This window comes from Rutidosis leptorrhynchoides, chromosome 5 (assembly GCF_046630445.1).
Source record: "Rutidosis leptorrhynchoides isolate AG116_Rl617_1_P2 chromosome 5, CSIRO_AGI_Rlap_v1, whole genome shotgun sequence".
NCBI classification, from domain to species: domain Eukaryota; kingdom Viridiplantae; phylum Streptophyta; class Magnoliopsida; order Asterales; family Asteraceae; genus Rutidosis; species Rutidosis leptorrhynchoides.
Genome location: NC_092337.1, coordinates 288,821,787 through 288,965,965, shown reverse-complemented (window position 1 = coordinate 288,965,965; position 144,179 = coordinate 288,821,787). Strand labels below are relative to the sequence as shown.

Here is a 144,179-nt window from a genome sequence, read left to right as displayed (position 1 = left end):
ATGTCAGGGGACATTGCCTTAACAGTTGCTTGTTCAATGCTTTCCTTTACAACCGGACGGTAGTTTACCGAAAGGTAATATACGGGACAAGTAAACTGGATGTGTTGCTTTCCAAATACAAGGTTAGCAAGTGGGTGACACAAAACCATAAGTTTTGAGCTAAAATTTTCAAATCTGAAACCCACCAAACCCACAAAAATATTTTGCAAACACCGGTGAAGGGTTATTCCGGAAAACTTATCTAGGGTAAAAACTAGATTTAATTTTCAAAAGATCAAATGTTTTCATAAAGATCCAATTTCCTTAATGGATCTAAATTTTTATAGTCATGTGGGACTGTAAACCATATCGTTACTACCATTGTTTATACTGCCGTATAGAAATCACTGATGTACAAAGTGTGAAGAATAAAGAAGTGATTCTAGTATTTCAAGACGATATTGCTTGAGGACAAGCAACGCTCAAGTGTGGGAATATTTGATAATGCTAAAAACAAATATATATTTCATAGCATTATTCCTCAAGAAAGACAAGATTTTAGTTGCAATTGTTCTATTTAAAAGTGATATTCGTTTAAATAATAAAAGGTGAAGACAAAAGACAGATTCGACGAATTGAAGACGCAAACGACCAAAAAGCTCAAAAGTACAAAAGACAATCAAAGAGGTTCTAATTATTGATAAGAAACGTCTCGAAATTACAAAAGTACAAGATTCAAAACGCAAAGTACAAGATATTAAATTATACGCAAGGACGTTCGAAAATCCGGAACCGGGACCAGAGTCAACTCTCAACGCTCGACGCAACGGACTAAAAATTACAAGTCAACTATGCATATGAATATAATATAATATATAATTAATTCTTAAAATTAATATATATATATATATTATATTATATTTATAAAACGTCGGCACAAGGAAACAAGCAACATGTGAGCTCTCCCAGCTGGCCATGTGATCGCATGGCCCGGAAGAAGAAAGTCCATGCGATCGCATGGCATGAAAAGTCAGGCCACATCTCCTATAAATTCGCAGTTTGGTGAACGCAAAAAAAATATCCATCAATCTCTCTATCTATATACGTAATATTTATATTTATAATTTATATTTTAATTTTAATTTTAATTATAATTCTAATAATAAGGGTATGTTAGCAAATGTTGTAAGGGTGTAAGTCGAAATTCTGTCCGTGTAACGCTACGCTATTTTTAATCATTGTAAGTTATGTTCAACCTTTTTAATTTAATGTCTCGTAGCTAAGTTATTATTATGCTTATTTAATCTGAAGTAATCATGATGTTGGGCTAATTACTAAAATTAGGTAATTGGGCTTTGTACCATAATTGGGGTTTGGACAAAAGAACGACACTTGTGGAAATTAGACTATGGGCTATTAATGGGCTTTATATTTGTTTAACTAAATTATAGTTTGTTAATGTTAATATAAAGATTTACAATTGGGCGTCCCTATAAATTACCATATACACTCGATCGTACACGATGGGCGGGGTATTTATATGTACGAATAATCGTTCATTTAACCGGACATGGGAATGGATTAATAGCCACTAGAATAATTAAAACAGGGGTGAAATTATGTACAAGGACACTTGGTATAATTGATAACAAAATATTAAAACCTTGGGTTACACTCAGTCGACATCCTGGTGTAATTATTAAACAAAGTATTAAAATCTTGTTATAGTTTAAGTCCCCAATTAGTTGGAATATTTAACTTCGGGTATAAGGATAATTTGATGAGGACACTCGCACTTTATATTTATGACTGATGGACTGTTATGGACAAAAACCAGACGGATATATTAAATAATCCAGGACAAAGGACAATTAACCCATGGGCATAAAACTAAAATCAACACGTCAAACATCATGGTTATGGAAGTTTAAATAAGCATAATTCTTTTATTTCATATTTAATTTCCTTTATTTTATATTTAATTGCACTTCTAATTATCGCATTTTTATTTATTGTTATTGTATTTAATTGCACTTTTAATTATCGTACTTTTTAATTATCGCAAGTTTATTTTATCGCACTTTTATTATTCGTAATTTCATTATCGTTATTTACTTTACGCTTTAAATTAAGTCTTGTATTTATTTATTATTTTACATTTGGTTTTAACTGCGACTAAAGTTTTAAAATCGACAAACCGGTCATTAAACGGTAAAAACCCCCCTTTATAATAATAATATTACTTATATATATATTTGTATTTTTATAAAAATAAACTAATATAGCGTTAAGCTTTGTTTAAAGATTTTCCCTGTGGAACGAACCGGACTTACTAAAAACTACACTACTGTACGATTAGGTACACTGCCTATAAGTGTTGTAGCAAGGTTTAAGTATATCCATTCTCTAAATAAATAAATATCTTGTGTAAAATTGTATCGTATTTAATAGTATTTTCTGCTAAAAATATAAAGCTATTTTATATACACCTCGCATAACATCAATCATTACTACCTCAAGTTCCTTGGATAAACCTACTGGAAATGAGAAAAATAGATCTAGCTTCAAAGGATCCTTGGATGGCTTGAAAGTTCTTGAAGCAGAATCATGACACGAAAACAATTTCAAGTAAGATTTCCACTCGAAATAAGATTGTTATAGTTATAGAAATTGAATTAAAGTTTGAATATGATTATTACCTTGTATTAGAAAGATAACCTACTGTAAGTAATAAAGGTTTCTTGATCTTGGATGATTACTTGGAATAAATTTAGAAAACTTGGAAGTAAACTTGCAATCTTGGAAGTATTCTTGATTTTATGAAACTAGAACTTTTGGAATTTATGAAGAACACTTAGAACTTGAAGATAGAACTTGAGAGAGATCAATTAGATGAAGAAAATTGAAGAATGAAAGTGTTTGTAGGTGTTTCTGGTCGTTGGTGTATGGATTAGATATAAAGGATATGTAATTTTGTTTTCATGTAAATAAGTCATGAATGATTACTCATATTTTTGTAATTTTATGAGATATTTCATGCTAGTTGCCAAATGATGGTTCACACATGTGTTAGGTGACTCACATGGGCTGATAAGAGCTGATCATTGGAGTGTATATACTAATAGTACATACATATAAAAGTTGTGTATTGTATAAGTACAAATACGGGTGCATACGAGTAGAATTGTTGATGAAACTGAACGAGGATGTAATTGTAAGAATTTTTGTTAAGTAGAAGTATTTTGATAAGTGTATTGAAGTCTTTCAAAAGTGTATGAATACACATTAAAACACTACATGTATATATATTTTAACTGAGTCGTTAAGTCATCGTTAGTCGTTACATGTAAGTGTTGTTTTGACACCTTTAGGTTAACGATCTTGTTAAATGTTGTTAACCCAATGTTTATAATATCAAAATATTATCATGATATTATGATGTACGAATATCTCTTAATATGATATATATACATTAAATGTCGTTACAACGATAATCGTTACATATATATCTCGTTTCAAAATCATTAAGTTAGTAGTCTTGTTTTTACATATGTAGTTCATTGTTAATATACTTAATGATATGTTTACTTATCATAATATCATCTTAACTATATATATAACCATATATATGTCATCATATAGTTTTTACAAGTTTTAACGTTCGTGAATCACCGATCAACTTGGGTGGTCAATTGTCTATATGAAACCTATTTCAATTAATCAAGTCTTAACAAGTTTGATTAGTTAACATGTTGGAAATACTTAATCATGTAAAATAACAATTTCATTTAATATATATATATATAAACATGGAAAAGTTCGGGTCACTACAGATAATGCTATGAAATATATGTTTGTTTTTAGCATTATCAATACCTATGTCGGCATACTAGTTATATTAGTGGAGAATCAAAAGAACAAAGACATTGTTTTACGAAATCAAAAAGATGATTATTTATGAAGCTTTGTAGTTAGTATCTAGACTATTAACAAATTTTATATATTAATAATAAGGAATGATGTATCTATAAGTACACCCCTTAAACTATATAATCAACCAAAAATATGTCTTATACTTGTCGGATCCATGGAAATATTTATAAAAAAAATGTTTTAAATAAATTGTAGTAATTAAATATAGTTATGAGTCATTTATTAAATATTAATTATTTAAGTACCAACAATGACTAAAGGGGAAAATAAATAAACATATAAAAAGCTTCATTTGAATTTGACTTAAGATTTATGGAAGTATAATCGAAATCTTTCCTTCATTAGCAGGTGTTGTTTGACCACCGACCAACCTTATCTCTTTAGGTTAAACGCTTCAGGAAACTCTTACACATTTTGTTCTTGTAGTATTTTGCTGCGCTAGTTAAGGTGAGTTCATTTGCTCCCTTTTTATCTATATTTTTGGGCTGAGAATACATGCGCAACTTTTATAACTGTTTTACGTTTAGACACAAGTACTCAAACTTTTATGCTATATACGTGCTTTGTCATGCTAAATCCCTACCGTAATATCGTTAATTGCTGAGGTATAAGATGCAAGCTTAGTTATTGTGAGTAGCGCTACTGAGAGTGACGTCTCTAGTCAGTTGACCGTTGGTCTTTGACTACATAATAATGATTCAACGACACGAATAACAAGTGTCACGGGGTAACTTTTGTTTAGTCGTGATATTACAAACTCAGCATTACTTTTAGATTGGTATTTCTATATCAATCAACACTTTATATTGATATTTCTATATCAACTTTATTAAATCTTGTGGTCTAACACTATTATTGAAATCATATTTATGATAAATCTATGAACTCACCAACCTTTTGGTTGACACTTTTTAGCATGTTTATTCTCAGGTCCTACGTAATGCTTCCGCTGTGTATTTGCTAATTGAAAGCAACATTTCAACGAGTCATTCATGGATAATTTGAAGGACTTACATTTGCTAATTTGATGATGATTGCTTGCTATGCTTGGAGTCTTCATTACATATCATATCAATTAAAGATATTTAATGCGTTGTTTATTAAATACAATGTAATCTATATATCTTTCGCTGCAAAACTCAATAAAACGTCTCATATAGAGTCGTTCTCGTTTATACAACTGTGATTTGATATAATTAGTCACAAATACCCCAGGCCCTATTTGAGGGTGTGACATCAGGTGACCTAATGAATTCCAGGTGAATTCCTAGGATTTTACTTCAATGGTAATGAACGCATTAAAAATGGGTTTTTCAGAAAACAAATCGGTTTGTAATTTTGATCAAAATATTTTCTCGTTCAAGCTCGAGTTTAGATATCATTGAATTCCATGAGTTTGAATTCTCAATCTTTAAAAGTCAATCTTAAGGATTGAGTAATATCAGTCTTAAAAGCTGATTTTTGATCTTTAAGGAGATTATCCTTTCTGGGGATCTGATTCATTAGTCTTATCAAGCTAATTTGCACGGCGCCCTCCCCATTTTACGAGACAAATCCTCTCATGGTTAGGATAAGTCTGACCACTTGGCGGCCCTGTTTGATGCTGAGGTCCGTGGATTTCCAACTGATTTTCGAGAAAACTTTTCAAGGTTTTTCGTAGACTCTACAACTGGTCTGGACGACAACTTCCTGACCTAAATCAAGAAGTGCGTGTCTTTTTTGGAAGACTTTACTTCCTTTTAATGATGGAATTGATTCATCGTGTAGATCCATCTTTCTTTCAAATATATTACAGTTTTCCGGGTAAAACAGTTACTTTTGTCCAAAACAAAAGTATCTTCAATTATTTGTACAAAAATATGTGATATATGTTCAAAATAACTTGGTAAATTTTTCCCACACTTGGCTTTTATTTTCCTTTCTTTGCCTTTTTATTGTCCTCTATTCCATTTTAAATGAATTCTAACATTTTGGGTTGTTTCTCAATTTATGTCCTTTTCGAGGTAACAATAATTTCGGTGTTAATACTTAGTTTTATCGCTCATAAATATGTATAAACATGATTTTGAGTTCATTTAATTGAAAATTTTGAAAAATTTTACTAGAATTGGGTAGTCAGTATATAAGACTAGGGCTGTTCTTTATTATCAGAGAGCACTAGATTCTAATACAACTACTGCGTTACTAGTATTTTTAATAGTAACCAAGTGTATAAGTTAAAATTTTAAAAATCCGAAAGAATTTAACCCCTTCCCACACTTAAGATCTTGCAATGCCCTCATTTGCAAGAAATCAGTAACAATTTAAATTATTGAGGGTGATTAGCGTAGAAAAATGATTAAATTTTACCAAAGTTTCCAAACATATTGGCGTTTGTTTGTTGAATGATAAATGGTGCACATCATTTGTTCATTCCGTCTTGTTGTTATATCATATTTTTTTTCGATTTGTCGTCAAAATTAGTAGCTTTTGCTGAACTTAATGCCAGTCTTTGAAAATGCGCTGTTTTACCTTGTTATGCATATGAAATAAAATACATACAATACAAATATAAACATGCATGATAATTTGAAATGGGACTTAAAATTCCACTTTCAAATCAAATATAAAATATTAGTACAACATAATAAAAATATTAAATATTACAATAAAAGTATCACAATATTATATGTTTAAACATAAATAAATAAAAATAATAAAAAGATAAAAATCACAGAAATCACCAACAGGAACTATATCAATCTGGATAGGGTTTCCAGTTCATGTCATCGATCGGGTTCCATGGTTGGTGATAGGTGTACTGGTAGGCCTGGTTAGGGTCGTAGAGAGTATATGGTGGTCTCATCTCGGGCTGATGTGGAGGATAGTAAGTGGGTCGGGTCGGTACATAGTGATCCTGAGGTGACAGCCGGCTCATGATCTGACGCTGATGATAGTCCCATCTATCATGCGGTCTTTGCCTCGAATGCTCGTAATCATTCCGGGCTTGCCACTGCTCCATCCGACTAAATCTCTCCTCGTTTGTCATTTCCACCTTATCTACATGCTGGTAGACGTCAGTCATAGCCTCCCTAATGACATCCCTAATGTCATCCGCTTCCTCCATTTCCTCATCTGAACCTCTCTCTACCTGAGGATGACTACCTTCATAGGGTACTGCATGGTTGCGTCTTCTTTTTAATACATTAGCACCCTGATAGACCCGCAATCCTAAAGGCTTAACCTGTTCTCTACATTCCAAAAGTGGACCCCCTTGATCCCTATCTACACCCAAATACTCTCCAATGAGAGTAACAAAAATACCTCCTCCTATTATTCACCCTTCCTGTATTCATTCCACCATCTTAGACAAATAAAAACCAACACAGTAAGGGATATTAACAAAGCTTCTTGGGTCTCGAATATACTTTAGGTAAAATAAATCATGTAAGGACATTTTCTCCTTGTTGTGACCTCTCTGTGTAATCGAGTTAGCCAAAAATCTATGAATTATACGAAGCTCGGCTTTGTTAATATGTAAGTAGGAGTGTTTTCCTCCCAGCGTAAAAACATTATAATCTGACATACGCCTCCAGACGGCGTTCGCGTCAAAATTCCTATCTACCCTTTCACCACGATAAATCAAATTCATACAATCGAGTAGTAGTAATTCACCAGGAGTGTAAATCTGCAAAGCCCTGGCCATGTCCAGCATGGATATCCTGTACATCCTACGGCCAAGTATAAATCTAAGAAAACTTCTATCATCTAACCTATCTACATCCGCATTTAACGCTATAGTACTCATAAGCTCAATGCACCATTCCTTATATACAGGTCTACGAATGGTGAATAAACGTTCCCAATCGTGAAAAGAAGAACTACCATACCTTTGGATTAAATGCTGTCTAACTGAGTTAGCAAGTTGGACCCTTTCCAAAGGCTCCCAATCGATTACCCTTGGCACTTCTACATTTTTCGGTACCAGTTTGAATTTGTTACTTTGATATGTTGGGTAATCTCTCCAGCTTCTATCGAATCTCAGATTAGGATGCAACGTGTGTTCAGGAATCGTTGGGTATTCTACTGGTGGATGCATCGGAAATACTATGAAGGCATCAACAAATTGTAGCGGATCATAATAAGGTACGTGTTGATTAGGTTGATGTTGTTGTTCCTGTTGTGGTTCTTGTTCGGGTTCTGGCTCGTATTACAATTCTGGCTCAGGTTCCGGTTGTGGTTGTCTAGATGATGATGATGCACCATCAGTATTAGTAAATCTCTGCAAAACACATTAAACACAAAATTTGTGAATCCAAATATGCATTAGTGTTAGCAAAATAACAACTTGAAACAATTACAATAACATGTTTAATCAAAATTAAACTTATACACATTTTCACAATTTTTACAATTCTACACTTTTTCAAATAAGCATATATGAAAATGTTTACAAAGTTCATACGCATTCAACTCAAATAACATGTTAAAATAACCATTACTAGCAATTAAACAAGTTTCAAATGGCATTTATATCAATTTAATCAAGTTCATGAATTTTATACCTAAAAAGTCCACTTTAATTCTCAAAAATCATGTTTAGGATCAAAGTTTGGATCATTTAGCTACCTAAACATGATACATTACTTATTTTAGCAATAATTCATGTTAAAAATCGGCCATAACCTGTTTATATCAAAAAGCCCCAAATTGCTCAAGAACACAAACCCTAGATTTCTAAAAATTTTGAAGTGTTTGGCTTCAAAACATGTTAAATAGCATCAATCTAGGTTATACATGCATAATATACTAACAATTTAGCTCTAATTACACTAGAAATTGACAAAATCAAATTAGGTAAAATATAGCTCAAGAACAATAAAAATCAAATTTAAAGAGGTTTAGGGGTGAAATTGTTACCCTTCTTGATAAACTTCTTATCAAATTCATGTTTAGAGCGGATTGTAGTGAGAAATTTGGTTGATTTTGGTGAAAAATTGATGATTTTAGGGTGATATGTGTGTGTGTGTTTTCGTATATGTGTGTGAGTATGGAAGTGAGACAGAGAGCAGACGAGCTTTAATCCTGGCCAGATTTTCAGCTTCATGCGATCGCATGGCTCTGAAGGCTAAAACCCATGCGATCGCATGGGGTTCGGGTACTGTTGTTTATTTATTTATTTATTTATTTTTTTTTGGCATACTTTAATTCAATAACATTAAAAATAATGTTAATAAAAGTTCTCGTCCCTCCTTCGGGTAAAGCAATTTCGGTTCAACGACCTAGTTTTCAACTCACGACGAATTTTAAATATCAAATTTTTAACTTAACGAAATAAAGTAAATTTTTTTTTTTAAAATTCACACCAAACTTTAATTTAAAATGCATAAAATTAAAAATTCATATTATTAAAATTTTAAAAATTCACACCAAACTAATATTATATTTTTGTTTTTATACATACAAACTTATATTAAAAATATTAATTTTTTAAATATTTACAAACTTAAATATATTAATTTTAAAAAGTTTACAATAATAATTTAATATTAATTTTAAAAACAAAATAAAATTAAAAATCTTTTTGGCCTTTTATCCCACTTTAATCAATCAAATATTATCAAAAATATACGCCCATCTTTTCGGTAAAGTAATTTCGGCTATATTACCTGGTTTTACTCCTGACGAATTTCTGAAATATTTTGGGTTGATTGATTAAAGATATTTATACCTTAAGAATAAACGGTAAATTTCGCAGTGATGTAATAAATTTTTGTATGATATCAATAATTTCGGTTACGCATACCTAATTTTATTGAATACCAATTTAATACTTTATAGCGAACGATTCAGCGTTTATTATCAAAAGGTTAAAAGCAATAAAAAAATAAAAACTGTACATACTTACCTATGAGAAAGAATTCTCAGAGACCTGCTTTAGCCGACTCATAGGAGAGTCGTGTGATTTGGTTTTCCATAGCTACATAAGCATAACCTCGAATCTTCAATATCTTTTCTTCTAAACATATGAATGGTCCTTCTCTGCATAGAGTAACAAATTCGGTATTTGAATATGTTTGATTATTTGAACATTTACCTTCGTGTGACCATTTTTCGCATTTGTAACATCTTTCAAGTTGTCGTGCTCTTCTTTTTGTTGCGGATTTTATTTTTCTTTGCCAAAATGTATCTTATGATGATCTTTTCTGAGTTCTTTTCTTACTTCGTCCATTTTTTCTCTTATGAATGATACCAGTTCACTCGAAAGTGTGTCATTATTACGTTTAGTAATCATAGCGTGTAGCATTAGACCATGGTTCAGATCAAAGGAATTCTTCATTTTGTAATACCTAAAAAAATAAAAATTCAGAATGGTGGAAGAAGACTAGTTCTTTAGGGTCTGCTAGGGAAAGACCATACGGATTCCATTTTCAAAAACTACACGAAAACAGAATATCTAACTCTAACAGAAATACATATTACCCTAAAAAGATTCAAACCTCCCCACACTTAGTTAGATGTGGTGTTGAAATTGTGATTAACGTTATTTTCAATTGGACTATCAACAACTTGTATATCTTTGACTTTTACTTCAAGCCAATTGTTGATTTCCTCTGTAACTTTCACAAATTCAACTAACATTGCCTTTTATTTTGGCGATAAATTGGATACTAATCGGTTACATAACTTAAAGTTTCCCTTAATCCTAGCATCGTGAATCCGTTTATAAAGTTTCTTCGGTAAACTGTTAAAAACGGGTTCATCTAATTTCGTATCATCAACGGGGTTCTTTGTGATTGGATCATCATTAAGTGTTTCTTCATCTTCCCTACACTTATGCGTTTTTATTGGTCTAACAGTTTTGGTTGGTGGGGATCTAAACTTTCGGTTTACAAATGTGATCGATTTATCACCATCCCTAAGTGTCATTCTAACTTCTCTTACATCAATGAACGCCTCGGTGGTTGCTAAAAATGGGCGACCTAAAATTAGAGGAATATCAAGGTTTTCCTCCATATTAATCACTATGAAGTTTGCAACAAAGGTCAAATTTCCCACGTTAACAAGTAAATTATTTGCTATTCCAACCGGGTGTTTAATGGTTAGGTCAAATGATTGAACACCTATTTTGGTTGGTTTTAATTTACCCATACTTAATCTTTTGTATAAGGAAAGAGGCATAATATTTGCACTTGCTCCTAAATCTGCGAGTCCATTATATATAGCACCATCATTAAGCAAGCAAGAAATGATAAATTCACCTGGGTCTCCTACTTTAGTAAGTCGAGTTGGTTTGTAAACCTTTTTCGGGTGTTCTTTTCTTGGTTCTTTCACTTCTATTTGAACTTCTTGTTCACATTTTTCTTCGTTTCTTGGAATGGGAGGTTTGTATAAGAATTCTTCTTCATCACTCCAATTTGAATCCTCCCTATTTTCCAATTTTGATTTTTCATATGTTGTTGATAACATATTTATATTTTCATTTTGAAGGTTTTCTTGGGTGGTGAAATTATGATTGACTTCATTGTCAACTTCCATCGGACCATGTATGCAATGTTTAACTCTGTGACCATTAACTTTAAATTCAATCCCATTTGAATTTATTAACTCTATTGTTCCGTATGGGAAAACTCTTTTGACTATAAATGGTCCAGATCATCTTGATTTCAATTTTCCAGGAAATAGCTTGAATCGTGAATTGAAAAGAAGAACTCTGTCTCTTTCTTTAAATTCTTTTGAACTTCTGATTCTTTTATCATGCCATTTCTTCGTTCTTTCCTTATAGATTAAGGAATTTTCATATGCCTCAAGTCTTAATTCTTCTAATTCATTTAGTTGACTTAATCGTAGACGTCCGGCTTCATGTAAATCAAGATTACATGTCTTCAAAGCCCAAAATGCTTTGTGTTCAATTTTTACTGGAAGATGACACGCTTTTCTGTAAACGAGTTTAAAAGGTGAGGTTTCAATTGGAGTTTTGTAGGCTGTTCTAAAAGCCCAGAGTGCATCCTCCAATTTCATGGACCATTCCTTCAGATTTGATACAACGGTTTTCTCTAGAATACGTTTTAAAGCTCGGTTGGTATTTTCAACTTGTCCACTTGTTTGTGGATGATAAGCGGTTGAGATTTTATGAGTTACTCCATATCTTTTGAGAACTTTCTCAAGTTGATTATTACAAAAATGAGTACCCCGATCACTTATTAAAGCTTTCGGTGTTCCGAACCTTGCAAAAAGACATTTTAAAAAATTTACTACAACTCGTGCATCGTTAGTTGGGAGAGCTTGTGCTTCCGCCCATTTAGATACATAATCAATGGCAACGAGAATGTAGAGATTATTATGAGATTTTGAAAATGGACCCATAAAGTCAATACCCCAAATGTCAAATACTTCACATACTTGAATGACATTTTATGGCATTTCATCACGTTGACTTATTTTTCCGGCCCTTTGACAAGCATCACAGGATTTGCAAAGAAGGTGTGCGTCTTTGAAAATTGTAGGCCAATAGAATCCAACATCGTAAACTTTTCTTGCTGTAAGTTGAGGCCCATAATGCCCTCCTGTTGGTCCTGTGTGACAATGGTTTAAGATTTGACTAGCTTCATCTCCGAATACGCATCGCCGTTTTATTCCATCGGAACAACTTTTAAACAAATGTGGATCTTTCCAGAAATAGTGTTTTATATCACCAAAGAATTTCTTTCGTTTTTGGTACGACAACCCTTTTTCAAGGAATCCACATACTAAGTAGTTTGCATAGTCTGCAAACCATGGAATTTCATTATAATCTATCTTCAATAGATATTCATCAGGAAAGTTGTCTTGTATGGCCGATTCATTTAGAACTTCTAATTCAGGATTTTCAAGACGAGAAAGATGATCAGCGGCGAGATTTTCTGCTCCCTTTTTATCTCGGATTTCAATATCGAACTCTTGTAAGAGTAAGATCCAACGGATTAATCGTGGTTTGGCATCTTGTTTTGAAAATAGGTATCTAAGAGCAGAATGGTCGGTATAGACCACCGTTTTAGCTAGAACGAGATATGAACAAAATTTGCCAAAAGCAAAGACAATAGCAACGAGTTCTTTTTCAGTAGTTGTGTAATTCGTTTGTGCTCCTTGTAATGTCTTACTAGCATAATATATAGGTTGAAATCATTTTTCAATCCTTTGTCTTAAAACGGCTCCCATTGCAAAATCACTTGCATCGCACATTAGTTCAAACGGTAGATTCCAATTTGGAGTTATCATGATCGGCGCATTAGTGAGTTTTTATTTAAGAATATTAAAAGATTTGATGCATTCATCTGAAAAGATGAATGGAGCATCTTTTTCTAGGAGTTTATTCATAGAAGTGGCAATTTTAGAAAAATCTTTTATGAAACGTCGGTAAAAACCGGCATGCCATAGAAAACTCCTAACTCCTCTAACATTGGTGGGATGTGAAAGTTTAGCAATTACATCTACTTTAGCTCTATCCACTTCAATTCCTTCCTTTGAAATTTTATGACCAAGAACGATGCCTTCTTTAACCATGAAATGGCATTTCTCCCAATTAAGAACTAGATTTGATTGTTCGCATCTAATAAGCATTCGTTTAAGATTAACTAGACATGATTCAAATGTATCACCGAAGACTGAAAAGTCATCCATGAAAACTTCCATGCATTCTTCTATCATGTCGTGAAAAATCGCCATCATGCACCTTTGAAAGGTTGCAGGGGCATTGCAAAGTCCAAATGGCATGCGTTTGTATGCAAAAGTACCATAAGGGTACATGAATGTAGTTTTCTCTTGATCTTCGGGTGCTATTGGAATTTGAAAATATCCGAAAAAACCGTCAAGAAAACAATAGTAACTATTCCCGGCTAATCTTTCCAACATTTGATCAATGAAAGGTAAGGGAAAGTGATCTTTTCTGGTGGCGTCATTTAATTTTTTATAATCAATATAAACACGCCATCCTGTTACAGTCCTAGTAGGAATAAGCTCATTTTTCTCATTTGTGATGACAGTCATGCCACCCTTCTTAGGTACGCATTGAACTGGGCTTACCCATGGACTATCAGAGATTGGATAAATTAAACTTGCATCAAGCAGTTTAATAATTTCTTTCTTAACAACATCTTGCATATTAGGATTTAGTCTTCGTTGGCGTTGCACATACGTTTTATGACCTTCTTCCATAAGGATTTTATGTGTGCAATACGAAGGACTTATGCCTTTAATATCATGAAAAATCCATGCAATAGCTGGTTTATGAGCTTTTAGCACAGAAATGAGTTGAGATTTTTCATTTTCAGTAAGAGAAGACGATATTATTACAGGTAATTCAGATTCACCATGTAAATAAGCATATTCCAAATGGTTTGGAAGTGGCTTTAACTCTAATGTCGGTGGTTCTTCTATCGATGATTTATATCGATATCTGTCTTCTTCTTTTAGCATTTGAATTTCTTCTGTTGTTGGTTCATATCCATTAGCCATAAGTGTAGCTAACATTTTAGTTTCATCAATTGGTTCAGTTCCTTCTCCTAAAGAACATTCTCATGTTCCTTGTAATTTTGGAAATTCTTCTAACAATTCTGCATGTAAATCTATAGTTTGAATATAATAAAATGTATCATCTGCAGATTGCGGTTGTTGCATGGCTCTATCAACTGAAAAGGTAACACTCTCGTCCTCTATACTTAGGGTCAGTTTCTCACAGAACACGTCTATTATTGCTTTAGCCGTGTTTAAGAATGGTCTTCCTAATATGAGAGGAACTCGAGAATCTTCTTCCATGTCCAGAATAACAAAATCTACTGGAAATACTAAAGTACCAACTTTAACTAGCATGTTTTCCATTATCCCTCTAGGATATTTTACTGATCGATCGGCTAGTTGTATGCTTATTCGTGTTGGTTTCAATTCTCCAAGGTCTAGTTTAGCGTATAGTGAATATGGCATTAAATTTATACTAGCACCTAAGTCTGCCAATGCTTCTATTGAACTAAGACTACCCAGAAAACATGGAATCGTGAAACTTCCTGGATCTGATAATTTTTCTGGTATCTTATTCAACAGCACTGCAGAACAATTTGCATTCATAGTAACAGCCGAGAGTTCTTCCATTTTCTTTCTATTTGTGATTAGATCTTTCAGAAATTTAGCATATCTAGGCATTCCTGAAATCACATCAATGAAAGGAAGATTAACATTTATCTATTTAAACATATCCTAGAATTTGGATTGCTCGGCTTCAAGTCTCTCTTTTCTCATTTTACTCGGGTAAGGAAGTGGTGGTTGGTATGGTTTAACATAAGGTTTTGCCTTAATTGTGTTATCTTCATTAACCTTTTCAACTACCGGTTCTTTTTCCTTATCTTGCTCAGGTTGTGGTTCTTGTGGAGTAGGAATAGCTTCATCAGAAATTACAGGTATTTCAGGTGGTTTAAGTGTAATACCACTTCTCGTGGTAATGGCTTTAGCTGTTTCATTCCGGGGGTTAGCATTTGTATCACTAGGTAGACTTCTCTGTTTTCTTTCACCTATTAACCTTGCTAGGTTACTTACTTCTTGTTCCAAATTTTAAATAGAAGCTTGTTGATTTCTAAATGCTTGAGCATTTTGTTCATTGGTTTGTTTCTGAGATGTGAAAAATTGAGTTTGAGATTCAACTAGCTTCGACATCATATCTTCTAAATTTGCTTTTTATCATCAGTTTGTGTTGATTTGTTTTGAAAATTAGGTCTTTGCTGATTGTAAGTATTGTTGGATACTTGTTGATTGTTAGGACCTTGTTGGTTGTTGTATGGAACATTTCAATTATAATTCTAGTTTTGATTGTAGATCGGTCTTGGCGGTTGATAATTATTCTGATAATTATTTCCAGGCCTTTGGTTCATGTATGAAACATTCTCTCTTTGTTCCATTCTTAGTTCAATACTGAGACAATCTTTTGTCAAATGTGGTCCTCCACACTGCTCACAACTAATTCGTATTGAGTGGATATCTTTAGTCATCTTTTCCATTCGTCTCTCAACAGCATCTATCTTTGCAGAAATGGAATCAAAGTCATGGCTAGAATTGGCTCTAGCTGCTTTAGATGATCTAACGATTTCTTTTTCTTGATGTCACTCATGTGAGTGGGAAGCAGTGCTATCATTAATTTTGTAAGCGTCAGTTGCTGTTTTCTTCATAATAGAACCACCAGCTGCTATATCGATGTCTTTTCTTGTAGTGATGTCGCATCCTTGGTAGAATATTTGTACTATTTGACAAGTGTCTAAACCATGTTGCGGACATCCTCTCAATAACTTTCCAAATCTTGTCTGCGCTTCATATAGAGTTTCATTTGGCTTTTGCGTGAACGTAACAATTTCTCCTTGAAGTCTTACGGCTTTAGATGCCGGAAAGAATTGTTTAAGAAAATTTTCAACTAAAACGTCCCATGTATCAATCGCCCCTTCAGATAACGATTCCAACCAATCTTTGGCTTCTCCATTTAAAGTCCAGGGAAATAACATGAGATATATCTGTTCATCCTCAACTTCTCGAATTTTAAATAAAGTACAGATCCTATTAAAGGTACGAAGATGTTCATTTGGATCTTCCTTCAGCGCACCATTAAATTGGCATTGATTAGTTACCATGTGTAGGATTTGTCCTTTGATTTCATAATCTGGCGCTTTTATGTCAGGTTGAGTAATTGCGTGACTTTGGCCAGTGCGTTTAGCTCTCATTCGGTCTTCCATACTTAGAGGTTCCAGATTTTCCATGATTGAATTTGTTGAATCTGAATCACTAGAGGATTCTGATTTAATGGGTTGTTCCTCGACAATCTCTGTTTGAATGATTGGTGGTTCCGGAGGAAAGATTAGTGGTTCAGGATCTCTGAATTGTCCCTGAATATCCTCCGGATTCTCAATTGTGATGTCGGATTCAAAAAATGGATTATCGGAAATTTGAATTGGAGTACTTGGTCGACTGGATGACGATTCTAAAGAAAAATCAACGGCGATAATATTGGCTAGATGTCTTGATCTGGTTACAGGTGGTGAACGTATAAAAGGTGGTGAACGTTTTGCTCGGTGCATTCACTGAATATCCTATTAGTTATAAAATATAAAAATTATATAAGTTATCAAATTAATAGACTTTTCTGCTTTTGCCCACGTTTCGAATAGCCAATAGATGCAGCAGGGAGCCAGAACCCTTTAAATCGGAAATAGTAATATTTTTGCTACAAAATACTATTAAATACAATACAATTTTACACAAGTTATTTATTTATTTATAGAGTGGATATACCTAAACCTTGCTACAACACTTATAGGCAGTGTACCTAATCGTAAAGTAGTGTAGTTTTTAGTAAGTCCGGTTCCTCCACAGGGAACTCGCCAAGTTTAACGCTATATTTTTTAAAACTCTATTTGTAAATATATAAATATATAAGTAGTATTATTATTATAAAAGGGGGTTTTTACCGTTTAATGACCGGTTTGTCGATTTTAAAACTTTAGTCGCAGTTAAAACCTAATGTAAAATATTAAAAATAAATATAACTTAATTTAAAGCGTAAAGTAAATAACGATAATGAAATTGCGATAAATAAAAGTGCGATAAATAAAATTGCGATAATTAAAGAGTACGATAATTAAAAGTGCAATTAAATAAAATAACAGTAAATAAAAGTGCGATAATTAAAAGTGCAATTAAATATGAAATAAAGGAATTATGCTTATTTAATCTTCCGTAATCATGATGTTTGACGTGTTGATTTTAGTTTATTACCATGGGTTAATTGTCCTTTGTCCTGGATTATTCAATATGTCTATACGGATTTGTCCATAATAGTGCATCAGTCATAATCATAAAGTGCGGAAGTCTTCGTCAAATTATTTTTATTCCCGAAGTCAAATATTCTAACTAATTAGGGATTCGAATTGTAACAAGTTCTTAATACTTTGTTTAATGAATACACCAGGTTATCGACTGCGTGTAGTCCAAGGTTTTACTACTTTGTTAACAATTACACCAATTACCCTTGAATGTAATCCACCCCTGTTTCAACTAGGCCATTAACTATTAATCCAGTTCCGTGTCCGGTTAAATGAACAATTATTGGTATTTATAGATATCCCGCCCACCGTACCCAGTCAAGCGTATGTGGTTAGATATAAATACGTCAAATTATAAGTCTATATATTAAATCAAAGAGGTATCATTTAGTTAATATAAAGCCCATTAATAGCCCATAGTCTAATTTCCACAAGTGTCGTTCTTTTGTCCAAACCCCAATTATGGTACAAAGCCCAATTACCCAATTTTAATATTTAGCCCAACATCACGATTACTTCGGCATTAAATAAGCATAATAATAACTTAGCTACGAGACATTAATTTAAAAAGGTTGAACATAACTTACAATGATTAATAATAACGTAGCGTTACACGGACAGAATTTTGACTTACACCCTTACAATATTCGCTAACATACCCTTATTATTAAAATTAAAATTAAAATATATATATATATATATATATATATATATATATATATATATATATATATATATATATATATATACGTTGATAGATGGAGAGAAAAAGATGTGATGTTGTTCAACCAAACTGCGAAATTTATAGGGATGTAGCCAGTTACTGTTCACCATGCGATCGCATGGTATTATAATTGTCAGGCCATGCGATCGCATGGCCTCTTTTTCCAGTTCACATGAGTTTGTTTCTTCTTGCCGACAGTTTTATAAATATAATATAATATATATATAATTTTAAGAATTAATTATATATTATATTATATTCATGTGCATAGTTGACTTATAATTTTTAGTCTGTTGCGTCGAGCGTTGAGAGTTGACTTTGGTCCCGGTTCCGGATTTTCGAACGTCCTTTCGTACAATTTAATATCTTGTATTTTGCATTTTGTGTCTTGTACTTTTGTAATTTTGAGACATTTCTCACCAATAATTTGAACCACTTTGATTGTACTTTGTACTTTTTAGCTTTTTGGTTCGTCGAATCTGTCTTTTGTCTTCACCTTTTATTATTTAAACGAATATCACTTGTAAATAGAACAATTGCAACTAAAAGCTTGTCTTTCTTGAGGGATAATGCTATGAAATATATGTTCATTTTTAGCATTATTAGAACACAACTCATTTAAGAGTCTTAGATGGATGATGAACCAAGGTTACATCATATCCTTAGTCTTAACACAATTACAAGTTACATTTATAACTAAAGCTACAAACTTTACTTCAATCAAGCAAGTATGAACATAATCTAAGTCAAATGAGGTGATGGAACCCTAAGCTAGAGAGCTTGGATCCTTTTCACACAAGTTATAAGGTCACAAAGCTAGAAAGCTTGAACCTTTAGTATTCTTGAAGAACTTGAAGCATAAAGCTTAGATCTTTAAGTTATATGAAGACCTTAAACACAAGTTTTGATCTTTATAACAAAATAATGAGATCATAAGTTAGGAAACTTAGATCCAACAAAAGATATGAAGATTCAAGCTAGAAAGCTTGCATCTTGGTTGTTCTTGAAGATCTTAAAGCATAAAGCTTGGATCTTTAAGTTACATGAAGATTACAAACACAAGTTTGAATCTTTATAACAAAATAACAAGATTAACGTTAAAAGATATAGATCTACAAAGTAGGTGAAGATTCAAAGCTAGAAAGCTTGAATCTTCTATGTTTTTGAAGGATTCAAATCCAAGTTTGAATCTACAAGATGTAATCAAGATCAAAGCTAAAAAGCTAGACCCATGATGATGATGATGATGATGATGAATTCGTGAGAGAGAGAGGAAGAAGAAGAAGAAAAAACAATACTTACACTTTTTAGAGAGAGAAAAAACTAGAGAAAGAATTAGAGAGTGAGTGTGTGTGAATTACAAATGAAAGCAAGTGTAAAATGGATGGAATAAGGCTTGTATTTATAGGTGGTGAGGGTGTGGGAGGGTTAAGGTGGCCGTGATTTTGGAGGGGGGACAAGGGAGACCAACTTTTTCTTTTTGGTTAATGGTTGTCTAAAGTTGGTGCTTTTGTTAGGATCCCATGCAACATTAAGGATAATAGTTGACATAAATGCTAGCATGTTCCCTCTAATAAATGGGCATTTGTCTTACTTATTAATGGGTCACTAGCTATTAATAATTGGGCTAATTAAATAGTCCACTAACTAGTGTAGGGTGGGCTAAGGCCCAACAAGGTAGAAAGTCCAACAAGACTAACTAGTAAGCATAAGTAAATTACTACGCGTAATTAAGCATCTAAAAACCCAAGTAATTATTATTATAAAATGATAATTAAGATTTCGTAGTCATAATATTCCAATTACGACAAAAGTTAAACGTGTACGCAGTACGCAGTTTGTTCGTAACGTCAAGTGACACTAACGGTCATAAAGGCTTCCGGTGATCAAGTTAAGTATCCTACGTACTTAAAGGCACGTTTTAACACATAAATGAAAGTAAGCCATGTGTATAAAGATTCTAGAGTATAAAGTAGCACAGTACGCACAAATACGCAGTTTTGCAAAAATCACAAGGCACAAAAACAAGTCGAAAAAGTCGGGTCGTTACAATGATTGATTATGGAGATTTTGAATAATTAACAATTACTCATAGATTAAACATGTTAATATAGAACATAGTGATATATATGAAAATTATCATACCATCAATATATCAATTCATTATGATAAAACTGTTTAATGTTCTAAAAATATCCAAATACTAAATTACAAATTAAAAATATCAGCAGCATAATGAAGTCCAATACTACTGATAAGGCTAAAAATGAACACATATTTCATTGCATTATCCCCCAAGAAAGACAAGATTTTAGTTGCAATTGTTCTATTTTCAAGTAATATTCGTTTATATTAAATAAGTGCGAAGACAAAAGGCAAAAACGACGAATTGAAGATAGAAAGGTCCAAAAAGCTAAAAAGTACAAGATTCAATTAAAAAGGTTCCAATTATTGATAAGAAACGTCTCGAAATTACAAGAGTACAAGATTCAAAACGCAAAGTACAAGATATTAAATTGTACGCAAGGACGTTCGAAAATCCGGAACCGGGACCGGAGTCAACTCTCAACGCTCGACGCAACAGACTAAAAATTACAAGTCAACTATGCACATAAATATAATATAATATTTAAATAATTCTTATAATTATTTAATATATTATATTATTTATAAAACCGTCGGCAGAAGAAAACAACCAAAAATGAGCCTCCCCAGCTGGCCATGCGATCGCATGGCCTGGAAGGCAAAAATCCATGCGATCGCATGAGCCCCAGTTCCAGCCCACATGCCTATAAAAATCGAGCTTTGGTGCACCAAAAAACATATCCATCTTTCTCTTTTCTCATACGTAAAACATATATATATATTTATAATTTATATTTTAATTTTAATTATAATTCTAATAATAAGGGTATGTTAGCGAATGTTGTAAGGGTGTAAGTCGAAATTCTGTCCGTGTAACGCTACTCTATTTTTAATCATTGTAAGTTATGTTCAACCTTTTTACATTAATGTCTCGTAGCTAAGTTATTATTATGCTTATTTAATCCAAAGTAATCATGATGTTGGGCTAATTACTAAAATTGGGTAATTGAGCTTTGTACCATAATTGGGGTTTGGACAAAAGAACGACACTTGTGGAAATTAGACTATGGGCTATTAATGGGCTTTATATTTGTTTAACTAAATGATAGTTTGTTAATGTTAATATAAAGATTTACAATTGGGCGTCCCTATAAATTACCATATACACTCAATCGGACACGATGAGCGGGGTATTTATATGTACGAATAATCGTTCATTTAACCGGACACGGGAATGGATTAATAGCCACTAGAACAATTAAAACAGGGGTGAAATTATGTAAAAGGACACTTGGTATAATTGATAACAAAATATTAAAACCTTGGGTTACACTCAGTCGACATCCTGGTGTAATTATTAAACAAAGTATTAAAATCTTGTTACAGTTTAAGTCCTCAATTAGTTGGAATATTTAACTTCGGGTATAAGGATAATTTGACGAGGACACTCGCACTTTATATTTATGACTGATGGACTGTTATGGACAAAAACCAGACGGACATATTAAATAATCCAGGACAAAGGACAATTAACCCATGGGCATAAAACTAAAATCAACACGTCAAACATCATGATTACGGAAGTTTAAATAAGCATAATTCTTTTATTTCATATTTAATTTCCTTTATTTGTTATTTAATTGCAGTTCTAATTATCGCATTTTTATTATTATTTTATTTAATTGCACTTTTAATTATCGTACTTTTTAATTATCGCAAGTTTATTTTATCGCACTTTTATTATTCGCAATTTCATTATCGTTATTTACTTTATGCTTTAATTTAAGTCTTGTATTCATTTTTAATATTTTACATTTGGTTTTAACTGCGACTAAAGTTTTAAAATCGACAAACCGGTCATTAAACGGTAAAAACTCCCCTTTATAATAATAATATTACTTATATATATATTTGTATTTTTATAAAAGTAAACTAATATAGCGTTAAGCTTTGTTTAATGATTTCCCTGTGGAACGAACCGGACTTACTAAAAACTACACTACTGTACGATTAGGTACACTTCCTATAAGTGTTGTAGCAAGGTTTAAGTATATCCATTCTATAAATAAATAAATATCTTGTGTAAAATTGTATCGTATTTAATAGTATTTTCTGCTAAAATATAAGCTATTTCGTATACGCCGCCGCAGACATCAAGTATTTTTGGCGCCTCTGCCGGGGACGTCTTAAAAGCCGGAAGCGCAACGCTAATATAAAAAAAAAATTTTTTTTTACTTTTATTAAAATTCGTTTTTGTAAAAATACGTTTTAAATATTCAAAAATAAAAAAAAGAAAAACAAAAATATAAATATTTTTTAGGAGTTTGATAAATATTTAAGTTTTATAAAGTTTCTTTATTTCCATTTTTTTTTTAGATTGTAAAAATATAAGTTTTATTTAATTAATAAATATATTTTATACAGCAAAAACAGAAAAAAAAAATAATATAATTAATTCGGCCTGTACTGTAGCAGCCCACTCTATGGCCAGAAACCCTAGCCCATGCGATCGCATGGCTGGGCAACTGAGGACTCATGCGATCGCATGAGCCCATCTGACACGCCAGCTTTGACTCTGCAACTGCGTTAATTACGGAGTATATTTTAATTATTATTATTAAAACCCTAATTAGGGTTTATTAGTTAATTAATATTAATTAGTTTAGTTTTATTTATTTAATTTGTATTTTTAAGTTTAATTAGTTTTATAAATTATAAAATTAATACATTTATAAAAATAAATAATATTTTTATAAAAATTGTACTTTTTACAACTTTTTGTATATTTTTATATTTTGTCCCTTTTTAATCGTTTTAGCGTAACTTTTGTATTTTTCGCTCCTATTTAGTTTTAATTCATAGTCTTTGCCATAGTTATTTTTACTTCTAAATTTTTAGGCTTTGCCGTAGAATTCCTTAAGTGATTTTTCTTTAGACTAAGATTTAGGTACTTTAGAATTTTGCGACGCCTTTTTAATTTTTAGTTTCTTTTTAAGTTAATTCCATTTGGGATTTAGTTTTTCTTGTAAGCTTTAATATTTTTAGACGACTTTTACCTATGTATCAATTATCATTCCAATTAGTAATTTCAATTTGCGATTATAATTTTAAGTTAGTTGTAGTAATAAGGTTAGGTTAGTCAAGTATTTTTAAGTTTTATAAGTTTCTTTTATTTTTCCGTCACCTTTTATTTTTTCAACCATTTTTCTTTTTCTACCTTTTTTGACGAACTCTTTTTCTTTCTTATTTCTCGCTATTCTAGTTTTAGGACATAGATTTTTATTCTACTACTTATCTAAATTTCTTAAAATTACGAAAATTTATTTTGAGTGGTTAAATTGATAGAAATCAAAATTTTCTGGTTCGTAGTAATAGTTGGATTTGTACGTGGACCGGGTTATTGGAGCCAAACAGTCCTCAATTATATTGAGACCAAACGAATCCTGCCCCTCTGCTGCATCTTTTGGCTATTCGAAACGTGGGCAAAATCAGAAAAGTCTATTGATTGGATAACTTATTATAATTTTTCTTTCATTTTTAAAACTAATAGGATATTCAGTGAATGCACCGAGCAAGACGTTCACCACCTTTTGTACGTTCACCACCTGTAACTAGATCAAGAAATTTAGCAAATATTGTCGCCGTTGATTTTTCTTTAGAATCGTCATCCAGTCGACCAAGTACTCCAATTCAAATTTCCGATAATCCATTTTTTGAACCCAACCTCACAATTGAGAATCCAGAGAATATTCAGGAACGGTTCGTAGATCCTGAACCATTAAACTTTCCTCCGGAACCACCAATCATTCAAACAGAAATTGTTGAGGAACGAACCATTAAATCAGAATCATCTAGTGATATCGATTCAACAAATTCAATTATGGAGAATCTGGAACCTTTAAGTATGGAAGACCGAATGAGAGCTAAACGCACTGGCCAAGGTCACGCAATTACTCATCCAGACATTAATGCGCCAGATTATGAAATCAAAGGACAAATTCTACACATGGTGACTAATCAATGCCAATTTAGTGGTGCACCGAAGGAAGATCCTAATGAACATCTACGTACCTTTAATAGGATCTGCACACTATTTAAAATCCGAGAAGTGGAGGATGAACAGATATATCTCATGTTATTTCCCTGGACTTTAAAGGGAGAAGGCAAAGATTGGTTGGAATCGTTACCTGAAGGGGCGATTGATACATGGGATGTTTTAGTTGACAAATTTCTTAAACAATTCTTTCCGGCATCTAAAGCCGTAAGACTTCAAGCAGAAATTGTTACGTTTACACAGAAGCCAAATGAAACCAGCCATTGCATGGAAAATGAGAAATCACAACTCATTTCTGTGTTGAAAGCTCATAAACCAGCCATTGCATGGAAGATTCATGATATTAAAGGAATAAGTCCTTCGTATTGCACACATAAAATCCTTATGGAAGAAGGTCATAAAACGTATGTGCAACGTCAACGAAGACTAAATCCTAATATGCAAGATGTAGTTAAGAAAGAGATTATTAAACTGCTAGATGCAGGTCTAATTTATCCAATCTCTGATAGTCCATGGGTAAGCCCAGTTCAATGTGTGCCTAAGAAGGGTGGCATGACTGTCATTACAAATGAGAAAAATGAGCTTATTCCTACTAGGACTGTAACAGGATGGCGTGTATGTATTGATTATAGAAAATTAAATGACGCCACCAGAAAAGATCACTTTCCCTTACCTTTCATAGATCAAATGTTGGAAAGATTAGCCGAAAATAGTTACTATTGTTTTCTAGATGGATTTTCCGGATATTTTCAAATTCCAATAGCACCCGAGGACCAAGAGAAAACCACATTCACGTGCCCTTATGGTACTTTTGCTTACAAACGCATGCCATTTGGACTTTGTAACGCCCCTGCAACCTTTCAAAGGTGTATGATGGCGATTTTTCATGACATGATAGAAGAATGCATGGAAGTTTTCATGGATGACTTTTCAGTCTTCGGTGATACATTTGAATCATGTCTAGTTAATCTGGAACGAATGCTTCTTAGATGCGAACAATCAAATCTAGTACTTAATTGGGAGAAATGCCATTTCATGGTTAAAGAAGGCATCGTTCTTGGACATAAAATTTCAAAAGAAGGAATTGAAGTGGATAGAGCTAAAGTAGATGTAATTGCTAAACTTCCACATCCCACCAATGTTAGAGGAGTTAGGAGTTTTCTAGGGCATGCCGGTTTTTACCGACGTTTCATAAAAGATTTTTCTAAAATTGCCACTCCTATGAATAAACTCCTAGAAAAGGATGCTCCATTCATCTTTTCAGATGAGTGTATCAAATCTTTTAATATTCTTAAAGAGAAACTCACTAATGCGCCGATCATGATAACACCAAATTGGAATCTACCATTTGAACTAATGTGCGATGCAAGTGATTTTGCAATGGGAGCCGTTTTAGGACAAAGGATTGAAAAACGATTTCAACCTATATATTATGCTAGTAAGACGTTACAAGGAGCATAAACGAACTATACAACTACTGAAAAAGAACTCCTTGCTATTGTCTTTGCTTTTGACAAATTTCGATCATATCTCGTTCTAGCAAAAACGGTGGTCTATACCGACCATTCTGCTCTTAGATACTTATTTTCAAAACACGATGCTAAACCAAGATTAATCCGTTGGATCTTACTCTTACAAGAGTTTGATATTGAAATCCGAGATAAAAGAGGAGCAGAAAATCTCACCGCTGATCATCTTTCTCGTCTTGAAAATCCTGAGTTAGAAGTTCTAAATGAATCGGCCATAAAAGACAACTTTCCTGATGAATATCTATTGAAAATAGATTATAAAGAAATCCCATGGTTTGCAGACTATGCAGACTACTTAGTTTGTGGATTCCTTGAAAAAGGATTATCGTACTAAAGACGTGATATAAAACACTATTTTTGGGAAGATCCACATCTGTTTAAAAGTTGTCCCGATGGAATAATACGCCGATGTGTATTTGGAGATGAAGCTAGTAAAATATTAAACCATTGTCACACAGGACCAACAGGAGGGCATTATGGGCCTCAACTAACAGCAAGAAAAGTTTATGATGCTGGATTCTATTGGCCAACAATTTACAAAGACGCACACCTTCTTTGCAAATCCTGTGATGCATGTCAAAGGGCCGGAAAAATAAGTCAACGTGATGAAATGCCACAAAATATCATCCAAGTATGTGAAGTATTTGACATTTGGGGTATTGACTTTATGGGTCCATTTCCAAAATCTCATAATAATCTATATATACTCGTAGCCATTGATTATGTATCTAAATGGGCGGAAGCACAAGCTCTCCCAACTAACGATGCACGAGTTGTAGTCAACTTTTTAAAACGTCTTTTTGCAAGGTTTGGAACACCGAAAGCTTTAATAAGTGATCGGGGTACTCATTTCTGTAATAATCAACTTGAGAAAGTTCTTAAAAGATATGGAGTAACTCATAAAATCTCCACCGCATATCATCCACAAACAAGTGGACAAGTTGAAAATACCAACCGAGCTTTAAAACGTATTCTAGAGAAAACCATAGGATCAAATCCGAAGGAATGGTCCATTAAATTGGAGGATGCACTCTGGGCTTTTAGAACAGCCTACAAAACTCCAATTGGAACCACACCTTTTAGACTTGTTTATGGAAAAGCATGTCATCTTCCAGTATAAATTGAACACAAAGCATTTTGGGCTTTGAAGACATGTAATCTTGATTTACATGAAGCCGGACGTCTACGATTAAGTCAACTAAACGAATTAGAAGAATTAAGACATGAAGCATACGAAAATTCGTTAATCTATAAAGAAAGAACGAAGAAATGGCATGATAAAAGAATCAGAAGTTCAAAAGAATTTAAAGAAGGAGACAGAGTTCTTCTTTTCAATTCACGATTCAAGCTATTTCCAGGAAAATTGAAATCAAGATGGTCTGGACCATTCATAGTCAAAAGAGTTTTCCCATACGGAACGATAGAATTAATAAATTCAAATGGGATTGAATTTAAAGTTAATGGTCACAGAGTTAAACATTACATACATGGTCCAATGGAAGTCGACAACGAAGTTAATCACAATTTTGACACCACAGCTAACTAAGTGTGGGGAGAATCAAGTCTTTAAAGGATAATATGTATTTCTGTTAGAGTTAGATTGTCTGTTTTCATATAGTTCTCGAAAATAGAACCCGAATGGTCTTTCCCTAGCAGACCCTAAAGAACTAGTCTTCTCCCCCCATTCTGAATTTTTATTTTTTTTAGGTTTTTACAAAATGAAGACTGCCTGTGAACTAAACCATGGTCTAATGCTACACGCTTTGATCACTAAACGTAATAATGACATACTACCGAGTGAAATAGTATCAGTAATCAGAGAAAGAATGGACGGAGTTAGAAAAGAATCCAGATGCGAAGATAATAAATTACAATTTGGTAAAGGAAAATTAAAATCCGCAGCGAAAAGAAGAGCACGACACCTAGAAAGATGTCACAAATGCGGAAAATGGTCACATGGAGGTAAATGTTCAAATAATCAAACCTATTCAAATACCGAATTTGTTACTTTATGCAGAGACGGACCGTTCATATGTTTAGAAGAAAAGACACTGAATGCTCGAGGTTACGCCTATGTAGCCATGGAAAACCAATTAAACCGACTATCTTATGAATGAGATAGATCATATAACTAAGAAATCTATTTCACAGGTATGTCTATACAGTTTTTATTTTTATTTTTATTTTTAACCTTTTGATAATAAACGCTAAATTGTTCGCTAAAAAGTATTAAATTGGTATTGAATAAAATTAGGTTTGGCGACCGAAATTATTGATATCATTCAAAAATTTATTACATCACTGCGAAATTTCTCTACTCCTACTCACATTCGTCAATTTTTGGGTCTCGCCGGGTACTATCGTAGATTCATCGAAAATTTCTCTTTGGTTGCACGTCCTCTAACCGCATTGACTCACAAGGGAAAGAAATTCATTTGGGCGACCGAACATGAATCCGCATTCCAAATCTTGAAAACGAAGCTAACCACCGCTCCTATCTTGTCACTTCCCGAAGGCAATGATGACTTTGTTGTATATTGCGATGCCTCAAAACATGGTTTTGGGTGTGTATTGATGCAACGAACGAAAGTCATTGCTTATGCTTCTCGACAACTCAAAATTCATGAACGAAACTATACGACACATGATCTCGAACTCGGAGCCGTTGTCTTTGCACTTAAAATGTGGAGACACTATCTTTATGGAACCAAGAGTACTATCTTCACCGATCACAAAAGCTTTCAACACATTTTCGATCAAAAGCAACTAAACATGAGACAACGAAGGTGGATTGAAACCTTAAACGATTACGATTGTGAGCTTCGTTACCATCCCGGGAAGGCAAATGTAGTAGCCGATGCCTTAAGTCGAAAAGAAAGAGCGGTGCCTCTCCGTGTCCGAGCTTTAAACATCACCATTCACACCAACCTTAATAGCCAAATTCGGGTAGCCCAAGATGAGGCTCTCAAGGATGAAAACATCTCTCTCGAACACTTGAACGTCCTCACCTCTCGATTCGAAGTTAAAGAAACCGGACTCCGATATTTCGCCGGAAGAATTTGGGTGCCTAGTTATGGGGATCTACGAAGCCTTATTTTAGATGAAGCCCATAAGTCACGATACTCGATTCACCCCGGTGCCAATAAGATGTACCACGACCTTAAACAACTATATTGGTGGCCGAACATCAAAAGGGACGTAGCTACTTATGTTTCCAAGTGTTTGACATGTTCCAAGGTCAAAGCCGAACACCAAAGACCATCCGGACTACTTCGACAACCCGAGATCCCGCAATGGAAGTGGGAAAGGATAACGATGGATTTTATCACCAAGCTACCAAAAACGACGGGCGGTTATGATACCATTTGGGTTATTGTTGACCGTCTCACCAAATCCGCACACTTCCTTGCCATGAAAGAAACGGACAAAATGGAGAAACTTGCACAACTTTACATTAAGGAGATCGTAGCCCGACACGGTGTACCATTATCGATTATCTCCGACCGAGATGGCCGTTTCGTTTCTAGATTTTGGCGTACATTGCAAGAAGCGTTGGGAACGCGTTTAGACATGAGCACCGCATATCATCCTCAAACCGATGGACAAAGCGAACGTACAATTCAAACCTTAGAAGACATGTTACGAGCTTGCGTGGTTGATTTCGGAAAAGCTTGGGACAAGCACTTACCTCTCGCCGAGTTCTCTTACAACAATAGTTATCACGCGAGTATTAAAGCCGCACCTTTTGAAGCGCTATATGGCCGCAAATGTCGTTCACCTCTTTGTTGGGCCGAGGTAGGCGACGTGCAAATCACCGGACCCGAACTCATTCACGAAACCACCGAGAAAATCGTTCAAATCCGAGATAGGCTTAGGACGGCCCGAAGTCGTCAAAAGAGCTATACCGACAAACGACGCAACGATCTTGAATTTCAAATCGGTGACCGAGTAATGTTAAAAGTCGCACCTTGGAAGGGTGTAATCCGTTTTGGGAAACGCGGGAAGCTAAATCCGCGGTATATTGGTCCTTTCGAAATCTTGGAGCGTATTGGAACCGTTGCTTATCGTTTAGATCTTCTGCCTCAATTGAACTCCGTTCATCCTACCTTCCATGTATCTAACTTGAAAAAGTGTCTTGCCAAACCCGATATCGTCATCCCTCTCGAAGAACTTACTATTGATGACAAACTTCATTTTGTGGAGGAACCGGTTGAAATTGTGGACACCTCCGTCAAGACATTGAAACAAAGCCGAATCCCGATTGTTAAAGTCCGTTGGAACGCCAAAAGGGGACCCGAGTTTACTTGGGAAAGACAAGATCAAATGCGAAGGAAGTATCCTCATCTATTTGTGAATTCAGAAACGCAAGATCTCGAGGAAGAAACAACGACTACTACGCCTACTTAAATTTCGGGACGAAATTTCTTTTAAGGAGTAGGTAATGTAACATCCCGCCTTTTTCCATTTACTTTTCCGTTATACTAATATAAAGTCCGTTATATGTTTATAACATCTCCCGTTGATACGCGTTTTAAATTATCTCGTTTAGGTAATTCCCGCACCCGAACGAAAGTTGAGGGACTAAACTTGACAAGGGATCAAACCCTTGACTAGGTCAAAGGGTCAAACCCCTTTCACCCATTCATTTCCACCTCCATCTCTCTCTTTCTCTCTAGCAAGAACACACACTCAAAACCAAATTCATTCAATCATCATCTAAATTCGATCTAGGAGGCTTACAACAAAATAAATTACATATTCGTGATCCTCTCTTCATCCTCTTCGTTTTGGTACCAACTTCATCTCATTTGGGTAACTTTCTAAAATCACTAGATTTTGTGTTCTTGATGTTTTTAACTTATAAAAGTGTTAATTAGTGTCTATGGCTCAAGTCTAACATGAATATATGATTTATATGCTCGATCTCGTTGTTTTAGTGTAACTAGCATGAACTTGAATTTTGGTGTGTTATTCTTGAATTTTGGATGATCATATGTTGTTAGATGTTAAAAGTTGATGTTTTAATTGTGTTACTAGCATCACTAGCTTCAATTTGATGTGTAGGTTGCTTTAGAAAAGTTCATGAACTCGATTTATGATTTTGGTGAAATTGGGTTAGGGTTTGATGAACTTGAAATGGACTTTTGATGCATTGAATGCCATGGATTATGGTTGGTAAGTGTTTAGTTAGAATGTATGCTTGATTACCTTCGAAACGGCATATCATTCATGTAAATTGGTTGCCCGAATCATTGAATTGCATTTATGAACTTGTATGCGATTAATGTTGAGCATTAGATGCGGTTTTGGTTGTTATAATAGGTAGATTGATTGATGAAATGTGTTTAGTTGTGTTCTTTGTCAAATTACCTTTCCAACGATATAAGGTGCGAGTTCTAAATGTTAGCGGTTTGTAATTTATGCTTGAAAGAGTTTTGATTTGGGACTTGAACAATTGAGACTGACCAGGTACCAGCGCACGGCCAATGCCGCGGCGCGGCCAGACTATGTCGCGGCGCGACATAAGCCGTGGTCAGGTTCTGACCACCATGTCCAAATTACGAAAAATGTTTGGCATACTATGGACCTCCGATTCACATGAAACTTGTTCTAACATACTCATATATGATTAAAAACCTCAGAAAAATAGTTCGGGACACGACCCGAACGTGTTGACTTTTTCGTTGACTTTGACCGACCAAAGTTTGATTTTTTGTCAAACTTAACCAAATGATTTTGCAACCTTCCTAACTTGTTTATATACTTGTATCTTGCATGAAAATTGACAATTTGATTTCACATGCTAAATAATCGAGTCGTAACGAGCCATAGGACTAATTGAACATCTTTGACCTATCGTGTTTACCGTTATTGATACGACCTATTTGTTTAGGTCAAGACTAGCATTGTTCTTTGCACACGTTTACTTGTCGAAGTACTTTACTACTCGTGCACTCAAGGTGAGATCATAGTCCCACTTTTACTCTTTTTGAACTTACATTTGGGATGAGAAAACATAAACATTTCTTTACTAAGTGAACACAAGTACAGGAAAACAAACATTCTACATACGAGTTTAGAACAAAATCCTCAATTCGATTATCATTAGTTACACTTGCCGGGTGTAAGCGAGAACTTATGTTGTATGGATCCATATGGGTTTGACAAACCCTCATTCAAACGGTTCGCTACCGTTTACGAATGAAATATATTTTCGAGAAACAGTGTATGTTCTAGCACTAAGTGATGGGGTTCAATGGAAGGAAATGTTAAGCATTGATAATTGGGTGCTCGTGAAACAAACTTTTGGAATGTATTACTATTATTTCATTGATGCAAATCTTGTGGTTCACTTGTACTTACTTACTTAAACCTATGATTTCACCAACGTTTTCGTTGACAGATTTCTATGTTTTTCTCAGGTCCTTGAACGATACATGATACATGCTTCCGCTCATTATTTTGATACTTGCATTGGATGTCGAGTATACATGCATACATGGAGCGTCTTTTGGATACTTTTAAATTGTGTCGCATAAGATTCATTTGTACTTAAAACTTTGTATCGTAACTTGTGGTGGAACTATTCTTGTAAAACTTGAACAACCTTTACATTTGAAATGAATGCGACATATCTTTTGGTCAAACGTTGTTTTAAAGACTTATGACCACGTAACGGGACCTAAGTAGACGGCGCCGTCAATGACGATTTGGTCGGGTCGCTACAGATGGTATCAGAGCGTTGGTTGTAGGGATTTAGAGTTCATTAGTGTCAACCTCGAGTCATAGGGTACATTGGTGAGTCTAGACTACAACCGGCATATAGACTTGAAGTAGGAATTACTTGACTACTTGTGCATTTATACTCGAACGCTTCTACTCATATCTACTCTTAGTTCATCTTAATCTCACGTTGTTTAATTTGATTGACACGCCACCTTGACTTTATAGAATAATGTCGAATGCACATATGAATCAGGGTAATATAATTTCCGGGATTATATTACGGTGACTCATATGAACATTCCGACATTATGGCATAAAGAATTTAAGGCGAGTCGAAAAAAAAAAAAAAAAAAAAAAAAAAAAAAAAAACTTCTCTTTATCTTTATTCTATATCACGGTTAGTATTATTGAGAATACTAATCAATGATATTCTTGTGTCTTGAAGGAACAATGGCTCCTCGTCGTGTACGCCGCAATGAAACTCCCGAACAAGCTCTCGAACGGATGATAGCCACCGCCGTAGATGCGGCCATGGCCGGTCACTCATCCAACAACAATAATAATAACAACCACAACAACAACAACAACAACAACAACAACAATGGAGCCGGAAACTCAAACGAGGGATGCTCCTATAAAGCTTTCATGGGGTGCAAACCTCACACTTTTGATGGAACCGGGGGACCGGTCGTGCTCACCCGATGGTTTGAGCAAACGGAAGCCGTCTTTAGCATAAGCGGTTGTCGGGACCAAGACAAGGTCAAATACTCCACTCACACTTTCTCCGGAATTGCTCTAACATGGTGGAACACCTATGTTCAATCGGTGGGTACCGATGAAGCTCATGCCCTCTCTTGGGCCGATCTAAAGGAAAAGATGATTGTTGAGTATTTTCCGCGCGAAGAAACCCGAAAGCTTGAGGAAGAACTAAGAGCTTTGAAAGCGGTCAGAAACGATCTTAAAGCTTATAATCAACGCTTCGCCGAACTATCCTTGATGTGTCCTAATCTTGTTAACCCCGAATCTCAAAGGATTGAGCTCTACATGCTCGGTCTTCCAAAAAGCATCAAACAAGGGGTGATGTCATCCAAACCCACTACTCATCAAGCCGCTATGAACATGGCTCGCCAACTAATTGAAACGGTTGACGAAATCGTAGTTCCGGCACCTAAGGCCGAGGATAAATCGGGCGGCAACAAAAGAAAGTGGGAACCCTCCCAATCAAGCAACAACAACTTTGCTAAGAAGCCTTACACCAACGACGGCAAGAGAGGTTATGCCGGGAACCTACCTCTTTGCAACAAATGCAACAAACATCACTTTGGCGAATGTAGTAAGTTAATTTGCCACCGGTGCCAAGGAGTTGGTCATAAGGCCAACGATTGTAAAAGTGCCACTCCCGTTGTTCGAAAGTGGCCCAATGCACCAAAGACGGGCACTTGTTACGAATGTGGTCAAACAGGTCATTATAGAAATGCATGCCCAAAGAAGAAAGATAACCCCAACACGCGCGGCCGAGCTTTCAACATCAACACCGAGGAAGCCCGGGATGACACTGAACTAGTCACGGGTACGTTTCTTCTCAACAATTCTTATGTCTCTTGCTTATTCGATTCGGGTGCCGATAAATGCTTTGTATCCAAGACTTTGACTCATTCTTTTAGCACTCCACCTCTTCCATTAGATACCACTTATATCATTGAAGTGGCTAACGGGAAACTATTAAGTGCCGACACATATTACCGGGGGTGTACGTTAAACATTTTGGGTAAGGAATTTGAAATTGACTTGATACCCATGGAACTAGGAAGCTTTGATGTAATAATCGGTATGAATTGGTTAGTCAAAACGAAATCTCACATCCTTTGTGATCTTAACGCAATCCGAATTCCTATCGAGAATGGTGAACCTTTGATTGTTTATGGCGATAAGAGTTGCACCAGACTCAACCTCGTTTCGTGCCTTAAAGTTAGAAAACTACTCCGTAAGGGTTGTTTTGCGATCCTTGCCCACGTTAAGAAAGTCGAGTCCGATGATAAGCATATCGATGATGTGCCAATTGTTAGTGACTATTCCGATGTATTTCCCGACGAATTGTCGGGTCTTCCGCCTCATCGACCGGTTGAATTCCAAATCGATCTTATTCCGGGAGCCGCACCCGTAGCACGTGCACCGTATAGACTTGCTCCATCCGAAATGCAAGAATTGCAAAGTCAAATCCAAGAACTACTTGATCGTGGTTTTATCCAACCTAGCCATTCACCTTGGGGCGCTCCGATTTTGTTTGTTAAAAAGAAAGACGGATCCCTACGAATGTGCATTGATTATCGCGAACTAAATAAATTGACGGTTAAGAACCGATATCCTCTTCCTCGCATCGATGACCTCTTTGATCAACTACAAGGGTCTTGTGTATATTCGAAAATCGATCTCCGCTCGGGTTATCATCAATTGAGGGTTAAGGGGGAAGATGTCTCCAAAACCGCTTTCCGAACTCGTTATGGTAGTTATGAATTCCTTGTCATGCCATTTGGTCTCACTAACGCACCGGCGGTGTTCATGGATCTTATGAACCACGTGTGCAAACCGTATCTCGATAAATTCGTTATTGTGTTCATCGATGACATATTGATTTATTCTAAAAATGAAGAAGAGCACGAACAACATCTCCGACTTGTGCTTGAACTTTTAAGACAAGAATAACTCTATGCCAAATTCTCCAAGTGTGAATTTTGGTTAAAGGAAGTTCAATTTCTTGGTCATGTTGTAAGTGACCAAGGTATTAAAGTCGATCCAACGAAAATCGAAGCCATTAGCAAATGGGAGACTCCTACTACTCCTACTCACATTCGTCAATTTTTGGGTCTCGCCGGGTACTATCGTAGATTCATCGAAAATTTCTCTTTGGTTGCACGTCCTCTAACCGCATTGACTCACAAGGGAAAGAAATTCATTTGGGCGACCGAACATGAATCCGCATTCCAAATCTTGAAAACGAAGCTAACCACCGCTCCTATCTTGTCACTTCCCGAAGGCAATGATGACTTTGTTGTATATTGCGATGCCTCAAAACATGGTTTTGGGTGTGTATTGATGCAACGAACGAAAGTCATTGCTTATGCTTCTCGACAACTCAAAATTCATGAACGAAACTATACGACACATGATCTCGAACTCGGAGCCGTTGTCTTTGCACTTAAAATGTGGAGACACTATCTTTATGGAACCAAGAGTACTATCTTCACCGATCACAAAAGCCTTCAACACATTTTCGATCAAAAGCAACTAAACATGAGACAACGAAGGTGGATTGAAACCTTAAACGATTACGATTGCGAGCTTCGTTACCATCCCGGGAAGGCAAATGTAGTAGCCGATGCCTTAAGTCGAAAAGAAAGAGCGGTGCCTCTCCGTGTCCGAGCTTTAAACATCACCATTCACACCAACCTTAATAGCCAAATTCGGGTAGCCCAAGATGAGGCTCTCAAGGATGAAAACATCTCTCTCGAACACTTGAACGTCCTCACCTCTCGATTCGAAGTTAAAGAAACCGGACTCCGATATTTCGCCGGAAGAATTTGGGTGCCTAGTTATGGGGATCTACGAAGCCTTATTTTAGATGAAGCCCATAAGTCACGATACTCGATTCACCCCGGTGCCAATAAGATGTACCACGACCTTAAACAACTATATTGGTGGCCGAACATCAAAAGGGACGTAGCTACTTATGTTTCCAAGTGTTTGACATGTTCCAAGGTCAAAGCCGAACACCAAAGACCGTCCGGACTACTTCGACAACCCGAGATCCCGCAATGGAAGTGGGAAAGGATAACGATGGATTTTATCACCAAGCTACCAAAAACGATGGGCGGTTATGATACCATTTGGGTTATTGTTGACCGTCTCACCAAATCCGCACACTTCCTTGCCATGAAAGAAACGGACAAAATGGAGAAACTTGCACAACTTTACATTAAGGAGATCGTACCCCGACACGGTGTACCATTATCGATTATCTCCGACCGAGATGGCCGTTTCGTTTCTAGATTTTGGCGTACATTGCAAGAAGCGTTGGGAACGCGTTTAGACATGAGCACCGCATATCATCCTCAAACCGATGGACAAAGCGAATGTACAATTCAAACCTTAGAAGACATGTTACGAGCTTGCGTGGTTGATTTCGGAAAAGCTTGGGACAAGCACTTACCTCTCGCCGAGTTCTCTTACAACAATAGTTATCACGCGAGTATTAAAGCCGCACCTTTTGAAGCGCTATATGGCCGCAAATGTCGTTCACCTCTTTGTTGGGCCGAGGTAGGCGACGTGCAAATCACCGGACCCGAACTCATTCACGAAACCACCGAGAAAATCGTTCAAATCCGAGATAGGCTTAGGACGGCCCGAAGTCGTCAAAAGAGCTATACCGACAAACGACGCAACGATCTTGAATTTCAAATCGGTGACCGAGTAATGTTAAAAGTCGCACCTTGGAAGGGTGTAATCCGTTTTGGGAAACGCGGGAAGCTAAATCCGCGGTATATTGGTCCTTTCGAAATCTTGGAGCGTATTGGAACCGTTGCTTATCGTTTAGATCTTCTGCCTCAATTGAACTCCGTTCATCCTACCTTCCATGTATCTAACTTGAAAAAGTGTCTTGCCGAACCCGATATCGTCATCCCTCTCGAAGAACTTACTATTGATGACAAACTTCATTTTGTGGAGGAACCGGTTGAAATTGTGGACACCTCCGTCAAGACATTGAAACAAAGCCGAATCCCGATTGTTAAAGTCCGTTGGAACGCCAAAAGGGGACCCGAGTTTACTTGGGAAAGACAAGATCAAATGCGAAGGAAGTATCCTCATCTATTTGTGAATTCAGAAACGCAAGATCTCGAGGAAGAAACAACGACTACTACGCCTACTTAAATTTCGGGACGAAATTTCTTTTAAGGAGTAGGTAATGTAACATCCCGCCTTTTTCCATTTACTTTTCCGTTATACTAATATAAAGTCCGTTATATGTTTATAACATCTCCCGTTGATACGCGTTTTAAATTATCTCGTTTAGGTAATTCCCGCACCCGAACGAAAGTTGAGGGACTAAACTTGACAAGGGATCAAACCCTTGACTAGGTCAAAGGGTCAAACCCCTTTCACCCATTCATTTCCACCTCCATCTCTCTCTTTCTCTCTAGCAAGAACACACACTCAAAACCAAATTCATTCAATCATCATCTAAATTCGATCTAGGAGGCTTACAACAAAATAAATTACATATTCGTGATCCTCTCTTCATCCTCTTCGTTTTGGTACCAACTTCATCTCATTTGGGTAACTTTCTAAAATCACTAGATTTTGTGTTCTTGATGTTTTTAACTTATAAAAGTGTTAATTAGTGTCTATGGCTCAAGTCTAACATGAATATATGATTTATATGCTCGATCTCGTTGTTTTAGTGTAACTAGCATGAACTTGAATTTTGGTGTGTTATTCTTGAATTTTGGATGATCATATGTTGTTAGATGTTAAAAGTTGATGTTTTAATTGTGTTACTAGCATCACTAGCTTCAATTTGATGTGTAGGTTGCTTTAGAAAAGTTCATGAACTCGATTTATGATTTTGGTGAAATTGGGTTAGGGTTTGATGAACTTGAAATGGACTTTTGATGCATTGAATGCCATGGATTATGGTTGGTAAGTGTTTAGTTAGAATGTATGCTTGATTACCTTCGAAACGGCATATCATTCATGTAAATTGGTTGCCCGAATCATTGAATTGCATTTATGAACTTGTATGCGATTAATGTTGAGCATTAGATGCGGTTTTGGTTGTTATAATAGGTAGATTGATTGATGAAATGTGTTTAGTTGTGTTCTTTGTCAAATTACCTTTCCAACGATATAAGGTGCGAGTTCTAAATGTTAGCGGTTTGTAATTTATGCTTGAAAGAGTTTTGATTTGGGACTTGAACAATTGAGACTGACCAGGTACCAGCGCACGGCCAATGCCGCGGCGCGGCCAGACTATGTCGCGGCGCGACATAAGCCGTGGTCAGGTTCTGACCACCATGTCCAAATTACGAAAAATGTTTGGCATACTATGGACCTCCGATTCACATGAAACTTGTTCTAACATACTCATATATGATTAAAAACCTCAGAAAAATAGTTCGGGACACGACCCGAACGTGTTGACTTTTTCGTTGACTTTGACCGACCAAAGTTTGATTTTTTGTCAAACTTAACCAAATGATTTTGCAACCTTCCTAACTTGTTTATATACTTGTATCTTGCATGAAAATTGACAATTTGATTTCACATGCTAAATAATCGAGTCGTAACGAGCCATAGGACTAATTGAACATCTTTGACCTATCGTGTTTACCGTTATTGATACGACCTATTTGTTTAGGTCAAGACTAGCATTGTTCTTTGCACACGTTTACTTGTCGAAGTACTTTACTACTCGTGCACTCAAGGTGAGATCATAGTCCCACTTTTACTCTTTTTGAACTTACATTTGGGATGAGAAAACATAAACATTTCTTTACTAAGTGAACACAAGTACAGGAAAACAAACATTCTACATACGAGTTTAGAACAAAATCCTCAATTCGATTATCATTAGTTACACTTGCCGGGTGTAAGCGAGAACTTATGTTGTATGGATCCATATGGGTTTGACAAACCCTCATTCAAACGGTTCGCTACCGTTTACGAATGAAATATATTTTCGAGAAACAGTGTATGTTCTAGCACTAAGTGATGGGGTTCAATGGAAGGAAATGTTAAGCATTGATAATTGGGTGCTCGTGAAACAAACTTTTGGAATGTATTACTATTATTTCATTGATGCAAATCTTGTGGTTCACTTGTACTTACTTACTTAAAACTATGATTTCACCAACGTTTTCGTTGACAGATTTCTATGTTTTTCTCAGGTCCTTGAACGATACATGATACATGCTTCCGCTCATTATTTTGATACTTGCATTGGATGTCGAGTATACATGCATACATGGAGCGTCTTTTGGATACTTTTAAATTGTGTCGCATAAGATTCATTTGTACTTAAAACTTTGTATCGTAACTTGTGGTGGAACTATTCTTGTAAAACTTGAACAACCTTTACATTTGAAATGAATGCGACATATCTTTTGGTCAAACATTGTTTTAAAGACTTATGACCACGTAACGGGACCTAAGTAGACGGCGCCGTCAATGACGATTTGGTCGGGTCGCTACAAAATTATCGTTACCTCGGAAAGGACATAAATTGAGAAACAACCAAAATGTTGAAATTCATTTAAAATGGAATAGAGGACGATAAAAAGGAAAATAAAAGCCAAGTGTGGAAAAACTTACCAAGTTATCTTAAACATATGTCACATATATCTGTAACAAATAACTGAAAATACTTTTGCTTTGGACTAAACTAAACCATTTTACCCGATGAAAGAAAAGAAGAGATGGATCTACACGATGAATCAATTCCATCATTAAAAGGAAGTAAAGTCTTCCGAAAAAGACACGCGTTTCTTGATTTAGGTCAAGAAGTTGTCGTCCAGACCAGCTGTAGGTTGACGAAAAATCTAGAAAAGTCATCACTAAAATCGGCTGGAAATCCACGGACCTCAGCATTAAACAGGGTCGCCAAGTGGTCAGATTTATCCTAACCATGAGAAGGATTTATCTCGTACAATGGGGGGCACCATGCAAATTAGCTTGATAAGACTAATGAATCAGATCCCCAAAAAGGATAATCTCCTTAAAGATTAAAAATCAGCTTTTAAGCCTGATATTACTCAATCCTAGAGATTGACTTTAAAGATTGAGAATTACAAACTCATGGAATTCGATGATATCTAAACTCGAGCTTGAACGAGAAAATATTTTGATCAAATTAAAACCGATTTATTTTCTGAAAACCCATTTTCAATGCGTTCATTACCATTGAACGTAAAATCCTAGGAATTCACCTGGAATTCATTAGGTCATCTGAACCAAATCGGGTGTCAACCGTAAGAATGGTGGTTGCTTAGTGGTCAAAGACAGGACCTTGTGCCATACCAAAAAATTATAAGGATGATCTTTACTATTGCTCCTACCAAGGATAGTTCTAGCATCCGACACGTTAAAAGACCATAATCATCTGCATGTCACGGGACATTGCCTTAACAGTTTCTTGTTTATCGCTTTCCTTTACAACCGGACGGTAGTTTACCAAAAGGTAATATACGGAACAAGTAAACTGGATGCGTGCTATTCGATACCGGGATAGCAGTGGATTACACGAGCCTAAAAGTTTTAGCCAAAATATTGATCCACAAATATATTTTGCAACACCAATGATGGATCAAATCAGAAAACTTGTCTAGGGTAAAATCTAGCTTGAATTTTAAAAAGATCAAATGTTTTCATAAAGATCCAATTTCCTTAAGGATCTACATTTTTATAGTCATGTGGGACTGTAAACCGCCTTTCAAATGTGCACTTTGCTTTGGAAACCGAAAGTAAATCGGCTATTTGATTGCAAGTGTCGTTGACCTAAACCCGAGGCAACTGTGGATGACACACCCACCTTTAACCATGGTTACATTGTTACTACCATTGTTCATACCGCCATATTGAAATCACTGATGTACAAAGTGTGAAGAATAAAGAAGTGATTCAAGTGTTTTTCAAGACTATATTGCTTGAGGACAAGCAACGCTTAAGTGTGGGAATATTGATAAGGCTAATAATGAACACATATTTCATTGCATTATCCCCCAAGAAAGACAAGATTTTAGTTGCAATTGTTCCATTTTCAAGTAATATTCGTTTATATTAAATAAGTGCGAAGACAAAAGGCGAAAACAACGAATTGAAGACAGAAAGGTCCAAAAAGCTAAAAAGTACAAGATTCAATTAAAAAGGTTCCAATTATTGATAAGAAACGTCTCGAAATTACAAGAGTACAAGATTCAAAACGCAAAGTACAAGATATTAAATTGTACGCAAGGACGTTCGAAAATCCGGAACCGGGACCGGAGTCAACTCTCAACGCTCGACGCAACGGACTAAAAATTACAAGTCAACTATGCACATAAATATAATATAATATTTAAATAATTCTTATTATTATTTAATATATTATATTATTTATAAAACCGTCGGCAGAAGAAAACAACCAAAAATGAGCCTCCCCAGCTGGCCATACGATCGCATGGCCTGGAAGGCAAAAATCCATGCGATCGCATGAGCCCCAGTTCCAGCCCACATGCCTATAAAAATCGAGCTTTGGTGCACCAAAAAACATATCCATCTTTCTCTTTTTTCATACGTAAAACATATATATATATTTATAATTTATATTTTAATTTTAATTATAATTCTAATAATAAGGGTATGTTAGCGAATGTTGTAAGGGTGTAAGTCGAAATTCTGTCCGTGTAACGCTACGCTATTTTTAATCATTGTAAGTTATGTTCAACCTTTTTACATTAATGTCTCGTAGCTAAGTTATTATTATGCTTATTTAATCCAAAGTAATCATGATGTTGGGCTAATTACTAAAATTGGGTAATTGGGCTTTGTACCATAATTGGGGTTTGGACAAAAGAACGAAACTTGTGGAAATTAGACTATGGGCTATTAATGGGCTTTATATTTGTTTAACTAAATGATAATTTGTTAATGTTAATATAAAGATTTACAATTGGGCGTCCCTATAAATTACCATATACACTCAATCGGACACGATAGGCGGGGTATTTATATGTACGAATAATCGTTCATTTAATCGGACACGGGAATGGATTAATAGCCACTAGAACAATTAAAACAGGGGTGAAATTATGTAAAAGGACACTTGGTATAATTGATAACAAAATATTAAAACCTTGGGTTACACTCAGTCGACATCCTGGTGTAATTATTAAACAAAGTATTAAAATCTTGTTACAGTTTAAGTCCTCAATTAGTTGGAATATTTAACTTCGGGTATAAGGATAATTTGACGAGGACACTCGCACTTTATATTTATGACTGATGGACTGTTATGGACAAAAACCAGACGGACATATTAAATAATCCAGGACAAAGGACAATTAACCCATGGGCATAAAACTAAAATCAACACGTCAAACATCATGATTACAGAAGTTTAAATAAGCATAATTCTTTTATTTCATATTTAATTTCCTTTATTTTATATTTAATTGCACTTCTAATTATCGCATTTTTATTATTATTTTATTTAATTGCACTTTTAATTATCGTACTTTTTATTTATCGCAAGTTTATTTTATCGCACTTTTATTATTCGCAATTTCATTATCGTTATTTACTTTATGCTTTAATTTAAGTCTTGTATTCATTTTTAATATTTTACATTTGGTTTTAACTGCGACTAAAGTTTTAAAATCGACAAACCGGTCATTAAACGGTAAAAACTCCCCTTTATAATAATAATATTACTTATATATATATATATTTGTATTTTTATAAAAGTAAACTAATATAGCGTTAAGCTTTGTTTAATGATTTCCCTGTGGAACGAACCGGACTTACTAAAAACTACACTACTGTACGATTAGGTACACTGCCTATAAGTGTTGTAGCAAGGTTTAAGTATATCCATTCTATAAATAAATAAATATCTTGTGTAAAATTGTATCGTATTTAATAGTATTTTCTGCTAAAATATAAGCTATTTCGTATACGCCGCCGCAGACATCAACTACTAGCATGATCATCATGTTTGTTGTGTGTCATAGGCTTCGTGAATGGGTCAGCCACATTATCATCTGTATGAACCTTAAGAATACTAATATCATTCCTCACAACGACTTCTTGAATGTAGTCAAACTTTCGAAGAATGTGTCTGCTACCTTTACGTACACGTGATTCTTTCGTAAGTATAATAGCACTTGAATTATCACAGTACATTTCCATAGGGGATTCAATGTTGGGAACTACTCTGAGTTCAGCAAAAAAATTCCTAATCCAGAAAGCTTCTTGAGAAGCTTCTGAGGCAGCAATGTATTCTGCTTCCGTTGTAGACTGTGCAACTGTGCTCTGCTTTGAGCTTCTCCAATCAACTGCCCCGCCATTCATGACAAAGACATACCCTGACTGGGATCGAGAATCATCTCGATCAGTTTGGAAACTAGCATCTGTATAACATCTAATACTCAACTCTTCTTCCAAACCACCGTAAACCAAGAACATATCTTTAGTTCTCCGCAAATATTTAAGAATGCTCTTAACAGCAATCCAATGTTCTTCACCTGGATTCTGTTGATAACGACTCGTCAAACTCAAAACTAACAAGACATCAGGTCTAGTACATAACACGGCATACATAATGGATCTTATAGCCGAAGCATACGGAACATATTTCATTCGTCTTATCTCATCAGGTGTGATAGGACTTTAAGACTTGCTCAAGGTTATGCCCTTTTGCATGGGCAATGCTCACCGCTTGGAGTTTTGCATGTTAAATCTTCGCAAGATTTTGTCAATGTATGTACTTTAACTCAAACCAATAAGCCTTTTGGATCTATTTCTATAGATCCTGATTCCAAGAATATACTTAGCTTCTCCAAGATCTTTCATGGCAAAACATGTTCCAAGCCAAGATTTGACATCTTGCAAAGTTGGAATGTCATTTCCAATAAGTAGTATGTCATCAACATACAAGATCAAGAAGACAACTTTGCTCCCACTAGCTCTAATGTAAACACAGGGCTCATCTTGGTTTTGAGAAAAACCAAACTCTTTAATTTTCTGATCAAACTTAAGATTCCAGCTCCTGGATGCTTGCTTTAATCCATAAATGGATTTTAGAATCTTGCATACTTTAGTAGGATGCTTAGGATTCACAAACCCTTCCGGCTGAACCATATATAGGTTCCCACTTAGGTCGCCATTTAGGAAACCAGTTTTTACATCCATTTGCCATATTTCATAATCATGAAAAGCAGCCATGGCAATAAGTATCCTAATTGATTTAATGCTCGCGACTGGTGAAAAAGTTTCCTCATAATCAATTCCTTGAGTTTGAGTATAACCTTTTTCCACCAACAGAGCCTTAAAAGTATTTACAATACCATCCATGTCAGCCTTCTTCTTGAAGACCCATTTACTGCCCACGGTCTTGCAATTGGGTGGAAGATCAATCAAGTCTCATACTAGATTATCTTTCATGGACGGCATCTATACCTTCATAGCATCTCGCCATTTGTTAGATTCTGGATCTGACATGGCTTCACCGTAGCTAGAAGGTTCATCATAATCCTCTAGATGAGGTTCATCTGAATTAATCAGAAGATTTAACCTCTCAGGTTGATGAGGAGTTCTACTAGATCTACGAAGTATAGGTGCAACATGTTCTGGCTCACCAACAGTGTGTCCAGCTTCAACGTGCGGTTGGCTAGTGCCTTCAGAAGGTGTGTTACGTTGTGATTCTTGAATTTCCTCAAGATTTACTTTACTCCCATGACTTCTTGTAAGAGAAGATCTCTTTCAAAGAATTCAGCAAACCGAGCAATAAACACTTTGTTTTCACTTGGTAGTAAAAATAGTAACCCATTGTTTCCTTTGGGTATCCCACAAAGTGACATTTGATACCTCTGGGTTCTAACTTGTTTGAAGTGTCACGTTTCACATACGCTTCACAACCCCAGACTTTCAAATAAGACAACTTAGAACTCTTTCCATGCCATAACTCATATGGTGTCTTTTCTACCTTCTTGGTTGGAACCATATTGAGTATGCGTGTAGCAGATTCTAATGCATAACCCCTAAAAGACATCGGTAGAGTAGTTAGACTCATCATAAATCAAACCATATCAAGTAAAGTTCGATTTCTCCGTTCCGACACACCATTGTGCTGTGGTGTGTAAGGTGGAGTGAACTGTGAGACAATCCCACAATTCTTCAGGTGGTCCAAAAACTCTTGACTCATATATTCCCCTCCCCGATCAGAGCGAAGGGCTTTAATGGTCTTTCCAAGTTGATTCTCTACTTCATTTTGGAAGATTTTGAATGTTTCAAAAACTTCATGTTTATGTTTCAGCAAGTAAACATAACCATATCTAATATAATCATCAGTAAATGTAACGAAGTATGATTCATCATTTCTAGACATAGTTCTAAAAGGGCCACATACATCAGTATGTATTAGTCCTAAAAGATCTTCAGCTCTCTCACCTAAACTGGAGAAAGCAGCCTTTGTCATCTTTCCACATAAACATGACTCGCATAAATCAAATGACTCAGAGCAAGTTGATTCCAAAAGCCCATTCGATTGAAGTTTTGAAATGCATTGTTTATTTATATGACCAAGATGACAATGCCATAGATAGGTCTTGTTCAAGTCTTACTTGAATCATTTGGCAGTACAGGTATATACAGAATTATTATTTGAAATCACACCATGCATATCAATTTCAAAAATACCATCACATGGAATAGCATTAAAATAAAATACATTATTCTTAGAAACTGAAATACCAAAGTGAGTAAATGTAAGTTCAAAACCAACATTTTTCAAAAGAGACACTGAAATTACATTGCTCATTATACTTGGAGCATAATGACATTGTTCTAATAAAACAATAAGACCACTAGGTAGAATAAGCTCATAAGTGCCAATAGCTTCAACAGCAGCTCGAGCCCCATTGCCCACTCTTAAGTCTAGTGTGTCTTTCTTCAGTCTCTTACTTCTTCTCATTCCCTGCATATTGTTACGGATGTGAGTACCACAACTAGTATCAAAAATCCAGGAATCACTAGAAAAAGTATATAACTGTATATCAAATATACCTGATTTGCTGGTCTGGCCAGCTTTGCCTTTTCTCAACTCAGATAGGTAGGAAGGACAGTTCCTCCTCCAGTGGCTAACTTTTTCACAGTGGAAACATTCGGCATCTTTCGCTGGATTTTCTTTCTTGGGAGGTGGTGGAATTTTCTTCTTAGCAATTAACTTGCTTTTCCTTTTCCCTAAGCTTTTGGCTTATTCTTTTTCACCTTACCATCCCTAATCATCAGGACACCTGGATTGGAAACCTTATATGGAATATCCTGTTCAGCATTTTTGAGCATCGAATGCACCTCTGCAAGAATTTCTCCCAACCTTGCATATTGTAATTCATCACAAATTGGTGATACGATTTTGGTAGTGAAACCAAAACCGTGTTCACAGCCAAGTTAGGCGGCAAGGTAGTTCCAAGTTTTCCAATTGGTCAATGTAGCTTTTCATTTTTAAGACATGAGAGCTCACTGATTGACCCTCCTCCATTTTGCATGTTTGAAGAAGCTTATAAGTTTCATATAACTCTTGACTAGCCTGTTTCTGAAATATATTTTTCAGCTCAGTCATCATATCATATGTTGTACGATCTTCCATTTCCTTTTGGAGGTCAAAAGTCATACTAGCAAGCATGATTAAAGCTATCTTCTCTTGCTCATTAAACAACTTCTAATAAGCATTCTTTTGAGCAGCAGTAGCTGTCTCAGGAGGAGCTTCGGGTAAGGGTTCTTCAATTTTGTTCAACTTCCCTTCATATTTGAGAACAATTCTCAGGTTGCGGTACCAATCGAGGAAGTTTGAACCATTGAGTTTCTCCTTCTCCAACAAAGAACGGAGGGTGTTTTGGTTTACATTTTGATTGTTTAACATCTACAAAAGAACAAGGTTCAATTTTAGTATCTTCGATAATACTTTAATAAATTAATTACCCAAGTTTTAATATATTTAAAAACAATTAATTTACAAAAGCCTAAGATCCACATAGAGGTTCCATAACTACATCTGTTGATCAGCTAGCAGTTATAGAGTCTACTGGTAGGTAGCGAGTACCAATTGCATTACAGGTGCAACTCTTAGATCTTTATGGGACCTTGAGATATGTGTAGTCTAACAAACCACTATTATCTATTGGCATGTTTGTCCCATCCTTGCCTCGAACTCAGGTCTCACCGTGAATACGATTAAGACTCCAATTTGGAAACAGTGCAAATTCAGCCTAGTCTCACTCGTAACTGAAAATCCACCTCATGGCTATAATTCGATTAGATCTCACCGTAATCAAAAAATAACGAGGAGTGTTTGGAAGCTCATTGGATGGCATGACTTAAATTTGACGGGTATTTTAAAAATGTTTGTGTTAACGAATAATGCATGCACACAAGATTCGCTACACTATTTGTTAAAAATCATTTTAACCAATTTTATATATGTCAATCGTTATGAGTCTAGTTTGTTATTTTATTTTAAATAAAAATAAATAACAAATACACATTGTGTATCATTTTAAAACATTTTTAAAAGATGTCGCCCATATATATTATTTGAGTTTAAAAAATAAATATTTAACTTTAAACTCGTTAGAGTTTAACTTTTTAAAATCATCAATTTTAACCTTTGAAACTCGTTACTAGTTTTATTTGCTGTTTTCATCAAAAACATTTAGCACACATTATAATCAACAATTAAATATAAATGCGTAAAAATAAAACACAACCATACCATGCATCACATACACATAGCCTAGCCCAAAAATCCTATGTTTAATCCCATGAGCCGACATGGGATCAAGAGGTCAAACTAAGGGTAATATCGTAGCTCCCACTTAATTCAAGAATCAAGTGAAAACTTTACAAACGTCATCGTTGTCAAATTGACCTGTTCGCCATCTTCTAAGTCAAACTCCACGTTGCATCTTTATCTTTAATCTTCATCTTATTACATTTATTTAAAATTGAAAAATACAACTAATCTAATACTTTTACAATTTAGAATAAACTTAAATACAATACTATGAAAATAAAAAATAAATATAATACAACTTTGGCTTCAAAATGACCTTTCTTATAAAAATAAATAATCAATATGACTTAATATTGTCATAATCAACAATCACAACAATCATACATAGGTCGGGGCATTATGGGCTTTGTGTGCAATCACAATTTTAATAACTACATTATTAAAACCTACATATGGCTTGTCCATGGTTACAATGCATGTGTACAACCATGAAATGAAATAAACAACAATTATTCAATCCATACAAATTAAATCTACAATTTAAAATAGTGATATTCTTTCAATCATATTTGTGCGTCATGAGGTTAAGTCTAGATTAACCGAGTTGACTTTAAAAACCAAAAAGGTTTCGACTTTCACCAATATACCACAAAGCTAAATCTAAAGAATAGTCACACGACAATTAAGATGGTGTAAAAGCGGCTCGGATACCACTGATGGAAAATCATGTGTACTTTTAACAAAACAGATTAACGCAGCGGATAGTTAAAATAATAATCTTTTATTATTTTATGAACAAAATTTAACAAGATTAAATTTTCACTTATTTAATGAAACATGCACACGATTAATCTTTCCCAATAATCCAGTTACACATAATAATTTTCATGAATATAAAATAAAAGAGAAGTTAACGATATACCTTTCTTGGAGAAATTGATGAGATGGAGATAAACTTACGATCAAAAGTATGACCGTCTCTTTGGAAAGTCCACACTACACTTCAAACGACCGTCAATGGATGCTAGTCCAAACCCAAGTAATATTAATCAACCTTTGGTTAATATTATGAAACCAATAATATGTAATGTGTGTTTTTTTTAGTTCACCGAAAGAAATGAGATCTACGTTAATATTTCTTGCACCAAATATATATAGATATTTTTTTCAAAACACCCGTGAACCTTTATGAATTAACCCATGTAATGACCCAACCCATATTAAAACCGGCCCATAAATTTTTTTTCCTTTTAATACGCTTTAAATAACACTTTAGGTCCCAATTGTGTTTCCATAAACATCTTTAATACAATAGAAGGTTTAATAAACCTTAAAACATTTAATACATTGATTAATTGTCCAAACGGACATACACGACCCGACTAGTTTAGTTTCCAACCAAAACCGAGCATGGTGATTTGGGACTACGCTACCCAAATCCTAATCGAATACAAAAGCAAGATCTTCTAAGCAACCTAGCCAAGATCTCTAATCCCCAAGCTTACCCGAGCCGCCAAGCATGCGAACCTATAAAAATATCAACAACGAGAGGGTAAGCTAACGCTTAGTGAATGATAATATACTACATACATATATATGTATAAAATGGACATGCTACACAAAATATCAAATACCGCATACCGAAGCATCCATGTATAAGGCAACTATACTAAGCATACCGTACGATCCCTAAGCAACAAGCTAAAGATATCAACAAAGTATAATTTCACCAACGACGATGTGAACAACGCCAATAAGCTACACCAGGAGGGTTAGCTACAACACAACATTACATTAATATATATATATATATATATATATATATATATATATATATATATATATATATATATATATATATATATATATATATATATATATAACAATATAAAACGAATAAGGTTAACCCCTTAATCCATTACCGAATACCAAACGCCACAATGAATATTGGCCGAACTACACGAGCCTTAGTAATCCGAACCCACACGAGATTACTATCTTCACAACATCGAGGTTGGCCGAACTACACGAGCCTTAGTAATCCGAAACCACACGAGATTACTACCTCAATAAGATGACCGAACTACACGCGTCACCGTGAATCCGAACTACACGAGATTCACTTCCGATAAGATGACCGAACTACACGCGTCATCGTGAATCCGAACTACACGTGATTCACTTCACCAACTCAACCCACGGTCACGGGATTATAAAATCCACCACATCGGGGTTATCTACAACACGACAATATCAACCCTTCGCCATTGGGGTTATAACATCCACATCACAACCACGTGTGATAACGTACATACAAAACGTGTACCTCGCCAAACGTGGTCAACCAAAACGCACAACCGTGCGAATTGGACTCATACAAAAGTCCATCAAATCCACCTATATGTGAAGTGAGCTCTATAACCGAGAACCACTTCACCCAACCCGCACCCATCCTACACATACATATTCATATAGGATATTGACACTCACCTTGTCGCCTTGAAGAATGCTTCCAAGTAATCCGCAACTCGTCAATGGAAAGTACCTAATCCATTATCATAAATCCAACAACACACTTAGATTGGATTTACAAACCAACCCAATGCGACACTTAGTGCAATTTCGACCCAAATGCACTTTCAAGGACAAACCGCGCCCAAACTAACCAATAATCACTAACACAAGTGATAATGGTCCTAATATGCCAATTAAACCCGAACACAAGTGTTAAACACTTATCGTTCTCAAAATCGCCCATAAACCCTAATTTTGACCCATAAGGTCAAAATCTCACCATTTACAAGTTTTGACACCAAAGCATGTTTAACTCGGTTTTATACTTCAACTTAATCCATTTTAAGTTTACAAACCTCATTAAATCAACAATCGGGTCATAATCCTCAACAAACCCTAATTTTGACTCTAATCAAAATTAGTCAACCACGAAAACCCTAAAAGTCTCCAAAACACCAATAATCACTAATGCTAGTGATTATACACCATTATCAAGTCTTAAACATGGTTAAATCATTAACCAACCCAAAACCCGCCTTTAATAACAATAAACCCGAATATTGGTGTTAATCTCCAATTAACAACTAAATGGGTTTCACCTATGAATCATACAATCAAAAGCCCCAAATTTGAATGATGAACACGAAAATGAAATTCGGAGTTAGAGCTTACCACTAGTATCACCGTGTAGCTAAGAACGAGGAGAACACACTTGTCAACTACGCCAAAGATCAACTCCCGATCCTTCCTTTCCAAAAATCCTTTTGAAATCAAATGGGTGTTTGAGTTTGAGAGGAAAAATGAAAAGAAAAGGGAAATTAAAATGAGAAATGAAATGAATGGATGAGGTTAAATCCTCAAATCTGGCTCAAATGCAAAAAGACCAAATTGCCCTTGAACTTCATTTAAAATTACAAGAATCTGCTGCCAGTCCGTGCAGTATGCCGCGCCGCGGCCTTAAATGTCACGCCGCGACATTTGCCTAGTTCTGGGATCGTTTTTAATCAAGATTCTGATATGGATTTCAGTTAAATGCCGTGCCGCGGCCTCCTTTGTCGCGCCGCGACCCAAAGCTCGACCTGAGCCCTTCTCCCGCGTACAAGACTTTAACACCCGAAAATGTCACGAACCCTTCATACGCCTATCGTACATACCCAATTCACCTATAAATCATATACGGGGAAAACGGGGTGTTACAACCCGTGAATCCAAATTAGACCAAATATATATCATAAATCGTATTTCTCAAATACTTTAGGGGTATATTATGTAACTTAAAATTAATAATTTCTATCATGTCGCTTTCATTGAATAGTAAATTAATTAATTTCGATTCATTTACTATTTATATGAATAGTAAATGAATTAATTTCGATTTACTATTTTGTTACTTGAGTAATATATATACATCATATATATATTTTATTTGATGTCTCGGTGTATATGTGTGTAACCCCGAAGGCTCAAATGAGGTTGGTCATATAGTTATATGTTGTACCTTGTACATTAATCCTATAGACTCCCACTTGTTCATGGCATAACACCAAGTAACTATACAAACAATGGTAAGCGTCTAGCAACACGTCATTGTCCCCAAATTCATGTGAGGGTAGTTTCTCAAAACTGTTTATGGTAAGTTTTAAATGTCATTCGTCCTTTTGTTTCAGATACTTTAGTTAAACTTGAGATATGGATCATCGGTCATTCTCATTTGTTTAACATTTTTGTTTCTCGATCTTAGAACATAATTATATCACCAAATTAATTAAGTATCATCTTAATAACATCTGGGTGCGGCCACACAAATATCTTATTCATTCATCGAGGAGCTCAAAAAGTATCTAACTTCAAACATTTTAGAGGAACAAATCCTATATTGCATACACGTGTCTATCACGAGCTTTACATTATACCCAATAATGGCCTTTATAATAGCCTTATTCAGGACAACGTTTAACCATATCAAAGTACAATGATCCACACATTAAAACTGGCGTGCATCTTAAGTCTAAGGACATAAAGACATAATCACTAAAAGATTCACTACTGACAATGATCCATGTAGTGACATCTCGGATGGGTCACTCCAACATTCATCATTAATGAATACATATGAATTTTGATCTCTACAAGTTAACTATTTATCATCAATAAATATAACGAAAAACTTCATATTAATCTTAATTCATGTTATTCCCCATAACATGATTGATTATGGAGATTTTGAATAATCAACAATTACTCATGGATTAAACATGCTAATATAGAACACAGTGATATATATGAAAATGATCATACCATCAATATATCAACTCATTATGATAAAACTGTTTAATGTTTTAAAAATATCCAAATTGTAAGTAACTAGAGAGAGGGGGGGTGAATAGTTACTTAATACGTTTTTACCAATTTTTCAATTGATCACTAAATTCGATTTTACTTTGATCAACCAACTTAACTCAAACTTGATGTGTGTAGTGTATATGTTCAAATGATAAATGAAGTAATGTAAAGAACATAGACACAAGGATTTATAGTGATTCGGGTGGATGTTAACTAATCCACCTTAATCCATTCCCCGATTACACTAATCAGGATTTGTTGCTTCACTAAGCACTTTTCTCCAAACCTGGTGGAGATCCGATTTACAAGTCTTCAATCTTCTTTAGTAGACAACAAACCTAATCTTTCTATCTCTTTGAAAGATCAACTCCAACCTAGATCAACTTGTCTTCACCTTGGACAAGTATTAATCTCCAAATAAGATTAATCAACTTTCTAAGACCCTTTAAGGAAGTAAATCACTAAGCTAGCCTATGCTTCCACTAATTGAAGTTACAAGACTTATACACTCTGCAATGATGATCCTAACACAATACTAGGACACATATTATATTAAGTAAACTTACAAGATAAATGATTTTGATTAGTAAGTTTACAACAACCTAATTCTATATCTATAAGATCATAGAATCTTCTCTTGCTTGATCACATTTGTGTAGTAGTTGATTCACTTGTGATCACGGGAGATAAGCCTTTGAAATGTGTAAGAGGGTTACCTTCAAATGCTCTTAAATGTTTGCCTTTTATATTGGGACTCAAAAAATTGCCGTTGACACACGGTTTCCTGCACAGTCGACCGTGGTGCGACCGTGCGTGCTCCAGTCCAAAATTGGTATCCGTTGTATAGCTGTTTGACTCAAATTTGAACACCACATTTTGGCACCTTTACTCCTTCTAGCACCTGCAAAAGAAACCAAACATCCTATACAAGTACTATATGCATTAAGTGTGTGAGATTTGGTCTTATTGCATGAAAGTGACTAATCATTCCAAAAGTGGCAAACTCAACATTCTTGGAGAAGTGTCTTGATTGATATTTAGGGAAATTTCAGTTTGGTCAAGACTTAGTTAGTCACATTAATGCTCTTGGTTCAATTCTAAAGGCTAGTCACTATATCATTAACTTCCTAGTTTCAATTAATCACAAGTCATGTTTCATTTGAGTTTAGTTAGGGATTAATTGAATAATGTCTCTATAAGATAATCATGAAGTATGTGGAGACATTAAGGTTAAGTTATTCTTGAACAAGCAATCACACTTAGTTACTTAGACTAGACCAAATAGACAATTGACTATAGTTTCATTCTGAACCATTTTACACTTAATCTATTGGAGTATGTTAGTTACTTGAATCCTAACTAATGAGCACATGGCAAATATATTAATCAAGTTGACAAGTTTATGAGTATTAAGCATTATTAGCAAGTAGCAAGTAATACTCACATAGCAAGAGATAGTTATTCTAAGATCAATTATATAGATACTTGCACAACTTATAATTCAAGCACTTAATAAGTTTAATGTGCAATATAACACATTACATGATTAATGTGTAAGCACACATTAATGTCCAACACATGCACAAGGGAAGAGCAATTTCTAGTTGGGACTTGGTGACCATCCTAAATGTATCTAAGTGTGTTTTAGGATTACAAGTCATCTCTAGTTTAATCTTGAGAGCATTGTTCTTCATTTAGCCTTAATTAATCACTAAGTCATTTCTAATAGCAATTATTGTTCTAGTTATATTGGCTTAAGTGTGTTGGTACTTGATGATCATACTAAGGATATCTAGATAAGAATTAAGATCACAAGTTGTTGATTAACACTTATTTGTTATGCCTAATCTTGGATAATTTGTCATTAAGATGTCATTAGGCGTAATTAATCACAATTAGTATTTTTATGACCAAAACTCAATTGAGTATGGAGAAGGCATTTATTCTAAGCATGTTGAGAAAGGTTTCATGAATTATAGATGTCGGGAACTAGTCAAACTTTATTTGGTAAAAAATGGTGACAGAAGAAACTGTGGTCGCACTGCGATTGACCGTGATGGCGACCGTGCAACTTGTTTTCACAAAACTGCGTTGCAATTCAGTTTGGGGTTTCACAGTTGACTATGCGGTCGACCGTACCTCGACCGTGTGTTTTCCTGAACTTTTAATTTCATTCTTAATCCTATGTTTGACTTGGTCGTTTGCAAGATAAAGTATGGATTAGTGACCTTGCGTGTTTTATGTTAAGATGTCAGTCATCACTTATGCATATGTATGTGTCATCATCAAAACATATTCTTTGGTTATTTACACTTTGGTTAATCATACTTAAGTTTATTGTTTAGTGTATTAATCCACATTCAACCAACATTCTCCCCCTTTTTGATGATGACAAACATACAAGTGATGAGAGACATTTTGCTATAAATACGCAAGTGTTAACAATCACCTGTATCCATCTTTCTCCCCCTTTTGTCGAAGCAAAAAGGTTAGCTCCTCTTAGAACTATGCTCTCCCTTAGAACAAAACTCCCCCTTAAATTGTGCACGTTGGAAAAACATATATTAAAACATATCAAGCACACAATTTATTCAAAGCAATCATGAAACATAGTGATGCATATATGAAAATATGCATGGAGGGTACAGTGAATCAATCCTAATGGGATGAGATGTGCTTGGGTGAGATGAGCATTTTCCACAAACAAGATTGTTCAGAAAGCGTCGCAGGATCTTGCGAGTTCGACGATTCTGACGATGAAGGATGGACATTTGAGTGGAGGATAATAGTGCAATGAACTGGTCATCTTCCACACTATCATCAGATCCCGTAACACTCCGGGCAGGTGTGTTCTCTCCTTCTGTTTATTCATTAATAAGTCGAACCGAATCGTAGTTGATTGGGAGGGAGGTTAAACCAATAGGATGTACGTCACAAACACACAATTATGTGAAGAGCTTCGTTAAGTGTACTCCATAGGAAAGATAGAGAGATTCATTGAACACCAATCCATTCATCCTCTTTACCATGAATAGTTCCATGTTGACTTGAATTCGGTGTTGGAGACACCAGAGTAGTGAGGCTTCACAGGCATGAACGTTTGTGGATAGTGTTTTCCCCTTGCAGTAGATATTGTGACTTATGACTTTGAGCCAAAAGTCAAACTTAGGTACAAGATGATTTACCTTAAGACCATCACTTTGGATTTCAATGTGATTAATTGGCCTTTGACAAAAGGTGTCAATGATGTCACCTTTTGTAACAAATTCGGGAAGACAGAGGAGATATGGACTATAGGAGAAACATTCCACGCCTTCATCGGGAACATGCATGAATCTTCCAAAGTCCTTAAGAGACATGGAAAACCCTTTGTCAAGCAACCGAAATTTGACGTTATTTGGGGGAGTGAATTCATAGTTAGCGTAGAATTCACGAACAAGAGTGGAGTGAATGGGACCTTTTAAGGTTAAGAATGAATCCCATTTTATGTGAGCAAAATTTTCGAGAAGCTCTTTCGAAAAATGCTCAATAGTGACCATACAACCTTCGACAATTGGTCTAGTGCTAACCATTTGTCGATTGTGGTTGATCACATCTCGTTCTTCTTGGGTGTTAGGAAAGTGATTGTCAAAGGAGTCAAAAACTGAAGATGACAAGTCAATCACAAAAGGATTGTTAGGAGAGTTGTTTGCTTGACTCATTTTGAGTGAGATGGTGTAGTGAGTTTTGCATCATAATCTACTCAATTTAAAGGGAAAAAGATGAGCCTTCATTTAATCTTTCATTCCCTTTTGGAGTAATTGAATCTTTTGAGAATTTTGATAATATTCAAGTATGCTAATTTGTGAATGATACTTTGAAACCAGATCCAATTAGTTTTGAGAGGTTTAATGTGCATTTTTTTTTCAGGAGAGAGAAGAAGAAGTGTCAGTCACATACACGGTCGATGCTATGGTCGACCGTGTAGTTGACCGTGTGAGAACTGTTAGAAGCATAAATTAACTAACTTAAATTAAATAGATTCTAACCAAGAGATATTCAAATAGTCACACATTCAATTATTACAAACAAGTTATTCAACCAATATTTTAACCTCTCGCACTTTCTTCACCTTCCAATTCTCACATCACTACTACTTCGACATGAAAACGCCTTTTTCGCTTTCTTTAGTAGCCGGCTGATCTTGGATTGATACTTCTTTATCTTAGCTTGATTTAAGTAGATTCATTCAGCTTTTGAATCACGATCCAAGCCATAAAAAGGATCATTAGCTTCATCCGGAAACTGTTCTTCATCACTATCAGATATATCTTCCAAGTTGATTCGAGGGTTGGTCATGGCTTCATAAACCCTTTCAATCTCATCTGAGTCATCTTCATCATCCCACCCCATCAATGTTAATATATGAAGATTAAATATTTGATAGGTTGGATTTATGCGAATGTCATCTGTTGCCTTTAATTTGATAAATAACTTCGTAAGATGCATTCCATAAGTAAGAGCTCTTGTTGAGTCCTTTGGCACATTGCTCATTCGTATGGCCATAAAGTATGCCATGTTTACTGGAATTTGCATTTCTAGGCACCAAAGAAGAGCCATCTGAACAGCATGAATATGTGAGCGATTTTCCATTCTACAGTACACATTGTAGTCGATCACTGTGTTCCATATTCGGAACTTCTTTCGCAGGTGTTTGCTCAACACTCCTTGATTGAGAATATCTCCTCTCGGAGCATTGTCTTCACACAGTGTTCGAATAGCATAATCTTTATTGATGAAATCAGGAAGATAGGTCAGACTGTGTCCTGTGTTGAAGAACCTTTCTCCATTTGCTGGAACATCTAGAAGTTTTCCAAAATCTTGCAGTTTTATTGTAGTTCTTGAAGCTTTTATCCTGAAGGTAACTGAACCGTTGGTATAGACGAAGCTAGAGTAAAAGTCTCGAACGAGTGATGGATAAATTGGTCCATCTAGATCAAGAAATACATTCCAGTTTAAATCCGAGAAAGCTGCCACCATTTTAGGAAAATATTTTGCTTCAATTCTCCTTTCTTCTGCTATTGTTCGATCTTTCACTCTTTCTCTGTTAAGTGTTGACTGGTGTGGGCGAAATTTAGATTAGCTTTCTCCTCAATTTGCCATTTTCTTCACATTGTCACTTTTAATTAATTCAAAGTGCATAATTCAATTGTAGGCAACAAGTTTTGCAAACTTTAATTATCATCAACACTTAAGACGTTTTGATGTTAATGTTCTTCACATTTTCACTCTTCATTAGTGTCAATGAGTTTGCAACTAGATTAGGATTTTCACAAAGTTCATGTGTTCTAGACTTTTGAAATCATCATCAACATATGTTTTGATATTCAACATTATTACACTCAATTAGCAACAATGTCATTCATATCATATGAACAATGCTTCTATGAAAATCTAACCTAGATGTATAATGAGCCTAGAATTATCCAAAGTTAAATCAATGCATAGATATACAATAATCATTACTACAATCGTTTCTAAATTGTTCTTCAAGAACAATTTCAATTGTTTACATCAATTTAGGTTTTGATTCATTCTAGATAGGGTTTCTTCATCACCCTAATTCATCATACAAACATAATTGAATGTTAGGAAAGCAAGGATTAATCATACTGAAAGTATGAATTGATATTGAGGGAATGAGCGCTCTTCTCCGTGCGGTCGATCTCCTCAGCCGTGTGTAGGTGTGTGTGTTTTGAAGTGGGTTAAAAGAAATAAATGTGAGGGTTTAATTTAATTTAAAATAGAATCAGACCACGCACGGTCGAAGCACGGTCGACCGTGGTGTTAGCCGTGTAGATATTTTTCCACGCACAGGACAGGAGTATGCGGTCGAGTATACGGTCAGCCGTGGTGCTGCTGTGGATCCTTCTGATCAATCGTTTCTTCACTTCTTTTTTCTTCGAACACGTTTTGATGATTCTTAGGTTCTATAGAATACTTGAGGACAAGTTTTCTTTTCCTAACATTGAATGATTACATCCTCCTGATGTTTAATCATCAATGACACGTAATATACTATATCTATATATATATATATATTTATATTCAATCACACATAGTATACACACAACGCATCAATCTAGTATTTAGTATGCAATACATGTTTTCACATAAACACACAATCCTAAGGCAAGTAAGCTTCCTACACTTGATCTTTTAAAATCATTTTTCAAAAACAATTTGCATTTGTAAGAAAAACCTTTCATTTATACAAAGTCTTGTGAGAAGGTTATTCTCATTAGCATTTTGATCATTGATTTTGACTGATTTTAAGATTACCCAATTCTTGACTTATCCCTACCATGGAATTGCTAGCTTGGTCCATTTTTCCCATGTTTTCAATTTTCCTAATAATAGACAATGGACTTTAGTTACAAGATTTGTGTTTGCTAGAGTCGTGACATACATTCATTTCATGTTTACCTCTTGATAAATCACAAATAGTTATCCTTTCAAGTTTTCTTTTCAAAGAGTTATTTTCATCAATTAAAACTTTGTTAAGTTGTCTAACTTTGTGTAATTCTTTCTCCAAAAGTTTTACTTTGTCACGACTACTATCATATACAAATTTAATAGTCTTGTAATCATCTAACAATTCTTCATAATTAGAAGGATAGAGTACATGTACCTCATTGCAATCCATGCTTGAGACATCATCTTCTTTGAATGGAGATTCAACCTCCTCTTCATTTTGACCATCTTGATCCACATCATTCCAAGAACTCATGAGGCAAAAGTCTTCATCTTCATTCAACCCTTTTGCTTGAAAATCACCAACCCTTTCCAAACCTTTCTCTATTCCTTTACCCTTTAAACTCCTAGAGTTTAAATCTTCTTGAGAACATAGTGAGTCCCAACATTCTTTTGCACTTTCACATGAGATTATCTTTAATCTTTCTTCACTAGGAAGAATTCCATGAAGTAGTGAAATTGCATCAAATTGTTTCAAAACATCATTGTTTTGAAAAGTTGACTTCACTAGTCTTGAACTAGCTTGTGGTACAAAGTCTCCTACTTTGATTATTCTCCACAAGTAGTAATCCTTGGATTTGAGATAAGACTCAAATCTTGATTTCCACACATCAATATTCATCTTATCAAAGATTGGTGTTTCTTTCACCAATTCTTCCAAATATCTCATAGTTTGAGTTGATCCGAGAATCGTTGACTCAAGTTTTTGCAAAAAATGAATTTTGACGCTTTCGCGATCGTTTGTATCGCAATGATTTGAGCAACCGCTCTGATACCAATTGTAAGTAACTAGAGGGGGTGAATAGTTACTTAATACGTTTTTACCAATTTTTCGATTGATCACCAAATTCGATTTTACTTTGATCAACCAACTCAACTCAAACTTGATGTGTGTAGTGTATATGTTCAAATGATAAATGAAGTAATGTAAAGAACATAGACACAAGGATTTATAGTGGTTCGGGTGGATGTTAACTAATCCACCTTAATCCACTCCCTGATTACACTAATCGGGATTTGTTGCTTCACTAAGCACTTTTCTCCAAACCCGGTGGAGATTCGATTTACAAGTCTTCAATCTTCTTTAGTAGACAACAAACCTAATCTTTCTATCCCTTTGAAAGATCAACTCCAACCTAGATCAACTTGTCTTCACCTTGGACAAGTATTAATCTCCAAATACGATTAATCAACTTCCTAAGTCCCTTTAAGGAAGTAGATCACTAAGCTAGCCTATGCTTCCACTAATTGAAGTTACAAGACTTATACACTCTGCAATGATGATCCTAACACAATACTAGGACACACATTACATTAAGTAAACTCACAAGATAAATGATTTTGATTAGTAAGTTTACAAGAACCCAATTCTATATCTATAGGATCATAGAATCTTCTCTTGCTTGATCACATTTGAGTAGTAGTTGATGCACTTGTGATCACTGGAGATAAGCCTTTGAAATGTGCAAGAGGGTCAGCTTCAAATGCTCTTAAATGTTTGCCTTTTATAGTGGGTTTCGAAAAATAGCCGTTGACACACGGTTGCCTGCACGGTCGACCGTGGTGCGACTGTGCGTGCTCCCGTCCAAAATTGGTATCCGTTGTATAGCCGTTTGGCTCATATTTGAATACCACATTTTGGCACCTTTACTCCTTCCAGTACCTACAAAAGAAACCAAACATCCTATATAAGTACTATATGCATTAAGTATGTGAGATTTGGTCTTATTGCATGAAAGTGACTAATCATTCCAAAAGTGGAAAACCCAACATTCTTGGAGAAGTGTCTTGATTGATATTTAGGGAAATTTCAGTTTGGTCAAGACTTAGTTAGTCACATTAATGCTCTTGGTTCAATTCTAAAGGCTAGTCACTATATCATTAACTTCCTAGTTTCAATTAATCACAAGTCATGTTTCATTTGAGTTTAGTTAGGGATTAATTGAATAATGTCTCTATAAGATAATCATGAAGTATGTAGAGACATTAAGGTTAAGTTATTCTTGAACAAGCAATCACACTTAGTTACTTAGACTAGACCAAATAGACAATTGACTATAGTTTCATTTTGAACCATTTTACACTTAATCTATTGGAGTAGGTTAGTTACTTGAATCCTAACTAATGAGCACATGGCAAACATATTAATCAAGTTGACAAGTTTATGAGTATTAAGTATTATTAGCAAGTAGCAAGTAATACTCACATAGCAAGAGATAGTTATTCTAGGATTAATCATATAGATACTTGCACAACTTATAATTCAAGCACTTAATAAGTTTAATGTGCAATATAACACATTACATGATTAATGTTGTAACGACCCTGGAATTTCCAATGCTTATTTATTAATAATTATTATTATTAATACGTGTGATAAAACGAATGTATGTTATTACATTTACATGTTGCCTTGATTGCCCGTACTTGACTTTTAAGTGCCCGAAACGTCTTTGTGACACACGAAACTTCACGAATAATATTTTTAGATATTATTAGCATTCATGATTTATTTTATTAATCATTTTAATTAACTAAGACTATTAGTTAGTTACTTGGGCTTTGTTGGGCTTAACTTGTTACTATTGGAACTTGGGCTTGTTTTAAGTTAATGGACTCTTGAACTTGAGCTTATAAGCCCACCCTACATTATTAGTGGACTTAGTTAGCCCACTCTTCCACTTGTAAGTATTACTTGAAACATTAACTAGTTAGTTGAAACAATTGGAATCTAGTTACCTTATAATCCCCATGTTACCCATTCTATTAACCAACTTTTAACCTCTTTGCATGCTAGTACCCAACAAACCTTACCCCTCTCCCTCCCCTTGCAGCTGGCCGACGGCCCTAGGCCATTTAGATGGCTTTTGGTTTCTTTTTTTTTACTACTTCATTCACTCATTCTCTCACAATTTCAAACACTCTCATTCTTGCAACTTCTTTTCTCTCATTCTCTCTCACTTTTCTCTCTTCTTGTAAGTGTTTAAACAACTTGTTCTTCCTCTTTTTACTTAATAAAAACCGAATTATATTCACCTCTAATCATCATCATCATTTGTTATTTGATACTTGTTGTTCATTGTTGTTAGTTACTTGTCTTTGTTAGTTAGTTACTTACATGTTATTATGAATCAAACTAACTAGTTTGTTCATCACTTTATCTTGTATTAACAAGAACATTCAAGAACTAAACTCTCTAGTTTAGGTTCTACATATACTTTCTTTAAAGATTGCAAGTTCATGTGTTGATTAAAATCATACTTGTGATTCATAAAGCAAACTTCAAGTTTACTTTCTTAAAGATCAAACTTTGGTTTGAATCTTTAAAGTATGAACAAACCATGAACTAATTACTTGTTATTTAGTTTTACTTGCACTTTAATTTTATGATTTTGGTTGTTGTTGGTCAAGTACTACAAGTTAGTCTTGATCTCATACCTCTTGGAACTAAAAGATAACTTAAAAGTCCAAGAACATATAAATAAGTTTTCTTTAAATATAACTTTGTATACTTATGCTTGATCTAGACTTTTGGGTCTTGGATCTTCAAGATCTAACTAAGAACTATGTTCTACCTCTTAAGATCTTGATTAGTTAGTTAACTCTCAAGTTTATAGTTCAATATTTCTTTTATAGTTCATGTAAGTGTCAAACCTAAGACTTTGATGTAACTTTGGTTCATCAAACTACATGCAACTCTTAAGTGAGTTGTGCTTCATGTCTTAGACTTGCACTAGTGTTATGATGGTCAAGACTTGGTTGAGATGATGTAGACACATCAATGAGTTGTACACTTGAAGCTATATGCATCAAGGATGAGAACCATGATGAACATCAAGCACCAAGACCACCGGAACTCACTTAAACTTACTGTTTCTGTCCAAACCCTACTGACATGCTGTTTCTGTAACAGACCAGTAGACCTGGGCTACTGAGACCATGATTTTTAGATAGAACTTTTCGATTAGATAACTTTTCATATAGGACTCGACTTAATCCGAGTTACGGTTTAGGATTTATGGCCTCCGATCGTCACTATGTCCTTTTAACGTTGTGCAGAAATTTCTGACCTACTCGCACTTAGACCGTCGCCACGGTTAAACGAAGATGAGTTTGCTTCTGTAAATTTTACCACAACTAAAGGACTCATAGACGGAGCCATGGCCACTGGTCTCACCTTAATTCAGTAAGGGTAGAGGCCGTGTTGACTGACCGAACTCAGCCTTTGTTTTAAACTACTTTCATAAACGAAACTTACTTTACGCCTTTTGTTTGATGATGAATGATGATGACCTTTAAGACCTTATTTACATACTTTTAAACCTATTAAGACGATTTACTAACTTAGTACTATTTTCCTTAGGTTGAGGACCTTCGGACCGATTACTTGCACACCTTTTCCGAACCGACTTTACGACTACATTATCATTGTGAGTTATAGCATTCCCTTTTTACTTTAACTATTTTGGGAACTGAGAATACATGCGCATTTTACGTTTTACATACTAGGCACGAGTACTTAAACTTATATATGTGTGGGCCCATAACCCACAGGTCCCAGATCGAAACCTGGCTCTGATACCAAATGTGATGCCCCGTACAAAACCATCGTGTACGAATCATCAACAACATGATCATTACAAGGTTAAGTACTATATGCGTTTTCAAAGCAAGTTGCATTCATGATTAAAAGGTGACATCATAACCGATGTCGAATGTTTTACATCAAAAGCGTGCTTCAATAAACAGAAGCAAATAAATAAGTGTGCGTGACTCCAATGGTCGTTACAAGCATAGTTTCAAAAGTAGTAAAGTTATGAATGCAAAAGTAAACGTTCATGCAGGACATCTCTAGAGTAGCGGGTGTCTACACCATGACTAGTACACAGCGGAAGCTAACCTCAAGCACCTGAGAAAAACATGCTTAAAAACGTCAACATAAAGGTTGGTGAGCTATAGTTTAAGTATAACAGTAAGTAAGGTAGGCCACAAGATTTCAGTGCTACAAAGAGCGTTTCAAAACAGTATGATAAAGTATATGTTAACCGTGGACATCTGAACCGGGACATCTCATACGTAAGGCACTTCATTACGTGCTGACTATTTCTGGAGCCGGGACATCTGAACCTCATTTCGTGAGGGCTGCACCACCTGCACCACCGGCACCATCTGCACCACCGACACCACCTGCACCACCAGCACCGCCTGCCCCACCAACTCCCACTGTCGAGGAATTGACAAGGGAGGTGGGAATCCTCCAAGCTCAGGTTACTGAGCTCGAGGAGCAGTTGGCTCAGGTTTTAGACATCCTACACCCACCTTCACCGTAGGACTTTTGTATTAGATTTCATGATGTAATCTAGTTGTAGCTATTGTATTATTCATGTATTGTACGGACTTACTCAGATGTATGGAACTTATTATTATTAATGGAACTTTGCGTTATTTAATTCTTGCACGATGTTCTATTTACATTACTGTACGATGATTCTGTGGTATTTGTACCTAGATGCATTATTTAATAACATGCGATGTTTTGATTCCATGTTGGTTACTATATACTGCATTATTACTACTTGCCTACTGGATTTTGACTTGAGTCAAAATTTTTGTTTAGAACATCGTGGCTAACGGTCGATCCACACCTACTGCTGCTCAAATTGAAGAAATGATCCAAGAACGTGTAGCCGCAGCCCTAGCAGAAAGAAATCTCCAAGCTCCACCGCCACCACCACCGGTTATCCCACCCGTTCGAAATGGGTGTACTTACAAGGAATTCCAGAGCTGCAAACCGCATAACTTCAGTGGAACCGAGGGACCGGTTGGTCTCACCAGATGGTTCGAGAAACTTGAATCAGTATTCCGAGTTAGCAACTGTTCGGAGGACAAAAAAACCAAGTTTGCATCTTGCACGCTATCTGACGGTGCGCTAACGTGGTGGAACACGTTAGCTCAAGCGAAAGGTATCGATGAAGCGTATGCTATGCCATGGGAGGAATTCAAAGCAGCTATGATTGATGAGTATTGTCCGAGAACCGAAATCCAGAAGATGGAAATCGAATTTATGCAGTTAAAGGCCGTTGGGAACGACCTTGATGGTTACAACAGGAGATTTTTGGAACTAGCTCTTATGTGTCCGACAATGGTCACCCCGGAATTCAAGCGTATGGAGAGATACTTCTGGGGACTCCCTAAGTCCATCAAAGGAAACGTCACATCGTCCAAACCACCAAATGTTCTCGAAGCAATGCGCATGGCGCATACCCTCATGAATCAGATTCTTATTGATTTGCCGGAGAAGGCTAAGTTTGAGGCTGGAAGTAGCGAAAATAGGAAATGGGATAACAACCACAACAACAACAACAACAACAGGGGGAGAAACTACGAACAAACCCCCGCCAAGAGGCACAACAACGGTGGAAACCCTAATCCCAACAACAACACCAACTCCAACCTGAACTACAAAGGAACCTTACCACAATGCAAGAGGTGTTACAAACACCACATTGGGTATTGCAATGTTGTCTGCGAGAAGTGTCAACGGGCTGGGCATATCGGGAAAGACTGCAAGGTCACCACTTTGAATGGGAAGCCAAACACCAATGGGCCGAAGAAGTGCTACGAATGTGGACAGACGGGCCACTTCAGAAATGCGTGCCCAAACAAGCGAAAAGATGGCGGGCCACCCCGTGGTAGAGCTTTTAATGTTAATGCAAAGGATGCACGCGATAACCCCGACTTGGTGACAGGTATATTCAAAATCAACAATCTTTTAGCTTCTGTCTTGTTTGATACTGGTGCGGATAGAAGTTATGTATGTAGACATTTTTTGCGATAAGATTAATTGGTCATTAGTCCCGTTAAAAGAGAGTATGCTTGTCGAGGTCGCCAATGGAAAACTTGAAAAGGTTGACCATATTATTCGTGGAGCTATTATCAACATAGCTGGAGCAGATTTCGAAATTGATTTGATACCTATCAAACTAGGAAGTTTTGACGTGATCGTCGGTATGGATTGGTTGAGCAAGATAAGGGCTGATATTATCTGTGGAGATAAAGCACTTCGCATACCACAAGGAGATGGCGAACCACTGGTTATCTATGGAGAGAGATGTACCTCGAAGCTGAACCTCATTAGTTGCGTGAAAGCGCAAAAGATTATGAAGAAGGGACGTTTTGCTGTCCTAGCACATGTGAAAGCGGTAGAAACTGAGGTGAAGAGCGTGAACGACGTTCGAATTGTGAACGAATTTTCCGATGTCTTCCCAGAGGAATTACCTGGATTGCTGCTGTAGAGAGCAGTAGAGTTTCAGATTGATTTAGTGCCAAGAGCTGCACCTGTAGCTCGCGCACCTTATAGACTCACACCTTCCGAGATGCAAGAATTACAGAGTCAACTACAAGAGCTGTTAGATCGAGGGTTTATCCAACTAAGTTTCTCGCCTTGGGGCGCACCTGTGTTGTTTGTGAAGAAGAAGGATGGATCCTTCCGTATATGTATCGACTACCGTGAACTCAACAAATTGACTATCAAGAATCGGTATCCTCTTCCACAAATTGACGATATTTTTGATCAACTACAAGGATCGAGTGTCTACTCAAAGATCGATTTGCAATCCGGATATCACCAGCTGAGGGTGAAGGAAAGTGACGTGATGAAAACTGCATTCAGAACCCGTTATGGTCATTATGAGTTTCTCGTGATGCCATTCGGTTTGACAAATGCACCTGCCGTGTTCATGGACCTCATGAATCATGTCTGCAAGCCTTACTTGGACAAGTTTGTCATCGTCTTCATAGATGATATCCTCATCTACTCTAAGAGCGAAGAAGAGCATGAGCAACACCTCCGGCTAGTACTTGAACTCTTGAGACAAGAGCAACTTTACGCCAAATTCTCCAAGTGTGAATTTTGGTTGAAGGAAGTTCAATTTCTGGGTCATGTTGTAAGCGACCAGGGTATCAAAGTTGATCCCACCAAGATTGAAGCCATCAGCAAGTGGGAGACCCCCACTACTCCGACTCATATTCGCCAATTCCTAGGTCTCGCCGGTTACTACCGAAGATTCATCGAAGGATTTTCTCTGATTGCGCGTCCTTTGACCGCGCTAACTCACAAGGGCAAGAAGTTCATTTGGGAACCCGCACATGAATCAGCATTTCAAACTTTGAAGAAGAAGTTAACCTCCGCACCTATCCTATCACTTCCCGAAGGCAGTGACGACTTTGTTGTTTATTGTGATGCATCGAAGAGTGGTTTTGGTTGGGTACTGATGCAACGATCAAAGGTTATTGCCTATGCTTCTCGACAATTGAAGATTCACAAATGGAACTACACTACTCACGATCTTGAACTTAGAGCCGTTGTCTTTGCGCTCAAATTGTGGAGACACTATTTGTATGGAACTAAGAGCACTATCTTCACCGATCACAAGAGTCTCCAGCACATCTTCGATCAGAAGCAATTGAATATGAGACAGCGTCGATGGATCGAGATGCTCAACGACTACGATTGTGAACTCCGTTATCACCCTGGCAAGGCCAATGTTGTAGCTGACGCTTTAAGCCGAAAGGAGAGGACGGAACCTCTTCGTGTTAGGGCTCTGAACATCACCATCCATTTGAACCTCAACAGCCAGATCAGAATAGCCCAAGATGAGGCTCTCAAGGAGGAGAATGTATCTCATGAACATTTGAACATACTTGTCTCTCGATTCGAGGTTAGGGAGTCTGGACTCCGATGTTATGCCAGAAGAATTTGGGTACCTCTTTATGGAGATCTACAGAACCTTATACTTGATGAAGCACACAAATCGAGATATTCGATTCATCCTGGAGTGGGTAAGATGTACCACGACCTTAAAGAACAGTATTGGTGGCCGAATCTTAAGAAGGACGTTGCGAGTTGTGTTGGTAAGTGTTTTACTTGCTCAAAGGTTAAAGCCAAACATCATAGACCTTCTGGTTTACTTCAACAGCCGGAGATCCCACAATGGAAGTGGGAAAGGATCACGATGGATTTCATTACTAAGCTGCCGAAGACGGTGGGCGGATACGATACTATTTGGGTTATTGTTGACCGCCTTACCAAATCTGCACACTTCCTAGCAATGAAGGAAACTGATACAATGGAAAGACTTGCTCAGTTATACATTAAGGAGGTTGTATCACGACACGGTGTACCTTTATCGATCATCTCCGATCGCGATCCCCGTTTTTCTTCTAGATTTTGGCGTTCTTTGCAAGAAGCCATGGGAACTCGTCTTGACATGAGTACTGCTTATCACCCTCAGACTAACGGACAAAGTGAACGAACGATTCAGACCTTGGAGGACATGTTGCGTGCATGCGTCATTGATTTCGGAAAGGCCTGGGAAAGACATTTGCCACTCGCTGAATTCTCGTACAACAACAGTTATCACTCTAGCATTAATGCTGCACCTTTTGAAGCATTGTATGGCCTCAAGTGCCGATCTCCTATTTGTTGGGCCGAAGTAGGCGAAAAGCAAATCACCGGACCCGAGGTAGTCCATGAAACAACGGAGAAGATTGCTCAGATTCAAGCTAGACTTAAGACTGCCCGTGATCGCCAAAAGAGTTATGCTGATCTTAAACGTAAGGACTTTGAATTCAACGTTGGTGATCGTGTAATGTTGAAGGTTGCACCTTGGAAAGGTGTGATCCGTTTTGGAAAACGTGGAAAGTTAAACCCATGATACATTGGTCCTTTTAAAATCTTGGAACGTGTTGGACCCGTTGCATACCGTTTGGATCTACCAGCATAATTGATCTCAGTTCATCCTACCTTCCACGTGTCGAACTTGAAGAAGTGTCTTGCTGCACCAGAACTTATCATACCACTTGAGGAACTTACGATTGATGACAAACTCCACTTTGTGGAAGAACCAGTTGAGATTATGGATCGTGAGATCAAAAATTTGAAACGCAACAAGATTCCGATCGTTCGAGTACGATGGAATGCCAAACGAGGACCTGAGTTTACTTGGGAGCGAGAGGATCAAATGATGCAGAAGTATCCTCACCTTTTCCCGACTCCTCCATCTACCACAGCTTAAATTTCGGGACGAAATTTTTTTTAACAGGAGGGTAATGTAACGACCCTGGAATTTCTAACATTTATTTATTAATAATTATTATTATTAATACGTGTGATAAAACGAATGTATGTTATTACATTTACATGTTGCCTTGATTGCCCGTACTTGACTTTTAAGTGCCCGAAACGTTTTTGTGACACACGAAACTTCACGAATAATATTTTTAGATATTATTAGCATTCATGATTTATTTTATTAATCATTTTAATTAACTAAGACTATTAGTTAGTTACTTGGGCTTTGTTGGGCTTAACTTGTTACTATTGGAACTTGGGCTTGTTTTAAGTTAATGGACTCTTGAACTTGAGCTTATAAGCCCACCCTACATTATTAGTGGACTTAGTTAGCCCACTCTTCCACTTGTAAGTATTACTTGAAACATTAACTAGTTAGTTGAAACAATTGGAATCTAGTTACCTTATAATCCCCATGTTACCCATTCTATTAACCAACTTTTAACCTCTTTGCATGCTAGTACCCAACAAACCTTACCCCTCTCCCTCCCCTTGCAGCTAGCCGACAGCCCTAGGCCATTTAGATGGCTTTTGGTTTCTTTTCTTTTTTTACTACTTCATTCACTCATTCTCTCACAATTTCAAACACTCTCATTCTTGCAACTTCTTTTCTCTCATTCTCTCTCACTTTTCTCTCTTCTTGTAAGTGTTTAAACAACTTGTTCTTCCTCTTTTTACTTAATGAAAACCGAATTATATTCACCTCTAATCATCATCATCATTTATTGTTTGATACTTGTTGTTCATTGTTGTTAGTTACTTGTCTTTGTTAGTTAGTTACTTACATGTTATTATGAATCAAACTCACTAGTTTGTTCATCACTTTATCTTGTATTAACAAGAACATTCAAGAACTAAACTCTCTAGTTTAGGTTCTACATATACTTTCTTTAAAGATTGCAAGTTCATGTGTTGATTAAAATCATACTTGTGATTCATAAAGCAAACTTCAAGTTTACTTTCTTAAAGATCAAACTTTGGTTTGAATCTTTAAAGTATGAACAAACCATGAACTAATTACTTGTTATTTAGTTTTACTTGCACTTTAATTTTATGATTTTGGTTGTTGTTGGTCAAGTACTACAAGTTAGTCTTGATCTCATACCTCTTGGAACTAAAAGATAACTTAAAAGTCCAAGAACATGTAAATAAGTTTTCTTTAAATATAACTTTGTATACTTATGCTTGATCTAGACTTTTGGGTCTTGGATCTTCAAGATCTAACTAAGAACTATGTTCTACTTCTTAAGATCTTGATTAGTTAGTTAACTCTCAAGTTTATAGTTCAATATTTCTTTTATAGTTCATGTAAGTGTCAAACCTAAGACTTTGATGTAACTTTGGTTCGTCAAACTACATGCAACTCTTAAGTGAGTTGTGCTTCATGTCTTAGACTTGCACTAGTGTTATGATGATCAAGACTTGGTTGAGATGATGTAGACACATCAATGAGTTGTACACTTGAAGCTATATGCATCAAGGATGAGAACCATGATGAACATCAAGCACCAAGACCACCGGAACTCACTTAAACTTACTGTTTCTGTCCAAACCCTACTGACCTGCTGTTTCTGTAACATACCAGTAGACCTGGGCTACTGAGACCATGATTTTTAGATAGAACTTTTCGAGTAGATAACTTTTCATATAGGACTCGACTTAATCCGAGTTATGGATTAGGAATTATGGCCTCCGATCGTCACTTTGTCCTTTTAACGTTGTGCAGAAATTTCTGACCTACTCGTACTTAGACCGTTGCCACGGTTAAACGAAGACGAGTTTGCTTCTGTAAATTTTACCACAACTAAAGGACTCATAGACGGAGCCATGGCCACTGGTCTCACCTTAATTCAGTAAGGGTAGAGGCCGTGGTGACTGACCGAACTCAGCCTTTATTTTAAACTACAGCCTTTGTTTTAAACTACTTTCATAAACGAAACTTACTTTACGCCTTTTGTTTGATGATGAATGATGATGACCTTTAAGACCTTATTTACATACTTTTAAACCTATTAAGACGATTTACTAACTTAGTACTATTTGCCTTAGGTTGAGGACCTTCGGACCGATTACTTGCACACCTTTTCCGAACCGACTTTACGACTACATTATCATTGTGAGTTATAGCATTCCCTTTTTACTTTAACTATTTTGGGAACTGAGAATACATGCACATTTTACGTTTTACATACTAGGCACGAGTACTTAAACTTTATATATGTGTGGGTTATACAACGGCATAAACATTCCCTTTAGCTCGGTAATGTTTAGTCATTGGTTTTTGAACCGGTGAACGCGAATCTTAGATATGGATCCATAGGGTTTGACATCCCCACTCAGGCTAGTAGCGCTAGCATTTAACGAGTGTTTAATACTTTGTAAACATACGCACTTGCCAAGTGTACTTTCAGGGGGTATAAACGTTAAGTTAGTTACTAAGTGCCCACGGTTAACATATACTTTATCATACTATTTTGAAACGCTCTTTGTAGCACTGAAATCTCGTGGCCTACCTTACTTACTGTTATACTTAAACTATAGCTCACCAACCTTTGTGTTGATGTTTTTAAGCATGTTTTTCTCAGGTGCTTGAGGTTAGCTTCCGCTGTGTACTAGTCATGCTGTAGACACCCGCTGCTCTAGAGATGTCCTGCATGAACATTTACTTTTGCATTCATAACTTTACTACTTTTGAAACTATGCTTGTAACGACCATTGGGGTCACGCACACTTATTTATTTGCTTCTGTTTATTGAAGCACGCTTTTGATGTAAAACATTCGACGTCGGTTATGACGTCACCTTTTAATCATGAATGCAACTTGCTTTGAAAATGCATATAGTACTTAACCTTGTAATGATCCTGTTGTTGATGATTCGTACACGATGGTTTTGTACGGGGCATCACAAATGTGTAAGCACACATTAATGTCCAACACATGCACAAGGGAAGAGCAATCTCTAGTTGGGACTTGGTGACCATCCTAAATGTATCTAAGTGTGTTTTAGGATTACAAGTCATCTCTAGTTTAATCTTGAGAGAATTGTTCTTCATTTAGCCTTAATTAATCACTAAGTCATTTCTAATAGCAATTATTGTTCTAGTGATATTGGCTTAAGTGTGTTGGTACTTGATGATCATACTAAGGATATCTAGATAAGAATTAAGATCACAAGTTGTTGATTAACACTTATGTGTTATGCCTAATCTTGGTTAATTTGTCATTAAGATGTTATTAGGCGTAATTAATCACAATTAGTGTTTTTATGACCAAAACTCAATTGAGTATGGAGAAGGCATCTATTCTAAGCATGTTGAGAAAGGTTTCATGAATTATAAATGTTGGGAACTAGTCAAACTTTATTTGGTCAAAAATGGTGACAGAAGAAACTGCGGTCGCACTGCGGTTGACCGTGGTGGCGACCGTGTAACTTGTTTTCACAAAACTGTGTTGCAATTCAGTTTGGGGTTTCACGGTTGACTATGCGGTCGACCGTACCTCGACCGTGTGTTTTCCTGAACTTTTAATTTCATTCTTAATCCTATGTTTGACTTGGTCGTTTGCAATATAAAGTATGGATTAGTGACCTTGCGTGTTTTATGTTAAGATGTCAGTCATCCCTTATGCATATGTATGTGTCATCATCAAAACATATTCTTTGGTTAATTACACTTTTGTTAATCATACTTAAGTTTATTGTTTAGTGTATTAACCCACATTCAACCAACACAAATACTAAATTACAAATTAAAAATATCAGCAGCATAACGAAGTCCAATACTACTAGCATAATCATCATGCTTATTGTGTGTCATAGGCTTCGTGAATGGGTCAGCCACATTATCATCTGTATGAACCTTAAGAATACTGATATCAATCCTCTCAACGACTTCTTGAATGTAGTCATACTTTCGAAGAATGTGTCTGCTACCTTTACGTACACGTGATTCTTTCGCAAGTATAATAGCACTTGAATTATCACCGTACATTTCCATTGGGGATTCAATGCTGGGAACTACTCCGAGTTCAGCAATAAACTTCCTAATCCAGATAGCTTCTTGAGCAGCTTCTAAGGCATCAATGTATTCTGCTTCCATTGTAGACTGTGCAACTGTGCTCTGCTTTGAACTTCTCCAATCAACTGCCCCGCCATTCATGACAAAGAGATACCCTGACTAGGATCGAGAATCAACTCGATCAGTTTGGAAACTAGCATCTGCATAACATCTAATACTCAACTCTTCTTCCAAACCACCGTAAACCAAGAATATATCTTTAGTTCTCCGCAAATATTTAAGAATGCTCTTAACAGCAATCCAATGTTCTTCACCTGGATTCTGTTGATAACGACTCGTCAAACTCAAAACTAATGAGACATCTGTCTAGTACATAACATGGCATACATAATGGATCCTATAGCTGAAGCATACGGAACACATTTCATTCGTCTTATCTCATCAGGTGTGATAGGACTTTGAGACTTGCTCAAGGTTATGCCCTTTTGCATGGGCAATGCTCCGCGCTTGGAGTTTTGCATGTTAAATCTTCGCAAGATTTTGTCAATGCATGTACTTTGACTCAAACCAGTAAGACTTTTGGATCTATTTCTATAGATCCTGATTCCAAGAATATACTTAGCTTATCCAAGATCTTTCATGGCAAAACATGTTCCAAGCCAAGATTTAACATCTTGCAAAGTTGGAATGTCATTTCTAATAAGTAGTATGTCATCAACATACAAGATCAAGAAGACAACTTTGCTCCCACTAGCTCTAATGTACACACAGGGCTCATCTTGGTTTTGAAAAAAACCAAACTCTTTAATTTTCTGATCAAACTTAAGATTCCAGCTCCTGGATGCTTGCTTTAATCCATAAATGGATTTTAGAATCTTGCATACTTTAGTAGGATGTTTAGGATTCACAAACCCTTCCGGCTGAACCATATATAGGTCCTCGCTTAGGTCGCCATTTAGGAAAGCAGTTTTGACATCCATTTGCCATATTTCATAATCATGAAAAGCAGCTATGGCAATAAGTATCCTAATTGATTTAATACTCACGACTGGTGAAAAAGTTTCCTCATAATCAATTCCTTGAGTTTGAGTATAAACTTTTGCCACCAACAAAGCCTTAAAAGTATTTACATTACTGTCCATGTCAGCCTTCTTCTTGAAGACCCATTTACTGCCCACGATCTTGCAATTGGGTGGAAGATCAATAAAGTTTCATACTTGATTATCTTTCATGGACTGTATCTCTGCCTTCATAGCATCTCGCCATTTGTTAGATTCTGGATATGACATGGCTTCACCGTAGCTAGAGGGTTCATCATAATCCTCTAGATGAGGTTCATCTGAATTAATCAGAAGATTTAACCTCTCAGGTTGATGAGGAGTTCTACTAGATCTATGAAGTATAGGTGCAACACGTTCTAGCTCACCAACAGTATGTTCAACTTCAACGTGCGGTTGGCTAGTGCCTTCAGAAGGTGTGTTACGTTGTGATTCTTGAATTTCCTTAAGATTTACTTTACTCCCACTGACTTCTTGTAAGAGAAGATCTCTTTCAAAGAATTCAGCAAACCGAGCAGTAAACACTTTGTTTTCAGCTTGGTAGTAAAAATAATAACCCATTGTTTCCTTTGGGTATCCCACAAAGTGACATTTGATACCTCTGGTTCTAACTTGTTTGAAGTGTCACGTTTCACATACGCTTCACAAACCCAGACTTTCAAATAAGACAACTTAGGACTCTTTCCATGCCATAACTCATATGGTGTCTTTTCTACCTTCTTGGTTGGAACCATATTGAGTATGCGTGCAGCAGGCTCTAATGCATAACCCCAAAAAGACATCGGTAGAGTAGTTAGACTCATCATAGATCGAACCATATCAAGTAAAGTTCGATTCCTCCGTTCCAACACACCATTGTGCTGTGGTGTGTAAGGTGGAGTGAACTGTGAGACAATCCCACAATTCTTCAGGTGGTCCAAAAACTCTTGACTCATATATTCCCCTCCCTGATCAGAGCGAAGGGCTTTAATGATATTTCCAAGTTGATTCTCTACTTCATTTTGGAAGATTTTGAATGTTTCAAAAACTTCATGTTTATGTTTCAGCAAGTAAACATAACCATATCTACTATAATCATCAGTAAATGTAACGAAGTATGATTCACCATTTCTAGACATAGTTCTAAAAGGGTCACATACATCAGTATGTATTAGTCCTAAAAGATCTTCAGCTCTCTCACCTAAACTGGAGAAAAGGAGCCTTTGTCATCTTTCCACATAAACATGACTCGCATAAATCAAATGACTCAGAGCCAGTTGATTCCAAAAGCTCATCCGATTGGAGTTTTGAAATGCGTTGTTTATTTATATGACCAAGACGACAATGCCATAGATAGGTCTTGTTCAAGTCTTGCTTGAATCGTTTGGCAGTACAGGTATATACAAAATTATTATTTGAAATCACACCATGCATATCAATTTCAAAAATACCATCACGTGGAATAGCATCAAAATAAAATACATTATTCTTAGAAACTGAAATACCAAAGTGCGTAAATGTAAGTTCAAAACCAACATTTTTCAAAAGAGACACTGAAATTACATTGCTCGTTATACTTGGAGCATAATGACATTGTTCCAACAAAACAATAAGACCACTAGGTAGAATAAGCTCATAGGTGCCAATAGCTTCAATAGCAGCTCGAGCCCCATTGCCCACTCTTAAGTCTAGTGTGTCTTTCTTCAGTCTCTTACTTCTTCTCATTCCCTGCATTTTGTTACAGATATGAGTACCACAACCAGTATCAAAAATCCAGGAATCACTAGAAAAAGTATATAACTGTATATGAAAAATACCTGATTTGCTAGTCTGGCCAGCTTCGCCTTTTCTCAACTCGGGTAGGTAGGAAGGACAGTTCCTCCTCCAGTGGCCAACTTTTCCACAGTGGAAACATTCGGCATCTTTCGCTGGATTTTCTTTCTTGGGAGGTGGTGGAATTTTCTTCTTAGCAATTGGCTTGCCTTTTCCTTTTCCCCAAGTTTTTGGCTTATTCTTTTTCACCTTACAATCCCTAATCATTAGGACACCTGGATTGGAAACCTTATATGGAATATCCTGTTCAAGATTTTTTGAGCATCGAATGCACCTTTACCAGAGATTTCTCCTAACCTTGCATATTGTAATTCATCACAAATTGGTGATACGATTTTGGTAGTGAAACCAAAACCGTGTTCACAGCCAAGTTAGGCGGCAAGGTAGTTCCAAGTTTTTCCAATCGGTCAATGTAGCTTTTCATTTTTAAGACATGAGAGCTCACTGATTGACCCTCCTCCATTTTGCATGTTTGAAGAAGCTTATAAGTTTCATATAACTCTTGACTAGCCTGTTTCTGAAACATATTTTTCAGCTCAGTCATCATATCATATGCTGTACGATCTTCCATTTCCTTTTGGAGGTCAGAAGTCATACTAGCAAGCATGATTAAAGCTATCTTCTCTTGCTCATCAAACAACTTCTGATAAGCATTATTTTGAGCAGCAGTAGCTGTCTCAGGAGGAGCTTCGGGTAAGGGTTCTTCAATTTTGTTCAACTTCCCTTCATATTTGAGAACAATTCTCAGGTTGCGGTACCAATCGAGGAAGTTTGAACCATTGAGTTTCTCCTTCTCCAATAAAGAACGGAGGGTGTTTTGGTTTACATTTTGATTGTTTGACATCTACAAAAGAACAAGGTTCAATTTTAGTATCTTCGATAATACTTTAATAAATTAATTACCCAAGTTTTAATATATTTAAAAACAATTAATTTACGAAAGCCTAAGATCCACATAGAGGTTCCATAACTACATCTGTTGATCAGCTAGCAGTTATAGAGTCTACTGGTAGGTAGCGAGTACCAATTGCATCACAGGTGCAACTCTTAGATCTTTATAGGACCTTGAGATATGTGCAGTCTAACAAACCACTATTATCTATTGGCATGTTTGTCCCATCCTTGCCTCGAACTCAGGTCTCACCGTGAATACGATTAAGACTCCAATTTAGAAACAGTGGAAATTCAGCCTAGTCTCACTCGTAACTGAAAATCCACCTCGTGGCTATAATTTGATTAGGTCTCACCGTAATCAAAAAATAACGAGGAGTGTTTGCAAGCTCATTGGATGGCATGACTTAAATTTGACGGGTATTTTGAAAATGTTTGTGTTAACGAATAATGCATGCACACAAGATTCGCTACACTATTTGTTAAAAATCATTTTAACCAATTTTATATATGTCAATCATTATGCGTCTAGTTTGTTATTTTATTTTATATAAAAAAACAAATACACATTGTGTATCATTTTAAAACATTTTTAAAAGATGTCGCCCATATATATTATTTGAGTTTCAAAAGAAAATATTCAACTTTAAACTCGTTAGAGTTTAACTTTTTAAAATCATCAATTTTAACCTTTGAAACACGTTACTAGTTTTATTTGATGTTCTCCTCAAAAACATTTAGCATACATTATAATCAATAATTAAATATAAATGCGTAAAAAAAAACACAACCATACCATGCATCACACACACATAGCCTTGCCCAAAAATCCTATGTTTAATCCCATGAGCCGACATGGGATCAAGAGGTCAAACTAAGGGTAATATCGTAGCTCCCACTTAATTCAAGAATCAAGTGAAAACTTGACAAACGTCATCGTTGTCAAATTGACATGTTCGCCATCTTCTAAGTCAAACTCCATGTTGCATCTTTATCTTTAATCTTCATCTTATTACATTTATTTAAAATTGAAAAATACAACTAATCTAATACTTTTACAATTTAGAATAAACTTAAATACAATACTATGAAAATAAAAAATAAATATAATACAACTTTGGCTTCAAAATGGCCTTTCTTATAAAAATAAATAATCAATATGACTTAATATTGCCGTAATCAACAATCACAACAATCATACATAGGTCGGGGCATTATGGGCTTTGTGTGCAATCACAATTTTAATAACTACATTATTAAAACCTACATATGGCTTGTCCATGGTTACAATGCATGTGTACAACCATGGAATAAAATAAACAACAATTATTCAAGCCATAAAAATTAAATCTACAACTTAAAATAGTGATATTCTTTCAATCATATTTGTGCGTCATGAGGTTAAGTCTAAATCAACCGAGTTGACTTTAAAAACCAAAAAGGTTTCGACTTTCACCAATATACCACAAAGCTAAATCTAAAGAATAGTCACACAACAATTAAGATGGTGTAAAAGCGGCTCGGATACCACTGATGGAAAATCGTGTGTACTTGTACCAAAACAGATTAACGCAGCGAATAGTTAAAATAATATTCTTTTATTATTTTATGAACAAAATTTAACAAGATTAAATTTTCACTTATTTAATGAAACATGCACACGATTAATCTTTCCCAATAATCCAGTTACACATAATAATTGTCATGAATATAAAGCAAAAGAGGAGTTAACGATATACCTTTCTTGGAGAAATTGATGAGACGGAGAGAAACTTACGATTAAAAGTATGACCGTCTCTTTGGAAAGCCCACACTACACTTCAAACGACCGTCAATAGATGCTAGTCCAAACCCAAGTAATATTAATCAACCTTTGGTTAATATTATGAAACCAATAATATGTAATGTGTGTTTTTTTTAAGTTCACCGAAAGAAATGAGATCTACGTTAATATTTCTTGCACCAAATATATATAGATATTTTTTTCAAAATACCCGTGAACCTTTATGAATTAACCCGTGAATCCAAATTAGACTAAATATATATCATAAAGTCGTATTTCTTAAATACTTTAGGGGTATATTATGTAACTTATAATTAATAATTTCTATCATGTCGCTTTCATGTGAATAGTAAATTAATTAATTTCGATTCATTTACTAATCATATGAATAGTAAATGAATTAATTTCGATTTACTATTTTGTTACTTGAGTAATATATATACATCATATATATATTTTATTTGACGTCTCGGTGTATATGTGTGTGACCCCGAAGGCTCAAATGAGGTTAGCCATATAGTTATATGTTGTACCTTACACATTAATTCTACACCATACACGAATTTAAACACGAATATATATATATATGCCCACCCCGGGACTCGAACCCCCAACTATAGGTTGAAGGGACCACCTCGATACCGCTAGGCCAATGGCCCTTTGGTAGATTTTGATTCTAATAATAATAAATATTTTTTTGATCTTCAAATATAAATGTATTTAGTGACGATTCTAAGATCAAAATGCTATAAGTTCTAAAAAATTTGAGTGGTATAAATATTCTTTTCTAAAGAATAATTGTTTTTTTTAAACCACTAATTTTAATATTATATGAGGTCTATTTTTAAATTTAATAATGTCTTGTACAATTTTAATGTATACTTTAAAAAAAAAATCAATAATAGGTCCAAGGACCCCAATTGTTATGCTTTAAACTCATCACTGTACTTCCTCTATCCAAATAATTTAATAGTTTTGTTTTTACTTTTTAGATGTTCCAAATTAACAATTCACTTTCAAAATTATATAAGAAAAATAAGGTAAAACTTTTTTATACCCTTACTTTATTTATGCATGTAAAACAAAAGGTAAGTAAAAGACAACATTTCATTCCTCGTCCTTGATGTTTACATCAACTTTGACTCCTCGTCCTTTTTTTTTTTTTTTTGTGCATCCCTCGTCCCTAATGTATCACAATTATACATCCCCCGTCCTCTCGTCTAGTTTCTGTCAATTTCAACCGTTTGTTCAGTCATGTGCAAAGCATGTGAGGGTACTTTAGTCTTTTTAATTTATTTCTTTTCTTTATTATTTATTATCTTTTCATCCCCATCCTCATCATCTCATGTTAATCATCCCAAATTAAAAACCCTAGTTTTATACTTCTATAAAATCAAGAAATCAAAATTATAAATCTTGAACACCTAATCAATTTTGTAAGTCACTTTCATCATCATCAACTCATCATCATGAACACCTAATCGATTATGTTCAAGATCGTCTCATCTAAAATCTGGATTTGATATTCATCATCATTAACTCGTCTCAGTTTAGGGGTTTTTGTTCCTCGTCACCACGACAGTGACAACTGACAGCTAATGTTCTCACCAGGTTTGATGTTCCGATCGAAATATGTAGCAAATCATCTCGAGAATGCTCGACTTGCAGATTCAGAACATGAGATTAACTCAATCTCTCCAATTTATGCACAAAATTTGAAGTTGACTTTTATTTATAAGCTTTGACTCTTTGAATCGAAATATGTGATGTTTTTAAATTCAAATTGAAACATCACAAAGCTTGTGTAAGTGATTAGGAATCAGAAACTATGCTTGAATCATCATGTGATTAGCTAAACTGATCCAGAGACATCGATGTTGATGTTTTCGGTTATGAGAAGAACACGATGTGATTCGCTACGAATTTATGGATGTAAATCTGAATAGTTGATGCACGAGACTTCGATTTTGTTCAAGGAACACTATGCTATCTTCAATTTACTGAACGAAACATCACAAAATGATTTTGTTCAAGGAACACTATGCTCGTACAGTAACAATTGAAAAAAAAATCATGAACTTGATTTTTGATTTTTATATTTGTATTTGTAATTCTAAAATAATAATCTGTGATTGATATTCGTGAACTAGGTAATTTATGGAAGAAGAGGAATGGATTTGATTTTATTAGGGTTTATGATTTATGATTTTGGGATTAAATTGAATATTGAAGAAGAAGACATAATTACGCTCCACGTCCTTGTAGCTTAGTGACCTTTTTACTCCCACATGCTCTTAACGAAAAAATAGACAGAAAATAGATGGGAGGACGAGGGATGTAGATTTCTGATAAATTAGGGATGAGGGATGCAAAAAAAAAAGGACAGGGAGTCAAAGTTGATGTAAAGTTCAGGGACGAGGAATGAAATTTTGTCTAAGTAAAAAGTAAAGGATAATACATGAAAGTGAACAAAAAAATATAATGTGATGATGATATTTCTTAAATTGTGTTATTTTTGTTTGTAGACTATCAAATTGGGACAGATGAAATATTAAGTATTTTCGTAAAATGGGTTTTTGTAACGACAACTATTAGGGTTGTCGTTAAGGTGAAAAAAATTATAAATTCAATAAACGTCACTTTAATGTCAAAAGTAAACTTTATGTACAAAGTCTTTTATGTGCACCTTAACGACAACTTTAAATGTTATCGATAGAAAAATTCCAATAGTAAATAATAATTAAATATACAGTATTTTATGATCTTTCTAGCGGTGAGTGTTAAATTTGAGTGAGTGAAAAAAGTTTTAAGTGATGTGTTAAAATATGATTGAAAGTTAGTGAAAAAATGATAAATTATAATATAAATATATGTGTGTTATCTATAGTTTCTATTAAAATTCTATAATGATAATGTTATTATTAGGCTAATTCTTTTGTTAAAAAAATTAAAAAATAAAAGGAAAAAAATCTAAGCATGATGGGTGATGTCATTAATCTAAATAATTTTGAATAATTATAATTATTATTATTAAATCTTATTAATAATTATTTTAATTATTAAAATTAAATAAGTTTGAATTATTTTAATCAATTATTTTGAATTGAGTACGAGAAGGTATATAAAAGCTAGACAGAAGGAAACTAATTCTAAATTTATATTTTAATACACACTTTTAAAATAAAATAACAACCAATATTATCTCTTATGATTGGATGTGGATTGTTTAATATGCATTTTAGGTGTTTGATGAAATGTTCAACTGATGAGTTTTTTAGTCGGACTCTTTGGTTCCACGTGTCATTAAACTAAATGAATTTAGCATTTACTTTCACTTAATACATAAAACATATCATTAAACTAATTCATTTAAACAAACCCGTGATTCCACGGGTCATTTCACTTGTGACGACCCGGAAATTTCAGACCAAATTTAAACTAAATCTTTATATGATTTTGACACGATAAGCAAAGTCTGTAAGGTTGAGTCTCAAAAATTTTAAACTATTTCATATATTCAGTTGACCTTCGAACAGTTCCGACGATTCACGAACAATTAATTGTAACTTGATAGGTATATATATATATATATATATATATATATATATATATATATATATATATATATATATATATATATATAAAATAATTGGAAATATAATTTTAAATATTGTATTTTGTTGTTACTAAAATTAATTTATGTAAAGTAAAATAAAAATAGGATATTATAATGTTTATTATTTAAAAAGTATCTATATATATATAAATAAAGTGTATTGAATATATATATATATATATATATATATATATATATATATATATATATATATATATATATATATATATATATATATATATATATATATATATATATATATAGTTTCAAATTTATTTAGAAAATGATAGTAACACTCAATTATCATTCAATTGATAATAAACAAGTTATAAACGAACTTATTTGATTTTAAAATAAACGTTGATCCGAAAATGAGTTATATAAATTTTAGGCTTATTAAAAATATATTTAGAAGCTAATTAATAAATTTCAACATTTTTCATATTTTACCCAAAATCAAGAGGGACAGTTGATGTAATTTTTATTTATTAAATTAATAATTGAATTTTATACCATAATGACCAAAATAAATAAATATAGTTAATTTAAAAATATGGGATTTTTCTGAAGACTTTTTATTCGCCACTGAGTAACAACGGGATATGAAATAATAGTCTGTGAAAACTGTCGGCAGATGAATTCAAAATTAAGGTTGCTTTACTATTACTCATTCGATTATTTTCTGTGATTACTATTTAATTACTGTTCTTGTTTTGCTTTTCATTCTCCACTGAACCTTATATGTATATTTAATATACATTAAACACATGCATTATAAGATAAGTATTGATATGTGTATGCATATATATACATGCTTCATTTACACTAAACCATCCCCAAATTCTTCTCTGCTAACTATGTTCGACTAAACCATAGATTACCACCACCATCATCTTCAAACATCCACAAACCATCGCCACCCACTACAACATCCGCCACCACCATAACTCACCACCTTAAGCCACCCATCATCACCACCTTTCATTAACCAAGAACTAACAATCAAGAGCCTATATTTTTTTTATATACTTCTGCTCGATATCTACACTAACCACAGGTTCGATCATTGTTGCTACTATACTACTACTTTTATTCGAAGAAAAACCCAAACATCCAATCAAAAACCCATTTTGTTTACTCTTGCTCGACTGTTTCCTGTTTCTTTCTTTTTCTGATCAAACAACATCCTATAACCATCACTATCATCACTCATGAACACCTCAATCCTATCCCCATCTGCAGCCATTATTTTCATGTTTCTAATTCAATCATGAACCACATCATCTCTTCTCTCTCCTTTCTCTCTCTAAATGTTTCTGCCGTAAAACCATACTTTATACCGCCACCATACAACACCCTCACAACCCACAACACCGTCGAAAAACCACCACAAACTCCACAGGCCACTGCTATCTATGCTTTTATACTGAAATAGCTTCTACCTTGTTTATGTTTTAACAGTCGACCAAATAACCAAAAACATACTGCTATATTTTGAACTGCAGCAGCTTTACGGTTTTTTTTTAATGATAATGATAGTGAGATGTTGATGATTATTTTTGTAATTATGAAAGGGTTATGTGATGATGGACTATGATGGGGTTTTGGATATCGATAAAGATAATCTAAAGATGATGGCTTTTGCTTTCCTGCTAGTAATCGGTAGTCAATATTGTTGTATTTAGATTTTTACTTGGGGCTGCAATGTTTAGAATTCTAAATTGGGCCGATTAATATTACCATTCTCTGTTGGGCCGTTCATTGTTGTTGGGCCAATGGTTTCAGTGGGCCGAAACTGTTATGCTACTAGGCGGGTAAGTTTATTATGATTACGATGATGATGATGGTGATCCATTAGGATTTTAGTATGATAAAACGATTTTATACATATTACATAAATAATTGAGCGAACTAAAATGGAAAAACAATAAGCAGTGCAATGGTAAGAGGGAGTGTTGGGTTAACGAGAGGTCTTGAATTCGAGCCCGGTTTGTGTCATTCTTTTTGGAAAAACTTATGAGGTAGTTATTATTATCACCATTATTATTATTATTATTATTATTATTATTATTATTATTATTATTATTATTATTATTATTATTATTATTATTATTATTATTATTATTATTATTATTATTATTATTGTTGTTGTTGTTATTGTTATTGTTAATGTTATTATTATAATTATCATTATTATTGTCATTATTATTATGAATATCATTATTAGTAATATTATTATCATTATTATCATTAGTAGTAAGATTATTAGTATTATAGTTATTATTATTATTATTATTATTATTATTATTATTATTATTATTATTATTATTATTATTATTATTATTATTATTATTATTAATATTATCATTATCATTATCATTATTTGTATTGTTATTATTAAAAATTATTATTTTTACAACTATGTTATTATTAAAAGAATCATTATTAGTAAAACTATCATTTTATCATTATTATATCTAATTATTATTATTATTATCTTTATTTTAGTATTATTATAATTATTAATTATACAAACAAAAGAGATTTATATATAAAAAGTATATTACATACTATATTTTTATATGAAATGTTATTAACTATAATAATAACTAAATTACATATAGTGTATAAAAATATTTTAAAATATTATAAGTAATATATAAACACATATATAAATATAAATATAAAATTTTACTACATTATATATACATAACAATAAGTTACAATTTAATAATATATTATAATAAATATATATACAACTTCATTCAATTACAATTATGTGTGTTAATATATATAAATGATATAGGTTCGTGAATCCGAGGCCAACTCTGCATTGTTCTGTATCGTTGTATGAATATTTTTACTACAAAATATCGTATCGTGAGTTTCATTTGCTCCCCTTTTAAATGCTTTTGCAATATATATTTTTGGGACTGAGAATACATGCGCTGCTTTATAAATGTTTGACGAAATAGACACAATTACTTAAAACTACATTCTATGGCTGGATTATTAAACCGAATATGCCCCTTTTTAGTCTGGTAATCTAAGAATTAGGGAACAGACACCCTAATTGACGCGAATCCTAAAGATAAATTTATCGGGCCCAACAAGCCCCATCCAAAGTACCGGATACTTTAGTACTTCGAAATTATCATGTCCGAAGGTTATCCCGGAATGATGGGGATATTCTGTATGCATCTTTTTAAGGTCGGTTACCAGGTGTTCAATCCATATGAATGATTTTTATCTATATGCAGTTTGCGAAATGCCTGATATGAGATGTATATTTATGGAAAAATGAAATCTTGTGGTCTATTAAAATTATGAAAATGATTGATTACGATAAACTAATGAACTCACCATCCTTTTGGTTGACACTTTAAAGCATGTTTATTCTCAGGTATGAAAGAAATCTTCTGATGTGCATTTTCTCATTTTAGAGATATTACTTGGAGTCATTCATGACATATTTCAAAAGATGTTGCATTCGAGTCCTTGAGTTCATCAAGATTATTATTAAGTCAGTGATAGTTTGATATATTATGAAATGGTATGCATGCCTGTCAACTTTCGATGAAATGAAAGTTTATCTTTTAAAAACGAATGCAATGTTTGTAAAACTTATCATTTAGAGGTCAAATACCTCGCAATGTAATCATATGTTATTGTATTTGTCCTTATGGATTAGGACGGGTCTTCTCATCTGGTATCAGACAGTGGTCTTAGCGAACCAGGTCTTGCATTAGTGTGTATAACTAATAGTTGTTTAGTTGCATTAGTGAGTCTGGACTTCGACCGTGTCTGCATGTCAACATTTTTTCTTATCATTTCGTGTCGAAAATTACCTACTTATCATCCTTAGGAATTACCTGCTTACCATTCTTAGTCTAGACACATCTTACTGCATTGATTGCATGAATAGTGTATAGACAAAATTCATATCTTAGCGTATCTGTTACTGTAAACTATGCCTAGTATATTTCGTAAATTCCTCTGTAATCTACGAAATCTTTTGTTCTATATATATAGATACTCTATGTAATTAGAATACCATCTGATAGCTGTAAATCATTTCATATCGAAAAATTCTTTATTCAATCGTACGAAATGGAACTCGCCACAAGTTCAAGTCCCTCGGATTCCAATATGTATTTTCACTCAAGCTCCGAAAGCAGCATCACCGGAATGGATCAATCAATTAGCCATCATCTATTCTGGATGAATTGGGGATGAGTTCGTAGCCTACTTAATTATTGGAGACAAGAAGAAGGTGATCCCTTCCATCCACCATATTGCCCTCCTGGCGAAGAACCTGAAGAACTTACCTGCGAACCTATCCGAAACACCATTTTCAGCCTCATATCCAGGGTAGCTCGTCACGATTATTTTATATCCACAATTCTAGATCTGATTCATCCGCTTGTTCCAACCGCAAATCATCCCGGAATAATAGAAGAAGTCAACGAATTTCGCGCTCGAGTAATCAATTTGGAGAATATGGTGCAAAATTTACCAACTTCAACAACATCACCGGCACCAACGGTACCATCAGTAACAGCACCATTACCATCAATAATCCATGCCTCAACATCTCATTCTGTACCTCGAGTATAATCATCATTCTACGTATCGTTCCACATCAATTATCTTCAATTCGTTCTTCATGGCGATTATGTAATCTCTAAAGTTTTAGAGATTATTCATTCTAGTTCCAACCGAAAACCAAATGAGATTAATATCACATTAACTCATTAAATCCATGATTACATCTGAAAAAATATATATGTATATATGTTTTCATAAAGATTGTAATTAAAAATTCTTTTGTACAAACTGTTGATGGCGAAAATATTTTAACGGGTAGGTAATACCCGATGAATATTTAAATTTCACATTAATAAGTTACACTGTACATTCTTCGAATCTGATTCAACGGTCATTTACTATCCTACTTACATTCACAGATATACGAATCTGTTCACCACAGAATAACCATTTTTATTCAATTTCATATTTGGATTTTGACTTATCAGGATCCAACAAGTGGCATAATGAAGAAAACATTGGACAAAAATAAAATTTGTTAGAAACAAACAAATTAACTATGAGAAATTTTGTTAAGAAACCACGCTAACAAAATCCTAACTAACTGTTCCTAGCTAACTGCTAATTCCTTATTACAGTTTAATTATCGCAATTTTAATTATCGTAATTTAATTATCGCAATTTATTTATCGCAATTTTAATTCTCACAATTTTATTTATCGTCATTTAATTTCTGTTATTTATTTTACGCACTTTATTTATCGTCATTTAAATACTGTTATTTACGCATTTAAATATCGGAACACGTATACAAAGTTTTGGCATATCATATCGACGTCGTCTATATATATTATTTGGAAAAACCATAGACACTCTATATGCGGTAATGATCGAGTTAGCTATACAGGGTTGAGGTTGATTCTAAAATAATATATTTACTTTGAGTTGTGATTGAGTCTGAGACATTTATACAATGGGTCATGAAACGTATTACTTAATTCGAATATTATATATTAAACTATATATGAATTATTGAATTACTAACTGGTGGACTACTAACTGTGGACTATCAACATTGGACAATTAAAATGAATTAAAATATTGGTTATAACATATGAAACTAAACAATTCTTCAAGTTTGCCACTTGATTTCATCTTAAACTTCGTTTGTATCTTGACGATTACAATCTGCACTCAAACCTTTCATGATTCTTGAAAACACCTCAATCGAGAGGATGAACCAACCGTACTTCATCTACGGAAGAAAAGATTGATGCATATAGTTATGCACCTGAAAATTCTCGGAACCTAAATAAACGTTTAACACGTATATGAGTTAGCTCCTTTGACATTGTTATTTCCGAAAATAACAATGCAATTCCTTTTCAAAATAGCCAGTTTTGTCACAGCTCCAGCAAGTCAACTTCGCTTTTCGTTCGAATCAACCTTATTATAACCTTGATATATATATATATATATATATATGTTTGCCATTGTTATTGTTACCTGGAAACCGTTTATATTCCACCACATTAGTAGTAAACTTACCAGCAACTTCATTACTCATTGATTTAAGTCTCTTCGAAAAACCATTATATTTGTTCATTAAAAACCCTATCATATACTCATCCGCATATTGTAACGAGAATTGCCATACCAATTACCGAGAATCAGCAATCAGTATTTTGAATCTCATGGCATTTATACATCAACAGTATATGTGTACATATAACAAATATCTCTTAGAATTACGATTTTCCATTCTGAAATTCTGAAAAGTACCCAATCTACGAAGCAATACTCTAAATTTTGAAAAAGCTGAATGAAGCAGCAGAAACTGTAGACAACAGTAAACGACTTTAACCGTCGAAAGTTTGATGATAAAGAATAGTATGTTGGCAAAGTTCAGAAAAGTTGGAACTGGAAAACGGATTGAGCAAATCTTGAAGGAGGCTGTGGACAAATCACAAAGACTAAACCTGCCTTCAAAGAATCCAAATGATTCAGTATCTGCTGAAGTTATTAACGAATACCTTACTCCTGACTCTAAACCTTTACGGACAAATCTTCTTCATCATCCATCGATATTAGAAATTCTAAGACATCATAGTATCTTTCATTATAAATATCCTCGATATTTCTGAAGATATTTTCATAACTATTCTTATCTGAAATCATTTATCTCTTTACGATATCAGTGTTACATCAGAAAGGAAACTGTTTTATTTTCTAAATTTTGAAAAATTCGAACTTAAAATATTAATAATATTGAAGTAGTGTTGGGAACTGGAGCATGAGTTAGTATAATATAATGACACTTGATCAACGTGATTATATTACAGTAAGCCATGCCGAGTTTCTAATGAAACGTGATGATTCATAGACCATAACGTCATCATGTGCCATGTTACACCACTCTTACATTCCATCTAATCTCCAAACATATCAAGAACATATCCTCTTGATAGTTCTATCTTTTCTCTTGAATTATAGTAGGTTAACCAATCAAGATCATGCTATTACAATCTCTCTCTTTGAACATTAGTCATGTTCATTCGAAACTTCATACTTACGAATTCTGGATCATTATTCGCTTGACTAAAGGTCGGGAAGAGAAAACTAAAGGATGAAACTCCAAAATATAAAGGAAACAAAGGGAGTGAATTTATAGTGAAATATCCGACAGAGCAATCGAAATAGATCATCGAATTTAACCAAATAGGATTCTAATTTCCTTAAGAATCAAATCTTATTACAAATATTTTCTCTAAATCCCTTGAATTCCGGAAATCAACCGTGACTACGTCACCGGTTAAGACGAACCTTTATTTACTCATTTCACTCTTTTGTGATAGCTTCACTCGTACCCTTCACAAAAATCATATCATTTTATCTATATTACTCACTGGTGATAAAACTCTATTTATCAAGTCATATGAGTCATAAAAACATACTTATTGTCAGCCATGACCATCCCAATCAAATTTTGGGACGAAATTTCATTAACGGGTAGGTTCTGTGACGACCCGGAAATTTCCGACCAAATTTAAACTAAATCTTTATATGATTTTGACACGATAAGCAAAGTCTGTAAGGTTGAGTCTCAAAAATTTTGAACTGTTTCATATATTCAATTGACCTTCGACCAGTTCCGACGATTCACGAACAATTAATTGTAACTTAATAGGTGTATATATATATATATATATATATATATATATATATATATATATATAATAATTAGAAATATAATTTTAAATATTGTATGTTGTTGTTACTAAAATCTATTTATGTAAAGTAAAATAAAATAAAGTGTATTGAATATATATATATATATATATATATATATATATATATATATATATATAGTTTCAAATTTATTTGAAAAATGATAGTAACACTCAATTATCATTCGATTGATAATAAACAAGTTATAAACGAACTTATGTGATTTTAAAATAAACGGTGATCCGAAAATGAGCTATATAAATTTTAGGCTTTTTAAAAATATATTTAGAAGCTAATTAATAAATTTCAACATTTTTCATATTTTACCCAAAATCGAGAGGGACAGTTGATGTAATTTTTATTTATTAAATTAATGATTGAATTTTATACCATATTGACCAAAATAAATAAATATAGTTAATTTAAAAATATTGGATTTTTCTGAAGACTTTTTATTCGCCACTAAGTAACAACGGGATATGAAATAATAGTCCGTGAAAACTGTCGGCAGATGAATTCAAAATTAAGGCAAAGGTAACAATAACAGATACGCTAAGATATGAATTTATCTATACACTGTCTATGCAATCATTGCAGTAAGATGTGTCTAGACTAAGAATGATAAACAGGTAATTTCCTAAGGATGATAAGCAGATGATTTTTGACACGAAATGATAAGCAAAACTTTTGACATGCAGACACGGTCGAAGTCCAGACTCACTAATGCATCCTAACAACTACTAGTTAGACTCACTAATGCAAGACCTGGTTCGCTACGACCACCGCTCTGATACCAACTGTAAAGACCCGTCCTAATCCATCCGGACGAAGTCCATATCGATTATAAATGATTCACAACAGTTGATTACATTACGAGGTACTTGACCTCTATATGATACATTTTACAAACATTGCATTCGTTTTTGAAAAGACAATCTTTCATTACATCGGAAGTTGACGTTATGCATACCATTTCATAATATATCTAACTATAATTGACTTAATAATAATCTTGATGAACTCAACGACTCGAATGCAACGTCTTTTGAAATATACCATTAATGACTCCAAGTAATATCCCTAAAATGAGCAAATGCACAGCGGAAGACTTCTTTCGTACCTGAGAATAAACATGCTTTAAAGTGTCAACCAAAAGGTTGGTGAGTTCATTAGTTTAACATAAATAATCATTTCCATCATTTTAATAGACCACAAGATTTTCATTTTTCATAAATATACGTCCCATGCATAGAGATAAAAATAATCATTCATATGGATTGAACACCTGGTAACCGACCTTAACAAGATGCATATAGAATATCCCCATCATTCCGGGATTCTCCTTCGGACATGATATAAATTTTGAAGTACTAAAGCATCCGGTACTTTGGATTGGGGCTTGTTGGGCCCAATAGATCTATCTTTAGGATTCGCGTCAATTAGGGTGTCTGTTCCCTAATTTTTAGATTTCCAGACTAAAAAGGGGCATATTCGATTCGATAATCCAACCATAGAATGTAGTTTCGATTACTTGTGTCTATTTTGTAAAACATTTATAAAAGCAGCGCATGTATTCTCAGTCCCAAAAATATATATTGCAAAAGCATTTAAAAAGGGAGCAAATGAAACTCACCATACTGTATTTTGTAGTAAAAATACATATGACTAAATTGAACAATGCAGGGTTGGCCTCGGATTCACGAACCTATATCAAGTATATATATTAAAATATATAATCACAATCAGACAAGTTTATATTTATTAATTATATATATTACTTATTTAGAATAATAATATATTTATTATTTTAAATGTTATATATGTCTATATATATGTTATTTTTATATGTTATTTTAAAATAGTAAGTTAGATATAATTATGATATATATAATTATTATATCTTTATATAAATGTCTTTTGTTTGCTAAAATAATAGTTATAGTAATACTATGATGATGATGATGATAATAATAATAATAATAATAATAATAATAATAATAATAATAATAATAATAATAATAATAATAATAATAATAATAATAATAATAATTAATAATAATAATAATAATAACAAAAACAAAAATAAAATAAAATAAAAGTAAAAAATATATATACAACCTTTGAAGAACAAGCTTTCTAAAAAATAAAACGCCATTGACCGGACTCAATCCCGCGACCTCTCGCTTAATCCCATCACCCTAAACCACTCATCCATTTTTGTCTTTTTAATCTAATATGAAACCCAATTATATTTATCCTATTCTTTCGGCCCAACAAAGTCACGGCCCAAGTGAGTATTAATCTAATGGATCTATGAGGCCAACATATTAACTGGAGTCCAATTAGCAGCCAAATCATATTTATTGTTAACAGAAAAAAATATGTTCCAGCCTAGAATCGAACCCTGGTCTTCTCGCTAACCTGCTAACACATTCAACCATTCAAGCTAACCTGTTTTTCCTGAGTAATATCATACTTATATCTATATATTCTGTACGTATCTGTCCCTTCTTCTTCCTCCTTTTCATGATCCTCATCAATACCATATCATAATCAAATCATCGTTTCTAATCATCTTTCTTATAGTCATACCGTTATCATCATCATAATTTACAGCGGCCATCACCTTCACATCATCCTCATGCATCTAGCCCGTAACATCATCATCATAATCCGTTCTTCATCATGGTCATTATCCGAAGCATCATCATCTTTTTGGGATCCATCACCATCTTTGGTCTTTACTATCATTACCGTGAGTTCATCATGTATCATCATCTTATTATCGTATGCATCATCATACCACATCATGATTACCATTAACCCATCATCATCATTATTGGGGTTTCGGCCCAATAATCATACATTAGATCCACGGCCCAAATATCTAAACTACCTAAACCCATATGTGTGATGGTCCGTTTAAGAAAGAAAAAGAAAAGAAGGAAAGAAAACGTGGTATAGTAGGAGAAGTTCATGAAGTTGCTAAACAGATGAGTATCGATGTTGGGTGTTTAATTGCAACTGCTGCACTTAGAATACAAAAAACAGAAATAAAGGTTGCAGCCTTTTCGAAAGAAAATATATATATATATATATATATATATATATATATATATATATATATATATATATATATATATATATATATATATATATATATATATACTGTAGCGGCAGTAGTCGAGAAAAAAAGAAAGGAATCTGATTCGTGTTTATAGAATTCCCGATGGTTGATGAAGAGTGGGGTGAAGATGTGGTGTATGGTTGTGGTAATGGGTTGGTGTTTAAATGTCGATGGGTGGTGGTAGCGGTTTTAAGTGGTGATCAACGATGGTTGTTTTTGAACGAAAATAGAAAAAAAACATGGAAGTGGGTTTTGATGGTATTTGATAGTCATGGTGGTTTATGGTGTCTCCCATGGTGGTTATAGGGTGTCGTAGATGGTGGTAGCCGATGGTTGGAGAACGAGTGAAGGTGGTGTCCGATGAGTTGAAGGTGACGGGTTATGGTGGTGACCAAAAACATGGTAGGGTGATGGTTGGTTCATGTATATGCATATGTGTATTTATATAGAAAGAAAAGGGTGGTAGCATCATGGTGGTGACATGGTGATCTAGAGGTGATGAACGAAGGTGGTGGTTGTTCTCGGTAGTTATAGTGGCCGACGATGGTGATAGTAATGGAGATGGTTTTCGTAGGTGATGATGGTTTTAGGGTGATGGTGGCGAAAGTGATGATGGTGCTGCGGTTCACGGTGGCTGCAGTGGTCGGTGATGGTGGATGTTGGTTTTGGGTTGTGGCCTTGGTTGACAAAGAAGAAGGAGATGAAAACATTTTTATTTTTTTAAAATTTTGCGTATGTATGTATAGAATATATATCTTCTAAAATAGTGCTCAAATTATTGAGAGGGGCATAATTCAAGCACCAACAGTGTTCAAATTGTAATATAATAGGAAATAGGAAAGCAGCCATATAATTGAATCTTTATGTCGACACTTAAATTATATGGATATGGTTTCGTGCTCCGTTGTTAATCAGTGGCGGATAAAAAAATACTTAGAAAAATCCCAAATTTTTATGATAATTATATTTAATTATTTCAGTCATTATGGTATATAATTTGGTTATTAACTATTAAATAAAAACTACATCAACTGTCCCTCTCATTTATGGGTGAAATATAAAAAGTGTTAAAATTAAATAATTAGATCCTAAATATACTTTTAATAAACCTATAATTTATATAACTCATTTTCAGGTCACCTTTTATTTTAAAATTACATAAGTTCGAATTTAACTTGCTTAATATCAATCTGAACATCAAACGAGTATTACAAGCATTTAATATTTATTTTTAATATACTTTATTTATATATAGAGATATATTTTAAATAATAATTATTATAATATCCTATTTTTTTATTTTATTAATTTTTAATAAAAACAACATATAATACTTCAAATTATATTTCGAATTATTATTTATATATACATACACACATATCTGTTTACAATTAATTGTTCGTGAATTGTCGAGAGCAGTCGAAGGTCAATTGGATATATGAAACAGTTCAAAACTTTTGAGACTCAACATTACAGACTTTGCTTATCGTATCGAAATCAGATAAGATTAAGTTTAAATTTGGTCGGAAATTCTCGGGTCATCACAGTACCTACCCGTTAAAGAAATTTCGTCCCGAAATTTGAGTGAGGTGGTCATGGCTAACATTAAAAATGTTTTCATGACGAATATGAGTTGATAAATTGAGTTTTATCATTATTGAGTAATATGGATAAAAATAATTCGATTATTCGAAGAGTACGAATGAAGCTATCACCAAAGAGTGTAATAGAAAAGTAAAGATTCATCTTAACTTTTGACAGAGTCAGGGTTGAATTCCGGAATTCAAGGGATTTAAAAAAAATCTTCAAAATCTAAAAGATTTGATTCTTCGGCGAGTAAGGAAATTAAGATCTCTATAATTAAATACAGTGATCTGCCTCGATTACTCTGTCTGATATTTCCACTATAAATTAAGCTCTTCCGTTCCATTATTCTCACCATTCCTATACTTTCTTTCTTAGTTCATACATCTAAAAGATTGTGAAAATGCTTAATCCAGTTCTGATCCTTGTCCTTATCCTTACTTTTGCAACAATCATTCTCCTTTTCCAACTTCCACCGGAGGAATCTGCTTTCTTCTACTTTACACTTGGGGTTATAGTGTTTTTAATTCTCCCGTGTCTTTATGTTGCGATAAACATTGATATACACGGTTTGTAATTTCTACGTTGTTGTTGGGTTTTATATCTTACCTTATATTTCGATGTCCCTGCTTCTGTCTCCTATAATCATTATCATCCATAGTTAATGCTCTCTCCTATTTGCTGCGATTCATACTCCCTTTCTACTTCGGAGCTTCATGCTTTTGTTTTCTTTTCGCAAGTAATTATCCAGACTTCATAGGTATGGAGTTTCGAAATTTCATAATATACAAGGTAGAAAGGAAAGGTAGTAGCACGATTTGATTTGTCAAATTACCAAAATCACTGAGAATAGAACTATCAAGAATATACTTTCTTGATATATTCAGAAGTTAAGCAGAATGAAAGAGTTATGTAACATGGCACATGATGATGTTATGATCTGTAAATCATCATGTCCCATTAGAACTCAGCATGACTTACTGTAATATAATCACATTGATCAAGTGTCATTATATTATACTAACTCATGCATCAGTTCTCAACACTACTTCAAAATATTCGTATTTTAAACTCGAAAGTTTACAGAATATAGAAACTAATAATTTCTCATATGATGTAACACTGATAGCTCAAAGAGATAAATGATTTCAGATAAGATTAGTTATGAAAATATATTCAGAAATATCGAGGATATTTATAACGAAAGATACGATAATATCTTTGAATATCTAAGATCAGAGGATGATGGAGACTATTGTCCGCAAGGGTTTAGAGTAAGGAGCAAGATATTCGCTAAAGACTGCAGCAGGCATTGAATCATTTGGATTCTTTGAAGTTAAACTTATTCTTTGTGATTTGTCCACGGCTTCCTTCATAGTTTCGCATAATCCGCTTTTTGGTACTAAATTTTCTAATGGGTGTTTCCAATACTCTATTCTTTATCATCAAACTTTCGACGGTTAAGGTCGTGTACAGTTTTTGCTGCTGTATTCAGCTTTTCAAAATTCAGAGTATTAATTCGCAGACTGGGTGCTTTTCAGAATTTTTAGAATGGAAGATCATAGTTCTAAGAGATAAATGTTATATGGATACATATAACTGTTGATGTGGTATCGTTGCGAGACTCAAAATACAGATTTGCTAATTCCCGGTAATTGGTATGGCAATTCTTGTTACAAGATGCAGATGTATACATGATGAGACTTCAATAGATAAATATAGTGATTTGTCGGAGGGATTTAAACCAAGGAGCGACGAGGTTGCTGGTATATCTGCTGGTAATATGGTGGAATATAAAGGGTTCTCTGATAACAATAAAAGAGCACGCATATATATATCAAAGTTATAATAAGGTTGTTTTGAATGAAAAGTCGAAGTTGACTTGCTGGAGCTGTGACAGAATTTGCTACCTTGAAAAGGGATTGCAAAGTCATTTTCGGTAATAACAACACCAAAGGAGTTAGCACAGACATGTTTTAAACGTTTACTCAGGTTCCGAGTGTTTTCAGATACATAACTATATGCATAAATCTTTCTTTCCGTAGATGAAGTGCAGTTTGTTCATCCTCTCGATTGAGGTGTTTTCAAGATTCATGAAAGGTTTGAACGCAGATTGTAATCGTCAGGATACAAATGAGGTTTAAGATGAAATCAAGTGGCAAACTTGAAGAATTGTTTAATTTCATATGTTATAATCAATATTTTAATTCATTTTTTAATTGTCCAATCTTGATAGTCCACAGTCGATAGTCCACAGTTAACAGTCCAATAATTCATATATAGTTTAATTTATAATATTCGAATTAATTAATACGTATCGTGACCCATGTACATGTCTCAGACTCGATCACAACTCAAAGTATATATATTATTTGAGAATCAACCTCAACCCTGTATAGGGAACTCGATCATTACTTCATATAGAGTGTCTATGGTGATTCCAAATAATATATATAGATGCGTCGATATGATATGTCAAAACCTTGTATACGTGTCCCGATATTTAAAGTGCTTAAAATAAATAACAGAAATTAAATGACGATAAATAAAATTGCGAGAATTAAAATGCGATAATTAAATTGCGATAAATAAATTGCGATAAATAAAAGGTAATACGGAATTAACAGTTAGCTAGGAACAGTTAGCGTGAATTTTTAACAAAATTTCTCATAGTTAATTTGTTTGTTTCTAACAAATTTTATTTTGTCCAATGTTTTCTTCATTATGCCACTTGTCGAATTCTGATAGGTCAAAATCCAAATATGAAATTGAATGAAAAAGGTTATTCTGTGGTGAACGGATACGTACATCGGTGGATGTAAATAGGATAGTAAATGACTGTTGAATCAGATTTGATAGAATGTACAGTGTAACTTATTAATGTGAAACCTAAATATTCCTCGGGTATTACTTACCCGTTAAAATATTTTCACCATTAACAGTTTGTACAAAAGAATTTTTAATTACAATCTTTATGAAAACATATATATATATATATATATATATATTTTCTTCAGATGTAATCATGGATTTAATGAGTTAATATGATATTAAACTCATTTGATTTACTGTTAGAACAAGAATATATAATCTCTAAAACATTAGAGATTATATAATCGTCATGTCGTACGGGGATAAATGATGTAGAACATCATGTAGAACGATGATTATGCTTGAGGTACAGAATGAGATGTGAGGCATGGATTGTTGATGATACTGGTGCTGTTGCCGATGGTACTGTTGGTACCGGTGATGTTGCTGAAGCTGGTAAATTTTGCACCATATTCTCCAAATTTATTAATCGAGTGCGAAGCTCGTTGACTTCTTCCATTACTCCAAGATGATTTTCGATCGGAACGAATGGATGAATAAGGTTTAAAATTTTAGATAGAATATAATCGTGACGAGATATTCAAGAAATGAGTGAGAAAATAGTAGCTCGAACAGGTTCGCCGGTAAGTGCTTCAGGTTCACCGCCAAGAGGTGAATTTGGTTGATGGAAAGGATCACCTTCTTTTTGTCTCCAATGATTAAGTAGGCTACGAACCCATCAGATGAATTGGTTGATTCATTCTGGTGACACTGCTTTTGAAGCTTAGGTGAAACTCCATATCGGAATAGCTGTCGGAATCCGAGGAATTCGAACTGGTTAAGGGATTCATCTCGTACGATCAGATGGTTTTAGTAATGGAGATGGTTTTCGTAGGTGATGATGGTTTTAGGGTGATGGTGGCGAAAGTGATGATGGTGCTGCGGTTCACGGTGGCTGCAGTGGTCGGTGATGTGGATGTTGGTTTTGGGTTGTGGCCTTGGTTGACAAAGAAGAAGGAGATGAAAACATTTTTATTTTTTTAAAATTTTGCTTATGTATGTATAGAATATATATCTTCCAAAACAGTGCTCAAATTATTGAGAGGGGCATAATTCAATCACCAACAGTGTTCAAATTGTAATATAATAGGAAATAGGAAAGCAGCCATATAATTGAATATTTATGTCGACACTTAAATTATCCGGATATGGTTTCGTGCTCCGTTGTTAATCAGTGGCGGATAAAAAAATACTTAGAAAAATCCCAAATTTTTATGATAATTATATTTAATTATTTCAGTCATTATGGTATATAATTTGGTTATTAACTATTAAATAAAAACTACATCAACTGTCCCTCTCATTTATGGGTGAAATATAAAAAGTGTTAAAATTAAATAATCAGATCCTAAATATACTTTTAATAAACCTATAATTTATATAACTCATTTTCGGGTCACCTTTTATTTTAAAATTACATAAGTTCGAATTTAACTTGCTTAATATCAATCTGAACATCAAACGAGTATTACAAGCATTTAATATTTATTTTTAATATACTTTATTTATATATAGAGATATATTTTAAATAATAATTATTATAATATCCTATTTTTTTATTTTATTAATTTTTAATAAAAACAACATATAATACTTCAAATTATATTTCGAATTATTATTTATATATACATACACACATATCTGTTTACAATTAATTGTTCGTAAATTGTCGAGAGCAGTCGAAGGTCAATTGGATATATGAAACAGTTCAAAACTTTTGAGACTCAACATTACAGACTTTGCTTATCGTATCGAAATCAGATAAGATTAAGTTTAAATTTGGTCGGAAATTCCCGGGTCATCACAGCTACTATACTACTACTTTTATTCGAAGAAAAACCCAAACATCCAATCAAAAACCCATTTTTTTACTCTTGCTCGACTGTTTCCCGTTTCTTTCTTTTTCTGATCAAACACCATCCTATAACCATCACTATCACCACTCATGAACACCTCGATCCTATCCCCATCTGCAACCGTTATTTTCAAGTTTCTGATTCAATCATGAACCAAATCATCTCTTCTCTCTCCTTTCTCTCTCTAAATGTTTCTGCCGTAAAACCATCCTTTATACCGCCACCATACAACACCCTCATAACCCACAACACCATCGAAAAACCACCACAAACTCCACAGGCCGTTGCTATCTATGCTTTTACACTGAAATAGATTCTACCTTATTTATGTTTTAACAGTCGGCTAAATAACCAAAAACAGACTGCTATATTTCGAACTGCAGCAGCTTTACGTTTTTTTTTAATGATAATGATAGTGAGATGTTGATGATTATGTTTGTAATTATGAAAGAGTAATGTGATGATGGACTATGATGGGGTTTTGGATATCGATAAAGATAATCTAAAGATGATGGCTTTTGCTTTCCTGTTAGTAATCGGTATTCAATATTGCTGTATTTGGATTTTTACTTAGGGCTGCAATGTTTATAATTCTAAATTGGGCCAATTAATATTACCATTCTCTGTTGGGCCGTTCATTGTTGTTGGGCCAATGGTTTCAGTGGGCCGAAACTGTTATGCTGCTAGGAGGGTAAGTTTATTATGATTACGATGATGATGATGGTGATCCATTCGGGTTTTAGTATGATAAAATAGTTTTATACATATTACATAAATAACTGAGCGAACTAAAACGGAAAAACAATAAGCAGTGCAATGGTAAGAGGGAGTGTTAGGTGAACGAGAGGTCTTGGGTTCGAGCCGGTTTGTGTCATTCTTTTTGGAAAAGCTTATGAGGTAGTTATTATTATCACCATTATTATTATTATTATTATTATTATTATTATTATTATTATTATTATTATTATTATTATTATTATTATTATTATTATTATTATTATTATTATTATTATTATTATTGTTATTATTATAAATATCATTGTTATTGTCATTATTATTATGAATATCATTATTAGTAATATTATTATCATTATTATCATTAGTAGTAAGATTATTATTATTATTATTATTATTATTATTATTATTATTATTATTATTATTATTATTATAATGATGATGATGATGGTGATCCATTAGGGTTTTAGTATGATAAAACGGTTTTATACATATTACATAAATAACTGAGCGAACTAAAACAGAAAAACAATAAGCAGTGCAATGGTAAGAGGGAGTGTTAGGTGAACGAGAGGTCTTGGGTTCGAGCCCGGTTTGTGTCATTCTTTTTGGAAAAGCTTATGAGGTAGTTATTATTATCACCATTATTATTATTATTATTATTATTATTATTATTATTATTATTATTATTATTATTATTATTATTATTATTATTATTATTATTATAAATATCATTATTATTGTCATTATTATTATGAATATCATTATTAGTAATATTATTATCATTATTATCATTAGTAGTAAGATTATTAGTATTATAGTTATTATTATTATTATTATTATTATTATTATTATTATTATTATTATTATTATCATCATTATCATTATCATTATTAGTATTGTTATTATTAAAAATTATTATTTTTACAACTATATTATTATTAAAAGAATCATTATTAGTAAAACTATCATTTTATCATTATTATATCTAATTATTAGTATTATTATCTTTATTTTAGTATTATTATAATTATTAATTTTACAAACAAAAGAGATTTATATATAAAAAGTATATTACATACTATATTTTTATATGAAATGTTATTAACTATAATAATAACTAAATTACATATAGTGTATAAAAATATTTTAAGATATTATAAGTAATATATAAACACATATATAAATATAAATATTAAATTTTACTACATTATATATACATAACAATAAGTTACAATTTAATAATATATTATAATAAATATATATACAACTTCATTCGATTACAATTATGTGTGTTAATATATATATAAATGATATAAGTTCGTGAATTCGAGGCCAACGCTGCATTGTTCTGTATCGTCGTATAAATATTTTTACTACAAAATATCGTATCTTGAGTTTCATTTGCGCCCTTTTTAAATGCTTTTGCAATATATATTTTTGGGACTGAGAATACATGTGCTGCTTTATAAATGTTTGACGAAATAGACACAAGTACTTAAAACTACATTCTATGGCTGGATTATTAACCCGAATATGCCACTTTTTAGTCTGTTAATCTAAGAATTAGGGAACAGACACCCTAATTGACGTGAATCTTAAAGATAGATCTATCGGGCCCAACAAGCCCCATCCAAAGTACCGGATACTTTAGTACTTCGAAATTATCATGTCCGAAGGTTGTCCCGGAATGATGGGGATATTCTATATGCATCTTGTTAAGGTCGGTTACCAGGTGTTCAATCCATATGAATGATTTTTATCTCTATTCAGTTTGCGAAATGCCTGATATGAGATGTATATTTATGAAAAAATAAAATCTTGTGGTCTATTAAAATTATGAAAATGATTGATTACGATAAACTAATGAACTCACCAACCTTTTGGTTGACACTTTAAAGCATATTTATTCTCAGGTATGAAAGAAATCTTTCGCTGTGCATTTGCTTATTTTAGAGATATTACTTGGAGTCATTCATGACATATTTCAAAAGACGTTGCATTCGAGTCGTTGAGTTCATCAAGATTATTATTAAGTCAGTGATAGTTTGATATATTATGAAATGGTATGCATGCCTGTCAACTTTCGATGAAATGAAAGTTTGTCTTTTAAAAACGAATGCAATGTTTGTAAAACTTATCATTTAGAGGTCAAATACCTCGCAATGTAATCATATGTTATTGTATTCGTCCTTATGGATTAGGACGGGTCGTCTCATCACTAGGTTTAAAAATTAGGAACGCTAACATCTCTTCTGTTGCTCCGACTAACGCCAACAAAATGTCACGTCGCGTTAGCGACGTTAGCCGACGTCAGGGTCCAAATCACCCTCACTACCACCTCCAAACGCCGTATTAGGAGTGGTCTTAAGTCTACATATTAAAGGGATGCAGATTGAAAGTATACAAAAAAAAAGTTAAAATTATAAGTAGATTATATATTTTAGTTTTGTTTCGATGTAAGTTATTTAACCTCAAAAAAATATTATTTAAGATCATAAACTTGTAAAATGTGTATTAATGTAAATAAAATGTGACCAGTTACCTGCTGAATAGGTAAAACTAATTATTTGGCATTTTTAGATTTTATGTGGTATTTATTTGAATAACTAGGTTGAAGAGAAGTAAACCAAAAGAAAAAAAGAATGATTTGTTAATAATAAATGTAACTATTCAATGCTGAAAGCTTATAATATAACTTTATTAAAAATGTATCTTATTTTAACTTTTATGGTAATCCGTCTCATTGCAAATGTCCCACTATAAAATTACACAAAGTTCAATGAAATTTCACTAACTTCATTTTTTCTCCAATAAAATTCACCAAGATGTCACGTATGTGTTAAATTATCGTCACATAAGCTTGATAAAAATGAAAGTATATAACTTGATTTTTTTATTTTTTATTTTTTTTTTTGCAAAAAACTGAAACTATATAAAACACGGGACGTTCATCAAAAAAATGAAGCCCCGAAACAAAGATACAAGCAAAGGCAACGATGCCCGAAACCACAAACCTAACAACTACAACGAAAAACATCGAACAACATCCAACCTACAAACAAGAAAGCGAAACCACACAAACATAGAAACTAAAACGAACGAACAAAATGACAATAAAAATGAACATCTGGACACCAAGCCTTTAAACAAGAGTCGGAAAGATCACATACCATCCCCGCTAACCTTACGAACCACCTCCCCGTGACCTCTCTTCGCCTTAACCTTCTTGCTCTCTTTATGTTTCGGAAGAGTACACGACCCAGTTAATTTACCTTCGACCCTAACACAACCTTCAAGTTCCTTTGCCACCTCCTCAAAAAAAACTAAAAGTTTTACCGGACGAACATCCTTCACCTCGGTCCACTTCCAAAGCCGTCCCAACCCTAGGCTCATCAGACCCGACACAACCAACCGTATCATCACAGCCCGATTTCAACCCATCTCTATTTTGACCCAACTTGACCCATCGACATCACCAGAGGAAAACTTGATTTATATTAATCTACATATGATACATGATACATATAGATTAATTAATAATTTAAAGCTTTAACTCAGAGGAAAATAAAAATGTATTCTAGATTGATGCATATCGAAGGCGCAGATCATGATCAAGGAAATGCACACCATAATAATATACATGCATTTTTGTGGTGCATATTTATGTACTAGGTGTATATATTAGATATAGTTACATCAAATAACAAAACAAACTGAACTAATACAATATGTTGTGTGATTGAAGGTGCAGATTCATCTAAACATCAAATCTAAAACACTAAAAACCGATCAAAACATGATTTAAGATCACTGAATTAACACCCTATATAATATTATAATATACAAACAAATACGTGATTTAAATCAAACAAACCAAATAAATAGAGCTCGGTCCACTTGTAGGCACTAACCGTATCTGACCTTGATTAACGGACAGTTAGTGATTTTGTGACATTGTGTTATTTGGTATCATTGGTTATTGTTACGCCACTTACAACCTCTTTAACAAACATTTTCCCTATCACATCAGCGCCACATCAGCACAAATACTTTAACATTTCTTTCACTAAATACTCACTATCATATACTCAATTTCAAACTTTAACCAATTTTAAATTATTATTTAAATACAATAAATAAATACCAATAACATTTTATTAAATAAAATAAAACCATTACATTATTAAAAAGTAAAAACATTACATAATTAAAAAATAAAAGACAATACATAAATAAAAACACACAATTAATAACGCTAATTGTTTCGAACATTATAATCATCCGGAAGTGTCCAAATGTGTTCGATCAAATTATTGTGAAGAAGATGATGCGCTCTTCGATCTCGCGTCTCTTGATCCACCCGATCTTGGAGCTCAACTCTTTCTGCCCAAGTACGTCGCGGCATGTTTTCTCGATTTCGGAGATAATCCTCTTCGAGGTCGCATATGTTGCGCGCGTTGTCTTCGGTGATCATGTTGTGAAGTATAACACAAGTGTACATGATTCTACGTATTTTATTGATACTAAAAGGTCTTGCTGGGTGTTTTATTATTGCCCAACGACCTTGAAGAACACCGAAAGCTCGTTCCACGTCTTTTCTCGCGGCTTCTTGAAAACGTTTAAACTTTAAATTTTTTGGCTCAATTGGACATTTAAACGACTTGACAAGTGTTGCCCATTCTGAGTATATGCCATCTACCAAGTAATACCCTTTAGTAAATTCGTTCCTGTTGACAGTGTAACGGACCTCCGGAGCTCGACCATCCAATAAATCTTCGAACAAATCTGATTCATTAAGAACATTAATATCATTGTTCGAACCCGCTGGACCAAAGAAAGCGTGCCAAATTCACATATCGTAGGACGAAATCGCCTCGAGCATTATTGTTGTTCCTTCGTGATCACCACTGTGGTAATGCCCTTGCCACGCAACTGGACAATTTTTCCAAGCCCAGTGCATGCAATCGAGACTACCTAACATACCCGGAAAATCGTGCATCTCCAAATGTTTCGCATGCAATCGACGAACATCTTCTTCAGTTGGTTACCTTAAATATTCTCGCGAAAACATATGAATAATACATTTACAAAAATTGTTTAAACAGTCACGAGACGTTGAAGCGCCCATGTGTAAATACTCATCGAATGCATCAGGAGCAATGCCATACGCCAATTGACGTATGACCGATGTACACTTTTGAAAAATATTGAAACCGAGTTGACCAGTTGCATCGTAACGTTGATCAAAATATTTAAAATAATCGGGTCTCGGTTGAGAATCATATGATAGAATAGCATGACAAATACGAATAAACAATGACTTACTCATTCGGTATCGATTTCGAAAATAATCACCCGGAAATGTTGGATTATCCGAGAAATAGTCATTGTACAAACGATTACCGGACTGAATCCGATCTCTTTGTAACCGACGTCTTCTAATAATTGTACGAGAGTTTTGAGCTTCATCTTCTTCGTCCATTGCATCAAGCGAATCGAGTAAGTTAAGCGTGTTGTAACCGTCTTAAATTAAATCTTCATAGGAATCGGACTCTGCGCTATCACTCTCCGTCACGCTCTCCTCGCTCTCGCTCTGAGAATTTAATAAATCTTCCAAATCCATTTGAATTTTTTTTTTTTTTTTTTTATGAAATATGAATTGAAGGTGAGAGTGTTGGGTAAATAATGGGATGAGAGTGTATGTTTTTGTTGTGAAAAGTGTGGGTATATATATAGAGAAAATGTATTGTTTAGTGGTTTAAAAGAGAAAAAAAAAAACAAATAGCCGTTGGAGGAAATAAAAAAAAAGAAATTCAGCGGGCCCCACTTTACACCCGTTACTCATGTTGCAGGACCAACTGGCGAACCGGTTCACGGTTTGCTAATTTTGGCTGTGACCCAGTGGTGATTGGTGGCGACATCGAGTGGCGGAAGATTGTATGTTGCCTTACCGTCCATTAGTTATTTGTGACTTCGTGTGATTTGACATCATCGAGGAGATCATGTTGAATTTTTTCTAGAACATGAGACCGCTTTAGAAAATCAATGATGTCTCTCCAAAAACACACAAGGTGATGACGTCACATACGATGTCTATACCCATATATACTTCAACTTTGTATACAAGCGAAGAGTTTGCCCCACAACAACCGCATGTACAGTAATATGATATGCATGTGAGGATCCAACCCCCTCCTAGGATTATCTTACTCCGGTGATTGTCAATAATTTTTTTTTTTTGTTTTTTTTTTACAACCCCCTCCACCTGATGTGAGACGAACCGAAATAACGTCCGATTGTGTTTCTGGATTGAGTGGAAAAGGCATGGGTGGAGCTTTATTAGGGCAGGAGGGGGCCCACGCCCCTCCAAAAGTTTCAGTAAGTAATGGTATTTTTTAGCCCTTTGAGTTATGGACGTTTAGGCTTTTGAATCAACTAAATCGGAGTCCGTATAAAGAAGATATGACGAAAACGGTGAAAGCGCACATATTTTGTTTTCACAAACAATCTATTTCATTCTTTCATATCTCTTGGACATTTTTACGTTGAAATCAAGTTTGAAACTAAGGTTTAAGAAGTTAACTTATTTGATGTACAATTAGTATCGATATTGTCACTTAAAATGTGTATAAAATATGCAATTTTGTCTACCAAAGTTAGCGTTTTTTCTTTCTAAAAACATATCACACTTTAGACAAAATTTGGCCCCTCCGACCACAATGTTCAAGCTCCGCCAAAAGGGATATACAAAGTTCGTTCTATGCCTCTATGTATCTCTGTGATGGGTAAATCTCCATGAAGAGGGGCAACTTTCGTGTAGTTTATAATTTGATGTAACAATAGGGCCGAACCTTCTATAATTTATATTCTACTAAATAGGCTCTCACAGAACTACCAATTATCAGCTTCTCCCCTACCGGAGCCAATCTCATGTCGGGTCAAGTTCGGACATTAGTTAGACAATCTCAACCTAGACCTCGAATAGGTCTTTGGCAGTGATTCGCGCTAGATATCTAGTGGCGAAGGCGTGGGGTTGCCTGACAAAAGACGAAGTTGGATAGAGAGGACCGAATCTTCTCCTATCATTTCGTTTGGATAATACATGTAGGAAACCCCTTGTGGGGCTGATTCTGTAAAGACCTGTCCTAATCCATCTGGACGAAGTCCATATCGATTATAAACGATTCACAACAGTTGATTACATCGCGAGGTACTTGACCTCTATATGATACATTTTACAAACATTGCATTCGTTTTTGAAAAGACAATCTTTCATTACATCGAAATTTGACAACATGCATACCACTTCGTAATATATATTACTATAATTGACTTAATAATAATCTTGATGAACTCAATGACTCGAATGCAACATCTTTTGAAATATGTCACGAATGACTCCAAGTAATATCTCTAATATGAGCAAAAACACAGCGGAAGATTTCTTTCGTACCTGAGAATAAACATGCTTTAAAGTGTCAACCAAAAGGTTGGTGAGTTCATTAGTTTAACATAAATAATCATTTCATAATTTTAATAGACCACAAGATTTCATATTTCCATTTCTCATAAACATACGTCCCATGCATAGAGACAAAAATATCATTCATATGGATTGAACACCTGGTAATCGACATTCACAATATACATATAAGAATATCCCCATCATTCCGGGATCCTCCTTCGGACATGATATAAATTTCGAAGTACTAAAGCATCCGGTACTTTGGATGGGGCTTGTTGGGCCCGATAGATCTATCTTTAGGATTCGCGTCAATTAGGGTGCCTGTTCCCTAATTCTTAGATTACCAGACTTAATAAAAAGGGCATATTCGATTTCGATAATTCAACCATATAATGTAGTTTCAATTACTTGTGTCTATTTCGTAAAACATTTATAAAAATTGCGCATGTATTCTCTGCCCAAAAATATAAAGGGTAAAAAGGTAAATGAAACTCACCTAATGTATTTTGTAGTAAAAATACATATGATATTATTGAACAATGCAGGGTTGGCCTCGGATTCACGAACCTATATCATTTGTTTATTCATTAATACATGTAATCGTAATCAATCAATTTCATATATTATAACTTTATATATTATTTATTTAATTTGTATATATATTTAAAAATGATTATTATTTATATAGTTATACAAATCTATATTTATGAAGAATACTTAATTTGTTTTATATGAATATTTATATAAAAATTATTAATATAATTAATAAATACTTATGATCTTAATAATATCCTTAACTTTTATTTTCAATAAAATCTTAATATTAGTTATAATAATTGATGATTTTATTAATCATTTTGATGCTAATAATAATAATGGTAATACTAATAATAATGATAGTGATAGTAATAATAATAATATTAATAATGATAATATTTATAATAACACTTAGGTTACTAATGATAATAATAATGCTTATACTAGTAGTAAAATGATACTTTGATAATTTTTAAATATAATGATACTTTATTTTAATTATGTAAGGATAATAATAATAACAGTGTTAGTAATAATAAATTTTAGCATAAACTTCGTGATAAATTTGTAACCTATATCTATAGTTCCTATCACTTAAAATTATAACTATTTTTATAATTATAATAACAATAGTAGTAACATTAATAATAATACTTTATACTTGATAATATTAATTATAACAATTTTATTATTAATGGTAATCTTAATAATAATACTTTTATTAATAATAATTCCTAATTGTTTCTAATACTAATATCAATGATAATAATAGTAATTCCAAGAGTAACACCTTTATTACTAAAGCGAATAATGATAATAATTATAATACTAGTAAAAATGATGATAATAATAATACAAAAAATAATAATATTAGTAATGACAATACTAATAAGTTTTGAATTCTAATTATAATACTTTTAGTAATTTTGATAATAACATTCACATTATTGATATTAGTGATAACAAATTAAAATGATAAAAATAACATAACTCATAATAATAATAATAATAATAATAATAATAATAATAATAATAATAATAATAATAATAATAATAATAATAATAATAATAATAATAATAATAATAATAATAATAATAATAATAATAATAATAATAACAATAACAATAATAATAAAAATGATATATAAACTACCTTAAAAGCTTTCCCAAAAAAAGTGCCTCGCACCGGGCTTGAACCTGTGCCCTCTCGTTTATCCCAAACACACACGACCACACCTCCAATCCGGTTTTTCTGATTAAACCTCTCACCATATATATATAACCCGAAAACAGTTTTTATGCTCACTTCATCTTCTTCAATTAGCATTCAATCGACTCAGTTCATATGATCATAACATCAATGTTTCATATTCTCCAAATAATTAAAAAAATCAGCAATCTTAAATGGTTGTATTAACAGAAAAATGAAAACAAAATAAAAAAATATATATATACCTGCTGTGCAGTCGCGAATAAGAAGAAAAAAAATTAATTTCGTAATCGAGAACGTTTTGGACAAATTTTATAACACGAAGTAGGTTTCAAATCACCCCTGGAATCTTTCTCAACCCTCAATTGAATCAGAAACATCAAATACAACTCGAATTTAATCGAACAACACAGTTTGACTTTTTGAGTTTAAAAGTTTGACTTCAAAATTCTCAAACAATAAAAGGAATTGGATTGTGAAACTTTGCAGTTAGATTAGATATAAGATTCCTAACGTGATTGCATTATTACATTTTGCAAATTGATTCGAATTTTAGCTGTTGAATAAATGAACTTGAGCAGGGACGCCGACGGATTTAAAAAAAAAATCTGCTTCTTTGATTTAGATTTACAGAAGGCGAAAGATATGTATGTGACTAAAGGGATTTGTGTAGTGATAAGATTGGATTGACTCTTGTTTGTATCAAGATTTATTCTAATCGAATGTCACGAGTATACAGAAAAGAAAAGGAGCAGGTAAGACTAATAAGGATTTATATCCTTTACACGTAATTACATATATGTCTGCTTTTATTTGCATTATATATCTGTATTTTTTATACATCTGGCTTTATATATATATATATATATATATATATATATATATATATATATATATATATATATAAATCTTAATATTTAATAAATATTAATAATATTAATACCCTTAATATTATGTATTATAAATATCGAAAATAAAATAATACAATAACATAAAAATAACAATAGTACACTATTAATAATAATAACATAAAATAATAATAATAGTAATAATAAGTAATCATAATAATTATTATGTATATGATAACAATATTATTATTATTGGTAATAATAATAATAATAATAATAATACTAATCTTAATAATAACATAAAATCATAATCTTAACTACTAATTATAATAATATTGATATTAAAAATAATATTAGCAATTAAATGTATCAAATATCATATATAGATTTTATGTATCTAATAATAATATTGATAATAATAATAATAATAATAATAATGAAGATAATAACATTGATAAAACAATTTATGCTTGTCAAATCTCATATATATATCATATGTATATATATATACTATATATTAAATTAATAATACTAGTATCAAAAGTAATATAATAACTATATTTTAACTTGTAATTAAGTTTAATATAAAAATTTACATTTTATTAATTATGTACTATATAACAACATATTTAAATATTTAATGTTTATGTATTATATTTATATTACTATATTCATATAATATTAATTGTGTACCGAATTATATATATATATATATATATATATATATATATATATATATATATATATATATATATACATATATATATATATATATATTTATCTTAATATCATCTTAATTCTTTTATACATTGATTTACGTATTTAATTCAAATGATTAAATGGTGTTATATTAATTCCATTTTATATATACACTTGTATTTATATTTACATATATATATTTATTTACATATTTATTATCACATAATTGTTCGTGAATCGTCGAGCATAGTCAAAGGGTAATTGCATATATGAACATAGTTCAAAATTTTCGAGACTCAACATTATAGACTTTGCTTATCGTGTCAGAATCATAGTAAGATTAAGTTTAAATTTGGTCGGAAATTCCCGGGTCATCACAGTACCTACCCGTTAAAGAAATTTCGTCCCGAAATTTGAGTGAGGTCGTCATGGCTAACAATAAAAATGTTTTCATGACGAATATGAGTTGATAAATAGATTTTTATCATCATTGAGTAATGTGGATAAAACAATTAGATTACTCGAAAAGTACGAGTGAGGCTATCACTAAATAGTGAAATGAGAAAGACCAGTTTCATCATAACTTTTGACTAGTCATGGTTGAATTTAGAAAATGAGGTTCGTCTTAACTTTTGACGTCGTCTTGGTTGAATTCCGAAATTCAAGGGATTTAAAGAAAATCTTCGAAATCCAAAAGATTTGAGTCTTCGGCGAGTGAGGAAATTAAGATCTCTATAATTAAATGCGATCATCTGTCTCGATTGCTTTGTCTGGTATTCCCACTATAAATGAACTTCTTCCGTTCCATTATTTTCATCATTCCTATACTTTCATTCTTAATTCTTACTTCTAAAAGATTGTGAAAATGCTTAATCCAGTTCTAATCCTTGTCCTTATCCTGACTATCGCCACAATCATTCTCCTTTTACAACTTCCACCGGAGAAATCCGTTTTCTTCTACTTCGCTCTTGGGGTTATAGTGTTTTTAATTCTCCCGTGTCTTTATGTTGCGATAAACATTGACATGCACATTTTGTAATTTATGTGTTATTATCGGGCTTTATATCTTCCATTATACTTCGAAGCTCCATACTTTTGTTTTCTCTTTCCGACCTCATGTCAAGCGAATAATGGTCCAGAATTCATATGTATAAAATTATGAATGATCACACTATAGTAAGTAGAAGAATTGTAATAGCACGATTTAATTGATTAAATTATCAGGATCACTAAGAATAGAACTATCAAGAATATACTTTCTTGATATGTTCAGAAGTTAAGCAGAATAAATGAGTTATGTAACATGACACATGATGACGTTATAATCTGTGAATCATCATGTTCTATTTAGAAACTCAGCATGACTTACTGTAATATAATCTCGTTGATCAAGTGTCATTATATTATACTAACTCATGCATCAGTTCCCAACACTACTTCAAAAACATTCATATTTTAAGCTCAAAAGCTTACAGAATATAGAAACTAACAGTTTCTATATGATGTAACACTGATAGCACGAAGAGATTATTGATTTTAGATAAGAATAGTTATAAAAATATCTTCAGAAATATGGAGGATATTTATAATGAAAGATACGATGATATCTTGGAATTTCTAATATCGAGGGGTGATGAAGAAGATTTATCCGTAAGGGTTTAGATTCGGAAGCAAGGTATTCGCTAAAGATTTCATCAGAAACAGAATCATTTGGATTCTTTGAAGTCAAACTTATTCTTTGTGATTTGTCCACGGCTTCCTTCATAGTTTCGCATAATCCGCTTTTCAGTACTAAATTTTCTATTGAGTGTTTCCAATACTCCATTCTTTATCATCAAACTTTCGACAGTTAAGGTCGTGTACAGTTTGTGCTGCTGTATTCAGTTTTTTTTTTCTTCAGAATTTGTGGTATTGATTTGTAGACTGGGTGCTGTTCAAAATTTCAGAATTGAAGATCATGATTTTAAGAGGTACATGTTATATATATATATATATATATATATATATATATATATATATATATATATATATATATATATATATATATATATATATATATATATAGATACATATAACTGTTGTTGTAGACATGCTGCGAGATTTCAAAATACTGATTACTAATTCCCGGTAGTTGGTATGGCAATTCTCGTTATAAGATGCGGCTGAGTATATGAATAGGTTTTAACGAACAAATATAATGATTCTTCGGAGAGATTTAAGCCAATGAGTAATAAAGTTGCGGTAAGTTTACTGCTAATGTGGTGGGATATAAACGGTTTTCTGGTATCAGTGACGAAAGACAACTTATATATCAGGATTATAATAAGCTAATCCGAGTGAATATTCGAAGTTGACTTGCTGGAGCTGTGACAAAATTGGCTAATTTGGAAAGGGATTGCAAAGTTAATTTGGATAATAATAACACCAAAGGAATTAACACAGCTATGTGTTAAATGTTTACTCAGTTTCTGAGGGTTTTTCAGGTGCATAACTATGTGCATAAATCCTTCCTTCCGTAGATGAAGTTGTGGTTGTTCATCCTCTCGATTGTGGTGTTTTCAAGAATTATGAAAGGTTTGTACACGGATTGGAATCGTCAAGATTCAAACGAGGTTTAAGATGAAATCAAGTGGCAAACTTGAAGAATTGTTTAGTTTCATATATTATAATCAATATTTTAATTCATTTTAATTGTCCAATATTATTAGTCCACAGTCGATAGTCCACAGTTGATAGTCTAATAATTCATATATAGTTTAATATATAATATTCGAATTAATTAATAAGTATCATGACCCGTGTACATGTCTCAGACTCGATCACAACTCAAATTATATATATTATTGTAGAATTAACCTCAACCCTTTATAGAGAACTCGATCATTACTGCATATAGAGTGTCTATGGTTATTCTAAATAATATATATAAATGCGTCGATATGATATGTCAAAACCTTGTATACGTGTCCCGATATTTAAAGTGCGTAAAATAAATAACAGAAATTAAATAACGATAAATAAAATTGCGAGAATTAAAATTGCAATAAATAAAATGCGATAAATAAATTGCGATAAATAAATTGCGATAAATAAAAGGTATTACGGAATTAATAGTTAGCTAGGAACAGTTAGCGTGAATTCTTAACAAAATTCCTCATAGTTAATTTGTTTGTTTCTAACAAATTTTATTTTGTCAAATGTTTTTCTTCATTATGCCACTTGTTGAATTCTGATAAATCAAAATTCAAATATGAAATTGGATGAATATGGTTATTCTGTGGTGAACGGATTTGTATATCGGTGGATGTAAGTAGGACAGTAAATTATAGTTGAATCAGATTCGAAGAATGTACAGTGTAACTTATTAATGTGAAATCTAAATGTTCTTCGGGTATTACCTACCCGTTAAAATATTTTCACCATTAACAGTTTGTACCAAAGAATTTTTAATTACAATCTTTATGAAAACATATATACATATATATTTTCTTCAGATGAAATCATGGATTTAATGAGTTAATATGATATTAATCTCATTTGATTTTTCGGTTGAAACTAGAATAGACAATCTCTAAAACTTTAGAGATTACTTAATCGTTATGTAGAACGAAGATGAATAATGTAGAACGATTCGTAGAACGATGATTAAGTTCGAGATACAGAATGAGATGTTGAGGCATGTGATATTGAAACTTGAGTTATTGGTGGTACAGGTGCTGTTACTGATGGTACTGTTGGTGTTGGTGGTGGTACTGGTTATGCTGCTAGTGCTGCTGCTGGTGTTTGTAACCTTCGCACCATATTCTCTAAAGCCACTACCCGAGCGCGAAGCTCGTTGACTTCTTCTATTACACCGGGGTAATTTTCGGTTCGGACTAGCGGATAAATATAATCTAGAATTTGGTATAGTATATAATCGTGGCGAGATACTCTGGAAATGAGAGAAAAGATAGTGTTTCGAACAGGTTCACCGGTAAGTGCTTCAGGTTCTTCGCCAATAGGGCAATGTGGCGGATGGAAAGGATCACCTTCTTCTTGTCTCCAACGATTGAGGAGGCTATGAACCCATCCCCAATTCATCCAGAATAGATGATGACTGATTGGTTGATCCATTCCGGTCACACTGCTTTCGAAGCTTGAGTGGGATTCCATGTCGGAATCCGAGTGACTTGAACTAATGACGAATTCCATTTCGTACGATTAAATAAAGAATTTTTAGATATGAATTGATTTTCTGGCTAACGGATGGTATTCTTAATTACATAGAATATCCATATATATAGAACAAAAGGTTTCGCAGATTACGGAGGAATTTACGGGATACGCCAGGTAAGGTTTATAGTAACAGATACGCTAAGATATGAATCTTGTATATACACTATTCATGCAATCAATGCAGCAAGACGTGTCTAGACTAAGAATGATAAGCAGAATATTTTCGACACAAATTGATAAGCAAAACTTTTTGACATGCAGACCAGGTCGAAGTCCAGACTCACTAATGCATCCTAACGACTACTAGTTAGACACACTAATGCAAGACTTGGTTCGCTACGACAACCGCTCTGATACCAACTGTAAATACAGTGGGGACAACCACCGTCCCACCCAGTGCCTTCCCAGCTAACCGCCTGGTGACCACTGAGTGTACCTCAGATACTGATTTTAGGGCCTGCCTCTCGGCAACTGCCAACCCTCGTAAGGGATCGCAAGGAGTAAGAGCCAATGCTTCGTCACAGGTAACACTGTGAGAACCTCCTTTACGACTAACCCGCCACACATGGACGATGTTATACCAGCTCTGATGCCAACTGTAAAGACCCGTCCTAATCCATCCGGACGAAGTCCATATCGATTATAAACGATTCACACCAGTTGATTACATCGCGAGGTACTTGACCTCTATATGATACATTTTACAAACATTGCATTCGTTTTTGAAAAGACAATCTTTCATTGCATCGAAAGTTGACAACATGCATACCACTTCGTAATATATATTACTATAATTGACTTAATAATAATCTTGATGAACTCAATGACTCGAATGCAACGTCTTTTGAAATATGTCACGAATGACTCCAAGTAATATCTCTAATATGAGCAAAAACACAGCGGAAGATTTCTTTCGTACCTGAGAATAAACATGCTTTAAAGTGTCAACCAAAAGGTTGGTGAGTTCATTAGTTTAACATAAATAATCATTTCATAATTTTAATAGACCACAAGATTTCATATTTCCATTTCTCATAAACATACGTCCCATGCATAGAGACAAAAATATCATTCATATGGATTGAACACCTGGTAATCGACATTCACAATATACATATAAGAATATCCCCATCATTCCGGGATCCTCCTTCGGACATGATATAAATTTCAAAGTACTAAAGCATCCGGTACTTTGGATGGGGCTTGTTGGGCCCGATAGATCTATCTTTAGGATTCGCGTCAATTAGGGTGTCTGTTCCCTAATTCTTAGATTACCAGACTTAATAAAAGGGGCATATTCGATTTCGATAATTCAACCATATAATGTAGTTTCAATTACTTGTGTCTATTTCGTAAAATATTTATAAAAATTGCGCATGTATTCTCAGCCCAAAAATATAAAGGGTAAAAAGGTAAATGAAACTCATCTAATGTATTTTGTAGTAAAAATACATATAACATTATTGAACAATGCAGGGTTGGCCTCGGATTCACGAACCTATATCATTTGTTTATTCATTAATACATGTAATCGTAATCAATCAATTTCATATATTATAACTTTATATATTATTTATTTAATTTGTATATATATTTAAAAATGATTATTATTTATATAGTTATACAAATCTATATTTATGAAGAATACTTAATTTATTTTATATGAATATTTATATAAAAATTGTTAATATAATTAATATATACTTATGATCTTAATAATATCCTTAACTTTTATTTTCAATAAAATCTTAATATTAGTTATAATAATTGATGATTTTATTAATCATTTTGATGCTAATAATAATAACGGTAATACTAATAATAATGATAGTGGTAGTAATAATAATAATATTAATAATGATAATATTTATAATAACACTTAGGTTACTAATGATAATAATAATGCTTATACTAGTAGTAAAATGATACTTTGATAATTTTTAAATATAATGATACTTTATTTTAATTATGTAAGGATAATAATAATAACAGTGTTAGTAATAATAAATTTTAGCATAAACTTCGTGATAAATTTGTAACCTATATCTATAGTTCCTATCACTTAAAATTATAACTATTTTTATAATTATAATAACAATAGTAGTAACATTAATAATAATACTTTATACTTGATAATATTAATTATAACAATTTTATTATTAATGGTAATCTTAATAATAATACTTTTATTAATAATAATTCCTAATTGTTTCTAATACTAATATCATTGATAATAATAGTAATTCTAAGAGTAACACCTTTATTACTAAAGCGAATAATGATAATAATTATAATACTAGTAAAAATGATGATAATAATAATACTAAAAATAATAATATTAGTAATGACAATACTAATAAGTTTTGAATTCTAATTATAATACTTTTAGTAATTTTGATAATAACATTCACATTATTGATATTAGTGATAACAAATTTAAATGATAATAATAACATAATTCATAATAATAATAATAATAATAATAATAATAATAATAATAATAATAATAATAATAATAATAATAATAATAATAATAATAATAATAACAACAATAATAATAAAAATGATATATAAACTACCTTAAAAGCTTTCTCAAAAAAAAGTGCATAACCGGACTTGAACCCGTGACCTCTCGTTTATCCCAAACACACACGACCACACCTCCAATCCAGTTTTTCTGATTAAACCTCTCACCATATATATATAACCTGAAAACAGTTTTTATGCTCACTTCATCTTCTTCAATTAGCATTCAATCGACTTAGTTCATATGATCATAACAACAATGTTTCATATTCTCCAAATAATTAAAAAATCATCAATCTTAAATGGTTGTATTAACAGAAAAACGAAAACGAAATAAAAAAATATATATATACCTGCTGTGCAGTCGCGAATAAGAAGAAAAAAAATTAATTTCGTAATCGAGAACGTTTTGGACAAATTTTATAACACGAAGTAGGTTTCAAATCACCCCTGGAATCTTTCTCAACCCTCAATTGAATCAGAAACATCAAATACAACTCGAATTTAATCGAAGAACACAGTTTGACTTTTTGAGTTTAAAAGTTTGACTTCAAAATTCTCAAACAATAAAGGAATTGGATTGTGAAACTTTGCAGTTAGATTAGATATAAGATTCCTAACGTGATTGCATTATTACATTTTGAAAATTGATTCGAATTTTAGCTGTTGAATAAATGAACTTGAGCAGGGATACCGACGGGTTTAAAAAAAAAATCTGCTTCTTTGATTTGGATTTACAGAAGGCGAAAGATATGTATGTGACTAAAGGGATTTGTGTAGTGATAAGATTGGATTGACTCTTGTTTGTATCAAGATTTATTCTAATCGGATGTCACGAGTATACAGAAAAGAAAAGGAGCAGGTAAGACTAATAAGGATTTATATACTTTACACGTAATTACATATATATCTGCTTTTATTTGCATTATATATCTGTATTTTTTATACATCTGACTTTATATATATATATATATATATATATATATATATATATATATATATATATATATATATATATATATATATATATATATATATATATATATATATATATAAATCTTAATATTTAATAAATATTAATAATATTAATACCCTTAATATTATGTATTATAAATATCAAAAATAAAATAATACAATAACATAAAAATAACAATAGTACACTATTAATAATAATAACATAAAATAATAATAATAGTAATAATAAGTAATCATAATAATTATTATGTATATGATAACAATAATATTATTATTGGTAATAATAATAATAATAATAATAATAATAATAATAATAATAATAATAATAATAATAATACTAATCTTAATAATAACATAAAATCATAATCTTAACTACTAATTATAATAATATTGATATTAAAAATAATATTAGCAATTAAATGTATCAAATATCATATATAGATTTTATGTATCTAATAATAATATTGATAATATTAATAATAATAATAATAATAATAATAATAATAATAATAATAATAATAATAATAATAATAATAATAATAATAATAATAATAATAATAATAATGAAGATAATAACATTGATAAAACAATTTATGCTTGTCAAATCTCATATATATATCATATGTATATATATACTATATATTAAATTAATAATACTAGTATCAAAAGTAATATAATAACTATATTTTAACTTGTAATTAAGTTTAATATAAAAATTTACATTTTATTAATTATGTACTATATAACAACATATTTAAATATTTAATGTTTATGTATTATATTTATATTACTATATTTATATAATATTAATTGTGTACCGAATTATATATATATATATATATATATATATATATATATATATATATATATATATATATATATATATATATATATATATATATATATATATATCTTGATATCATCTTAATTCTTTTATATATTGATTTACGTATTTAATTCAAATGATTAAATGGTGTTATATTAATTCCAATTTATATATACACTTGTATTTATATTTACATATATATATTTATTTACATATTTATTATCACATAATTGTTCATGAATCGTCGAGCATAGTCAAAGGTTAATTGCATATATGAACATAGTTCAAAATTTTCGAGACTCGACATTATAGACTTTGCTTATCGTGTCTGAATCATAGTAAGATTAAGTTTAAATTTGGTCAGAAATTCCCGGGTCATCACCGATTCGATGGACCCACTTCGTCCCCTCGGGGATAAACATGAGTCGCAGATGCCGCGCGCCCATATTCAGTTTGATTTACTGTGCCGATCGTTCTTCCATTCGTTGCCTAAAGTATTGACTTTCCATGTTTTTTCAAATGCGCGCTAGAGCGCTACAACTAGCAGTTTTTTCTCTGATAGGCTCGCTTGTTCAAGCTCCGCCCCTTATTGAAAAAAAGGGCTAATGCGCCTTTAATTTTTCATATAATACATTCTTTCTACTTCTTTCTTAAGGTAAAGCGAGCAACCTTTCGCCTTTATTTTTTTGAGGAGTTATAAAAAAAAGAAACCTTACTAAGCAAATCCAGGCTTAGGTTTGAAAGCAAGAAGCAACGGCTTTCACGCTTCGATTGGGCCAGTAGCAGACACAAGTACCTGAGCTACGTGAAACAACCCAACCCATATTCCATACGATAATTTTTTTTATTTAATACACATTTACGCGCTAATAAAATATGTAAACCATTCCACAAGTTCCATTTAAAACGTACCACAATTTAAATGTTTACAAGGCACGAAGGCCATTAATTAAGTTTAATACAAGTTTGACCCACTACAAATGAGAGTTTATAATCCAAACGACACTTCGAGCATGGTTTGGGACTAAACTACCCAAAACATTAGGCCAACTTCAAAGCTCCAACAAAACATCATCAAGGGACACCTAATGCCCGATAACCCCTTTGTCCTTATCCACACCTGCATCTAAAAAGATAAACAACAAGAAGGGTAAGCTAATGCTTAGTGAATGCAATAATTATACATGTTCATATATAACCTACTTATTTGCAACCACTTACGCAACACCGCATACAAGCTAGCAATACGACGACCATGCAAACATCATGCATAAACTACTATCCACAATTCACAAGAAGCTAGCAACACCAATAGTATATAGTTCAATATTAATTATGCTAATACCAAATTCACACAACCATGGTTAACCAATAGTAAAAGGAATGGTACTCAAATTTCCCATCAGTGTTCATAACAACCGTTAGTGTACAACACATATATCACTAACCCTTGGACAACACATATCCGTTCATAAGATCGTTAGTGTACAACACATATATCAACAACTTGGACAACACATATCCATTTATAAAATCGTTAGCGTACAACATATATATTGCTAACTTGGACAACACATATCCGTTCATAAATCGTTAGTGTACAACACATATATCACTAACTAGGACAACACATATCCTTACGTACAAATAAACACATCAGATACGTATAAGTATACTTATTCCACTCACCTTGACACAAGGATGATGATTATGCACGTCCGAACTTCAAGGCAATGTACCTAATTCATTAAGTAAACATTCAATCACACAACTAGTGGAATTAACCACAATACTTACACTTGAGCATTTAATGACCCAATTTGCATTAAATGACTCAACTACACCACAACCGCCCATAAATGGCCAAGACTCATATTAAATCACTAAGGCTAGTGATTTAAAGTCTACTAACATCAACTAACATAACTTAGGGTAATTCATACCCATTTTACCCAATTAGGTCAACTAGTACTCATTTGACCCATTTTAAATACTTAGACTCACAATCGAGTCAAACTTACCCATTAACAATTCTTTCATCAATTTAAAAGTGTATTAGTGACTAACAACACCATTTAACACTTACAACCTCAAATCATAAGACCAAACCCTAGGTTATGGCTATTAGGGTTTACTTTCAACAATCTAACCCAAAATCCACCCATTTAACCCTCAAATGGGTCACACAAGTTCCAAATGAACAAACCCTAGCATAAACCAATTAAAACTCAAAACATAGAGTTAAAACTTACCAACACTATCCACTTATAGCTAAGAACAAGGAGAACAACTTTAATTCTTGCTCCAAAGATCAACTCTCAATCCTTCACTCTCAAATCTCACTTTTAATCCAAATGGGTTTTATGTTTTGGAAGAGAAAATGGAAAGAAAAGAGAAAAGAAAATGAATTAAATGGATAAGTGGTGGAGATTTAATGCTCCCATCAGATCTACACGTCAAATTACCAATTGCCCCTTAAAATCCCTTAAAATGAGCTAAGTCCGAAATCTATCCAGCAGGACTGCCGCGGCGTGACTCTATTTGTCGCGGCGCGACGTATAAAGGGAAATCCGACCCTTCTTAGCAGGCCTCCTGACTTCAGTTTTGCTTGAGATGTCGCGGCGCGGCGAACAACGTGCACAAGTGATATATTTAAACCCCTTCCTGACTCTGGTTTGCGTTTATTATCGCGGCGCGACTATGGTCATCGCGGCGCGGCTTAAGGCTCCACCTGACCAGCTCGACAACCTTAAACAAATTTCCGATTTAATTAATTTGTACATTCCATTCCCGATTCCTATATCCACCTAGCCTTCAACAATAGTCTCACAAGACTTAACGCTATCAAAACCCATGTATATACTTGTACATGCACACATTCTCAAATATATATATATCTACACATATATCTATACATTTACACATAAACTAACGGGTTACAAATGTACTAATGATTAAGTGTGTACCTTTAGATATGTACGGGAAAAGCGGGACGTTACAAATCTCCCCCACTTGAATCGGAGAGCGTCCTCGCGATCCAAGCCGCATGACATGCCGGAAGATAAACCAAAACAAACTCTTCGGATTCCCACGTAAACTCGGAACCCTTTCGATGTTGCCATTGCACTTTGAAAGTTCTAACTTCTTTATTCCGCAACATCTTTAACTTCTCATCAAGGATTGCTATCGGTTCTTCAACATACTCCAGCTTGTTGTTCAAGGTAATCTCCTCTAACGGCACCCAAGTCGAGTCATCTGCAAGACACTTACGGAGATAGAAAACATGAAACGTATTATGAATCCCTGCAAGCTCTTCGGGCAACTCTAGTCTATAAGCAACCTCACCAACACGTTCCAAAACCTTGAAAGGACCAATAAATCGAGGAGCTAACTTTCCTCCCTTTCGAAACCGAATAACACCTTTCCATGGAGAAACCTTAAGCATCACCATGTCACCTTCTTGAAATTCGATCGTTCGTCTACCTTTATCGGCATAAGATTTTTGTCTATCTTGCGCCGCCTTAAGTCGAGCCCGAATCATCTCAATTTTACTATTCGTCTCTAGGACTAAATCGGTACTCCCGATTTCTCGTTGTCCCACTTCACCCTAACAAATAGGAGTTCGACACCTACGCCCATAAAGCATCTCATAAGGTGGTATTCCAATACTAGTGTGGTACCTATTATTGTACGAGAATTCCACCAATGGTAAGTGCTCATCCCAACTACCACCAAAATCAATAATACACGCCCTTAACATATCCTCCAACATTTGGTTCGTACGCTCGGTTTGACCGTCCGTTTGAGGATGATACGTCGTGCTCATTTTCAATTGAGTACCCATATCTTCATGAAACTTATTCCAAAATCGAGACGTGAAACGAGTATCTCGATCTGAAACAATAGATATAGGAACCCCATGTCTCGATATCACCTCCTTGATAAACAACTTAGACAAAGTCTCCGATGATATCGTTTCCCGAATGGGAAGAAACAAAGCACTCTTCGTCAATCTATCAACTATCACCCAAATCGTATCATATTGGGTTCTCGCCGTCTTTGGTAACTAGTAATGAAGTCCATGGTAATGTGTTCCCATTTCCATTTCGGGACTTCCAATGGTTGTAACTTACCGTAAGGCTTTTGGTGGTCGGCTTTAACTTGCAAACACGTGACGCATTGTTTAACATACTTAACAACATCACGTTTCATGCCCGGCCACCAATACTCCTTCTTTAAATCAAGGTACATTTTCGTTGCACCCGGATGAATGGAATACTTTGATTTATGTGCTTCATCAAGGAGCACTTGTTGGTAACCACCCATCTTAGGTACCCACACTCTTCCTTGAAAAGATAACAAGCTATGCGGGCCTAACATAATAGACTCCGTTTGCCCCACAATCCGCTCTTCATGCTTGTTGTGAACGAAAGCTTCAATTTGAATCTCACCAAGCTTTACAAGAAACTCGTTAGTAATAATCATGAGTAACGATCCTACTCGTATCGCCGGATGTTGGCTCTTTCGGCTTAGCGCATCTGCGACCGCATTCGCCTTCCCCGGATGATAAAGTATTTCACAATCATAATCCTTTACCACATCCATCCACCTACGTTGATGATAATTCAAATCTCGTTGATCAAAGAGATATTTCAAACTCTTATGATCCGAATAAATCGTACACTTGAGTAGTGGCGCCAAATTTTCAACGCATGTACCACCGCCGCCAATTTAAGATCATGAGTCGGGTATTTCTTTTCGTGTTCCTTTAATTGTCGAGAGGCGTAAGCGATGACTTTACCCCTTTGCATTAGAACACACCCGAGCCCATTTAAAGAAGCATCACAATAAACCGTCATGTCTTCTACCCCTTCCGGTAACACTAACATCGGAGCTTGACACAACTTCTCTTTAACAATTAAAAAGCAATTTCTTGCTCGTTTTCCCAATTGAACCTTACGTTCTTCCTTGTCAACTTCGTCAAAGGAGAAGCAATCTTAGAAAAGTCTTGGATAAACCGACGATAATAACCGGTCAATCCGAGAAAAATTCGGATTTTTGTAGGCGTAGTCGGTCGTCCCCAACTCTTCACCGTCTCAATCTTCCCCGGATCTACTTGGATTCCTTCTTTATTCACGATATGGACAAGGAATTGAACTTCCCTTAGCCAAAATTCACATTTGGAGAATTTTGCATACAACTTCTCCTTCCACAATGTCTTCAATACTTCGCGCAAATGGTGCTCATGTTCCTTCATACTCTTAGAATAAACAAGTATGTTGTCAATGAACACAATTACCGACTTGTCCAACATAGGTTGGCACACTCGGTTCATAAGATCCATGAATGCCGCAGGTGCATTCGTAAGACCAAAAGGCATAACTACAAACTCAAAATGCCCGTAACGAGTTCGAAAAGCCATTTTCTCTATGTCTTCTTCACGAACCCGCACTTGATGATAGCCGGACCGTAAGTCGATCTTAGAAAAGTACGTTGCACCTTGGAGTTGGTCAAACAAATTGTCAATCCTAGGCAATGGATAACGATTCTTGATCGTCACTTTGTTCAACTCCCGATAATCGATGCACATCTGCATACTACCGTCTTTCTTCTTCACAAATAAAACCGGAACACCCCATGGCGAGGAACTCGGTCGAATAAAACCCTTCTCCAGCAATTCTTGGGTTTGATTTAACAACTCTTGCATTTCTGTCGGCGCTAAATGATAAGGAGTTTTAGCAATGGGGGTAGCCCCCGGAACCAACTCAATGCGAAATTCAACTTGTCTTTCCGCCGGAACACCCGGTAACTCATCCGAAAAAACATCTTCAAATTCATTAACCACCGAAATTTCACGAATGGGTGGTGGGTCATCACGAGTATCAACTACATGGGCGAGAAAAGCCATGCCACCACTAACAAGGAAACGACGTGCCCGTGCAAAAGTGCATATCGGCACAAGTCTTCTTCGCTTATCGCCATGAATAATCAACTCTCCCCTACTTGGGGCCTTTACACGAATGAATTTATCATGACATGCAATATCGGCTCTATTACGATCGAGCCAATCCATACCAACAACAATATCAAAATCACCCAAAGTCATCGGAATGAGATCGATTTCAAAAGTTTCGGTACCAAACACAACATTACAATTTTTACAAACATTAACCCCTAACACCGTTTTACCATCCGCTATTTCGACTTTTACCAGATGACTTACCTTAGCTAGCGGTTTATTCAACTTAGGCACAAATCTAGGAGACACAAACGACAAGTTAGCACCGCTATCAAATAATATCTTTGCCGGATTAGAGTTAACCATGAAAGTACATGAGACAACTTCGTTCGATAGCTTGGCTTCGTCATTGGTCATCAAATAACTTCGACCCCTAGCCGTACCCGCCGCCTTCTCTAACCGCTTAACATTATCATTGCGCAACTCGGGACACTAGGGCCTCTTGTGCCCTTCTTTACCACAATTGTAACATGTAACCTTGTTTGGCGCATTTGGACAATCACGAGCCATGTGTCCTTTTTGCCCACAAGTATAGCAAGTGACCACATGACCACTGGAACCACCCTTCTTTACGCTATTAACACTTTCGGAGCCCTTCTTGTTCTTTTTGTTGGAAAAATTCGATTGACTCGAATTCTCGAACTTCCTCTTACCAAAAGTAAAACCACCCTTTCTTAACACGAGCGCCTCAAAACCATTGGCCATATTGAACAACTCGTCAAAGCTCTTCACCACATTCACGCTAATCTTCTCTTGATAATTATCATTCAAGATTCGATAGAAATCTTCCTTCAACATCTTATCATTCCCGACATACTCCGGGCAAAATTGGGTCTTGGACAAAAACACGGATTTGAGAGTGTTCAAATCCATCGACCCTTGCCTCAAGGAACGTAACTCGTCCTTAGGCGTAGTAAGATCAGCCGGAGTTCGGTATTCATCGAAAAACTCTTTCTTGAATTCATCCCAAGTGAATTCCATGCATTGTTCTTCACCATAAAGTTGGATCTTCGCGTCCCACCACAATTTAGCATCGCCCCTCAACATACTACACCCGTACCTTATCTTCTTATCGAGAGGACATTCACAAGTACGGAAAGCCCCCTCCATATCGGAGATCCATCGGGCACTCTTAAGAGGGTCCCTTTCACCTTCAAAGGTGGGAGGTTGAGAATCCTTGAAGTTCTTATAGAAAAAGTCCCGTCTTCCCACATTATCTTCGTGAAGAACGGCCTTAACTTGATCCTTTACTACATTGACTAGTTGCTCGTCAATCGTATAAAGAAACATTTTCTTAATGTCTTCGAGGAACTCCGCTTTTTGAAGTTTAAAGATGGCCTCAACTTTGGCCGTGAACTCGGGGTCCTCGCTCGTGCCCCCATTATCGGTGTTATGTCCATTTCTCATCTTCATTCTATAAAATAAGAGAGGTTAAACAATGAATGAAAAGACATGACACGCACATATACACATATTCATCATACCGCTCCACCTTGCTCAACAATCGTCGTACATCGCTCGTTTGACACGATTTGCACCCGTAACAATGGTAGCTAGTCGTTGATACGCGAGCATCTCGCATTAACTTGCTAGTACAACGTCTATCTCGCTTGATGGATTTCAAATACATCACAAAACAAATAGCGTAAGGTTAGCTCACATAACCTATGCACTAACAATTCCCCGATCCAAGCCGAAGTCCTACAAGTCCCGCATAAAGCGCATACACAATAAAGTCTAAGTCTATGTACCTATCTCAAGTCGCCTAAATCCCTTAGACCATGCTCTGATACCACTTGAAACAACCCAACCCGTATTCCATACGATAAATTTTTTTTATTTAATACACATTTAAGCGCTAATAAAATATGTAAACCATTCCACAAGTTCCATTTAAAACGTACCACAATTTAAATGTTTACAAGGCACGAAGGCCATTAATTAAGTTTAATACAAGTTTGACCCACTACAAATGATAGTGTATAATCCAAATGACACTTCGAGCATGGTTTGAGACTAAACTACCCAAAACGTTAGGCCAACTTCAAAGCTCTAACAAAACATCATCAAAGGACACCTAATGCCCGATAACCCCTTTGCCCTTATCCACACCTGCATCTAAAAAGATAAACAACGAGAGGGGTAAGCTAATGCTTAGTGAATGCAATAATTATACATGTTCATATATAACCTACTTATTTGCAACCACTTACGCAACACCGCATACAAGCTAGCAATACGACGACCATGCAAACATCATGCATAAACTACTATCCACAATTCACGAGAAGCTAGCAACACCAATAGCATATAGTTCAATATTAATTATGCTAATACCAAATTCACACAACCATGGTTAACCAATAGTAAAAGGAATGGTACTCGAATTTCCTATCGGTGTTCATAACAACCGTTAGTGTACAACACATATATCACCAACCCTTGGACAACACATATCCGTTCAAAAGATCGTTAGTGTACAACACATATATCACCAACTTGGACAACACATATCCATTTATAAAATCGTTAGCGTACAACATATATATTGCTAACTTGGACAACACATATCCGTTCATAAATCGTTAGTGTACAACACATATATCACTAACTAGGACAACACATATCCTTACGTACAAATAAACACATCATATACGTACAAGTATACTTATTCCACTCACCTTGACACAAGGATGATGATTATGCACGTCTGAACTTCAAGGCAATGTACCTAATTCATTAAGTACACATTCAATCACACAACTAGTGGAATTAACCACAATACTTACACTTGAGCATTTAATGACCCAATTTGCATTAAATGACTCAACTACACCACAACCGCCCATAAATGGCCAAGACTCATATTAAATCACTAAGGCTAGTGATTTAAAGTCTACTAACATCAACTAACATAACTTAGGGTAATTCATACCCATTTTACCCAATTAGGTCAACTAGTATTCATTTGACCCATTTTAAATACTTAGACTCACAATCGAGTCAAACTTACCCATTAACAATTCTTTCATCAATTTAAAAGTGTATTAGTGACTAACAACACCATTTAACACTTACAACCTCAAATCATAAGACCAAACCCTAGGTTATGGCTATTAGGGTTTACTTTCAGCAATCTAACCCAAAATCCACCCATTTAACCCTCAAATGGGTCACACAAGTTCCAAATGAACAAACCCTAGCATAAACCAATTAAAACTCAAAACATAGAGTTAAAACTTACCAACACTATCCACTTGTAGCTAAGAACAAGGAGAACAACTTTAATTCTTGCTCCAAAGATCAACTCTCAATCCTTCACTCTCAAATCTCACTTTTAATCCAAATGGGTTTTATGTTTTGGAAGAGAAAATGGAAAGAAAAGAGAAAAGAAAATGAATTAAATGGATAAGTGGTGGAGATTTACTGCTCCCATCAGATCTACACGTCAAATTACCAAATTGCCCCTTAAAATCCCTTAAAATGAGCTAAGTCCGAAATCTGTCCAGCAGGACTGCCGCGGCGCGGCTCTATTTGTCGCGGCGCGACGTATAAAGGGAAATCCGACCCTTCTTAGCAGGCCTCCTGACTTCAGTTTTGCTTGAGATGTCGCGGCGCGAGCCCCTTTGCCGCGGCGCGGCGAACAACGTGCACAAGTGATCTATTTAAACCCCTTCCTGACTCTGGTTTGCGTTTATTGTCGCGGCGCGACTATGGTCATCGCGGCGCGGCTTAAGGCTGCACCTGACCAACTCGACAACCTTAAACAAATTTCTGATTTAATTAATTTGTACATTCCATTCCCGCTTCCTATATCCACCCAGCCTTCAACAATAGTCTCACAAGACTTAACGCTATCAAAACCCATGTATATACTTGTACATGCACACATTCTCAAATATATATATATATATATATATCTACACATACATCTATACATTTACACATAAACTAACGGGTTACAAACGTACTAATGATTAAGTGTGTACCTTTAGATATGTACGGAAAAAGCGGGATGTTACACTACGCTATCTTTGATCCCATAAACAAGTGTAGGCAATGCTGGCTGTACTTTTCAAGATGGCCTTCACACGACCTAACATAGAGGATGGGTTATTTGGAAATTTGTTTGCTATGATTTATGGGAAAAAGGTAAAGCAATCCTTCGAATAACTACAATGACTCGATATTTTCTTAAAAACATATCAAACTAGCCACTACCTAACAACATAGTTGTCTCCCATTTGGGACCTACGATGGATCAAGTGATCTGGTAGATTTCTTGCAACGCTTTGAAGATTCCATGAAAACTTAGCATTATTCTACAAGTGGTTGCAACATGATAGTTTAACAAGTTGAAGACATGAAGACGAGCTTTCAAAATCTTTACTCATCCAAACGTTGAGTTCAGGAAGATAAGCTTTCAAAATCTTTCGACATCTACACAACACCAAAAGGTATCTGGGATGCGATCAACAGAAAAAAGGTTTGAATCACAAATATAAGGATCTACTATGGCTTTAAAATCACAAATAGTAAGGATCTACAATGGCTTTAAAATCACAAATAGTAAATGCATTAACTTATTTTGAAGAATTCAAACAGAAAAAAGGAGAGGTACTAGATGAAATATATATGAGATTCTCTAAAGTAATGAATGAGCCCCACACACACACACACACACACAAAAAGTGAATTTTTTTTTTTTTTTGAAAAGAGTATGAATGAAGGAGTTAAATATCAAGGTCTCGAAGAACCTTGAAGTAGAGTGGGAAACAAAGTTTTTGTTTATCACTTATGTGCTGTTTGTTTTTTAAGATGTTTTTATCTGAGATCTGCGAACCACATCTGTAAAGAAGATGTCACCTGAAGGTTTGTAAGCCGACCATTGAAGACTGTTTGCTTTTATGTCTGCTAAATACAATTTAAACCCTAAATTATACAAATATTGTAACCTTTTAATATACATATATACATAAATATACATTTATTCATCCTAAATTCATAAATTTGAATAACTTTTTAATATACACATGAAATTAATAACATTTTTATAACTTTTTAAAATGCACTCACAAAAGTCTCACACATTAAATATATCAGTTTACGATTATTATTACTAATTTTATTGTTATGTTATTATTTTATTTTATTAGTAATTATTATTATTATTATTATTATTATTATTATTATTATTATTATTATTACTACTACTAGGTTTGGAGCCCGTGCATTGCACGGCTGCTCAAAAACCTTTTCAAATAAGTTGTATGTTGACGTCCACAAATGATAAAAAAAATTGTATACAGTCACAGTCTCGGTATGCACTTTTCACAAAATTGCGCTAAATCCCTTATTGACTTTTTTAGTTACTCTAAAAATCTTACAAAACTCATCGATTGTAAATTGTTACCATAACTAAGCATCATATATCTATATCTGATATAACATCCGTTTTTTGTTCATCATGTGGGACGCCATCCAAAGGCATGGGACGCCGTCCAAGTTTTAAGGGCTGGACGCCGTCAGGATTTTGGGACGCCGTCCAGAAGCACTGAAGGGCCAGTTTGGGTTTTTAGATATTTTAAAGGGCATTTTGGTATTTTCACTCTTGGAACGAATTGAAGGCCTTTAGGTCAGTTTTGGGGAAGTCATTACTCCATTTACACCAACCTCATCTTCTTCACTTCATTATAGAGAGATGGAGTGATTCCTAGAGTGAGAGAGCTCAAGCAAAGGAGGAAGAAGTTATTTTCGAATCTTAGCTCGCGTTGTAAAGTTGTTCATCTAGTCGCTAGCTACACGGTGATAGTGGTGGTAAGTCCTAATCTCCATTTTCTTACTTAATTAGTGTTAAATGGTTAGGGTTTGGGTTAGGGTTGAACATAAAACCCATATGTGATGATTTTGGGGATTTTGGGTAAAGATGGTTCATGAAAGACTCGAGACTTACTAACCTAGGGTTTCAAAGTCATAATTGGTGTTAAGGAGTCTTAAAGGTTTAATAAATCACTAGCTCACTTGTGTTGTTAGTTGATAGTGTTATTAGGGTTCATGGTTGACTTGAAATGGGTCAAATGGGTGAGTTTGACCTAGCGGGTTAAAATGGGTATGAAAACACCCTAGTTATGTATGATGAGAGTCTTAGAACCTTAATTATTAGTTTTTAGTGATTTGTTGAGGAGTTGGACCTTAAATTGGCGATTTTAGGGCAAATGGGTCATAAATACCCATTTGGGTCATAAATGCACTAGTTAGGCTAGTTGGTGGAAAGTCCAACTTACTATGTGTATTAATTGAAAGTTAATTGTGTTAGGTGACTCGCTTTGAAGGATTCAAGTTGTTATTGGAAATCTCGCCTAGACGACAAGGTGAGTGGAATGATTATATATGTGTGTATATAATGTATTTACTTGTACGAGATTCGATGTGGGTTTAAGTTCGGGCGGTCGATACCACATCGGGTCAATATATGATATGGATTTAAGTTCGGGCGTTCGATGCCATGTCATGTATGTGTGTGGGCGTGTAGCGTGGGTTTAAAGTTCGGGCGTTCGATACCACATTACACGTGACGGGTGGGTTTAAAGTTCGGGCGATCGATACCACTCTGGGGTTAGTGTTATAATTCGTTGTATGCTAACGGTTGTTGGGAACACCGATGGGAAATTCGAAGTACCATTCCTTTGTACTATTGGTTAACCATGGTTATGTGTTTGTTGTGTGGCATTTATATCATTCGGGTTATATATGCTATTGTTCGTGCTAGCTTGTGATCTTGGGGATTTAGCGTTGTACCTTGCGTTGGTATGTTATTTATATTGCTTGTATGTATGAGGTAATTGTGTACGTGATTGCAAGTAAGTAGGTTATATATGTATATGTATAATTATTGCATTCACTAAGCGTAAGCTTACCCTCTCGTTGTTTACCCTTTTAGGATCCGGCTTGGATAAGGGCAAAGGTATTCGCTTGGATTAGTGGCTCTCGGGGGTTCTAGCTTTTGGGAAAGTTCGGCCAAGATTTGGGTAGTTTAACCCCAAACACCATGCTCTAAGTGTCGTTTGGTATTTAAACTTTTGTGGTCGAAACTTATATTTTTGAACGAAATTGTAAAACGGGTCGTTGTGGGCCCGGTGATGTAAACTTGGTTTTTATTGTGGGAATCTCTTAGTTTTACATATATTGATGTGATGTGATAATTGGTTTCGCTGAAAAGTGTCGGAAGTCGGGTTTTTCGCACACGTGTAAAACGGGACAGATCAGTCCCTGGCAGTTCATTGGGACGCTGTCCCAAATCCTTGGACGCCGTCCCAGTATTAAAGGCTGGACGCCGTCCAGAATTCTGGACGCCGTCCAGATGGTCTGTCCAGGAAAATTTTTTTTGTGTCGTGTTTTTGGTATAATGAGGATTGGGCTGTTACAAGTGGTATCAGAGCATGGTCTAAGGGATTTAGGTGACTTGAGATAGGCGCCTAGACCTAGAGTTTTGTGTTGTGGAATTATATGCGGGACTTGTAGGACTACGGGTCAGTGCGGGGTTTGACTAGTTCTTTGATGCATAAGTGGACAACTATGCTATGTTATGATGTTACTAATCATGTGTTGTTGTTTTGAACATCGAGCAAGATGGTTGTGACACGTTTGAGCATGGCACGGCATGTGAGCGTAATAGTGAGTCGCGACCACTATTACGGTTGCAAGTCAAGTCAAGCAAGGATGTGCGACAAGTATCGAGCAAGATGTTGTGTGTGTAAGGTCATATGCATAGGTATATATGTGTATTAAATTGTTGGTGATGTCTAATCCATTTTTAATCTTTAGAATGAAGACGAGAAACGGAACGAATACGAATGGCAATGGTGGTCCCTCTCATGTGGAGGAAGATGAGATGACTACCAAGATTGATACCGCTTTAAAAAACTATGTTTCGGTTTTCTCACGAAGGGTTAAACAAATATTCGAAGAGTCGGTTTCGGAACAAATTGTCGATATGATTCAAGAACGGATGACTAATGCCGTTAAAGAAGAAGTTGAAAGGAGGTTTCCTAGACCTCAAAATGTGGGCGAGTTGGAGTTTAGCTATAAGAACTTCTTCGCAACTAAGCCTCCTTACTTTCACGGGGATCCCGACCCCATGAAGAGTGCGGCTTGGATTTCCGATGTTGAAGGTTGTTTTCGCACGACCGAGTGCCCCCCGAAAAGAAAACAAGGCTTGCTACTAGTTAGTTAAGGGGCCATGCTAAAGATTGGCTCGATGGCAAGATTGATATGGTGGGTGATGCGGCTTTTGTAGGGTTATCTTGGGCAGATTTCAAGAAGGAGTTTTTCCTTGAATATCGTATGCAAGCGGATCTTTCCAAATTGCGCAACGAGTTAAGGAACATGCGTCAAGGGTCTTTGGACCTAAACACTCTCAAAACCAACTTTCTGGCTAAGGCGCGCTTTTGCCCCGAGTATGTGGGGAATGATCAATTGTTAATGGAAGACTTTCATGCGACCCTTAGGGATGATTTGAAGGGTAAAATTAGTATTGGTCATGTTGAGACTTTTGCTAAGCTTTTGGCAGTGGCAAAGGGGTTTGAAGCGCAAGCTCCGAGTCCGGTTAGTTATGCGCCAAGTAAACGAAAGTTTGAAGCTTCTAATTTTTCGAACAAGAAGAGTAAAGGAGCTTCCGAAAGTGTGGGTAGTGTAAAGAAGGGTGCTTCTAGTGGTCACATGGTCACTTGTTTCAATTGTGGTCAAAAAGGTCACTACTCTCGTGATTGCCTAAAACCGCGTACTAATGTGATCACATGTTTCAATTGTCAACAAGAAGGGCACCGAAAGTCGGAGTGCCCCGAACTCCGAAATGATCAAGTTAAGAGAATGGAGAAGGCGACGGGGTCGGCTAGGGGACGTAATTATTTGATGACCAATGACGAATCCAAGCAATCCAATGAAGTCGTTTCAGGTACTTTCATGGTTAACTCAAATCCGGCAAGGATTGGGGACGACCGACTACGCCTACGGAAATCCGAAGTTTTCTCGGATTGGCCGGTTACTATCGTCGGTTTATCCAAGACTTTTCCAAGATTGCTTCGCCATTAACTAAGTTGACAAGGAAGAATACGAGATTCAATTAGGAGAACGAGCAAGAAATCTCTTTTCAATTATTGAAAGAGAAATTGTGCAAAGATCCGGTCTTAGTATTGCCTGAAGGTGTAGATGATATGACGGTCTATTGTGATGCTTCTTTGAATGGGCTAGGGTGTGTTCTAATGCAACGAGGTAAAGTCATCGCTTACGCCTCTCGCCAATTAAAGGAACATGAAAAGAGATACCCGACTCATGATCTCGAATTAGCGGCGGTGGTCCATGCTTTGAAAATTTGGCGCCATTACTTGTATGGTTTCAAGTGTACGATTTATTCGGATCACAAGAGTTTGAAACATCTTTTTGATCAACGGGATTTGAATTATCGTCAACGTAGATGGATGGATGTGGTGAAGGATTATGATTGTGAGATACTTTATCATCCGGGCAAAGCGAATGTGGTCGCGGATGCGTTAAGCCGAAAGAGTCACCACCCGGCGTTACGATTGGGATTGTTACGTATGATTATTACTAACGATTTTCTTGAAAAACTTGGTGTGATTCAAATAGAGGCTTACGTTCACAACAAGCATGCGGAACGAATTGTGGGGTAATCGGAATTCATCACGATGGGTTCGCGTGGTTTATTGTCTTTTCAAGAAAGAGTGTGGGTGCCTAAGATGGGTGATTTCCGAAAGGTGCTTCTTGATGAGGCGCACAAGTCTAAGTATTCCATACATCCGGGTGCGACAAAGATGTACCATGATTTGAAGAAAGATTATTGGTGGCCGGGCATGAAACGCGACGTTGTTAAGTATGTTGAGCAATGCGTCACGTGTTTGCAAGTTAAAGCCGAACACCAAAAGCCGTATGGTAAGTTGCAACCGCTAGAAATTCCGATGTGGAAGTGGGAGCATATTACCATGGATTTTATTACCAAGTTGCCGAAAACGGCAAGAACCCAATTTGACACTATTTGGGTGATTGTCGATAGATTGACGAAGAGTGCGTTGTTTCTTCCTATTAAAGAAGCAATTTCGTCGGAGGTACTCGCGAAGATGTTCATTAAAGAGGTGATATCGAGACATGGCGTTCCCGCGTCTATTGTTTCGGATCGGGACACGCGTTTTACTTCTCGATTTTGGAAGAAGTTTCATGAAGACATGGGTACGAGGGTGAATATGAGTACGGCGTATCATCCTCAAACGGATGGTCAAACCGAACGTACGAATCAAACATTGGAGGATATGTTACGTGCGTGTATTATTGATTTTGGCGGTAGTTGGGACGAACATTTGCCATTGGTGGAATTCTCGTACAATAATAGTTTTCACTCTAGCATTGGAATGCCACCATATGAGATGTTATACGGTAGGAGGTGTCGAACCCCGATTTGTTGGGGTGATGTGGGTCAAAGGGAAGTCGGGAGCACCGACTTGGTATTGGAGACAAATAGCAAAATCGATATGATTCGAGCTCGTTTAAAGGCGGCGCAAGATAGAAAAAGGTCTTACGTCGATAAACGTAGGCGACCGATCGAATTTGAAGAAGGCGATATGGGGATGCTTAAGGTTTCGCCATGGAAGGGTATTATTCGGTTTCGAAAACGGGGAAAGTTAGCTCCTCGGTTTATTGGGCCATTTAAGATTTTGGCTCGTGTTGGTGAAGTTGCATATCGGTTGGAATTACCCAAAGAGCTTGCGGGGATCCATAATACATTTCATGTTTCCCATCTCCGTAAGTGTCTTGCGGATGATTCTTCATGGATGCCACTAGATGAGATCGAGTTAAACAACAAGTTGGAGTAGGTCGAAGAGCCGATTGCTATACTTGATGAAAAGGTGAAAATGTTGTGTAACAAAGAGGTAAGGACTTTTAAAGTCCAATGGCGTCGTAGTAAAGGTTCCGAGTTTACGTGGGAACCCGAAGAGTTTGTGTTGGTTTATCTTCCTGCGTGTCATGCGGCGTGGATTGCGAGGACGCAATCTGGTTCAAGTGGGGGAGAGTTGTAACATCCGTTTTTTGTTCAGCATGTGGGACGCCGTCCAAAGGTATGGGACGCCGTCCAAGTTTTAAGGGCTGGACGCCGTCCGGATTTTGGGACGCCGTCCAGAAGCACTGACGGGCCAGTTTGGGTTTTTAGATACTTTAAAGGGCATTTTGGTATTTTCACTCTTAGAACGAATTGAAGGCCTTTAGGTCAGTTTTGGGGGAGTCATTACTCCACTTACACCAACCTCATCTTCTTCACTTCATTATAGAGAGAGGGAGTGATTCCTAGAGTGAGAGAGCTCAAGCAAATGAGGAAGAAGTTATTTTCGGGTCTTAGCTCGCATTGTAAAGTTGTTCATCTAGTCGCTAGCTACACGGTGATAGTGGTGGTAAGTCCTAATCACCATTTTCTTACTTAATTAGTGTTAAATGGTTAGAGTTTAGGTTAGGGTTGAACATAAAACTCATATGTGATGATTTTGGGGATTTTGGGTAAAGATGGTTCATGAAAGACTCGAGACTTACTAACCTAGGGTTTCAAAGTCATAATTGGTGTTAAGGAGTCTTAAAGGTTTAATAAATCACTAGCTCACTTGTGTTGTTAGTTGATAGTGTTATTAGGGTTTATGGTTGACTTGAAATGGGTCAAATGGGTGAGTTTGACCTAGCGGGTTAAAATGGGTATGAAAACACCCTAGTTATGTATGATGAGAGTCTTAGAACCTTAATTATTAGTCTTTAGTGATTTGTTGAGGAGTTGGACCTTAAATTGGCGATTTTAGGGCAAATGGGTCATAAATACCCATTTGGGTCATAAATGCACTAGTTAGGCTAGTTGGTGGAAAGTCCGACTTACTATGTGTATCAATTAAGAGTTAATTGTGTTAGGTGACTCGCTTTGAAGGATTCAAGTTGTTATTGGAAATCTCGCCTAGACGACAAGGTGAGTGGAATGATTATATATGTGTGTATATAATGTATTTACTTGTATGAGATTCGATGTGGGTTTAAGTTCGGGCGGTCGATACCACATCGAGTCAATATATGATATGGATTTAAGTTCGGGCGTTCGATGCCATGTCATGTATGTGTGTGGGCGTGTAGCGTGGGTTTAAAGTTCGGGCGTTCGATACCACATTACACGTGACGGGTGGGTTTAAAGTTCGAGCGATCGATACCACTCCGGGGTTAGTGTTTTAATTCGTTGTACGCTAACGGTTGTTGAGAACACCGATGGAAATTCGAAGTACCATTCCTTTATACTATTGGTTAACCATGGTTATGTGTTTGTTGTGTGGCATTTATATCATTCGGGTTATATATGCTATTGTTCGTGCTAGCTTGTGATCTTGGGGATTTAGCGTTGTACCTTGCGTTGGTATGTTATTTATATTGCTTGTATGTATGAGGTAATTATGTACGTGATTGCAAGTAAGTAGGTTATATATGTATATGTATAATTATTGCATTCACTAAGCGTAAGCTTACCCTCTCGTTGTTTACCTTTTTAAGATCCGGCTTGGATAAGGGCAAAGGTATTCGCTTGGATTAGTGGCTCTCGGGGGTTCTAGCTTTTGGGAAAGTTCGGCCAAGATTTGGGTAGTTTAACCCCAAACACCATGCTCTAAGTGTCGTTTGGTATTTGAACTTTTGTGGTCGAAACTTATATTTTTGAAGGAAATTGTAAAACGGGCCGTTGTGGGCCCGGTGATGTAAACTTGGTTTTTATTGTGGGAATCTCTTAGTTTTACATATATTGATGTGATGTGATAATTGGTTTCGCTGAAAAGTGTCGGGAGTCAGGTTTTTAGCACACGTGTAAAACGGGACAGATCAGTCCCTGGCAGTTCATTGGGACGCCGTCCCAAATCCTTGGACGCCGTCCCAGTATTAAAGGCTGGACGCCGTCCAGAATTCTGGACGCCGTCCAGATGGTCTGTCCAGGAAAAAAAAAATTTGTGTTGTGTTTTTGGTATAATGAGGGTTGGGCTGTTACATCTGAATCTTAATAAAATAATTCAAATTGAATAGTTGCAATAAATGTTAATTTACAATATATTGAGCACCAAGTTTAAAATTCTTTCATTGGTGTTATTTTAGATCCTCTGAAGCATCGGTCTATCAACTGAAAATAAAGAAAAATAAAAGGATGAGTTATGATCTTGAAGTATAAATACTTTCAACATCATAAAACATGTCTTTTAACATATAAATTAATTAATATCTTAAAAGTTTATGGTGTTTTTTTTCCTCAAAACATCCTACCAAAAGTTTCTCATAATTAAGAAAATGATTATATCATTCGGTTCATTTCTATGTTTTATATATTATCATTATTATCGATATTATTAATATTAGATAGAATAGATTAGAATATAGATTTATTAGTAATTAATTAATGTTGTATCTTCAACACATACCCGCTTGGTCATTTTCCGTTCCATATTATACTCCATACATATTCATAATCCATTCCATATAAAAAAACATAAAACATATACTCCGTATATGATGGAATAATATAATCCTCCTATCCATAATCGATATTTAGAATTAGTGAGGAATGAACATGTTGATTTTACACTCGGCAGAATTTACTATAATCAAGCTACTAATGACATACGTATAAGCTATTTAAAACTCTCTTTTACATAAGTATATATAGATATAGATAGATAGATAAATTATTTGTAGAGAATCGTTACAAATTGGTATCTTCAGATATGTATCACAAAACAAATAGACATATATTCTGGAGAAATCAAATCGATTTTTTCTTTTCATATTGCTCAAACTTTTCGTTATTATTGGTTTCATACATCTCAAAGTTTTCTTTTTTTCCCAAATGAGATGAAATCACAAAACAGGGAGGTTAGCTAGAAATTAAACAAGATATCAAACCCAAACAATAAACTGTAATAGAAAATCATACCCATATAAACATAGAAGGTTATCTCAAACATGAAATCAAACCCAAAACCAACTTAAAATAAATCAAGGTAATTGCACAAAGAATATACGAGAGAAGGCAGTGTAGCCGAAGGTGGTGACGCTGGAAGTGGTGACGTCAAAGGTGCCGCCGCCGGAGGAGGTGGGTAGTAGGTGGTGCCACCGGAGGAGGTGGGTAGTACGTGGCGAAGAATTGGAAGAAAGGCTATAAGGTACCAAGGGGAAGAAAGGGGATAAGTTAACATCAGATGGAAAATGTCTTATACTTTGAGAAGACATTTAAATATCTTATTTTGTCTTATGTCTTCAAAAAAATAAACGATCTTTAGCAAAAATGTCTACCCTCCGCAGACATAAGACATAATAAGGTCTGCAATAATAAAAACAAACAACACCGTACTATTTCTTCTTGTTTTGCCAACCAAATAGAAGGATGAATTATTTCCATCGGATTCGATTACAATATGTCAACCAAACACGCCCTAAGTAACTAAATCAGCAATAGGGATGGCAATGGATCGGATATGGATCAGGTGATGCCGTATTCACATCCATATCCATTTAGTTTTTGTTCATCCATATCCATATCCATTTAATTTCAGGTCATCCATCCATATCCATATTCAATGGATTAAGCGGGTTAATGGATGTCCATTGGATATTCTAATAATGTTATATTATTTCATTATATGCGATGAATACAAAAACGTAGTATAGCAAAATTAAATATAGCATGACATAATTAAAATCTTTGTACAAGAAAGTGTAACTTTCATCGAAGATAGAACACAATTTGTTAAATTTACTATTAAAGTAGATTGTGAAAAATTAAATATGTGTATTTTATTATAATATATCATAGTTTTTTTTTTAATTATAAAGTTGAAATAAAAATGTAAATTTAACAATAAATGAATTTGCAATAGTAATATGTAAGCATATAACTTTATTTATGTATTTGTATATGTATTTCGGGTGTAAATGGATATATTAGGGGTGTTCAACGGTTCGATTTTCGGTTTGTTCGGTTTATTCGGTTCGGTGTATTCAGTTTTAAATTTATTTTGGGCAAAACCGAAAACCGAACCGAAAACCGAATTCAAAGTTAAAACCGAACCGAACCGAAAACCGAATTCAAATTGGGATTCGGTTCGTTTTTGGTTAAAACCGAATATCATGAAAAAACTGAGAACGATGCTAGTTTAATTGTGGCGTTACTGATGTCTTAGTTATTTATATCCTAAAACAATGACGTATTATTAAATTATAAAGAATTCGATGATTTATTAATATTTACAGCTTAATTATGACGTTTACTACTTCTGTTATTAAGAAGAAGAACATAATAATTTGAGTAACATAATTATAATGTGAGCTACCAAATTATCATATGGGTGAGAACATATTTTATGAATTGGATCTCAAATTAATTATAATGACATTAAAACATAAATATACAAATTAAATATTTAAAAATTTTGAATTCGGTTTTGAATTCGGTTTTCGGTTAAACCGAATTCGGAATTTTCAAAACCGAAAACCGAACCGAAAACCGAATTCAAATTCGGTTTCAGTTTGACTCGATCCGAAAACCGTTTTTCAAATTCGGTTTGGTTTTTTTCCGGTTTAGTTTCGGTTTGGTTTTCGGGTTCCACGGTTTCAAACCAAATACTGACCACCCCTAGGATATATCCATGGATGAAATTTTTCATGTATATCCATATCCATATCCATTTAGGTTCATCAATATCCGTATCCATATCCATTTAAGTTCATCCATATCCATCACGAAGAGGGTGAATCGGGTGGATATCCACCGGATCGCGTGACCATTGCCATCCCTAAATTCAGCAATAGATGACATTACCACAAACCATGTTCATTAGCTATTTCCAATTTCAAGCTCAAATTTGTAAGGTTTTAAAATTAAATTCTTTTTGTAACAACACACGTTAGTTTTCCTACCAAAATGTTCATTAATAGGTGCAGTACTCGTTAAAAGGACGAAAAAAAACAGGTGATCATCACTATCACTACTCTGATTCAACTTTGAGAACTATCTTCATAAGTTCATAAACAAAGTAACTTATTGCAGCTGATGGTAGCACCTGAGTAATCACATCGTATAAAAAATATCATCAGATAAAAATAACAACACTTGTGTCACCGCTGTAAAAGAACCCCGATTAATCCACGATTACTCCCTTTTAAGAACAAACCAATCCAATTTTCAAAATCCGTTTGATGACTCGGCCAACGTCGGTTAATGGGTCAAAATCCGCAAATTTGTTGGTTAAAGTCGGTCATGGTCAAAATTGCTTAACATTTTAACATTGATTAAAACAAGAATTCTAGAGTTCTTGAACGGATTATGTTTATGTTTATAGACAATTATGATAAAACTTATGTTTATGTTTTATTGCTTTCTCCTATATTTACACATATAATTTTGAATTTTATTATTTAAATGTATAAAAAGTCTGATCCGATTAAACCCCAAATTGCCGATTACTAGCTCCAAAGTCCCAATCGAGTACTCCCCGAGTAGCGATTTTTGCAACTTTACCAAATCCTAAATATTTGATTATCGTTCAAACGTGCATACCTGTAATAAACTAGGAGTCAATCCTGCATACAAAGCCGGGACACCACCTTGTTCAACAATCTTCAAAAAAGTCGCCATCGCACTCATTTTGTTGGCACGAATTTGCATTTGAAGTTGTCGTCTAACAACTTCAAATGGATACGTAGCAGCTTCAGCACAACATCCAGCAATCGCACCGTATATTAACGTTCTAACTGTACCCAATTCCATTTGCTCAAAAGCGTTTAGTTCCTGTTCAGAATCCTTCATATTTTGAAGCCTTTTTTTTCCTCTCTCTGAACGCAGATAATTTGATTTTAATATATCGTAAATTCCGTAAAACACGGCTCCTGATGGTGCCATGCTTATAATTGATGGTAATAAGCCTTTGTATAGTGAAAAAAATCCTTCGGTTTGGATCATGTGACGAAAGGCGCCGATTACACCTCCTAATGCTTCTCCACCAGGTGCCACCATTTTTGTTCTAATCTGTGACAATGTGTAAAATGTTACAGTTAATTCTTTTTTATGGAATATTCACTTTCAAAACTATTAATTAAGAACAAAAAAAATCAACAATCTCTATGTTTAAGGAAAACAAACATTTGGCACTAATATTGAGGGATTTTCAACTAGTTTGATCCGATCAACCCATTTGGCCATTTAACCTTCTTCACTATAAACTACTTTACATCAATCAATCTATTTCACCTGGTTGACCGATTAGAGATGAACTTAACCAATATGTAAAAATTACAAGTGTAAACAAACAAGGGACGGTTTACTATAAGAATGCTTATTATCTCCATTTTTGTTAATGGTAGGGATATAAGCATACAAATCAGATGGCTATGTACCTTATGATAAGAACCTTTTTACAGTTAGAGGAATTTCAGCTGAAAATCTAGTTAGTACCTAAGTTACTAATGCTGACTAGATGTGGCAAAACAGGCAAACTGGAAAATATCGAGTTGAAATTTTGTAATAAGTAATTCTAGTATGGATCAATAAGGGTTGCGTTGACCAGAAAACATAATATTCTCTTAATAAAATAATGCGTAAAATATGATTACAAAAACTATAACATTCCAATAACAAAATACCTTTTTTTGATAAAATGATGTAGAAGGCCATATGCATTAACAATACATTTGAGTGACTTAACTAACACTGTTAATCACCTGTTTAACCCTTTTAACTAACATTGTTAAAGTATGCACAAAAAAAAAAAAGCAAAGTTAAAAACATA

General features: G+C 34.4%; 1 protein-coding gene across 1 annotated transcript in view; it reads right to left on the bottom strand.

Moving 5' to 3' along the window:
- Window positions 1-142,254: 142,254 nt before the first annotated feature.
- Window positions 142,255-144,179, bottom strand: part of LOC139848109 (probable mitochondrial adenine nucleotide transporter BTL3) — a 3,839-nt gene continuing 1,914 nt past the window's right edge. Inside the window, exons 3-4 of the mRNA XM_071837841.1 lie at window positions 142,952-143,419; window positions 142,255-142,454 (exon numbers count right to left, since the gene is read on the bottom strand). Of these exons, the coding sequence (XP_071693942.1) occupies window positions 142,380-142,454; window positions 142,952-143,419 (543 nt within the window). The 3' untranslated portion in view covers window positions 142,255-142,379. The remainder of the gene's footprint in view (window positions 142,455-142,951; window positions 143,420-144,179) is intronic.